The sequence below is a fragment of the Bombyx mori genome, chromosome 14 (assembly GCF_030269925.1).
Source record: "Bombyx mori chromosome 14, ASM3026992v2".
NCBI lineage: Eukaryota > Metazoa > Arthropoda > Insecta > Lepidoptera > Bombycidae > Bombyx > Bombyx mori.
In genome coordinates this window covers 1,809,624-1,950,661 of record NC_085120.1, presented here as the reverse complement: position 1 = coordinate 1,950,661, position 141,038 = coordinate 1,809,624, and the positions used below count along the sequence as shown (strand labels likewise).

The 141,038-nt window shown below is 39.6% G+C and overlaps 4 protein-coding genes and 1 long non-coding RNA gene across 6 annotated transcripts; 2 read left to right on the top strand and 3 right to left on the bottom strand.

The window, feature by feature from the left end:
• Positions 1 to 10,731: 10,731 nt before the first annotated feature.
• Positions 10,732 to 15,508, top strand: LOC101746972 (host cell factor 1). Its single transcript, XM_004922769.5, has one exon. It carries the CDS (start codon positions 11,425 to 11,427, stop codon positions 13,939 to 13,941), a length of 2,517 nt encoding a protein of 838 aa, XP_004922826.1. The 5' UTR covers positions 10,732 to 11,424; the 3' UTR covers positions 13,942 to 15,508.
• A 6,572-nt stretch (positions 15,509 to 22,080) lies between these two features.
• LOC101746830 (cytochrome b5) lies at positions 22,081 to 31,314 on the bottom strand. Its single transcript, XM_004922768.5, has 4 exons — positions 31,049 to 31,314; positions 29,489 to 29,614; positions 27,130 to 27,258; positions 22,081 to 22,255 (listed from the first exon to the last, which is right to left on the bottom strand). The coding sequence occupies exons 2-4, from the start codon at positions 29,603 to 29,605 to the stop codon at positions 22,142 to 22,144; spliced, it is 360 nt and encodes a 119-aa protein (XP_004922825.1). The 5' UTR covers positions 29,606 to 29,614; positions 31,049 to 31,314; the 3' UTR covers positions 22,081 to 22,141.
• Positions 31,315 to 45,814: 14,500 nt separating this feature from the next.
• Positions 45,815 to 136,040, top strand: PTSP (prothoracicostatic peptide). Of its 2 annotated transcripts, XM_012697121.4 has the most exons (7): positions 45,815 to 45,889; positions 122,216 to 122,305; positions 125,783 to 126,286; positions 126,943 to 127,044; positions 127,715 to 127,814; positions 131,065 to 131,157; positions 135,191 to 136,040. In XM_012697121.4, the coding sequence occupies exons 2-7, from the start codon at positions 122,216 to 122,218 to the stop codon at positions 135,217 to 135,219; spliced, it is 918 nt and encodes a 305-aa protein (XP_012552575.1). In that variant the 5' UTR covers positions 45,815 to 45,889; the 3' UTR covers positions 135,220 to 136,040.
• On the bottom strand, positions 46,059 to 86,741 carry LOC134200071 (uncharacterized). Its single transcript, XM_062671995.1, has 3 exons — positions 80,332 to 86,741; positions 47,022 to 47,248; positions 46,059 to 46,466 (listed from the first exon to the last, which is right to left on the bottom strand). The coding sequence occupies exon 1, from the start codon at positions 86,157 to 86,159 to the stop codon at positions 80,904 to 80,906; it is 5,256 nt and encodes a 1,751-aa protein (XP_062527979.1). The 5' UTR covers positions 86,160 to 86,741; the 3' UTR covers positions 46,059 to 46,466; positions 47,022 to 47,248; positions 80,332 to 80,903.
• Positions 122,695 to 132,254, bottom strand: LOC134200073 (uncharacterized). Its single transcript, XR_009974813.1, has 2 exons — positions 131,734 to 132,254; positions 122,695 to 122,899 (listed from the first exon to the last, which is right to left on the bottom strand). It is a non-coding gene; the product is annotated as an uncharacterized LOC134200073 (long non-coding RNA).
• Positions 136,041 to 141,038: the final 4,998 nt, after the last annotated feature.

The window sequence follows — 141,038 nt, the reverse complement described above, 5'->3', positions numbered from 1 at the left end:
TTGAGAAAATGGAATTGACTCGAGAAAATTCAAGAGCGATGATTTATTATGACTTTCGAAGTGGTTTAACACAAAAACAGTGTGTTGACCGGATGATTTCTGCATTTGGTGATGAAGCCCCATTCAAAACCACAATTTATCGCTGGTTTGCTGAGTTTCAACGTGGACGTGTCAAGCTCAGTGATGATCCCCGTCAAGGTCGTCCAAAAACTGCAGTCACCCAAGAAAACGTTGATGCTGTGCGTAAGCTGATTGAGGAAGATCGACATGTGACATACTGCGAAATTCAGGCAACTTTAGACATTGGCATGAGTCAAATACAAATAATCTTGCATGAAAAATTTGGTGTAAAAAAGTTGTTTTCCCGATGGATACCGCATTCGCTCTGTGAAGAGCAAAAAGCGGCTCGCGTTACTTGGTGCGTCAGAACTCTCGAAAGATTCCACGCAGGATCCTCAAATGCTGTATACAACATTGTATTAGGTGACGACTCCTGGATATACGCGTACGAACCCGAAACAAAAAACCAGTCACGAGTTTGGGTGTTCGAAAATGAGTTAAAGCCAACAAAAATTGTTCGTTCACGGAGTGTTGCAAAATAAATGGTGGCCACGTTTGTCTCCAAAACCGGCCATGTTACGACTATTCCTCTTGAGGGACAAAGAACGGATAATGCAGAATGGTATGCTAGCATTTGTTTGCCACAGGTCGTTTCTGATCTCTATAAAGAGAACTGCAACCGCCGCATCATCCTCCATCACGACAATGCGAGTTCTCACACCGCGCACAGAACAAAAGAGTTTTTAGAGCAAGAAAACAGAATTATTAGACCATCCGCCGTACAGCCCCAACCTAAGCCCTAATGATTTCTATACTTTCCCTAAAATAAAGAATAAATTGCGTGGACAGAGATTTTCATCACCTGAAGAAGCTGTGGACGCCTTCAAAACGGCCATTTTGGAGACCCCAACTTCCGAATGGAATGGTTGCTTCAATGATTGGTTCCATCGTATGGAAAAATGTGTCAAATTTCGCGGAGAATACTTCGAAAAGCAATAAATACATTTTTAAATAGTAATGTTGTGTCACATCGTCAATTCCCGAAATTTTCAGTGCCGCCCTCGTAAGCGAGATTCAGGCATCTGTCAAATATCTTGCGTTGTATGATGGCTACCGCCACAACTTAAATACCTATATTCTTTTATTGTTTTATTTTTTATTGCTTAGATGGGTAGACGAGCTCACAGCCCACCTGGTTTTAAGTGATTACTGTAGCCCATAGACATCTACAACGCAAAGTCGCCACCCACCTTGAGATAGAAGTTCTAAGATCTCAGTATAGTTACAACGGCTGCCCCGCCCTTCAAACCGAAACGCATTACTGCTTCACGGCAGATATAGGCAGGGCGGTGGTGCCTACCCGCGCGGACTCACAAGAGGTCCTACCACCAGTAAAAAATACCACACCAGTAATATTCGTCGAAATGAATTAAAATTGGTCGTACGTGCTATACGATAGGCAGGTAAAAAAGACCAGACAATGGTGACTATCCGTGCGGGCCCATCAACTTTGCGACCAGCCAAACGATGGGAAGGAAAAACAGAATCTGCCTCTGCGTACCACAAACGAGAACCAATGCAATCATTATTTATACGCGCACTATTTGTAACTCTTCATTTCCCAAATCTTCACGGTCCGGAAATTGTTTCGAGGCTACGCACTCCTCTGAATGTATATAAGGTATAAGGAATCACTTGAAAGATATTTTTTCGGAAAGAGAATTTCCGTATGACGTAAGACGTAAACAAAAATGCTACTAGCAATAAACTTTCAACAACAAACTTTATTTCTACTATTAGTAAGTGCCGCCACCCACTTTTAGATATGGCTTCTAAGGTCCTCAGTATAGTAACGACGGCTGCCCCACTACTAATTTCATATTTCAACAACATTCAGTAATCGATACTGATTGATTTTGATTCATTCAGAAATTATATATTTCACTTTGATCTTGACAGTACTCACTTATTTTATGACGTCACCGTCGATTTGGGCGTGCGAGAGGGATAGCAACATTTTCAATTAAGTTTTAAGTACACCTAACTTAAAATATTTTTAAAATCATTTGCGAGCTAATTCTAAGTGAGCAATTTGAGTGGATACCTTCAGCCCGTCGACAAAGGTACGCCATGATTTAACCTCCTTTAAGAAGAATTTGTAAAATCATTATAACATTCAATGTATTATTCTCGGCTGTCCTAACCTTTAAGAGACATAAATTGAGTCTGGGTTGAATACCGCTAGCAAATGCTAAACCCTGAATAGTCTCGTCGAATATTAACTGATTCTGAGTTACTCGAGAAGATTTGAACCAATAAATGTCCATATCATTCTCACCCTTCCGAGCAAAGGCAAACTGAATTTAAAGAAGCCAAGGAATCTATAGGCTTCTTTCAGTGCTATCGCTTCTAGCGAAAAAACAGGACTTTGGATATCATGAAAAGTTGCGAGTGTAGCTGGAGGATTTATTACTCAATTCACAAATTTACCGTTTCCTATAGTTTACCGTTTTTATTTTTATAAAATTGTTGTTTTTTATAAAAAACAGAACCATCTGATGGTAAGTTATTAGTATCGCTCATGGACATCAGCAATGCCAGACTCGCATGAAAGCTGCGACCTTCTCGGACCTCGTTTGAAAAATAACATGTCATTGTACTCGGGACACATCGTGGAGGGCATTTTTTTATTGCTTATGTGGATGGTGGACGAGCACACAGCCCACCTTGTGTTAAGTGGTTACTGGAGCCCATATACATCTACAACGCAAATGCGCCATCCACCTTGAGATATAAGTTCTAAGGTCTCAGTATAGTTACAACGGCTGCCCCACCCTTCAAGCCAAAACGCATTACTGCTTTACGGCAGAAATAGGCGGGGTGGTGGTACCTACCCGCGCGGACTCACAAAAGGTCCTACCACCAGTAATTACGTAAATTATCATTTTGCGGGTTTGATTTTTATTACGCGATGTTATTCCTTCACCGTGGAAGTCAATCGTGAACATTTGTTGAGTACGTATTTCATTACAAAAACTGGTACCCGCCTGAGATTCGAACACCGGTGCATCGCTCAACACGAATGCAGCACACGTCTTATCCTTTAGGCCACGACGATTGTGAACGCTGTGTTGTCCATGGTCAACAATTATTTTGTCGCAAAGGCAGTACATACATATCCGTATGCATAACAACCATATAATAATACCAGTTAACTGTCTTTTTTTTCACTCACTGTAACATAAACTTAAGATAAGCTGTAACCCAAATAAGCGTTAGAACATGAATGATATTAATATATCAAATTCGGATTTGACTCTGAAAAACATGTTTCCAGGTCACAGCGCAAGTTAAATATGGATATTAAAATAGTTGACAGCGAAAATGTATTTTTAATGAAAAATAAACTCCTGAGCTATACAGGCAGATACGATACAAGAAGTCGGCGGTAGAATTAGGATCACCTGATAAAACACTGTCTACATTTTCTGTTTTTTTTTAGTTTGTATTGATGGGTGGACGAGCTCACAGCCCACCTGGTGTTAAGTATTTACCGGAGCCTATTGACATGTATAATGTAAATGCCGCCACACACCTTGAGATATGAGTTCTCAGTAAAGTTTCTCACTCACTGAAGTAAGGTCTCAGTATAATTACATGTGTCATATGTGAGGGACAACAGAGTTACCACAGTTTTGGCTAACACGATGTAGCCCTTCCGATTTTTTTATGACGGTACACCATTTATTTATACAATTCAGTTGAGGATTTGATGTCTCAAGATTGGCGCCAATACGTTGTGACGTTAATTTTTTATACCCATGTAGGCAGGGGAGTATACGGCCCACCTGATGGTGAGTAGTTACCGTCGGCCATGGACTTCAGCAATGCCAGGGGCAGAACCAAGCCGCTGCCTACATAACGTCAGTGTGCTTAGTGCGAGTTTTTTGATGTGTCGTGCAGGGAAGAACCGCGATAGTGCCGATAGTGATTTTGGCGGGAAGCTTGGATTATTTTGTTGTGACGAGATTATTAAATAGTTTACAAGAAAGAGATTAATGAAGATGCAGATTCGTTAATAACCAAAGAAGCGATTTTTATATCTATGCTGTCAAATTCGCTTGGGCTTGGCATCGAGAATCCCGGTAAAATGCCAAGTATAGTAATGCTCAAATGTATAAGGTTAGTATTTTTTTTAAATTAGTCGTACAGTTTGTGGCAAATTTGCCTTACTGGGGTTGTTATGATCACTGTGTGCTTAGTGCGAGTTTTTTAACGTTCTCGATAGCGTTAAAGTTAACTGAAATTTGTATGGAGTTAGAACGTTCACCTGCCTTTGCCGTTAGGGACGCTGATCCAACTGCAAATAACCTCTGATAACCAGTTAACACCAGGTCGGATGAGCCACGTCTGCACATCTAAACAAACCACCACACGATCAAAGCCAGCAATCAAATCCAACTGGATTCAATTAATACTAAAATAGGAATCAGTCTGCCTTACGCCATTTGCAAACGTTTTCTCAGACCAGCCTCAGACTTCGAATACATAAACAGAAACAAGTAATAAGACTTGTTAACGAGATATCTTGTTCAATTAAGATTAGCGAAATTAAATGCTCCCGCGCTTGCTTCGTCGGTCGAGTCAATGAACCTTGCAGTCTAACTAATCGCATCAGAGTCGAAAGATGACAAAATTTGACAATGTTTTTAAGTTTTTTTTTTATTGCTCAGATGGGTGGACGAGCTCACAGCCCACCTGGTGTCAAGTGCTTACTGGAGCCCATAGACATCTACAATGTAATTGCGCCACCCACCTTGAGATATAAGTTCTAAGGTCTCAAGTATAGTTACAACGGCTACTCCACCCTTCAGACCGAAACGCATTACTGCTTCACGGCAGAAATAGGCGGGGTGGTGGTACCTACCCGTGCGGACTCACAATATGTCCTACCACCAGTAAATTAATCATTGCCGTTTGGTGTAAGATAAGACAGTGTAATCTATGACCGTGAAATTGAAAGCATTTCATTTTCATATAGAGGATTACACTTTTTTGAAATGAAAACTTCTTTGATCGCGTGAAGCGCTTTTTGGTGGGGGAAAATCTTATGGGTTCGCGTCGCCCGATATGCTGATGTTACCTATACACGTCGTTTAAGCCTATTCTTTTTTCCTATCTATGCTGATAGCCTTGAGAGGCTATTTCAGCTTCACCCTAACGTGCAGGTCAGCTCACGCCGCTCAAACCGGAGTGTTGCTAACACTAGCCCTAGCAAGAGCAGTGCTTCGCAGAATCTACCACCGGATCGGAAACGCGACCCACTGAGAAAATCCGGCGAGAAACTCAGTGGGCTGTGTCTGTGCGGTCGTTTAAGCCTGACCGTGTGCTGTAAGCTTTAAACGCTTTTTGGATGGGTGAAATCTTGTGAGTTTGCGTCACAGACATGCATAATATCAGTATATCTGTAGCAGTATAGATGTCGTCGTGGCCTAAAGGATAAGACGTCCGGTGCATTCGTATCGAGCGATGCACCGGTGTTCGAATCCTGCAGGCGGATACCAATTTTTCTAATGAAATACGTCCTTGACAAATGCTCACAAATGACTTCCACGGTGAAGGAATAGCATCGTGTAATAAAAATCAAACCCGCAAAAGTTATAATTTGCGTAATTACTAGTGGTAGGACCTCTTGTGAGTCCGCACGGGTAGGTACTACCACCCCTGCCTATTTCTGCCGTGAAACAGTAATGCGTTTCGGTTTGAAGGGTAGGGCAGCCGTTGTAACTATACTGAGACCTTAAAACTTACATCTCAAAGTGGGTGGCGCATTTACGTTTTAAATGTTAATGGGCTCCAGTAACCACTTAACACCAGGTGGGCTGTGAGCTCGTCCACTCATTTAAGCTATAAAAAATAATAATAAAAGTGACGTTTCTTTCGGTGCGAACAAGGATGTTAATTTTTTTTCAAATAATCTAGCCATAAATAAATTCCTTTTGCTCTTGTAGGAAGATGAGCTTAAGGCCCACCTGATGGCGATGGTTACCGTCGATCATAGACGGGAGAAATGTCAAGGCAGAGCCCTATACACTTCATTTCGGATCCTCCCGATCCACTAACGGTGCTTTTAAGTACCTCAAGCACCGGTCATCGTTCTCGTCGAACCCTTCGCTTGCGTCGAAACGTCAACCTAATATTATAAATGTGAAAGTGTGTGTATGTTCGTCTTTCGTTCAAAAGAAGAAGTAATGAATTGACATGATTACTTTGAAAGTGACGATGTGACCTGACATGACCATTTATCTCAAAAAAAAAAACTTATATCCACGAGAACGGCTCTATCTTTAGAAAAATAGGTTGGCGCCTTAGAGAAACTAATTGACAATTTCCCTTGCCCGCGCGGGCGAAGCCGCCGGTAACAGTGTGATTAATGCGAATTTTTTAACGTTCTCGATAGCGTAAAAGTTAACTCAATTTTGTATGCAGTTGGAACAGCGCCCCTCGCGGCAAGCGTAGCCAAACAATCCCATTCCATAATTTTTTATTTTTTTTTATTGCCCTTGTAGGCAGACAAGCATACGGCCCACCTGATGGTGAGTGGTTACCGTCGCCCATGGACTTCAGCAATGTCAGAGGCAGAGCCAAGCCGCTGCCTACCGCTTAATACTCTCCACAAGCCTCGTTTGAAGAAGGACATGTCATAGCGCTCGGGAAACACCGTGGAGGGGAGCTCGTTCCATAGCCGGATGGTACGTGGCAGAAAAGACCTCTGGAAACGCACTGTCGATGACCGCAGTGGCTCCAGGTAGTATGGATGAACTCTACTCCGGTGGCGGGCGGTGCGATGGTAAAAACGAGATGCCGGTATCATCTCGAACAATTCCTCACAGCACTTGACAAATATGAGTTAACTTTTACGCTATCGAGAACGTTAAAAAACTCGCACTAAGCACACAGCTGTACGTTCCGATCGTCCGTTAAGATGGGTCAGTCCATTTAATGAAATAAACAAAAGAAAACGACGTTTCTTCGTTTATATTCACGTGAAAGATCCTATTTACATAGAAGTACGTGTGGAGCGTCCGTCTAGCGAGGAGAGTCCATTGTTTCGGGCGAAATGTCGGAATGTTTGCATGGGTGCCGGTTTCAGAGTGCTTCAATCAATACGAGATAGAGTAACGTAAATAGATAGTTAAAGCCTTGTTACCTATGCGGTGTGTTTCACAGTGTGCTTAGTGCGAGTTTTTTAACGTTCTCGATAGCGTAAAAGTTAACTCAAAATTTGTATGGAGTTGGAACGTTTGCTTACGTTTGCCGCTAGGGGCGCTGTTCCAACTGCATACAAATTTGAGTTAACTTTTACGCTATCGAGAACGTTAAAAAACTCGCACTTAGCAGACAGGTTTCCATAATACAGGCAGATGATCACGTTCATAGCTAGAATTGCTTTTATGTTGATCATGAGAAACATATATCGAGGGGTGAAAGGCTATTTAATAATGTTTTTATTTATTGCTTAGATGAGCGCCCATAGACATAGGTACACAACACAGGTAAATGCCGCCGCCCACCTTGACATACCTAATATGAGTTCTAAGATCTCAGTATAGTTACACTGCTTGGTTGGACATTTATCTTTATAATTAAAGGTGCGCTTTATTTGGTATTACCATAAACGATTCGATGTTTTTATTTGAACTTCAATTAAGTTTTACTCCATTCAAATTGCTGAAGAAGTTTTTTTTATTTTTTATTATGTTGTTTTTTCTCAAATATTTAAAACTTTAAATGACAATGTAAAGTTGCAAAAATGTCGCATGGGTAAACTAAATAGCCTTTCAGCCCTCGATATGAAACAAGAGCCGTAATCGAAACGACTGGAACCGAATCATTAGTGCAGTTAAGGTTACAAGAAAAATGTAGTTATTTCCAGATTATTTTTTTGTAATATTAAATCATACGTAATATGCCACAAAGGCGGATGTAGACTACACGCGTTTTTTAAATATAAATTGAATGTGGTAAATGATGTCTATGGGCTCCCGTAATCACTTAGCACCAGGTGGGTTGTAAGCTCGTCCACCCAACAAAGCAAAAAAAAATCAAATGAAAGACGGTATATTAATATACAACTTCCTTTTTTTTAAATTCCAAATACAGGACCTATGTCTTTACATTTCGTTAAATATGTTTTGATACGATGTTGAATTATGTTAATTTTTTATTTATATCATTAGGGAGGTGATGTTTAGAGCTGAACCAAGCCCTAGCAACATCGCTGGCAACTGTGCCACTTATCATCTGTATGTAACAGAGTATAGTCATGTTATTGATTGGCTTTGAAGGCAAACTAATTGTGTATTTTTTTTTCTCCCTATACATTTTCAATTTTCAAACAAAATACTATACATATTTATTAACTCTATTGCACGTTTAAAATAATTCTGTCGCGCTCTTGAAAATTATGTTTATGCCCAGTCTAGCATACTTGCCACGCGTCCCTTCAATGTTTTCGTATTTTTAGAGTACATTTTTTTTATTTAATGTTTGAACTAATTTTGTCTATTCTTATTGTGGTCTCAGCGAGAAACACTCGTAATAATTCTATAGTGTAGTGACATCTAGTGCTGCCATCTATTGGCCAAATAAAAATATTAAAAGACATCAAAAGTTTATATAAGAGCCATCTATTGTTTCAAAATAGAATTATTTTAATAAAAATTGATAAAGGTTGTATTGTATTTATATAAATAGTGAAAAAAATATTAAAAACGAAATGTTATCATATCAGTCAAGAGTGCTGTTGAGAAATAGTAAGTGATAAACGTCGGTATATAAAAAAATATCCAAAACTATACAAACTTCACAAGAAACCCTTCACTTTACAGCTTACTCATTCCTACACTTGAAATTAATAATAATCCGCCCAGAGAGGGGTAATTTCAACTGAACTCATTTTAAAAAGAGCGCGATCGCTTGCTACTGACGATCACGAGTGGTCAATGTGATTTTGGCATAATTAATAAACTTATGTCTACGTTTTAATTATGTAAAGTTTACTGTTTATTTGTTTCTCTGTATACTATTATACAGACAATTTCCAGTACAAAGTGGTTATAAAATGAGATATCTTTAGTACATTTATTACACAATTTTTTAATCCAATTAAACAAACTGGCAGCTCCGAGCGCCATAGACAATGACGCATTCATTGAACTTTTGAAGGACGTTCTTTCCCGCGCTTTTCAATTTTTAGCCAACATTATAGTAAAAAATCTGTGTTCGGAAACAGCTATAATTTAAAACTGTACTAGATTTCAGAATAGTTTCTCTTTTTGACGGAATAATTTCCTTAAGTTATTTGATTAACGTTGCAAAGTTCAGCTCTTTAATAAGAACACGATACCGCTCAACATTATTCTATACACACCTACAGTTGATATAGCCTAGAAATATTATAAAGCTCTTTATTCACAAAAATAAACTGTATGCTGTATGCTGTCGGTTTATAAAAACTGTATGCTATCGGTCTAAAATGACAATACCACACCTCTTCTGTTAAGTATCGTAGAAGGTGACTAATAGATTCACAGGAGAGTGAGCGACAGCGTTCTCTGAGTAATATAGCAGCGCACTGCGACGACAACCAGTTTTTACTAGAAGCATGGCATATTGTAAGCTTGTAGGGATCATTAGGGTGGATTGATCTGATCTGAACACACAATATTATAATACCAACCAACCAAGATGCTAACATTCACGACTTAGGCCTTCTTTAAGCTTTGCGCCGATTGAAGCACAATTTGAATTTGGTGTTAATGTACGAGAAAGAAGAAAATTTAACCATGTTATTATAAATCTGCTCGACTCAACAGTAGCAAGTAAATGGCAGATGTTACCGAAAATCCTAAATCAGAATGCTACCAATACTTGAAGATGGAACTAATGAAACGCCTTTCTGCTTCTCGAGAAGATAGATTGCTACAACGACTGCTGGATGATGAGGACATCGGAGATTAAAAACCGTCCCGATTCCCACCTCCGCAAATTGGCAGGAGTAGTTTTTAAAAACGAGGACATAATTCGACAATTATGGATTTGTCGCTTGCCAAACAACACTTAAGCCATCCTCGTCACTAAAGAGGACCTGCCACTAGAGAATCTAACCGATATAGCTGAAAGAATCATGGAAGTGTCTGCACCAACATCTTTTTAGGTTGTACAAGGTCTGAACTCGCAGAGCTCAAGTTACGCATTGAAGCTCTTACGAAATCTTTTGAAATATTTAGCACAAAAACAAGGTCACGATCAAGAGCACGCAATGACAAAATATATAGATCACGTCGGGGTCACTCATCAACTATATTTTTATGTAAATTTTCTTCAACCTTCTTTTTAGCAATGTCATCTGTGATTATCCTTTTCTTTTTCGACTTCCTACAAATAGGTTGAAGTATGTTTAGTCCCAACAGATCTACACTACCGGACTAAATATTTCGGTCTAGTTGGAAGATGAGACAGCTGCACAAAAAATAGCCCTTAAATAAATAATTTTAAAATTAAATAAATAAAAAGTCACTAAGTACTGAAAATTATTTCTGATTATTAATTCGCCCTTTCAAGAGCTCAATGATAATTTTACTCAAGGAAAGTCAAACTTCAGTTGAGCTCCAATTATTTTAATCATCTTTAACTGTCTAGAGTGGTCTAGTTAATATTTATTAATTGAATCTTAAACATAAATTATAGATTATCAAAAACGCCAATTTTTATTTAAATAGAATGCGATTTTAAAATATTCTACAATCATATTTTATAACAGTGGTGTATCCGAAAATTGTGAACAATATGGTTTTATCAAAATAAAAGGCTAAAGGTTTTTTTACGTCTTTTATCATTGTTAATTAAATTTAGCTTCGAAAACTTCATCAGAATTCAAATTACATTTGCATTTCTAAGTCATTACGATATTTTGCTTCGATTAACTAGTTTACAACAGCAAAATTTTATATGATGTATATAATTCCCTTGGCCATAGTTCGTTTTTAAAACAATTAAATGTAGTAGACAAATTCTTGACGTCCGACGCCGTTCTAACTCTTTTTGTTATGTTGGTAGCGCTGTTGCTAACGCCATTTTTGTTGTACACTATAAGCTTCATAAGGTGATTTTTTTATACTCATGGGAATAGTTCACGGGTGCGAAAGAGAAAACCGAGTCTGATTGTATTAGCAGCTTCGACTAACCTGAATATTTTCTTCAAAGCTTATTTACGACGTTTCTCATTGTCTATGTTCTATAGATACGCATCCCGAACAATACATACGGTGTATTGCTTTTAGTAACAAATGTATAGTGAAAATGAAGGAAAACGCGGTACTTAAGTGGCAAAAAGTGTACAATCCTACCGGCCCTCAACCGCGACCCCGCCATGGCCATCGCGCGGTCGCCATAAAAGATTTGATGATAGTTTTCGGCGGCGGAAACGAAGGAATCGTTCACGAACTGCATGTCTTCAATACCACCACTAATCAGTGGTTCGTACCAGTCACAAAAGGAGAAGTCCCACCAGGATGCGCTGCCTACGGCTTCGTGGTAGACGGTACGCGCCTGTTAGTTTTTGGCGGCATGGTAGAGTACGGCAAGTATTCAAATGATTTGTACGAATTACAAGCCTCTAGGTGGGAATGGAAACGTTTAAAACCACTGCCACCAAAGCAGGGTCTTCCACCTTGTCCACGACTCGGTCACAGCTTTACGCTTCTCAATGGGAAAGTATACCTGTTTGGCGGACTGGCCAATGAAAGCGACGATCCAAAAAATAACATACCGAGATATCTTAATGATCTATACATTTTAGGACTTTATCCTAATTCATCTATGACTGTTTGGGATATACCTTTGACCTACGGTCAGTCTCCACCTCCCCGAGAGTCTCACAGTGGGGTAGCATATACTGACAAAAACACAGGCAAATCATCTTTAATTATCTATGGAGGCATGAGTGGATCTCGCCTTGGTGATTTGTGGATACTTGATGTTGACACAATGTCATGGTCTCGACCGGAAGTTGGAGGACCTCCACCTCTTCCTAGATCACTTCATACAGCTACAGTTATCGGCCACCACATGTATGTCTATGGTGGCTGGGTACCGCTGGTCCCTGATGAATCTAAACTTGCTACACATGAGAAAGAATGGAAGTGCACAAACACCCTTGCCTCATTGAACCTAGAAACAATGACTTGGGACAATATAGCACTGGACAAATTTGAGGAATGCGTTCCTCGGGCTCGAGCTGGACACAGTGCTGTTGCTATTCAAACTAGACTGTACATATGGTCTGGAAGGGATGGATATAGGAAAACTTGGAACAACCAAATCTGTTGCAAAGACCTTTGGTATCTTGAAGTAGGAGTACCACCACAAGCGGGACGTGTAGCCCTTGTACGTGCTGGCACCACATCATTGGAACTATGCTGGCCTGCTCTCAACACAGTTACCACTTATTTATTGCAAGTACAGAAATGTGGCAAAGTGACACCTACACGTTTCCCGGCTGCCTCTGAACCTGTGGTTGCACCTCCTCCTGCATCTCCTGCTGCCACACAGACTGATGCTGCTAAAGCTTTTGGTCTATCTTCTCCAGTTTCTTCATCGATCCCCATCACACCATCTGATACAAATGCTCGTGTAGTAGTTACAGTAGCTTCACCTATAGTGACACCAATCATCACGACTCCTCAAAAAGTAACACCTGGAACACTCAAACTGTCTGCTCAAGCTGCCACCGTAAAAGTCACGCCGGGCACTCCAACTACGAAACAGTCATTCCAGGCGAAAGCAATAGTCAAATCTCCCGCTAATCCTGCGACGCCTAGCTCCTCTCAACAGATCAAAGTGGCCGCGGTGACGCCGCAAGGTGTGACAAGAATCGTAAGTGGCGTCTCGACACCAGGAACCGTACGTGTCTCTACAGCACAGTCTGGTGCACAGATTGTGTTAGGATCGGCCTCTGGAGGCGCCGGTACGCCGCGTTACGTACAAGTGAAAACAGGCGGGAGTGGTGCTGTTCCTGTGAAGTTGAGTGCTGGTAATATGCCTGTCAAACTTGCAGGTAATGCAGTCCCACTAAAGATTGGTACTACTAACATTCAAGGAAAATTGACTCCCAACAGTGTGCAGAAAGTAGGACAAGTCACTGCTGGAAATCTACCCTTGAAACTTGGTGCCGGTAATGTCAAGATTGGTACGAGTAATGTTCTTGTAAAAACAGCAGGCGGAATGCCCTTACAGGGTGGTGTTGCAAACCTACAAACAAAAGTCGCCACCGGGGTTCCTGTGAAACTAGGCGCCGGTAACATTCCTGTGATAGCCAGCTCAGGGGGCACGATTCAAATAGCAGGTGGAACGCTGGCTGGCCAACAAGTAAAAACACCTGTATATAAGATATTGACAGCAAAATCAGGTGATCAAACAGCAACAGTGGCTACATCAACAGCAACTGGTGCGACAGTACTGAGGCAAGCAGCTGGCAATGCTGGTATTCCCGTCATCATAAAGAAAACAGGTGCAGGTGCGCAAGCAAGTAATACACCGCAATTTGTTACCCTTGTGAAGACCTCAACGGGCATGACTGTAGCAACTATGCCAAAAGTAGCAATGATGAACAGGTCTGGAGCAGCCGTTTCTCAAGCACAAAACATCACTCCGGGGGCCACTATTGTAAAGTTAGTATCTAACACTGTTGGTGGTAACAAAATTATCACTTTACCATCTAATATGTTGCAACTAGGTAAGGCTGGTGTTGGTGGAAAACAGACCATAGTAATCACCAAATCAGCTAGCCAAGCAGCACAGTCAAATCAACAACAGTGAGCTGGCAACAATTTGTCAACTGTACTCAGAGTGCCCTTAGATGTGAACCGGTGCGTGTGAGTCATGCAGAGTGTACAGGTTGAGTCTGGAGCGGTGTGTTCACAGTATGTAAATTAAATTAAATTCTGAGTGTGCTCCGATTGAGTTTCTATTTTAAATCATAGTTGTTTTGTATGTTAAATAGGTCTGTGTAGAAAATGTCCTCATAGAATTCTAAAACAAGAAATATATTATTTACAAGCTCCTGAGAAATTTTAATATTTTACCTTTCATTATTTCCAAAGTATATTGAACATCTCATGATCTGTCGTGAGTTATTGTTCACTCACATCATAGAAATGTTATAACTAAACCTGCTAGTCACAAATGGTTATGTCTGATATTTGTGACCTGGATTTGACAACCTCATGCAAGTGCCTGGTGTGCAGTTCTTGTTTGTGCTTAGATAATATAATTACCAAGACGGGGCAATTTATTGTTTAATTCAAAGGAAATGTTTATATGCTTCATTTATATTTTAAGCATGTGTTTGTTTTATTCCTGTATTAAATATTTTTATACTGTAATAATAATTATTATTATGTGTTGTTTATTGTACACATTTAATAGATTTCCATGAGCGTCGCATTTGAACACATTTGAATACACCTAGTTTTGTTGGGATGTCTTCCTTTATAAAAAGATAATTCATTTGTTTCAAATAAATTTAAATTTCCTGATTTTTTTTACAATGCTGCTAATAGATTGTTAGAAAATCTAAAAATAACCCGGCTTTAATGACTACAAAACAGTGATTTCAGTAAATTCATAAAATGGATAAGCTTTGTCATTAAAACTGGAGTTACTGTTTCTTGTTAATTATAAAATAAATGTAGTAGTTTAACAATACTTATTGCACTATTTAAGTTTTTTTTATGACAATATAATACTTTTTGTAGCATTTTGTTTTTTCTTTCTTAGTTGGTCTACTTTTACACACACCTGAGGCTGTATTCCAGTATTTTTGACCATTGATCCGATATAACAAAAATGTTAAAAAAAACTGACATTGATAAAACGTGCCTGCTAAATTATGTTTTATACGTTTGAAATATTCATTTAGGCACTTCCAGCGACAATGACAACTTTATTGTTTTTTATATTATTTTCAATTACATACTACATAAATGTTAAGAAGATTAAATTTAGATTTAGAAATGCAGGTTAGAATTTTGGCGCCAATTTAAACAACGGATGTTTTCAAAGAGTATCTACTTAAAACAATATGCCGGTACAGGCTAGCTATGTAAATTAATGTTATTAGAAGAAAAATAATAAATATGGGATACTACTTTGTATTCTTTTTTTGTATATGGTATAAAAATGTCTAAATTTTATCCTGTATTTCTATTTCGATTTATGTAATATTACTTAAGCGTTTTAGATGTACGTACATAGTTTAATCATTAATTAATAGGTAAGTTAAGTGAGGCATGGAATGTAAATATCATTAAGTAGATAAATTTAATGTTATAGTTTGTTCATATAATATAATATGTTCATTTGCTTGAATAAACGATTTGGATAAGTGAGCCTTTTATTTTCACATTGTTTTAAGTAGGCCAAAAAATTGAATAAATTCTGTTGGTACAACGACAAAGGAGAGATACTCCATCGAGCGGGTTATATTGCTTGAGAGATGAACGATTCTAATGTTATTCGAAAATTATAATCAATTGTCTGTAGCTCTAGCACTAGGAGCAGGCACAGGGACCTTAGTAATCCTATTTCTGAGAAGACTTGATTAAGTAGGTAATCAAGACGTGAAGAATTAAAAAATACTATACTAACGGCGTTATATAGCGTTAAATATTAAAATAGTAAAGATCTTGAAGTAGGTACTCGATCCTAGATATATAAAATTAATAGTGCTAAATTGACAATTTACCTGATCACTAGTTTTGGAGCGAGATTTTATTTGACACAGCAATGCTTCATCATAGTTGGACGTGAAACCTAGCCTTTAATATCAGCCTGTTGATTTGTTCCGGGATCTTAGCGGGTCACGATTCCGATCCGGGTTCTGGTCGAACCGTTCGTTTCGGTATCAAGTCGATGGAACTCGTTTTCTTCCCAGTCTAATCTTGGCTGGATTCCCGCAAGGCTCCGCTCCTTCCAGTTGTTCTTAGTAGTAGTCGTCTTCGCTGATTGTATCGCTATTTACTCCTTCAGTCTAGGAATATATCGTTCAACCAACGCAAACTCCAGGCCACAGTCACCACCGCATGGAACAATAGTTCATAAAGTGGCATAGACATCGACCCCACGAAAAGTACATCTCCTCAAAAGGGGACGCCCTTTCTACATCTCCTCAAGTGCCGCCCCGTATTAGGTGCAGGAATGCCATCCCCACGATCACTTTCGTTGGTCAGCCTATACCTAACCTGGGCCGCGAATGTCTAGTACTTTGTAGTCACCCGTGCATACTCGGTAGACTCCATCCTATGATCTATATGCGTAGTAAATTGCTCTACAAAACTTGCATATGTATGGTCACTTAAGAAAGTGTAGTGTTCACCCACGCGGCTCGCACGCACTTATACACCATACGACTTATTCAATCTCGCTTTTGCAGGATAACCGGCGGAGCAAGGAGTGTGTAAGGTATGTAGAACTTTACGACGGCCTTAACTTAGAACCGATCCGTAAGTATCTGAAAACAGCGTCAGAACGCTACGTCGAGAAAGCGGCGCGGTACGATAAGCTTCTTATTGTAGCTGCCGGAAGTTATATCCCCGACCCAGACGAAGAATTTGACGTACAACTCAACCTATAGACAGAACCTACCGAGTTTCTGGCCGGACCTTCTCAGTGGGTTACAATTTCGATCCGATAATAGACTTAGTGAAGTACTGGTCTTACTAGGGAAGATTTTAGAAGTTATGTCCGGTTCCGTGAGCTGGCTCGCCTGTTAAGATGAAGCTTAAGTACCCCTCGAGCCAAAAAATACTGATCCGGTAGTAGATGCACTCGCGAAGCTCTTGAGCTGTTAAGTCTCCTTAAGAGGCGCTTGGGCTACTGTTAGGAGATCCCACTCTTTCTGGCTAAGCCCGTGCTGCCCCAACTCTGCTAACGAAGCTGGAAAGGCCTTTAGGTCACGAGCTATCATTCCATCCCACTTTCCTTCCAACAGTAATCATTATTCGCAGCAAAAGTAGGCAAGAGTTAGTGGTTTCTCTCTGCGAGCGGGCTCACAAGATTCCCTGCCACCATTAATTACGCTACTCATACTTTTACATACGTGTTATTCGCAAATGCGAGATCTATCATACATGGTCGGCTATCTGCGTTCGTCAACAGAGAAATTTCGAGTTTACAAACAGGCTGTGTTGCAAGAAAAGGTATTTGCGAACAAATCTTTGACATCAAACTGCTGTTAGACAAAGCAGAGTCTAGCATCACTATGGCTTCATTGATTACGCCAGGACTTTTGACCGTGACCAATCAAACGCCAAGAGAAGTGGACACCCTGGAAAAAGTCAATTTTGAAAAAACTTGAGATATGCAGATGAAAGGACCTCAATTGCATTAGTGATGAGGAGTTAGCTGCCCTCCTTGCAAGGAGAACGAAAGCGTTAGACTCGGTCTCAAAATCAACATTTCTAACACAAAAAAAACGTTAGTAGATAGGAAACACAAACTTCATCCTTTACTAGCCCTCTAAGACTACGAAAAAGTAGATTAATTTGACGAAGACTTCAAAAGAACAAATCGATGCCTCCAATGAACACTACTCTAACTCAAAATTTTGAAATTTTTGTTTTTCACGCAAATCGCTTCACTATTTTAAAAGTATTTCAATTAATCATTATTGATGGGGTTCAAAGCAAGAGTAAATCAGCTAGTTACACAAAAATACCATAAATATATCTGCAATAATAAAGATTTTATCAACTTTTTTCGTTTAAATGCTCCTCCTGTAAATCTACGAATTTGGAGTTAGCGTAGTGTTCATTGGAGGCATCGAAATATTTATGAAACCAAAAGCTGTGACGAGAACGCCGGTCGCTTCCAAGCAGCTCTCAAACTGACGTCTCAATTCTACTGCAATAACGGCTACCCTGTTCTCGAGTCGAAACACGTGATTGTTTCGCAGCAGTAAGGAGGGACGAAGACTCGACCAAGCCCTCAATTTGCCGTACCGCCCTTGCTGTTTGTCTATTTATAATCTGTGTTTTACAGATCCTCAAAGAATAAAACTGATTTCATTTATATAATAGTTCAGTCATTATAGGGTTTTGACCTCGGAAAATCGACATACCCAGTATATTACCACATAAAAACTTGTATCTTGGCATTCTAAAACTATTCTCAAAATTCACATATATACATACAAAAGTTAATAAAAAATGATAATTACATATTTACCAATAAATGATACCCTTAATATTACGAGTTTTTGATCGGAACTACCAGTTGACCTCAGATAATTCTTTGACCACCACGCCCTCTATCTCCAAAACAGTTCAACGTATAAAAAATGAGAAAAGTTGTAGAGAATTTAATTCTCTACAATATTGATAAATACAAATAGCGTAAAACCCATAGAAAAAGAGATATTTGCAAAAAATGAAAAGAAAAAGATTTTGTGACCTTTGCCTCTTGACTTTAAAACTTGCGACCATCCAATTATACCTACGTGAATAGTTTCAAGATGCCAAAATACAAGTTTTTACGTGGTAATATATTAGGTACTGAGAGATATTCCCCTATTTTTTTTCTTAGATGGGTGGACGAGCTCACAGCCCACCTGGTGTTAAGTGGTTACTGGAGCCCATAGACATCCACAACGTAAATGCACCACCCACCTTGGCATAAAATAACTGGACTATAACATTGTGTAAATGCTGTAACTTCAGTAAGGTCCAGTAAGGCTGACACGGGTCACGTAACAAAACCTTAAAACGTGAGACCGAAGTTTTAACTGTATTTTAACAGCTCTTCCAACCAAAATCCTTTCCTTACTATGAGCAATAGCAGAGCGGAATAGTGATACGTATTTAGCTACCTAGTGGACTCATAATACCATGATTCACCCTGGCAGCGAAGCAACCAATCTTTGAAAATATTTGTGCACGTGTTAGTACTTAGAAAATTGGTAAGTACATACTTTAGAATAATGAATCTCGGTAAAGTCGCATCATTCAATACTAGTTCAACGGGGGACTTACTCATAAAGCCATGGCACTGAAGCTTCACACGATACATTCTGGTGGCAGGACCTCTTATGAGTCCGCACGGGTAGGTACCACCACCCTTCCTATTTCTACCGTGAAGCAGTAATGCGTTTCGGTTTGAAGGGTAGGGTAGCCGTTGTAACTATACTGAGAACTTAGAACTTATATCTCAAGGTGGGTGGCGCATTTACGTTGTAGATGTCTATGGGCTCCAGTAACCACTTAAAACCAGATGGGCTGTGAGCTCGTCCAACCATCCAAGCAATAAAAAAAATATAAAAATACAACCAAAAACTGCAATGTGATAATATATTGTCGTATACAACTAAGATTCTAAAATAAAAAGAGCATATAAATTAATTATAAAAATAATTCAAATCTCAGTAAGTCTATATTATTTACGTCTTTTTCCAAATTAATATATTCATCATTCAAAATTTAATAAAATTACTTTAGTGCCATCTAGTAGCAAATAAATCATAGAGCTTCAAAAATACCTAAATGAAAAAATTCAATTCATATGTACTTCGTATTATAGATTTTAAACTAATATTTAAAACTTTATAACTAATTCTTTGAAAGGTTAGGTATAGTTTACAAAGCCGAAACGAATTCCTAGAAAATAAATTGTGAATCACTCTTACGAAGGACGGCTATTCAATTTTTTTTGTAATTATTATATTTTCATAAGTACCATGCAGTTTATAACTAAAATATCTTTCTAATTGTCGTAATATCTCAATTTGAAGACCCCATTACATATATAGAAATTATTTTTAATATTATTTTCTTATGTACACAAAATTTAATATCAGTGAAGATACAAATCGGTAGTTCAAATGTTTTTTACTAGATGGCAGTGTGTAAGTCAAATATCTGCAAAACCGATTTTATGTTTACTACCTAGATGTCACTCTTCCAAACACACTATGACACCAATGACTATTATAAAACTTCAACAGTTGTCCCAGGTTTTAATAAATTATTAGTTTAATTAATAACCAAGTTTATTTATAATTTCTTTAAGTATGGCAATAGGCTTCTTGCGGCATCATTGTTGTCAGTGTCGAATCTATATTCTTCAATTTTTTTTATTAATTTATTTATTTGATGGGTGGATGAGCTCACAGCCCACCTGGTGTTAACTGGTTTTACTGGAGCCCATAGACATCTAGGTACAATGTAAATGCGCCACCCACCTTGAAATATAAGTTCTAAGATCTCAGTATAGTTACAACGGCTGCCCCATCGTTCAAACCGAAACGCATTACTGCTTCACAGCAGAAATAGGCAGGGTGGTGGTACCTACCCGTGCGGACTCACAAGAGGTCCTTCCACCTCAGGTAGGCGCAGCAACTTTGACGAAAGGTTGGACGTACGACTCAACCCACTGAGTTTCTCGCCGGATCTTTTCAGTGGGTCGCGTTTCCGATCCGGTGGTAAATTCTGCGAAGCACTGCTCTTGATGAGGCTGGTGTTGGCAAATCCTTCGAGGTTGAGCTCCGTAAGCTCACCTACTCGTCCGCCCGTAGTCGGAATAACCTACGATTGCTACCAACGATTAAGTGAGGTAGGATTATGGACGGTACAAAAATATTAGAAAAAAAGTTATAGGCCAGCTAGTTTTAATTCTGTAACTTTTCATTTTCACGATTCTTTTGTTTTGTTCTTTTGAGCTTTTAATATTAAACAGTTATGAACTGCTCAAACTATATTAGACTGTCGCAAACTAAGCACAACGTCTAAATACGCGAAGACCTAATATAAATGTGTGAAAATAATATTTTTGTTCAATATATTATAATAAATACGAGACTGCATCTGTTTGTTACGTTTTCACGCTGAAACTGCTAAACCGATTTTCATGACATTCGATTTGGAAATAGTTTGAGCCTTAGAAAACAACTAGCTGTACCCGACCGCTTCGCTGGGCATTTAAAATTAACATTATTATTTATTGTCATTATTATTAGGGAGTCAACACTCATAAATATTAGCCTATCCATTAAGTACATATATTTTCTACATGGATACCAAGTTTCAAGTCAATTGGATGCACGTCTAGTTATAACGAAACATCACCACAAGAAAGATCACCTTTATCTATACTATAATATATAGGTATAAATCTACAGTGGTTTTTACGAATGTTCCGTTATAACTACTGAACCATGCATCCGATTGACTTGAAACTTGGTATCCATGTAGAAAATACATGTACTTAATGGATAGGCTAATATTTATATGAGTGTTGGACTCCCTACACCAATTGCGGGGGCGTTAATTATGAGAATCTTTGTGGGGGTGAGAGATGATACCTAATGTTAATTCTAAATGCCCAGCGAAGCGGACGGGTACACCTAGTGTATCATAATATAGGAACGTTGAGAAGTTTATATGTAAACAATAGAGACAGCCTTATTTGCGACGAGTCAGAAAGTAAGACAGCTTCATAAATAATGTCATCTCATTAATTTTCTTATCAAAAAACGAAGGTCCTGTATTAACATTTTAATGAAATATTTTAATCGCAAAAAGTGGGTGAAGATTAGAAATATGTTTTGCATAGATTAGTAAATCACTATAGCCCGAGTTAAGCGGAGTCCAAACATCCAATTTTGATGCTGTAGTGTTAGGACCTGGGTCAGAAAAACCTTGTGGCATGGCATCTACCATGAGAATCAATTAAGATCTTACCAAAATTCTAATAAGGTTTGGTACTATCGTAAATTTAGGCTAAAATGATATACTCTAATATAAGCTACTGGACAAATGGGTGGATCACGGCCCAACTAGTGTTAAGTGGATACCGGAGCCCATAGACAACAACGTAAAGGTCGCCGCCCCCATTGAAATATAAGTTCTAAGTCTCCGTTTTTCAGTAGGAACAATATACTTTGTGCTAGATTTAATAAAATCACAATTAAAATATAAAAGGTTTAATTACGAATCTTAGTTCCTAAAACTTAAAGTACAAATTTCGCTTAGCCAATCAATCCGCACGTGACGATGTTTATGCAACTCCTGTTGTTCTTCTCTGGGGGAGCAGAGACCACTTTCTTCTTCTTTTTGCCATTAGCGTCGTATTTCTTTTCTTCCTGCAATATAAAAAAAACATATTAACACTAAGACATAGCATTTTCTTCTATTTCGCGAGTCGTAGATAAAATTAATGCTATATAGGTTTAGTTCTGAAGAAGCTGATGGTAGTTGGTCAGGTTGACGGGAGAAGATCACGCGGACGCTCACCTACCCGCTGGTCTGATCTGGTTAAGGCGCTCACCGGCCTGCCAATAACCGAGGCTATAAAGACCACCGAGGACAGGAAGACGTGGGGAAGCATTGTGCATCGAGTGGTCCACATTTTAGATTAGACACGACCTTCAGTAATGAAGAGACCGACTCAGAAGAAGATAGGTTTAGTCTTGCATGTTTTTACTATCATTATCATATGGACGACTTAGATCAAGCCATCACCACGGTCATTCGTGACCACGGAAACTGTAATTTTCCGAAATGTCGAAATTCAATGATATAATGACAATGAACAACGCGAGAATGATCCGTAGAATATTTTTATTGCGTTGGACGCCATCTGAAAATCGAGTAATTTCATTCGGGCCAACAGCTATCGGAGTCCATAGACAGTAGCAAAGTAAACGCTGTCACCGATTGTGAGACTCAAGTCCTAAATCTTAAGTTCTAGAGTACAACGGCTGCCCCACCCTTCAAACTGGAACAGAATTTAATACTTTGCTTGTTTATTTTACGATTTTTTTTATATTTTTATAACATAATCTTCTTCCTTAAGCGTGGAAATCGAACATCTGTTAAACACGCATTTCACGAAAATAATTTGTACCTCTGCCTGCGGGATTCGAACACTAGCCCAGTCGCATCGCTTGATACGAATGCACCGGGCGTCTTATCGTTTAGGCCATGACGACTTTGCGAAATAAATAAGACAACGATTACAATTAGACGGCTTCCAGTTTTAGTGAATTCTGCGAGAGACGCGATTTGAAACAATGAATGTCTTTGCTTTGTTTAAAGGCTTCGATCGATAGCGAACATAAATATCAATTTAAATTCCATTGTAGGGAAAACTATATATATTTGCAAGTTAATGTTAATGTTTTCAACTCAATTTTAAGGGTTCGTTTTGTTGATTACTTGTAATATATATCGAGGATGTACCTAATATAATTTAGGGCTGGCAGTGCGTTACTCTGAGTCCTCGTGGATTATAGGTACATATGTAACCTCTTTAATTATTGTTGATGATAAAAATGTTAAAGCACTTTTTGGCGGGAATGCGAGGAGTGAAGTTGTGTGATTTGTTTTATTTTGTCTATTTAGTGTTTCTTCAGATTCAAATGTGTAATAACGGTGGTTTATTAACTGTTTAATATCTGTGAAAGTGCACAAATGTGGGAAAATGAAACAAAGCTGCTAGACGTAACTTCTCGAGATCCTCCAAAAAGTCCACAGAAAAAAACTCAGTAGATGAGATTTTACTGAGATTATATTTCATCCCATATCATCTCATTTTATTTCATTTCATCTCAGTTGATTCATGTCTCAAATTAATCATCTTCGTTTCATTTCATTTCATTACACTCCATATTATCATTTTTCCACATATAATTTTCCATAAAAATAAAAATATAAATTAAAATATGACATGACTTAAAGGTTTTAGTTACCAGGTCACAAAATTGCTTAAAAATGTTAAAGTGATTATAATAAGTTATACAGGTGACATAAATGGTATTTTGAATATTGAAAACATTGTTGTTTTTTTATTTATTATTTTATAGATCATAGAAGACAGTTTAGCCTGGTAAAACTATAGTACAAACCGAGTTGCTCTGTTTAGGGAAACAACATTTAATAAGCTATTGTTTCAACAGGATTTATGTATCATATGTTTCAATATTCAAAATGTTTCAATGTTTTTTTTTATTGCTTAGATGGTTAGACGAGCTCACAGCCCACCTGGTGTTAAATGGTTACTGGAGCCCATATACATTTACAACGTAAATGCGCCACCCTCCTTGAAATATAAGCTGTAAGGTCTCAGTATAGTTAAAACGGCTGCCCCACTCTTCAAACCGAAACGCATTACTGCTTCACGGCAGAAATAGCCGTACCTACCCGCACGGACTCACAAGACGTCCTACCACCAGAGTTTCTAATGTTTTAATAATCATCATGATAATCAGCCCGTGAATGCGTTTGGTATTCACAGGCCAAAAGAAATAGTTTTAGAGGGCGTACAAAATGGCGGGTTTACGCACACTCGAGTAACCAAACCGAAGGCCATTAACCCGTTCGCTTTCACCATATTCCCACGCCAACAGTAAAGGCTTGGTGATTATCATTAACTCCACCTGCGGCCCGCAATGCATGCAGCGAGACGGGATATACCACACTAACTGCCACTCTCCTAATCGAGTCATTGCTCAGTAATCGGCTACCGGCTTTTGTTTTGTTTCAACGTCACATTGAGTCCAGTAAAACAAGACTTCGAAGATCCATTGTAAAAAAAATTGAATCTTATTAGTGTTATCTGTGGTACAAAGCGCGTAAAATATCTCACGCCATCTTGGTTTTTTGATTATTTTAATATACGTAATTAATCATTATACACTCAAACAGATTTTTGTATTAATTTCAATTAATCAGCAGATTCATGAATCATAAAAAATATTTTCCGTTCAAATGAATTAATATTCAATAATATTCAAATGAATATTTCATAAGCAAGCTGCTATGAAATTCCATTCGTAAACACAAGTTTTTTTTTTATTGCTTAGCTGGATGGACGAGCTCACAGCCCACCTGGTGTTTAGTGGTTACTGGAGCCCATAGACATCCACAACGTAAATGCGCCAACCACCTTGAGATATAAGTTCTAAGGTCTCAAGCGTAGTTAAAACGGCTGCCCCACCCTTCAAACCGAAACGCATTACTGCTTCACGGCAAAAATAGACAGGGTGGTGGTACCCACCCGCGCAGACTCACAAGAGGTCCTACCACCAGTAAAGTGACCGGTGTCTTGCATAGATTTGGACTAAGACATAGTCACAAAATAAAATGAGTTTAATTCTCCTCTACAACTCCGTGGGCATTTCATATAGAAAAGTAATTAAATGTTTAGCAATTCGTGTGAATCAACCCATAGACACAGCTCACTGAGTATCGGTAGATTCTGCGAAGCACTGCTCTTGCTAGGGCTAGTGTTAGCAACACTCCTGGTTTGAGCCCCGTGAGCTCACCTACACGTCAAGGAGAAGCTGAAATATCCTCTCAAGGCTATCAGCATAGGCAGGGAAAAAAGTATGTAACTTAACATCGTGATTCAACTGATATTATCGTAATGGTAGAACGACTAACAGTTCCCAATGAAGTAAGGTCTCGCATCGAATAAGCAATAGTACTTTATCTGTATTAGTATTTGGATTGCAGTGATCTGTTTACGTTATGTGGCTGATTAGGCAAAGAAATTCATCAAGATGGTCTCAAGGTGGGTGACGGTATTTATGGTATTTAATTGTTGATGTCTATGGACTCCGGTGACCACTAAAAACCAGGGTGCTACTAGCGGATATTATGAGTTCAAAACCGTGTGTTGGTCCGTGCTTCATTCACAACAACGTACTCCACTTAAAGTGCTTAAGATCTAGGATAAGAAAGAATCTACTGGTTTAGAAATGAGGTAGCTAGGACCAGCTAGGACGGTAAACACGTGTCAAAAAACAAAATCATAAATAAACTAGCCATACTCGTCCGCTTCGCTGGGCATTTAAAATTAACATTATTATTTACATATCCTTTGCCCGCGACTCCGTCCGTGTGGAATAGTCACTTCATTTACGTAGAAAGAAAATATTTTAATTCAAAAATAGAAAATAGAATGCTAAGGAACTGCTTAAACCCCGATTTTGAAGCATTCTTTATTGGTGCTCTTATCTTAGCATGATGTTATAGTCTATAGCCTTCCTCAATAAATGAGCTATAACACTGAAAGGATTTTTCAAATCGAACTAGTAGCTCCTGAGATTAGCGCGTTCAAACAAACAAACTCTTCAGCTATATAATATTATTTGTATAGATTGTCATTATTATTAGGCAGTCCAGCACTCATATAAATATTAGCCTATCTATTAAGTACATGTATTTTCCACATGGATACCAAGTTTCAAGTCAATTGGTTGCATGGTCCAGTAGTTATAACGGAACATCCGTAAAAACTACTGTAGATTTATATATTAGTATACACTAGTGGTCCCTCTGTAGTTGAAATTCGACTATAATGAATTGAAATTTGAAGTTTGGACATTATTATGGTTCTATTGTTATAGCGTGTTATACTTCTATAATCGCAGATTTTGCCCAGACTACACTGTAGACAAATAATATTAGAGACAAACAATATTAATCTATTCTCAATTTGACCACAGACTTTCAACAATAACAAAAGCTTGACAATAAACAAAGAGTATATTATGTGTGTGTATGTGTTGTGTCAAATACATGGTAGTGTATGTAATGTTTTCTTTATTGATTTAATTATTTTTTTATGCACAATTAAAAAAAAAAGTTAGTATTCTGCACTCCTCTATATTCTCTATAAGTGTGAGAAATTTTATACTCCTCCGTCCGCGCAATTTTTGTAAAAAGGGGTACAAAGTTTCTGCTTCCCGTATCACTACATAGTATAAAGCAAAGTCCCTTTCTCTGTCTTTATATCTGTCTGTCCCTATGTATGCTTAAATCTTTAAAACTACGCAACGGATTTTGATGCGTTTTTTTAATAGATAGAGTGATTGAAGAGGAAGGTTTATATGTATAATAACATCCATTAAATAGTGGAGAAATCTATAATAAATTACAGTTTCCGAAGCGAAGCGAGGGCGGGTCGCTAGTTAATATATATAGGTACTTATATTATACATAAACAGCCTACCTCTATAATTTCTCCAATCTTGTACTTGGTCATGATGGTCTTGGCGTCGGCAGTGTGACCTGTTTGGTCAAAGTCCTTCGTGGCATCTTTGCCGGCCTGCTCCATGATCGAGTCCGGTCCATCGGGATGCTGGAATGTGTTCATTTATATTCATGTACGCAATGATATTTTTTTTTGTTTTTTTTTCGATATGGTCATAGATATGCAGACTGTTGTGTGTGTTCTGTGCCTCTGTTGCTCAGTGATGATTGGAGTCCGTAGACACCATAACGTGACTGCAACCTTGAGATGTGGGGTTAAAGTCTTAATTACATTGTACAACCACTACCCCTTAGACCCTTTCGTAAAAGTACAAAGCACGAGCAGATGGTATATGAACGTTCTGATAGGTCTTGTACCAAAGTCTCATATCCTCCTAAAATGGTTACGTAATCAGTATAATCGTTACTTATAATCCTTCGCAAGGGGCGATGGGACTCTAAGCCAATCATCACGGCGACTCATATACATATTGCCAACTATTAGATGCGCTTGCCCCAAGGGCGGATCCAGCTTTGGTGCCAGGAGGGGGTCACATAGTCATGGTCATGTCAAGAACGTATAATTTAATTTTGATAACAATAGATACAAGTAAAAAGTAGGTTTTTTTTATGTACGTAAGTACTGTACTTAAAAATATTTATTCTTTATTGTACACTTGAAAAACTTAACACATAATAACTTGTACATATACACGTACATATTGTCATCTTCTCTTGAAGAATCCAGAGAAGCACTATCACGCCCGGAATGAGGCAGATTATTTAATTCTATAACCGTGGTCCTAAAATCATTATGTTCAATATGTGGTCCACCTAGGTCCTGGAACCAGCTCAGGGGGGAGGGGGGGGGGGGTCATGACCCCCATGACCCCCCCCCCTGGATTCGCCCTTGGCTTGCCCAGGACAAAATACATAGAAATATAAGTTAAATTACTTTCGTTAGTGATATTTTCTTCACCTGTTCAGGGTAAAAAGTGTGCTCCCCTCAAAAGATTATGACACATTGGTCATACAATATATGCAGCATCAGAGTTCCTTTATCTTCCTCACAAGACTTAAAGACAAGGTGATTCGTCTTTTCAACATGAAGTCTAGCAGTCTCAGCTTACTGCGATCTACATTACGTAATTGGTGTAAGGTTTATCGACTAATTTCAACAGAATTCGTTTAAGTTTATAATTGAGTCGTCTATTATCAAAGGTGGCAATCTGTGCATTTGGACAAAAAAATGTTATTGATATGTCAATACAGATTGATTTGAATATAATCGTCTCCTTCAAAGAATACGGTTCAAAACCTGCATTAAATAAAGTATTAACTTAACCTGTTATTTATCTAAGATGTCGTTCAGAAGAGTTTTGTGACTGCCAATGGAATACAAAGTCAATAATTCGTTTTTCTGATTTACCAATAATTGTCCAAAAGTCACATTGCCAGCTTTGATGATAGTCAACTCACTTGTATGTTTTATCTTAGGTGCTAAACTATGTACTTTAATGTTTTTAAACTTATAGCTAATATCATTAGCACGATTAGCCTTCTTCTGCAAAACGAAAAACATTTCAATATCCGGCTTATTCTTTGACACTTTTTGTTCCCTACCTATTCACTGGTAGACTATGGGGCTATTTCAGCATGCGCGGTCGAGTAGGTGAGCTCATGGGAAGTTCCTGAGAAGAACTGGCAAGAAACTCAACGAGCATGTCATTTTTTTTTGAAATATTAGATTTTGTAAATATTCAGTCACCAAAATGACACCTTAAAAGAGCTGAAGTGAAATTCTTTATAAGCACACTATACTTATTGTAGCTACACGTAGCTAAACTAATGTGAAATAATTATGTGAATAGCACACTGCAGCTTACTACCGCGTTACGAAAATGCCATGAAATGCATCCATCGATTCTTATCGTTACGCGCTGGGGTTCGGGATTAATAAAAATTCTACCGAATTACAAGTTAATACTGTAGCACTGTTAGCACTTAGAACACACACAGAACACTTTAAAATCCTCAATTCGCTCCTTCCGCTTCGCTTCAGGTAATCCATTCTCGGTTTCGCTTCGAGTAGTTCCGATTACTGACTGACTGCGTGCCATCTCTTCAAACGCTTTTATGTCGAGACGAAATCCCTAGAATTGTCGAGAATATTCCACAAAAGTCGAGTGTTGTGTGTTTCCGCTATCTGACAACAGATGGCGCTGTACTTCTGGAGCGTTCTAGATGCTACTAGATCTTTCGATATTCGGTTGACTATTCGACGATAGATGGCGTTACTCTTACCGGCGTAACATTATTATAGATTGAACAAAAATTACCTCATCCACGTACGTTGTGACGTCGTAGACTGAATCCTTGTAGATAATCCACACGGGTGCGTTTTTCCCGTTACGCGACGCTACGTCCGCCAACGTGTACCTTTGGACATCGCCCATTGCTTAAATCTGGAAGTTGGAATTTCACTATAAGAATGTGGCGGAATTAACCTAAACAGGTCGCAAATGCTGCGTACTTCTGCAGCGAAGCAATTTCGCGGCCTGGACAACGTATTTCTGTGACTCTTATGGTGAGTAAGAATTCGACTGATGTTTTGAGGAGGATCGCCCCAATTGTCAGGTGTACGGGCTTAAAATTAAGTCAGCTGTAATTTACTTGTGGTACGACGTGTTGTGAGTCCCCACGGGTAGGTACCATCATCCTGCCTATTTCTGCCGTGAAGCAGTAATGCGTTTCGGTTTGCAGGGTGGGGCAACCGTTGTACTATAAAAACTGAGACCTAAAAACTCATATCGGTGCCGTAGGTGGCGGCATTTACGTTGTAGATGTCTATGGGTTCCGGTAACCACTTAACACCAGGTGAGCCGTGAGCTCGCCCAGCCCTCAGTAATAAAAAAAATCGTCTATCCATCTAAAAGATATCAGGTCGAAAATTTTTGTGTAAGATAATAATGAAGTTAATGTGAGAAGCAAAGGTTGACATCTTTAAGGACATTCCACTTTTTGTTGTTAACCTCAAGATGTCCACGCCTGGTAGAGGGACAACAATCACTGGTTCGCTTGTGTAGCCATTTACAAGACAATCCGAAGTAAAAGTATACTAGTAGAAATGTTATTATTTGTTACACAAATCGGGACACAATGTACACATATTTAATAATAATAATAATAATAAACATTTACTGACAACCACGCCACGTTAACTGGTCCCGTGGTAAGTTCGTAAAGAACTTGTGTTACAGGTACCAGATAACGGAAATAAATGTAAGATTTTTATTATACACATACATATATTTAATATACATCCATAACCCTGGAAAAGACATTTATATTTATCATACAAATATCTTCCCTTGGCGGAATGTTATTATTTGTTACAGAAATCGGGACAAAATATACACATATGTGGACAGGTGTTGCGAGAATTATAAAAGGTACCTACAATAATAGTTCTTTGAATACATTTTATAAAGCTGTCGTCTTTAGAGTTTGCTAAGATAATTTCAAGTTCCATCTCACATCAACTAAACTCAATTAACTAAACTTCATAGACCTGAAGAGATGATAGTGGCTCCAGTATAATCGGGAACACATCTATAGACACATAAAACTTATATATACGACGACACACTGATGGTATGGTATTTTTTATGCCGTGAAGCAGTAATGCGTTTCGGTTTGAAGGGTGGGGCAGCCGCTGTAACTATACTGAGATCTTAGAACTTATATCTTAAGGTGGTTTGCGCATTTACGTTGTAGATGTTTATAGGCTCCAGTAACCACTTAACACCAGGTGGGCTGTGAGCTCGTCCACACATCTAAGCAATAAAACAAACACACACACACAAAACCGATTCGCATGAGCAATGGCGATCACTTACCGATCTTACGGACCTGGTGAATTTCTTTTAAACACAAATCTCATGTACTTAAAACACATAAATTCACTATCGAAATGTAGGGATTATTTTTCATTAGATTTTATTTTTCCGCATTCACTAAACTCACATATGATAGTATTGACGTTGTCACGTACATATGATTACACGGACGTGTATAATATCGTTGTTGTGGACTTCGATAAGATTGTGTTTGCGCGCCTGATAACTTGAGTGTCAATTGGTGACGTCACTGGGTTAGCCCCGGTTGACACTGGGGAGCAATTATTACGAACATTTTCATCGGCTTTCGCGCTATTTAAACTGTTCTAACGGCTTAGTCTCGCTTTTATTGTAGTCATTATATTATTTCTAAAGCTGGTGGTAGGAAGGACCTTTTGTGAGTCCGCGCCTATTTCTGCCGTGAAGTAATAATGCGTTTCGGTCTGAAGGGTGGGGCAGCCGTTGTAACTATACTGAGATCTTTAGAACTTATATCTCAAGGTGGGTGGCGCATTTACGTTGTAGATGTCTATGGGCTCCAGTAACCACTTAACACCAGGTGGGCTGTGAGCTCGTCCATCCATCTAAGCAATAAAAAAAAGGAAAGGCTTCGGAGTTGAGGTTCCATTGAGAAACTTTTGAGGAATTGTTTGAGATGATCCGATCTCGTTTTTACTAACACACCGCCCGCCACCGGAGTTAAATTTATCAATACTACCTAGAACCACTGCGTTCATCCACATTACGCTTCCAGATAACTTTTTGCCACGTTCCATCCGGGTTTGGAACGAACTCCCCTCTACGGTGTTTCCTGAGCGCTTAACCATGTCCTTCTTCAAACGAGGCTTGAGGAGAGTACTTAACGGTAGGCAGCAGGACTTCAATGGGCGACGGTAACCACTCACCATCAGGTGAGCAGTATGGTCGTCTGACTAGGGCAATAAAAAAACTTGGAAAACTGCACGGTTTTCGTGGTCACGGAAGACCGGTGCTTTAATTACAGATACGGCAAAATCTAATCTCTCCACTAAGGAAGTTCCTTGTTAACATTTAAAATAATCTTCCTGATTGTGTTCTATAACTATAATTGATTCCTTTAAACCTTACGCGATAGCTTAACTTAACGCAAGTATTTTGAAGATACGTATTTTTTACTGGCGGTAGGACCTCTTGTGCATCCGCGCGGGTAGGTGCTACCGCTCTGCTTATTTCTGCCGTGAAGTAGCAATGCGTTTCGGTTTGAAGGGTGGGGCAGCCGTTGTAACTATACTGAGATCTTAGAACTTATATCTCAAGGTGGGTGGTGCTTTTACGTCGTAGATGTCCATGGGCTCCAGTAACCACTTAACATCAGGTGGGCTGTTAGCTCGTCCACCCATCTAAGCAATAAAAAAAAAAAACTTTAAGGTTCAAATTTTGAAAACCACGAACTAATAAAAGGTGGCGCTTGAGTCCTTTTTACAAATGCCTTCAGTTCCATTCATTTTAGCAGTAGTCACCGATATAGAGTAAGTTTATTAGGCAATATTTGCGTGACACACAATTGAGATGTAGATGTCGGATCTCGGTGTGGATGGTGGTATGCACGATGTGACGACTACGCTTCGGTAATCACTCAGCGCCGGACGGACCAAAAACACAACCTTCCCTGGAATTTTACCAACAACTGTAATATCAAAAGCTGCTTAGAAACACGATGACGACAAACACACAAACATTTAGTTTTGTCTGTGTACATATATACACACTATTTAGTTATAATTAGAAGGTTAACAAAATATTGTTACGCGCTGGGGTTCGGAATAAATAGAAATTGTACCGGAGTACAACTTAAGACTGTATTAGCACTTAGAACACTTAAAATATTTCACAAACACTTAAAAATTATTAATTCACTTCTTCCGCTTCGCCTCAGGTGATTCGTTCGCTGCTTCGCTTCGAGTAGTTCCGATTACTACCTAAGTCGTACCATCTTTCTCGGAGAAGAAGGCGGCGGGGCGAGTGAGGGAAAGCTCTCCTCACTACGCAGAAACCCGCCGCCGCCGAGCAGGGGGTCGGGACTGGGGTCGTATCCGTGACCTGGCCCCCTAAGAGCTAGGGGTCCCACCCGTTTTGTGCGGGGAGAGACCCAGACGTGGGTTGGCGTGCTTTGCACGCTCACCCGCAATAGGAAGCCGGGTGATGGTAGACCGCGTTCTCCCGACCGCTCTGGGGGAAGGTGTAACGCGGCGCCATCAAAGCGGGCTCTCGGCCCGCTGAACGAGGGAACCGGTGGTCGTGTCGCTGGCGGCCACCGGTCCGGCGTCCGTGGGACGGTGGGATGGACGTAATGTGCTCTGCGTCAACCCTGTCCCGCCGTTTCAATAGCCCCGACTGGGCTCCGGCCCGGTCCGAGGTAGGGCGGCGGTGGTGCGGCCGGTAGGGCGGAGGTGGGGATCCGGCGATTTTCCCCTGTGGAAAAAAAAAAAGGTCGTACCATCTTTGCAACGCTTTTATAGTCGATACGACATCGCTAGAATTATCAAGAACATTCCTCACAAGTCGAATATTTCGACGTGTTTTCCGCTATCTGACAATAGATGGCGTTGTACTTCTCGAGGGTTCTAGATGTTACTAGGTTCTTTGATATTCATTTCGGTATTGGGCAATAGATGGCGTTACTCTTACCGGCGTAACAATATGTTTAGTGTCTTGTCCACTATTATTGGCTAAGTTGAGGGTAGACAGTTCATTATCCGTTCATTAACTGCTCCTACCATCCTACCCACAATCTTTCCTCTATCAGTCTTCTTGGCGCTAGAAATATGCCGATATATGGAGACCTCGTGAAATGTGAAGATCGAGGTAACAACTCCTTAAATAATATAGCGTTTGTGTTATAGATAGCCACGATAGTTTAAAACGATATTAATTGTCAACTGTGTACACCAGGCCTTAAAGTCTGAATTCGCTAAGCCAATAATTTAATTGACTAATTATTTACAGCGCACATTGTAGTTAACTATAAAACAGAGTATAATAAAATGTTAAACATTAATTATGTTTGTTCATATTTGTCCAAGTACAAAAAAAATGATTTTTTTACTACAACTTACGTCAAAGTTAAGCTCCGTATTTCGTAGTGATTAGTAACTTCTTTCTCTGTAGCCCTTCTCCATATTTTTATTTATTTAGTAGCTCTCTTTAGGCACGGACGTTACGAGCAACCGAGATAAGCAAATGAATTTAAAATCATAAATAAAACTAAAATTCACAAACAGGAATTCATGAAGACAAACACACTACAAAAACTTAATCACGAAGCCAACTCAGGGTTACCGTGCTATATTAAATCGGAACCGGTCATCGTTCTCGTCGAACTCGTCGCTTGCGACGAAGGGCTCGACGAGTAAATAAAGTTTCTCGCCGGATCTTCTCAGTGGGTCGCGCTTCCGATCCGGTGATAGATTCTCCGAAGCACAGCTCTCAAGGGTTCGTGTTAGCAACGTCGTCAGGTTTGAGCCCCGTGATCTGACCTACTAGTTAAGGTTACGCTGATATGGTCTCTAGACCATTAGCTTAGGTAGGAAAAAAAATATCTTCGGAATCATTAGTACGAGTATTTATAATGTTTCAAATTCACACGAGAGCTGGAAATTGGTTAAAAACGACTAATACATATAAAACATGGGCTTCGAATTGAGAGAGTTTCCTTTTATTTTAATTCGGTTAAAAGCTGGAGGGAGGAAGCTGTGCTTTTGTTTTTTTTATAATTACAACGGCTGACCCACCCTTCAAACCGAAACGCATTACTGCTTCACGGCAGAAATAGGCAGGGTGGTGGTACCCACCCGCGCGGACTCACAAGAGGTACTACCACCAGTAAACAGTGCTTACAACAATCTTAGTATTTTAAGCCTACAATACTAGATATTTTACAAATATTAGATATTTTAATCGACTTTAAAAAATGACGAGGTTCTGTATTTTTATGTTTGTTATTTGAAAGCTGGTGCTTTTCATAGTCTCGTTTAAATCCTATCAAGTACCTTGTCAAACCTTATAGCTTACCAGATCCAAGAACGAGCTTCTAAAGTTGTTCATGAAGTAAAGTTTCCATCACGGACGCATACGGTTTGTCGAGCTTCTAAAATAACAGAACTATTGTTTTAACATAACTTCATTAGAAAATTGAAAGAAAAACCGTATGTTGCTGTTAATCTTTATAATTTAATGATTCTCAGACAAGTTGGGGCACCTTGGAACAATCTACAAGCTATGTTAAAAATGTCGTTAGCGAGATTCAGGCTACTGTCAAATATCTATGACTGCTACCACCACTGATGAAACTGCTTCACGGCAGTAATAAGCAGGGTGGATTTTGACTATATGGCCCTGACTGCCGGAGTCCCGCAAGGCTCCGCGCTCTCCCCGTTATTACATATTTAGTTTGTATATCAACGATATACCTACCCCGGTCTCCGGAGACCCATCTAGCGCTCTTCGCCGATGACACGGCTATCTACTACTCGTGTAGGAAGATGTCGTTGCTTCATCGGCGACTCCAGATCGCAGTAGCCACCATGGGACAGTGGTTCCGGAAGTGGCGAATCGACATCCCCACGAAAAGCACCGCGGTGCTCTTCAAAAGGGGTCGCCCCCCGAACACCACTTCGAGGATCCCACTCCTTAATAGGCGCGCAAACACCTCCGCCGTTAGCCCCATCACTCTCTTTGGCCAGCCCATACCGTGGGCCTCGAAGGTCAAATACCTAGGCGTCACCCTCGATACAGGGATGACATTCCGTCCCCACATAAAAACGATACGCGACCGCACCGCGTTTATACTAGGACGACTCTACCCAATGCTTTGTAGTCGAAGCAAACTGTCCCTCCGTAATAAGGTAACTCTCTACAAAACTTGTATACGCCCCGTCATGACGTATGCAAGCGCAGTGTTCGCTCACGTAGCCCGCACCCACTTGAAATCCCTTCAGGTTATTCAATCCCGATTCTGCAGGATAGCCGTCGGAGCACCATGGTTCCTGAGGAACGTGGATCTCCACGATGACCTGGAGCTCGACTCAGTTAGTAAGTATCTACAGTCGGCATCGCTGCGCGATTTTGAGAAGGCGGCACGACATGAGAACCCTCTCATCGTGGCCGCTGGAAACTACATACCCGACCCAGTAGACCGAATGGTAAACCGTCGACGTCGTCCAAAGCACGTACGGATCCTCCTGATCCATTAACGGTGCTTTTAGGCACCACAAGCACCGGTCACCGTCCTCGTTGAACCCGTCGCTTGCGACGAAGGGCTCGACGAGCGAATTAGCCCACAGACACAGCCCACTGAGTTTCTCGCCGGATCTTCTCAGTGGATCGCGTTTCCGATCCGGTGGTAGATTCTGCGAAGCACTGCTCTTGCTAGGGTCAGTGTTAGCAACTCTCCGGTTTGAGCCCCGTGAGCTCACCTATAAACGTTAGGGCGAAGCTGAAATAGCCTCTCAAGGCTATTAGCATAGGTAGGGGAAAAAAAGGAGTTTCGGGACAATGAATGAAAAAAAATGGTGCAATTTTTTTTTATTGCCCTTGTAGGCAGACGAGCATACGGCCCACCTGATGGTGAGTGGTTACCGTCGCCCATGGACTTCAGCAATGCCAGGGGCAGAGCCAAGCCGCTGCCTACCGCTTAATACCGTTATTTATTTAGACGAAATATCATCACTGACATTGAACTATCTGATAACGGACTACCATCGCAATTTGACCGTCGGGCGAGTGAAGCAATGGGCTTCGACACTGCATCTGCGTTCTGCGAAGATAACACTTTATCGCTGTCTATTGGAATTCGTATTTCTGTTCCAAATTACATAAATATCGCCTAAAGATATGGAATTAATCACATTTAAAGAGATATTAAGATCTGATAATATTTTTGTTAGGTATATATAGCATTGTTATGTTGTTGTGAGTTATTTTTGTGTTTCCTTATTGACTTAACTGACTGGAACGGTGTTTTTTTTTCTTAGATGGGTGGATGAGCTCACAGCCCACCTGGTGTTAAGTGGTTACTGGAGCCCATGGACATCTATGACGTAAATGCGAGACCCACCTTGAGATATAAGTTCTAAAGTCTCAGTATAGTTACAACGGCTGCCCCACCCTTCAAACCGAAACGCATTACTGCTTCACGGCAGAAATAGGCAGGGTGGTGGTACCTACCCGCGCGGACTCTCAAGAGGTCCTACCACCAGTAATTACGCAAATTATAATTTTCCGGGTTTGATTTTTATTACACGATGTTATTCCTTCAACGTGGAAGTCAGTCGTGAACATTTGTTGAGTACGAATTTTATTAGAAAAATTGGTACCCGCCTGAGATTCGAACACCGGTGCATCGCTCAACACAAATGCACCGGACGTCTTATTCTTTAGGCCTTCGACGACTTCGAACTTCGACCTCGGTGTTGTAGTTAGCGGTTCAGAGGATCGTGGGTTCGATTCCCACCTCTGGCAAACAAACGTTGTGATGAACAGGTTTGTTTGGTCTTCGTCTGGCCGTTAAGTATCTATATATGTATGTCGGAGAAGCCACGATTACCAACACCATCGTCAGACATCACAGGGGCGAATAGGGTGATCGAGCTAAGAGAAATATTAAGTAGACCAATCACGTTTGTTATTATTATTAACTTGTTGTTATTGGTTAGAGATCCTTTAATTGGCTTTTCTGTTTGTTTTTCTATTAGTTTAAGTTAATAATTGTGTTAGTCTTCTATGAAATAAACGAATACTAGACAAGACTTATAGTAGACTAATGTACTTTTGCTTAAGGTTAAATTAACTTAAATGATAATAGTTTTATTCATAGTCGATATAATTATCCTATTCTATATATACATGATGTATTCATAATCTAGATATCAAAAGGTGAAGCAAAAACTTTGTACCCCTTTTTTACGAAAATTGCGCGGACTGAAGAGTATGAAAATTCCCACACTTATAGATAATATAGAGAAAAAGATAAGTAGAGATAAGAGATAAGATAAGAGAAAAAGTAAAAAATACATTAAATCAATAAAAAAATATAATATTATACACACTACCATGTATTTGACATGTGCCACACACGCATGCATACATGCATTTATTGTCCAACTTTTCTTATTGCTTATAGTCTGTGGTCAAATTGAGAATAGATTCAATATTGTTTGTCTTTATTATAGTGTTTATTAAAGCTTAGTCTTGGCAAAATTTGTGATTATAGAAGTATAATAAATAGTCTTGGACAATAGAATCATAATAGTGTACAAACTAATAATTTCAATTAATTATATTCGATTTTTTTATTGCCTTTACAGGCAGACGATTATACGGCCCACCTGATGGTAAGTGATCACCATCGTCGTCGCATGGACGTCAGCAATGCCAGGGGCAGAGCCAAGCCGCTGCCTACCATAATTTTGTAATATCCGCTGTTAGATTCTGCAAAGCACTGCTCTTACTAGGGCTAGTGTTAACATATTCTCTCGGGCTGAGCCCGTAAGCTCACCTACCCGTCCGCGGGTAGCTGGAATACACTCTAAGACTACCAGCGAATAGGTAGGAAAAAGCTTTCGATAGTTGCCTGGTAGGAAAGCTCGCATATGTATGTCTTGTAACTGATTTTTCTGAATCCTGGAATATTTTATATGCGAAAATATTTGCCGGTCCAATAGAAATACAATTCGCAAACAGTGTGCAATTGTCACTGTTATCGTCAAGAATGCTAAAGCTCTTCCGCCTTCGGAAATCAAACAGAAAGCTTTCAAAAGCTTGTACCGCGAAACGTACTTTCCAAATAAGTAAAGCTAATAGAGTTGTGTGGGCGATCCTTTCAGTCAACACATAACATTTTATGTAACACATACAAATGTACGTATATGACCTACGTCTGACCTTGACGCCTACATTCGTTCCTTGCAGGGTTGAGCAATTGCTGAATTGATAAAACCGGATTAGGGACACAACGTTCAGCTAAAATATATTCAAAAAACATTTTTTTGGATTGCATTGATCGCCACATGAACTCACTTCCTGTTCGGTATTAAATGGCTACCGGTGGCCATAGCGGACTTTACCCACCTAAGTTGATACAAAGTGGAGGTCGAAGTAACAATGATATTGTTTTTCGTCCATACAAAAAAGAGCCGTTCAGAATAATGGTGCTTAAGAATTAATTATCCTTATGCCTCTGATGTCGAGTCACAGGACGTAAGGGAACGGTAACGGTTTTTTTTTCAAATCAAATCAAAAAATTTTTGTTCAACATAAATGAAAGTACATACTTGTTGAACGTCAAAAGAACTACCGCCAATTCACAAGAACTAGCCTCCGTCCTGAGAAGAATTGGCAAGAAACTCAGCGGGCATGTCTTTTTTTAATATCAGATAATAAAAAAAAAAAATTGGTTTTTTTGTTAAATATTCATTTTGATAATGAGTATTATAACATAACAATTATTACTATATTGAAATGCCCGGAGCGAGCAACTCATTCCCACTTTGTGCAATCTTCTAGATAATCATTGACTTTATTAAGCTTTATTGCACAGATGTTCTTTAACAGATTTCTCAAACCTATGTATATGTAGGTTCTGAACATCTTGTGGGATTTTGTTGTACAGGCGCACAGACAAACACCCGAATGAATTTCGTATCTTATGTAACCTACTCATCGGCACAACAAGCTTGTGTTTGTTCCTAGTATTTCTATTATGTATGTCCGACATTTTAGGAAACTCCTCAATATGTTTACGAACATACATCAAATTTTCAAAGATGTACTGGGATGGCATAGTGAGAACTTTAATTTCTTTAAATTTTTCCCTCAGGGATTCCCTTGAGTGCATGTTATAAATAGCACCTATAGCTCTTTTCTGCAGAATAAATATCATTTCTACATCGGCCGCATTGCCCCATAGCAAAATGCCATAGGACATGACACTGTGGAAGTAGTTTCGTAGGCTTCTAGGACGTCAGCACTACTAACATTGTCATTAGATGCCTGCAACTCTAGCATTAGGAACAGGACCCTAGTAAGTTTACTCGTCAAAGTCGGCATAGAGTTCGAAGTGAATTCCTCAGATTTTTTTTTTATTGCTTAGATGGGTGGACGAGCTGACAGCCCACCTGGTGTTAAATGGTTACTGGAGTCCATAGACATTTACAACGTAAATCGCCACCCATCTTGAGACATGAGTTGTAAGGTCCCAGTTTTAACAGTATAGTAAGTACGACTGTCTCACCCTTCAAACCGAAATGCATTACTGCTTCACGGCAAAAATAGGCAGGGTGGTGGTACCTACCCGTGTGGAGATGTGGTGCTGGAGACGCCTCCTAAAGATCCCACGAATGGCATTCCGCACCAATGCATCCATCCTCAAAGAACTCGGTATCAAAGACCGACTTTCGTTAACAGTGCAACTGAGGGTTTTAAAATTCTTTGGTCACATCTCCAGAAAAGAGCACTCGATGGAGAGACTGGTAGTCCAGGGCCGGGTGGAAGGCAGAAGATCACGCGGCCGCTCACCGACCCGCTGGACTGACCTAATAAATTAGACAACTGAGTCCACTATGGTCGAATGTACTCATAACGCTTCGAACCGCCAGACCTGGAAGCGCATTGCCTGGAAGGCGGTTGTCGGAAGCATGGGTGACCTAACAGGTCCTACTGCACATACAGCGTCAACGCAACCACGACCACTCTGACAAGAGTGTCCGACTGAGAAGAAGTTAAGTACGTAGTTCATTGGAAAAACCTACCTGCCGGCGGGATTCGAACACCGTTGCATCGCTACATACGAATACACTGGGCGTCTTATCCTTTTGGCCACGACGACTTCAAAAATTTACTCAACGAGTCGCGATTGAGATCCAGTAATAGATGCCTTTGCGAAGCAGCTGCTCTGAGCTGCTAGGTCGCCTACGAAGATGCTCGGGTAGCTGTTAGCAAGTCCCGCTTCTCTGCGGGTGGCTGGGCCTGTGCTTATCCGACCATTCTGGAATGACCTCCGTTCAAGATTATACCGTCTTTCAAAAAAAACCTAGTTTAGAACGGCGATTGAGTTCTCTTCGTGTAGTCGCAACCGTTGGCCTTTAAATATGGCCACGTACGCCACAATATTACTGTTCGGAACTGCAATAAAAAGTTTAGTTGCAAAGCAACAGCTGTCATTTATATTTTTTATAATTTTTAATTTTGTTACAAAAGTCATAAGAATAAACTGTCAGCCATGAAAGTTGCATCATAATTTTATTTTATTGTAAAATCTTTCTCCTCACAAACCCAAATTATATCAAAATAAGAAACCGTCCTCTACAATTTCCCGATTGGCATACCATGTTCTTCATTAAACAGGTCTAACAGCAACTTTAATCACTCACCTACTGGTTGCCTGTATGCTAGTCTGTTTAAAATATATATTTAAAATGCCTACCTTCATTTTAATACGCTTTTATTAGCTTCAGACGTATGTATGTTTGTAACGGAATCTTTGAACATGATTTTGACCCCCTTCAAAACGTCGGATTAACTTGAAATTTGGTATACTTATTAAGGACTGATGATAATTCAACATTAAAAAATGAAAAATAAATAATAGTTTAAAAAAACTAACAAAATACGTTATATAGAAAATCCAACTAAGAAATAGATTAATAAATTTGAATTAAAAGAAAGTGTAGGATAAAATGATTTTATTGTAACAAAAGCGCGGGGTGCATGGTATCAGCAGTTATAAATATTTTATGAACAGATATCAGTAGAAGGATTATTTTGATAATATCCTGAAAAGCACCCCACGCTTTTTTACAATGACATAATTTTTTCTTACACTATTTTTAATTCAAATTTATTACTCAATTTTTAGATGGATTTTTTACAAAAACGTATTTTGTTAGTTTTTTTAAACTATCATTTATTTTTGTACTTCAAATTACTGCTCTAAAAACTAGAATACGAGACCTTGTGTGCGATCGCGTTCAATAAACATTTAAAACAAATGAGTCGTCTATTATCAAAGGTGGCAATCTGTGCATTTGGACAAAAAAATGTTATTGATATGTCAATACAGATTGATTTGAATATAATCGTCTCCTTCAAAGAATACGGTTCAAAACCTGCATTAAATAAAGGTTAATACTTAACCTGTTATTTATCTAAGATGTTGTTCAGAAGAGTTTTATGACTTTTTTTTTTTTTTTTTTTTTATTGCCTTTGTAGGCAGACGGGCATACGGCCCACCTGATGGTGAGTGGTTACCGTCGCCCATGGACTTCAGCAATGCCAGGGGCAGAGCCAAGCCGCTGCCTACCGCTTAATACTCTCCATAAGCCTCGTTTGAAGAAGGACATGTCATAGCGCTCGGGAAACACCGTGGAGGGGAGCTCATTCCATAGCCGGATGGTACGTGGCAAAAAAGATCTCTGGAAACGCACTGTGGATGACCGCAGTGGCTCCAGGTAGTATGGATGAACTCTACTCCGGTGGCGGGCGGTGCGATGGTAAAAACGAGATGCTGGTATCATCTCGAACAATTCCTCAGAGCACTCCCCATGGAACATACGGTACAAAATACAGAGGGAACCGAAGTCCCTCCGTAGACCCAGAGGCTCCAAACGATCCGAGAGAATGGGATTATCGACAATCCGAACGGCCCTCCTCTGTATGGAGTCAAATGGAAGAAGCTGGTATTTGGGAGCCCCGGCCCAGAGATGGGAGCAGTACTCCATGCGAGGCCGGACTTGTGCTTTATAAAGCAAAAGTCTTTGTCCAGGCGTGAAGTACCGCTTCGCTCTGTTGAGGACTCCCAGCATTTTGGACGCCAACTTGGCTTTGCCTTCCAAATGACTCCGAAACTGGACATCGCTCGAAATGTCGACCCCAAGTATCCCGATACTCTCGGAAGGTTGCAGGGATACTCCTTGGAATTGCGGCGCCATGACAAAGGGGTCCTTCTTCGCAGTGAACGCGCAAACTTGTGTCTTTATCGGGTTGAATTGAACCAAGTTCAATTCACCCCATTCGGAGACTCGCCCCAGAGAGTTCTCCACTTCAGACACAAGTTTTGATCGTCTCTCTTGCACCACGCTCCGCGAGACTGCCAATGGAATACAAAGTCAATAATTCGTTTTTCTGATTTACCAACAATTGTCCAAAAGTCACATTGCCGGCTTTGATAATAGTCGACTCAAATGTACCTACCCCTTGATCCGTCTCAACAACTCGCGAACTAACAGGTGAGATAAATTTTATTATAATTGTCTTTTACGATATCTCCTTAAGTGCATGACGGCATGTCCTCTCCCGGTTAGGCACGTACATAAAAAAACACTAAACTTAATTTGTGTATCGGTACTAATAGGTGTTTACAGCTCTCGTTAGATTTAATGGGTTTTTGTTGAATACTAAACTTTTCGCCTTGCTTTGCCTTGCCGGACTTTATTGAGAGAGAGAGAGAGAGAGAGAGAAAGAGAGAGAGTATTCTTTATTGTACACCAAAGAACAAATAAACAGTGCGATACATTAAATATAAAAAAGTACAATTGGCGGTCTTAACGCTAAGAGCGATCTCTTCCAGACAACAATCAAACGTACATTGTTGGAAAATCGACGAGAAAGGGCTGAACCGTGCTCAGAACGGAGACAAACTTACCGCATAGTCGATGACATGGTGGAAGCTGCTTGAATAATGCATGGGCAATTATAATTTTATTGGAAGTATGCGGAGTTTTTCGCATTCAGAAATCGTAGGGCGGTTTTACATTGCTGTTAATTCGCACGCCCCCAATCTTAAGACTGAAAATAAAGTTTCACGTGCCTATTTTTGGAACGGCTACCTCTTGCTTGATGTAATACAACTTAGTCAGTATAAGAAATAAAAAAAATCATGTACAATAATAAATGAAATTCACCTGGCTTAATTAGTTTTTTATAGATTTTGTAAGAATGGTTGGGTTAAAATCTCGAGTGATTCCACGTGCTATCCACGAAGGACATTTTTATTCGGATCATTAACATTACAGCATACATTTACAGCACCACAACACATACATACAGCATTACAGCAGATTGCAGCTTGAAATAAAAATTTATAATTTATTCATTATTGTCCTCTGCGTGTAAAGTTCACGGCTCTCTCTTTTTTTTGGGGACTAGGGCATTACGAGGTTCCCGCGTCTAGGAGTCGCGCGGAATATGTGAAATTCGGTGGCCGAAGATGGTATAGTTCTTTTTTTTTTTGCTTAGGTAAAAGATGGTATAGTTGGCGGATGGATAGTAAAAAGATGGTATAGTTCCTACCTACCTACCTACTATTAAACAAGACTTGAGGTTAAAGTCTTAATTGTATTCTGTAATTCTGCTCCACTTGAAACCGGAATGTCTCACTGCTTTGCAACAGCAATATATAGGATTGGCGTATTTAGCCGTGCCGACTCAAAATTCGGCCCACGCTTGCTGGTGTAATTTTGCAGGAGTAATGCGTTTCGGTCTGAAAGTTAGGGCAGCCGTTGTAAAACTGGGACTTAGAACTTATGTCTCGGGGTAGGTGGCGGTATTTCTGTCGTAGGTGTCTATGGGCTCCGGTAACCACTTAACACCAGGTGAGCTGTGAGCTCGTACACCCACCTAAGCAGTAAAATAAATAAAAAAGAGTATATGACGTAGATAGATGACTAGGTATAGCTTCACCTCGATCATGCTTCTCTTAAAATATTTAAGACTTAAAGCTCGCATAGGTAAGTTAAATATTTCACTGCCCCTTGGAAAAAATGGCATGAGTTAAAACTTTGAAAATTTGTAACAGATTGAATTACATTTCAGTACTATCGATTTAATATCTTATACCTTTAAACGAGCAATTCTTGTATATTAATATATATATAATCTAAATCTCGGAAACGGCTCCAACGATTTTCATAAAATTTAGTATACAGAGGATTTCGGGGGCGATAAATCGATCTAGCTACGATTTATTTTCAGAAAATGTTGTTTTATTCGTGTTTTCAATAATCAACTCTTCCCGACATCTATTGGCGAATAATAATACTATTTTTCTTAATTGAGGGCAACTAACCGCTTTAAAGACACAACAAGATGGCGTTATCAAAAAAATAACGGTCATCATCCAGTTAAATTAAAGTTGATATATCCCACACAGAATTGAATAAATACATAAAACCGAACACGTTTCTGGGAAATTCATATCTTAATAGAACCTAATAATAATTATCGTCAGCATCTAATCTTCGAGCAGGCTCTTCCAAGGCTTAACTATAATTTAGGGATTCGAATCATTTTAGTTTTTAATGTACCATGCATGTTGGCAGGGCACTCTTAACTGATTACTATATATCTCTTTAAAGATTGACATCTCAAATGTTTTAGTAAAAGGTTCTTGTAAAAACTTGTGATGAAAAAATTAACCACGAAATTCAGATCGTTCCAAAACAGAACAGAAGTGTCTGTACGTCCATAATAACTGAACCAATTTTAAGATAGTTCTTATTTGTGTGATTAGGAAGAAAAAAATCAAAATGTAGTGATCTACAATCTATATACATACTGTTTTACCTAACCACTAAATTTCCATGCCCCATCTCTATCTTCGGTAGTAAACCTAAATGACGTAACCGATGACGTCATCGCAATATGTCAAAATGGGGCGGAGTCAGGCCGAGCAAATCCTGAACGCCCCGCCCCCCGCCCCGCGCCCTCGCACCACTATATAAGCCTAGGAGGCTTTCAAGGAAAACCAGTCACCACTCAACCGGCATCTGGGGCTACGTCTTTTCCTGAAAAAGTTTACGACGATCAACGGTAAGTGAAATTTTTATTCAGATTTTTTTGATTTCGATTATGACTATTGTTAGCGGATACATAGTTTGCACTGAACTTAAAAATGTGTTTGTAATATTTTATACGATAATTCGTTTTAGTTTTTGACGTATCAAAAGACAGGTTTGACTTTTATAAGTAAACAATCCTATTGGAGATTCCAAAGGGCTCTTTAATTCACATAAGTTTACATGAAAAAAGAAAATTGAAGTTATGAAAAATTATGCAAATCCGATGTTGCTAAATTTTTTATTCTTAATCAAACGCGATTTGTTAAACAAGAGTTACAAAGTAGTCCCACGGTCAAGATTGCACTTGGCAATAGTTTTCCAGTTCGGCAGACGCTCAAACGTGTTCAGAGCACCGATAATACTCACGTCACACATCGTCCTCACAGCGTATGCATTGATGAATCGATGATCTTAAATGCGACGCACAAAAATTTTCTTCCCAATGATTTGTCTTTTAAACCACGCGATAATCAAATGCGGAAAGGAACAGTGATGAGATTTAATGTCGCGTCTGTTGTTATCATCAGCTGGAGTGATTTTCTTCAGACCTGATGAAGAAAGACGTGTATAGCATGTTACGATTTAAGACTTCATTTTTTTTTTCATAACTACAATTAGCTCCAGAGATATAAGTATGTGAGTACATCAGCGATATGGTTGTATACGCTTCGTTGAGTACACCAATCATATAATTGTATTACAAGAATGTTAGTATTTTTTATAGATTCTTTTCGATGGTGTATCAATCGCCAAGTTATGACGGCGTTTGCAGGCTTCAATAAAAACATGGTGGACCTAATGCCTATGAAATTTGAATACAACTGTGTTGTCTTATTTTAATTATCGTAAACGGAGTCATGTTCAAAAGCAGCTGCCACAGACAACCGTCTCGGAAACTCTTAGTGATCTTTCATTATTTATTAACGATATCCGGGCGGTCACATCCGGCGGCGTTTGCAGGGAAATTAATTGATCTCGTAGGCTTGCAGCGGCAAGATGTTGCCCAATGACATCTCAGCAGCTTATCCTTAACGTGATGGAGTTACTTTCTTTATTAATACGTATATGGATACAGACGCTAAGTTGGTTTGTTAAAAACTTACTTGTGACTAAAAATGGCTTTAGTATAACGTCGGTTTTCGTCACGATATTTTAGCCATGTATTCCATTTGAAAATCAGCACAGGCGTTCTTATAAATTCTATACTTTAGCATGACATCGCGAGGTGGATGGCGACACCCGTGTCGGGATGTGTATAGGCTCTGATAACTACAGCATCAGGCGAATCATGGTCTATCGACCCAGAGTTGAACAATAGCTTGCCAAACAACTGAAACGGAAATTCATATTTCGTTAAACAGTAATCTGGAGTGAAAACCGTTTTACTGGTGGTAGGACCTCTTGTGAATCCGCGCGGGTAGGTACCACCATCCTGGTTATTTCAACCGTGAAGCAGTAATGCGTTTCGGTTTGAAGGGCGGGGCAGCCGTTGTAACTATACTGAGACCTTAGAACTTATATCTCAAGGTGTGTGGCGCATTTACGTTGTAGCTGTCTATGGGCTCCATTAACCACTTAACACCAGGTGGGCTGTGAGCTCGTCCACCCATCATAAAAAAAAGACTGATCCACGCAATAAAAGACTTATCTTGCAATGTGCGTCCAAACTGTGTCTTTTTTTTTATTGCTTCTAAGGAAGATTCAGACACACAAAATTCACAATTAACTTTTATTATTGTCGAAAGCAGACGTACAACAGCCGACTTACGTGGCATCGTATGGGACGTGGATATCACAAGTAACAGCAGTTCAGCCAAACCAGCTAACCTATCTCTGAAATATTAACTTAAAACACATTTCTATTATTTCAAATCCACGATTAATAATTCCGCAGCCCGCCCGATATTTTGTTTAAACCAAACGATATGTTAAATTCAACCGAAAAAATAAAATGTATTTTTACAGGCGTTTTCAAAAAAAAACAATTTTACAATAATAAAAAACGTTTTTTCCCTTTGCTATTTTCATTCGGAAAAATTAATGTAAACGTACAAAAGGGAATGTTTACGACTACGATTCTAATATTATTTTTCTATTCTATTTTATTTTATTTGGAAGACAAACAGTGAATTTAATTTAAAAACTAACCTCACAACTAAACACCATTTAAATATCTCCGCATTTAAAAACTAAACAATTATATACACTACAATATTGTATACACTATTGTATACTTAATAATATACTATACAAATGTTAATACGAAAATTAAAACAAAACTCACAGTTGAACGTATTACGTGCTACGAAGAAGCTACGGCGTAGCGGCTGCTACGAGATTTTATAATTTTATGAATGAACTAGCCGTACTCGCCCGCTTTGCTGGGCATTTAAAATTAACATTATTATTTATTGTCATTATTATTAGGGAGTCCAACGCTCATATAAATATTAGCCTATCTATTAAGTACATGTATTTTCTACATGGATACCAAGTTTCAAGTCAATCGGATGCACGGTCCAGTATTTATAACGGAAAATCCGTAAAAACCACTATAGATTTATATTATATTAGTATAGATAATATATATAAAATCGCAGTAGATTGAAGATGTTTATTTTAAAAATTTAATTCAAAATTATAGTGCAAAGTTTTGTGAACCCTTCTGTATCTATCTGATCTTTCCCGGCAGGTCCGAGGTAGTCCGTCATTTCGTGAAAAAGCTCAGAGAACACACTGCAGATTTATTAGTCGGTTTTTCACACGCGGAAAACCTCGCAACCATTCGCAGTAACCTAATTATGTACCAATCCATCGTGCTTGTTTCTTTTTGATTAAAATTAACCCCTCTCTACAAAGATACGTATCAAATTGATCTTTTCTCTGCGTCAGAGAACAGTCTGACCTTATTCTTTCTTGTTTATTCTGAACTGGCTTACGAGTGGGTAGTACCATGTGTCGTCCGTGACATTAACACGGCTAAAATTCTGGCAGGTTATCAGATGTGAGCACACGTGAACAAAATCGAAGCCGGGCGAACAGTTCAGTTTGGCCATGAATGGGCATATAATAATAAAATCTCCATTACATTTGGACCTTTAGTCAATACTGTGAGGCTTTACCTTAAACTGGACACAAATATTCATAAACTAGCTATGATGATGCATACCACAGCTTTGCTCTAGCAAGTATCCCATAAAATGTGGCTTAAGAAGATCACTTGAGAGAGTTCCCTGATTTTGTTTTAATATTTTTTTTATTGCTTAGATACTTGAACAAGCTCACGGCCCACCTGATGTTAAGTGGTTATCGGAGTCCATAAACATCTACAACGTAAATGCCGCCACCCACCTTGATATGTGAGTTCTAAGGTCTCAGTATAGCACAACCGTAGCCCCACCCTTCAAACCGAAACGCATTACTGCTTCACGGCATAAATAGGCGGGGTGGTGGTATCTACCAGTGCGGACTCACAAAACGTCCTACCACCAGTAATTTTAATTTTTTGCAGGTTTTGATTTTTATTACATGATGTTATTCCTTTGCCGTGGAAGTCAATCATGAACATTTGTGAAGTACGCATTTCATTAGAAAAATTGGTACCCGCTTGCGGGATTCGAACACCGGTGCATCGCTACATACGAATGCACCGGACGTCTTATCCTTTAGGCCACGACCACTACATAAATTTACTTATTTACCTTTATAAATCTTGTCTGTGTGACAATTACTACTTAATTTTTTTTTATTTGTTTATTACAAAAGGACGCTATCCGTTACCGTCAATAGGACCGCATGCTCGTTTTCAATTGTAATAAAACAGGGGATCCTACGGGCTACGTTTTCGAACTTCAAAATTGTCATTCGAAGGATATTAAGAAAGTTGAAATCGAAAATCATTGACACGAACCAAAATTCCTAATGAACATTAATTGTTATCGGTAAATTACATATGTCTAACAATTATTCGAATTATTGTGTGTATGAATGTTTAAAACAGACAATGTTCCTTCAAGACAATGTGCTACTATCGGTAATGTGCGTAAACAAAAGTATAGTTCAGTCCAATCTACGATATGCAATGTAAATTTCTTCGCATAAAACCGAAGTCATCCGCCATCACAATAACTTTAAGTATCCAACACGTTTAAAAATCTTATACTTAAAATAGTGTTCGTCCAATATCAGAATTTTGACCACATACACTAGCTCTGAAACTCAAAATTCAAATGTATCCGATCCTATTTATTTTAATGGCTACGATTAATTGAATTGAAAATTAATTGTGTTTTTTGACTTGTTTTTTCGTTTATTGTAAGAGAAAAAAAAGCCCGCTTAGTTTGTTTCGCCGGTCCTTCTCAGGACTGTAGCTCTTTTTGGAACCGGTGGTAGAGTTAATATTGTTATTTATATTTTGACATTCAACAAGTGTGTTATGCTTACATCTAAGTTGAAATAAATGATTTTGAATTTGAATGGAAAATGGAAGAGAGGCCGCCCCAGAACAACTTGGCGTCGCTCGGTGGAGCAGAAGCTAGTTATCTTGGACATAACGTGGGAGGAGCTAGAACAGACTGCCCAAAACCGATGTAAATGGAAAAAAAATGATTTGATCCCTACAACCCAGCAGAGGGTAATAGGAAAGAATGATGATGATAAAAATGGCTATGTGATTGAAAATTTAAAAAAACAGAAGAACGGAAGAGAAAATGGCATTTAACATGAACTGTTGTTTCTATACACAGATGCTGCAAGACTGAACCACGAAAACGGTGCAGTAATGTTAAATCAATTAAATAGGATAAAGGCTGTCGCAAACCGGATCATAAGAGTGCTTTTTTATTGCTTAAATGAGTGGACGAGGTCACAACGCACCTGGTGTCACGTGGCTACCGGAGCCCATAGACATCCACAACGTAAATATCACCACCCACCTTGAGATATGAGTTCTAAGGTCTCAAGTATAGGTACAACGGCTGCCTCACCCTTCAAACCGAAACGAATTACTGCTTCATGGCAGAAATAGGCGGGGTGATGGTACCTACCCGCGCGGACTCACAAGTGGTTCTACCACCTGTAAAAACGGCCTCGTCAAATCTGAAGATAAAAGCGATATGCTGTACCACCTATCCGACATACCTAACGCTTCACCAGCTATCACTAAAATTTTCCATTGATTCCCATTGTTTTCTTACACAAGAACTAACTAATCGACGCTATTGGCCCAATATGACTCCAAACTAGCCTCATATTTATTTATTTATTTATTTATTTATATTTTATATATTTATATATTTTATTTATATTTATATTTTAAAACGATAGAAATTTGTCTTCTTTCCGATTCTTACAGTCGATTTTACTTAATAAATTTAAGTGTCATTTATGGAAGCGCGGAATTACGAACAAAACTGAAATCCGAAGCTCCCTTAATAATAATTCCGAAAGAATTCTGCTTTAGACGTTGACAAAACGCCTAAGTATTTTTTATGATGTTTTTTTTTTTCATTATTTCGATTAGGTAAATTGAATTTTCTAAAGTTTCATACAGATTCATATTAAACGGTTTTTTGACAGTGACGTTTATGAGATGTCAACTGGATGTCGTTTTTTTTTTTCAATTTTATTACTTGAGAGGTTGTGAGTTTATATTTTGTAGTAAATTTATAATTAAGACATTTTATTTTAGATATATTATATTAGAAAAAAGGCAATTAAAATCAGTTACAATGTAAAAAAAACTTTAAGAAGTTATTAATTAAAATTCAATTTCCTTTGATCGTCGTTTAGAAATTTAAAATATTAATACGTGAAGCAAAAACTTTTTATCCCTTTTTACGAAAATTGCGCGAACGGAGCATTATGAAATTTCCCACACTTTAGAGAACATAGAGAAGGAGTACACAATACTATTTTTTTTTAATAATGCATAAAAAAAGTAATAAAGAAAACATGTATTTGACACATACACACACACACACACGCATATATACTATATATTATGTTTATTGCTAGTCTGTGGTCAAGTTGAAAATAGATTAATATTTATTTCTATAATATTATTTGTCTATAGTGTAGCCTTAGCGAAATCTGTGATTATAGAAGTAAGGTCTTTGACAATAGAACCATAATAATGTTCAAACTTATAATTTAAATTAGTAATTATAGTCGAATTTCGATAACCGGGCGACCACTAGTGACCATAGATACATCCCACGCTTAAAGTTCGGAGTATAAATAGGATGGTAGCAAGAAGCACTCTTTATTATGAAACGGTTCGTCCATGTTTGGATCTAATTTCGAATTACGGATCGACTCGGGCCCCGTAACACATGTGCTCTCTTGATTTTGTAATTCTTTTTGTCATTTCTGGAAGACACTAGAACATCAAATTAAATAAATAGTAGTTTAAAAAAAATTACAAAATACGCTTTTATAGAAAATTCAACTAAATAATAGGAAATAAGTTTGAATTAAACTAGTGTAAGAAAAATTCATTTTATTGTAAAAAAAGCGTGTGTTGCTTATCAGGATATTATACAAATAACCCTTCTACTCATATCTGTTCATAAAATATTTATAACTACTGATAACATGCACCCCACACTTTTTTTACAATAAAATTTAAACTATTATTTATTTTTCATTTTTTAGTTGAACTACAATTTTTTCCATTTTTTTTAAATATTGAATTGTCATCGGTCCTTAATAATTATACCAAATTTCGAGTTAATCCGACGTTTTGAAAGGGGTCAAAATCATGTTCAAAGATTCCGTTACATACTAACATATAGGTACATACGTCTGAAGCTAATAAAAGCGTATCAAAAAGAAACTTCAGACTGATCAAGCTATTAACTTTACTGCGTTATCCGTGAATGGTATCTTTGCTGGGTAGTAAAAGAAAACCGTTCTTTTTTATATACACTCAAGTAAACAAGCAAAAGCTCAAGAAATAATAATATGAAATCGACCAACGTCTCGCAAGCCGATCACTCTTGTAAATTCCAATTCAATTTCTAATTCATCATGAAATTCGCGAACCGAATGAAGTTTCGTTAGAATTAATCACCAAAGAATTAAGTCAATTAGAAAACGCTAATTGACGCAGGACATCCGAGAGATGTTTTGTTATTAATGAAAATAATGTTCAAGTTTCGAACGATTCGCTGACTGCTTGATTTGTTTTTAAGTCGAGATATAAATCGCATTTGGTCCTTAAGAACTCAATCTGTCCTTACTTTTTGATTGTTCGTGTATTACCACTTATAAGTCCACTGCTAGTTGACAAAAGACAACTTAACTTAGAGCTAGTGAATGGAAAACCTACAGGCCTTTGCGAATATATATGGTGAGGTCGTCTAAACAGCGTAGTAATTTTGAGGTTAACGACAAAGGGAAGATCTTCCAATAAGCTGGTGATATTTAGTAAGACCGACGGTCCGAATATTATTGCTTGGAACTTATACATATTCAAACTTATCTTGAAAATGTGGTCAGTGTGATTCAAGCATCTGTCAAATATTTTTGTTAAACGATAACTACCCGATACTTACTTAAAAAATAGTATTGTAGTAGATCTTAGACAGCGGCTTGGGTCTGGCCCTGGCATTGCCGAAGTCCATGGGCGAAGCAAAAAAAAGAAGATATTAATTAGTTTAAGTAGATAAAAAGTAGTTTAAGTAGATAAAAAAAACCGTCCGTCTGTGTAACATCTGTCTACAATACTACCACCTCATAATTTCCCGTTGGCGTCATAAAAAGTGTCTTAAGAGTCCATCAGAGATTGGGCGGCAGCGTTCTTTGACCATGTTGCTTATATAGACTGCACACATCCTCATTTGATGTGTGGGAGAGTCGTTGATATTACAGAGACTTGGACTTCACATGGGGAGTAGCTGCATGTATTCAATAAGAACATTTGATATTTCAGAGCCTGATTCAGAACGAAACATTTAAAAATTTATAAATGACTAGCTGTACCCGTCCGCTTCGCTGGGAATTTAAAATTAACATTATTATTTCTCACCCCCACAAAGATTCTCATCATTAACGCCCCCGCAACTGGTGTAGGGAGTCCAACACTCATATAAATATTAGCCTATCCATTAAGTACATGTATTTTCTACATGGATACCAAGTTTCAAGTCAATCGGATGCATGGTTCAGTAGTTATAACGGAACATCCGTAAAAACCACTGTAAATTTATATATTAGTACTAGCTGACCCGGCAGACTTCGTAGTGCCACAATCGATAAATAAAAGACCTAAACTTTTGTATAAAATAAACTTAAAACAAAAAAAAAAGGAATCCGTCCGACGGGGGACACATCAAAGGGAAAACAAAATTAATATTTTTATTTAATTCCGAGCATTTTCATATTTATCTACCTTTGAAACCTCTAGACTTCCACGAATAATTCAAGACCAAAATTAGCCAAATCGGTCCAGCTGTTCTTGAGTTTTAGCGAGACTAACGAACAGCAATTCATTTTTATATATAAGACTAGCTGTACCCGGCCGCTTCGCTAGGCATTTAAAATTAACATTATTATTTCTCACCCCCACAAAGATTCTCATCATTAACTCCCCCGCAACTGGTGTAGCGAGTCCAACACTCATATAAATATTGGCCTATCCATTAAGTACTTGTATAATTATGTTTGTAAGTGTATTTTCTACATGGATACCGAGTTTCAAGTTAATCGGATGCATGGTTCAGTAATTATAACGGCACATCCGTAAAAACCACTGTAGATTTATAATATATTAGTATAGATAATTTGAATATAAGAGAAATTTAATACAATAAATTAATTTGATTCGTTCAAAAGTCACAAAATCTTAATCCGAAATAAATATTAATCATTTCTGCGCCGCCTCTCGACTGAAAACAATCCGTTAATACCAACGAACCGTTTAATAACAGCTTAACTAGAGTTTAATTTACGCACAATAGAAAACCATTATTATTCCAAGAAGATGAATGCAAAGCGCCTTGAGGAAGCCTCTCCATTAAGCTATAATGTTTTCATTTGGACCCGTCACAGGAACTGTTTTTAATTTTTTAAATTCTTTATTGCCTTTGTAGGCAGACGAGCGTACGGTCCACCTGATGGTAAGTGGCTACCGTCGCCCATGGACTTCAGCAATGCCAGGAGCAGAGCCAAGCCACTGCCTAATTAATACTGTATTAAAATATATTCGATGTATTTATGTACATACATACAGAGGTATACTGGTGGTAGGACCTCTTCATACTGGTGGTAGGACCTCTTGAGAGTCCGCGCGGGTAGGTACCACCACCCTGCCTATTTAGGCTGTGAACCAGTAATGCGTTTCGGTTTGAAGGGTGGGGCAGCCGTTGTAACTATACCTGAGACCTTAGAGAACTTATGTCTCAAGGTGGGTGGCGCATTTAGGTTGTAGATGTCTATGGGCTCCAGTAACTACTTAACACCAGGTGGGCTGTGAGCTCGTCCACCAATCTTAGCAATAAAAAAAAACGTGATTACAATTATAATCTGTCCGGTCCGGTTAAGATTACGGTCTGCGGAAGGACTTCGGTTGTATCAGCGTCAGTGCATCACCTTGCATATCTTGCATGATTGCACCATTGCAATATCTTGCATCACCGTGGGGTGTGCTCTCTTGTGTGAGATGATCTCGTGAGCGCGTTTCTTACACCTTACCGTCCGCCACCAGAGTAGAGTTTATACTATCTGGACCCTACATGCTCGTGCATAACTCTTTTCCAGAATCACTTTTCGCCATGAACTAACGGGAAATGAGAAGCACCCTATGACATGTCCTTTTCAGACGTGGTTTTAAAAGTCCTATTGGGTAAGCAGCACGACTGTGTTGTTGTATTGCTTTTGTCTATGACCATCGAGAACCACTCACGATCATGTGAGCCGTATGCTCGTCTGCCATAGTGAAAGAGAAAAGGTAGTCTCCACGGATCCATACCACCACCCCGTCCATTTCTGAAGGTGTCTCCTTGATAAATTTACTTTTTCTCAAAGTCGTCTTCGCGTTGTTATGTGCATGGTGTCCCGTAACCACTTAACACCAAATGTGCCGTGATCTAGTCTACCTATCTAGTGAAATCAATTTTGTCATTTAAGTAGCCAAACGATTTAGAGTTCTTTTTGACCCAGAGTTCTTAGTTCATTTAAAAACTAAAGTACATATCTTATATACCTTTAAACGAGCAATTCTTGTATATTAATATATATATATATAATCTGAATCTCGGAAACGGCTCCAACGATTTTCATAAAATTTAGTATACAGGGGATTTCAGGGGCGATAAATCGATCTAGCTACGATTTATTTTCTGAAAATGTTGTTCTATTCGTGTTTTCAATAATCAACTCTTCCCGACATCTATTGGCGAATAATAATATTACTTTTCTTAATTGAGGGCAACTAACCGCTTTAAAGATACAACAAGATGGCGTTATCAAAAAAAAAGTCATCATCTAGTGTCTTACAAACTGTCCTAATAATATTATTACGGAACAAACAGGCTTGATTACTTTGTAAATTCGGAGTAAACAAAAGATGGATCCAACCGACAACAGTATACTCGTAGAACGTATTCAAAACTAAAGACAAAACCATTGAAAGCGTTTACACGAAATTTTAATCAGCCATAATACGTAATCAAGGCTTAAACAATTGCTTAAAACCTATTACGGTTACGGGTATTGTGAAGACGACCTGCTCGAGACGTTTTGATAGGCCCAATACGTCGTTTAATTGTTTAAAATAATGGACCATCGCTTTAAACGTAATGGTTTTGAGTGCGCCGCTACGTATGAAATTATTTAAGACTAAAACATTAGGACGGTAATTTAAAAGCACTAGATGATGATCTTTTTTTTTTTTTTTTATTGCCCTTGTACGCAGACGAGCATACGGCCCACCTGATGGTGAGTGGTTACCGTTGCCCATGGACTTCAGCAATGCCAGGGGCAGAGCCAAGCCGCTGCCTACCGCTAACGAGTCTCGAGCTTTGCTCGTTTTTTTTTTTTGATAACGCCATCTTGTTGCGTCTTTAAAGCGGTTAGTTGCATCTACGTTGTAGATGTCTATGGGCTCCAGTAACCACTTAACACTAGGTGGGCTGTGAGCTCGTCCACCCATTTAAGCAATAAAAAAAAAGTCCTGTCCATCGTCCATTTAACCGTCTTATTTTCTTTAGTACGTCTTCCACCTTTGTTGTAGATCTAATGTCTGCTGCTCTTTTGCGGTCTTTTAGCGTCACGCCCAACACACTCCTTTCTATTCCCCTTTGACACATCCCTTACTCTATAATATAACAGAACTTTGCCTTAAATAATCCTCATTCGATCTAAATTGAGGAAGTGCAACGAGTCCGCACCGAACTCGGAGTAGGTACCATTATCGTCTCAGTGAACTCAGTAAAGCAAGCGACATAGATGTAGTCAGGGCCGCTCTATGGGGAACCAATCCATGCGACATAGATAATTCGAAATGAGTTCACATTTTTTTAAATTAAAAATAAGAAACTAAAATCAGAAGATCAATATCCAAAATAAGTTCCAAAAATTATTCCTATTCTGTTTTTATTTTTATTGCTTTGATGGATGGACGAGCTCACAGCCCACCTGGTGTTAAGTGGTTACTGGAGCCCATAGACATCTACAACGTAAATGCGCCACCCACCTCGAGATATAAGTTCTAAGGTCTCAGTATAGTTACAACGGCTACCCCACCCTTCGAACCGAAACGCATTACTGCTTCACGGCGGAAATAGGCGGGGTGGTAGTATCTACCCGTTCGGACTCCCAAGAGGTCCTACCACCAGTGATTACGCAAATTATAATTTTGCGGGTTTGGTTTTAATTACACGATGTTATTCCTTCACCGTGGAAGTCAATCGTTAACATTTGTGGAGTACGTATTTCATTAGAAAAATTGGTACCCGCCTGCGGGATTCGAACACCGGTGCATCGCTACATACGAATGCACCGGACGTCTTATCCTTTAGGCCACGACGACTTGTTGGGTGAAAACTATTTTCTCAAATTATCGTCCTAAGATCTTCGAGAAAGAATAAGTCTAACGAGCTCATTATGGTTGTTATTGCATCGTCACAGAACTAGATTATGAATGTTGCTCATCCTCAGATACAAGATCCTAGTCTCAAGGGCTTTGGCATAACGGTTGACTTGACACACGACGCTTCACAACATAAACAAACAGAACGATGGTAGCCTTTTATAAACCATAACCTAATTGACTTGTGGTGGGTAGCCATCATACAACGCAACATATTTAACAGATGACTTAATCTCGCTTACGACATTTTCAAGATAATCTTACATATATACAAGTTCCGAACAACAACATTCGGACCGTCGGTTTACCGAGCAATATCACCCGCTCGGTGGAAGATCTTCCCTTTGTCGTATACCTACAGACTCTAATCCCCTACATCAACAAATAAGTGCCGCCTGGATTTAGCCGAATATATGAATAAAACTCAAGGTTGTTTTTTAGCTAAAATAATTCTAAACTAAACTACGCTAACAAATCACTGCATAGTATAAAACAAAGTGGCTTTCGTCGCTTTCTCTGTCCCTATATCCCTATGTATGCTTGAATCTTTAAAAGTACGCAACTGATTTTGATGCGGTTTTTTTTAATAGATAGAGTGATTGAAGAGGAAGGTTTATATGTATAATAACATCCATTAAATAGTAGAGAAATCAATAATAAATTACAGTTTCCGAAGCGAAACGAGGGCGGGTCGCTAGTTCACAATAATTGACCCCCTTCCGAGTACGTCTCTGTTCGAAACTACGACAGTGCATAAGCACGCAGCCTCCAGCTGAATACAATTGTTTGAGCCGCTTCATTAAGTTAGCCGGTCCATTTCTCAAAGTTAACTGCACTTTGTTTACTGACGTGTAGACAGTTCGAGAATCCTGTTTAATTGATTTGTACTCCGCTTTCGCTTTTATCTTATTGAGTTTGCTTTGATGAAAAATTGTTAAGAGAAAAATAAAATTGAAGCTTTTTAGTTCAATCTTTGACTGAATTTGAACTATGGCTGACTCGGTGGTGGAGTAGTTAGTGACTGTTGCGCTGAGGGTCGTGGATTCGTTTCCCACATTGCTCTTTGGTTGACTGTTTATATACCTATTCAAGTATATATAACTATGTATAACTATACTATATATACTTTTTTACTGCTGGTAGGACCTCTTATGAGTCTGCGCGGGTAGGCACCACCACCCTGCCTGTTTTTGCCGTGAAGCAGTAATGCGTTTCGGTTTGAAGGGTAGGGCAGCCGTTGTAAATACCTATATACTTGAGACCTTAGAACTTATATATCAAGGTGGGTGACGCATTTACGTTGTAGATGTGTATGGGCTCCAGTAACCACTTAACACCAGGTGGGCTGTGAGCTCGTCCACCCATCTAAGCAATAAAAAAAACGATGTCTCTGGTATCCATAACACAGGGGATTCTGATTTCTTTTACTTATTTTTATTCTCTTCGTTAAATGAATGCTTTAATCGCCTTGTCGGTTCATGAACAGCCTATTGCCGCGACAAAAATGCACAAGATTCGATTGAAGACATACGGCATATTACACTTCAAAGCACTGATGTGCGGTAGAAATCCTGCAGTTTCTAACCGAGAGATAAAAAACCGTTAATATTTTTGGGAGAGATCTGATAGAAATCTGGTTATTGTGTATCAATGTGAGTCTACTAAAAGAAAGATCTTGCACCGCGCTGCATACATTGCTTGGTAAGCCAACGCGATTGTTTCAAGGTCTTAATCTGTCTGAATAGCGTAATAGAATACGACACGACGTAATTAAGATAAAACAAATTATAGATTACTAGGGACCCGCCCTCGCTTCGCTTCGGAAACTGTAATATATTATAGATTTCTCCACTATTTAATTGATGTTATTATACATACTAGAGGTCCCGCAGTAGTCGAAATTCGACTATAACTAATTGGAATTGTAAGTTTGTACACTATTATGATTGTATTTTATACTTCATCACAATTTTCGCCAAGGCTACACTATAAAAAATATTAATAACAAACAATATTTAATCTATTCTCAGTTTGACAACAGACGCCAAGAACAAAAGTTTCACAGTAAATAGTATGCATGCGTGTGTGCGTCAAATACATGGTACGTAGTGTGTGTAATGTTTTCTTTATTGATTTAATGTATCTTTTATGAATTATTTAAAAAAAATATTAGCATTGTGCACTTCTTCTCTATATTCTCTATAAGTGTGGAAAATTTCATACTCCTCCGTCCGCGCAATTTTCGTAAAAAGGGATACAAAGTTTTTGCTTCACGTATTAATATATAGATAAACCTTCCTCTTCAATCACTCTATCTATTAAAAAAAACCGCATCAAAATCCGTTGCGTAGTTTTAAAGATTTAAGCATACATAGGAACAGACAGATATAGGGACAGAGAAAGCGACTTTGTTTTATACTATGTAGTGATAACGTTAGCATTTTCACATTTTCACAGCAGACATACAATTTTTTTTGACAATTTTTATTCAACTAGAGACTGTTTAGTTGACAATTGAATTTCGCTGTTTCTGTACCGGCCTCATCTATTCTGTACGACAGAAAAGTTTCATTTCAAAACAACGGAAACCCTTTTATTGTAAGCGAACCGCTGTAAAACTATATTCATTGGTGCTTCTGTACAATAAGGTTATGTTACATTTTACTGTATACATTGCTGGTGTAGGGCTTGCAAAAAAATATCTCATTTTAAGAGGATATATTTCTGGCGGCAAGGTCGTTCTGACCCAGGAAGGTATCATAAAACACCAGAGGTTTTACTGGCCGCAGTGCTGCGAATACCGACATCATTGGTCATGGACGATTACTGCGATCGACGTCTTCAGGATGGCACTGCCAGTCTGATTGTAGTGTTGACTGCAAAGACTCCCCTCCTACTATGTGCCCGGGCTCTAACCCCAATCGGAGTTCGAGCGTTGGGTGAGTACGGTTTTGCTACCTCAATGTAATTGTTTCAGAAACTACAATCGAAGTGTGTTTCTTCTCAATTCGTATTCCTCGTTGTATATATTATGTTTATTTTTTATTGCCTTTGTAGGCAGACGAGCATACGGCCCACCTGATGGTGAGTGGTTACCGTCGCCCATGGACTTCAGCAATGCCAGGGGCAGAGCCAAGCCGCTGCCTACCTAATTATATTTCCATAACAACGTTATGCCGTTTTCTACTGTAACTTGTAGTATCGCATCATCGTCCCACGAGTTGGACCAGTGGCGTGAATACAACAGGGGTTTGAATACATCATACATCCCAAGCGCTTGTTCACCTAATCGTTTGATGACTATCAATACAGGACTAAGACTATGACAGGCGCGTAGCATACTGCAGTCTACTAAAAATACACTTGAGAATAATAATTCTGGCAACTGAGCCTCACTTTCACAGCTAAGTCAACTGAGGTTCACTTATAATCATAAACGTTTACAAAAATAATACTTGTAAACGAGCAATGTACGTCAAACGCTTTAAAAGAACCGTCTCCTCCGTACCAAGATGTGTCGTTGAGGTTTTCTCATTAGCAGCGGCATCCGCGGTCGCAAATTTGCAAAGATAAAAACAGATGAATCTCAACGGAATGGACGATCATGGAGGTTTTTGAAAGGACCCCCTATTCGGTATTTTGTCATTAAATGTTTTTGTTCTCTTGTACCTTTACTTGCTAACTTGTAGGCTTGGAGCGGCGAAAGACTTTTACGGAAAGTCCATCAGGCTTCTCGTAGTGCTCTTTATCTACGTCACGTCCCAGGGTTGAAGTAGAGCTTGGTCTAGAACTTGGTCTTGGATCCCGCGATGGGACTCATTGATGATGAATCAGACCAGAGGAGAGCACGCTTTTTTTATTGCTTAGATAAGTGGACGAGCTCACAACGCACCTGGTGTAAAGTGGTTACTGGAGCCCATAGACATCCACAACGTGTAAAAGCACCACCCACCTTGAGATATAAGTTCTAAGGTCTCAAGTATAGTTACAACGGCTGCCCCACCCTTCAAACCGAAACGCAGTACTACTTCACGGCACGAACAGGCAGGGCGGTGGTACCCACCCACGCGGACTCACAAGAGGTCCTGCCGCCAGTAACTACGCAAATTATAATTTTGCGGGTTTCATTTTTATTACACGATGCTATTCCTTCACCGTGGAAATCAATCGCGAGCATTTTTTGAGCACGTATTTCATTAGAAAAATTGGTACCCGCCTGAGATTCGAACACCGATGCATCGCTCAACACGAATGCATCGGACGTGTTATCCGTTAGACGACGACGACTTCAATCGCTATCATTATTTTAAAATATCTTTAATCAACGCATCATGCTGTTATCAGAATAATTCGCAATTCAAAAACTGTGTGCTTAGTGCCAGTTCTTTAACGTTCTCGATCGCGTAAACGTTAACTCAAACTCGTATGCATTTGGAACAGCGCCCCTATCGGCAAACGTAGGCAAACGTTCCCACTCCATACAAATTTGAGTTAACTTTTACGCTATCGAGAACGTTAAAAAACTCGCACTAATCACAGAGATAATGTTATCATATATATCTCTATTTGTTCGTAAGTTAATAATAGAATTTTAATATAATATCATAATAAATAATAATGTGAAATCTATATATTATATAAAAATGAATTGCTGTTCGTTATTCTCGCTAATACTCGAGAACGGCTGGACCGATTTGGCTAATTTTGGTCTTGAATTATTCGTGGGAGTCCAGAGAAGGTTTAAAAGGTACATAAATATGAAAATTCCTTTTGTTTGTTTTAAGTTTATTTTATACAAAAGTTTAGGTATTTTATTTATCGATTGAGGCACTACGAAGTCTGCCGGGTCAGCTAGTATATTCTAAAAACACCATTGATTGGACTGTGACGAAATTTAATACAATTATCGCCTTCACTCCGAGCAAAGGTTCTGTCATAGTACCATCAACGAAGGGCAGGTGGCGCGCGAGTAGTTTCAATAAATCTATCTTTTTCATACGTTACACCACTGTTTAAATATATTAAACAAAGATCCCTCGGCAGACCGATTACGAAACAGAAACTTGAGCAAATACTAAAATTCCATTAGCACCCTTTACGTAAAGAGAAAAAGGGTCAGCTATGATATGATGAGCAATTAGGCTGAAATTTAACGAGCAAGGATTCAATTTAATGCGAAGATTGATGGTGTCATTAATGTCGTCTAAATACCAGCTTAACACAGTTTTTTATGGTCATTCTAGTTGTAGCCAGTACCTTTGTGACATACTTTACTAGTGGTAGGACCTCTTGTGAGTCCGCACGGGTAGTTACCACCGCCATGCCTATTTCTGCCGTGTAGCAGTAATGCGTTTCGGTTTGAAGGGTGGGGTAGCCGTTGTAAATAAAACTTGAGACCTTAGAACTCATATCTCAAGGTGGGTGGCGGCATTTACGTTATAGATGTCTATGGGCTCTCACTTAACACCAGGTTGGCTGTGAGCTCGTCCACCCATCTAATCTAAAACAAAAATACGTTTTCATATGGGCGAACGTGTTTGTGTTTTGTTTGTATTTCCGGCGCACAGGAGAAATCCCTTTTTTGGCTTCGTTGTCCTCGTGTGCCTTCGATGCCAATCGTGATTACAGTCCTCCTTATCTAAAGCGGTTATGGTCGCTCATAAACGTCAGTAATGATAGGATTTCGTTGTATCTACCAAGCCGCAGCCACGGTACTACGCTTAGAGCAATTCGTTTCTCGAAAAGTCCATGTAATAAAACATATTCATTGCGAGTTATGACGGTACAGGCCGGTTTCGTTGGCAACTTTTTTTAGGAGTTTAGTGAGTGCGGTCAGGGCCGGCTGTGCTCTGAGTGGACAATGGATCTGATAGGCAACACCGAGAGACACTCTCAGATAACTCGATTTACTTTACTGGTGGTAGGACGTCTTGTGAGCCCGAGTAGGTACCACCACCCGCTTATTTCTGCCGTGAAACAGTAATGCGTTTCGGTTTGAAGGATGGGGCGGCCGTTGTACTGTAAAAACTGAGACCTTAGAACTCATATCTCAAGGTGGGTGGTGGCATTTACGTTATAGGTGTCTATGGGCTCCGGTAACCACTTAACACCAGATGGGCTGTGAGCTAGTCCACTCACAAACGCAATAATTTAAAAAAACCAAATTCTTTTCAATGAAACATGACAAAATGAAACACAATCCACCGAATTCAAAGTCAACTTATCGCTCAGAACGATTGACTCCAGACAACCGCGTACAGAGAGCTTAATCACAAAGCATTACGATGTACTTTGATTCCACTAAAAGTAACAACCAAATCGATTCATCATCATCATCATCATCAGCCTATAGCAGTCCAATTGTTCGCCACTGAGCACGATCCTCGGCTCCTCTCATCCAGTTCCTGCCAGCCACCCTGCACCGATCATCACTCCACCGAGCCCGAGGGCGTCCTGCACAGCGTTTTCCAATATCAAATCAATCAATCAAATCGATTATTGCTTACTTAATATTTTATATCAATTTGGCAAACAACATAAAACAGTGATTGATGTACGATGTTGATCGGGTCGTTCCAAAGATTGACACGTCAAACACAAGCAGACGTAATGTATTAGAAGTTATCACCCGATATTTGTGTGCACATTCGATTTGGCACGTCGGGGTGTGCCGAAATAAAACTGTGTTAGCAATTTGCTTGTGAAGGGTTATGGTAAAGTTTGCCCACGTGGCACTGTGTGCTTTCCTTCTCCCAGCAAGGGTTGAGGAGAACCCTCAGCAGCAGTGCCGGATTAAGCAAGCGCGGGGCCCGTAGCAAATTATTTCAAAGAGCCCTTGATCTACTATGGCTTCTTAAGTATAAAGTGGTAAAAAAACAAATCAATAGTCTATACGTTTATTTGCCATCTATACAATTTTGTGGGTATTCAGTAAATTACTATAGGCGCTGTTAGGCTCTGACAAGTACAATAAGCCAGAGATGAGAATTTCTGGCTATATAGAATAATTTTGATATGAAACTAACAATTGAAAATTGATGATACTACACAAATTATTTTTTTCAATACCTATTTCAAAGTTGATATTTAATGCAAAGTATATTATTTTTTTAGGAATATCTAACGTTATATTTTATCAATGGTGTACTTCAAATAATGTTTATGTTTTATATTTATTTATTTGTTTCTTTTATTATTTTTTTAACTTCTACAAAGTAACTTTTCTAGATTTCATGTGGGCAAATTGAGAAATGATACTATTCGTATTAATTTCTCTGAGCAAATAATCATATTCTATATTCATCAAAGCTAGATAATTCAGACGTTCTTGACTCATAGTGTTCCTTAACTCATTTTTTATGCGCTTTACTGCCGAAAATGCATTAATGTCGAGCTGATTATCAGGCTGATTGAAATTCTACACGTTTATACAAACAACTTTTTCTTAATAAGTCACTCAAAAAATTAAGCTCGGGCAGAGATGAGTGGGTTTAAATATGCGGGGGCCTCGTTCGCGCAGGGCCTGTAACAATTGCTACTCTTGCTACATGGTTAATCCGGCACTGCTCAGCCGTGATGCTCATGAGCCATGACCACTCAGATCAATCGTATGCTAATGTGTCTGTGTAAAGAATTTGTGGTTCGCTGAAGACGGAGTATTTAGAAGCAATGTTTCCAAAGCGTTTCGCGCTCGACTTAAGCAAATTTAACTAAGCCATCATCGCAATTGGGAGTGTTAACATAAATTTGACGTTATTTGAATATTTTTGAGAACTTTGTATTAAATTTATTACTAATATTTTAAACGATTTTTTTTATTAATAATACGTATTATAAACTACACATTACTTTCGCTTGGTCCGTGAAGCTGTATTTTTCTTAAATGTTTTATAGTCTGTTGTTGACGTAACTGCTCATGGATGCTGTGGAAGGCGACATGGATTCTCAAAAAAAATATCGGAAATATCTAAAAATAACGTTTACATTATGACATGTAAAGGCTATTAAATACAATACTCAAGAAATATACGTCTCGTAGTGAATCACTATCTCACTCCCCTCAAACCATTTCGGAAGCTATATTACAAATTTTAGATATTTGCTTGAACGACTCGCCCTCTACCCTATACCGCTAGCAGTAACGAGAACCTTCGATACATCAAGTTTCAACTGAAACAAACCGTTCCACAATTTACCGACCCCATAATGTATTACAGCAACAAACTTTTTTGTATTGACTGTACTTTCTGCGTAATTAACCTTCCATAGCACATGCTGGAAATGAATAGGGCTGTATTGATAGATGAGGATCTTTTCCGGCATTACGCACAGTTCCCCGTGCCCAAACGGAAAAAAACCGCGTCTTTATTTTCCCGCGGTTCGGTGATTTCATCTGTCAATGGACACTTTTGTGTGTGTGTGTGTGTGTACATTATTAAACTGTAATTGTTGCATTAATATTGTAAATTAAAATGAAAAGCGCAAATGTTTATCTATACTAATATACTAATACTAATACTAATAATATTATAAAGAGGAAAGATTTGTTTGTTTGCTTGTATTGAATAGGCTCCGAAACTACTGAACCGATTTAAAAAATTCTTTCACTATTGGAAAGCTACGCTATCCCCGGGTGACATAGGCTATATTGATTATATTTTCAAAAAAATTAGGGATCCTTACTGAAACTCCAATAATGTAACCCAACGTGTACATATATTTTTTTACATCGCGTGCGGTACTACCCATGCGAAGCCGGGGCGGGCCGCTAGTTATAATATATTTACGAGAAACTAAAGTTTAAGCCCGTATATTAAGACACTAAATGAAAAATCTTGAAAATGTAATCAAGCGAAACATTCAATTTAGTTTCTGTCGGTCATCACGGCTCTTTGAACGACACTTACGTATAACGAACCCTTTTCAATAACAATTAAGGTTCGTTTCATAAAAATACAAATAAAAAGACAGCCATAAAATTTTAATTTGGGTTTGTAACTGATTTTTTTAAGCTATTGCTTAGATTTTATCGCGTGCCTTGAGCGCGGCTTGAGAGCGGAATCGTCAAATTTCGTAACGAAAAAAACCTTCGACCCCTCACTACGCCTACTGTGTAGCTCGCATTCAACACATTCACACGTTGCGCTTGTGTAGTGTTTAAAGTAAGAAGTCAAACACCTACCATGTACTATCAAAATATGTCATATAATTTCGTGGGTAACACAACAATAGCGCGATTCAGCTTTTGCGTCAAGCGCCATTTATCGGTGACAAACAGAATTGTAAAATAGAAAATTACATATTATTGTTGTTTTAATATTAAATTATTATTGTCGATTTACAATTGCATAAGTCGATAAAAAATGCTACGCAATAGCTTTACCGTGGCAGTCTCCGAGTCCAACACGTCTTTTTTTAAATAGAATAACAGTATTAAAACGAACGACCGTGTAAAGATCTCCCGTCCAAGGGGTGCTCTTGTTGGGAAAATCACCGCAACGGTCCGAATATGATACTAGATCTATGGATCTTATTTTTAATACGCTATTATTAGCTTCAGACGTATAAATGTTAGTATGTAACGGAATCTTTGAACATGATTTTGGCATACTTATTAAGGACCGATGACAATTCAATATTTAAAAAAAATTGAAAAAAATTGAAATTCAACTAAAAAATTACAAATAAATAATAGTTAAAAACAAAATACGCTTTTATAGAAAATCCAACTAAAAAATAGAAAATAAATTTAAATAAATTTGAATTAAAATAGTGTAAGAAAAAAATATTTTATTATAAAAAAGCGCGGGGTGCTTTTCAGGATGTTATCAAAATAACCCTTCTACTCATATCGGTTCATAAAATATTTATAACTACTTATACCATGTACCCCACGTTTTTTGACAATAACATCTTTTTGTTACCTATTTTTAATTCAAATTTATTAAAATTTATTTTCTATTTTAGTTGGATTTTCTATAAAAGCGTATTTTGTTAGCTTTTTTAAACTATTATTTATTTGACGGCTAGCTTCGACTTTTGGCCCGTATGATGCTATATAGTTCCCAGAGCTCTAAACTATCTTAAGAAATTATTTGTATCTGAGTCTAAATTTTAAATTATAGTAAAATAACTGACCTACTCTTTAGACCGTGACGGCTTTGTGGCAAAAATGGGTAGGGTGATTGTCCCTACCCGCTCAGACTTAGAAAACCACCAGAAATTGCGCAAATTTATAGAGTTTACGAAAACGAATTATTTACGTGTGAATTTGGGGCAATGCAATGCAAAAATCTATGTAAACATTGATAATTTGATAATTGGTAATGATTATCCACAAAATGACATAAACATTACACACTACAATTCGTAGTCGTCGTGGCCTAACGGATAAGACGTCCGGTGCATTCGTGTTGAGCGATGCACCGGTGTTCGAATCCCGCAGGCGGGTACCAATTTTTCTAATGAAATACGTACTCAACAAATGTTCACGATTGACTTCCACGCTGAAGGAATAACATCATGTAATAAAAATGAAACCCGCAAAATTTTAATTTGCGTAATTACTGGTGGTAGGACCTCTTGTGAGTCCACGCGGGTGGGTACCACAACCCTGCCTATTTCTGCCGTGAAGCAGTAATGCGTTTCGGTTTGAAGGGTGGGGCAGCCGTCGTTACTATACTTGAGACCTTAGAACTTGTATCTCAAGGTGGGTGGCGCATTTACGATACGTTAAAAAAAAAAAACATTTGATTCATGTTTCAAAATATAAAATAGTAATGTATTGATTTTGAAATTAACTAAAACATTTCAATAGTAATGATAACGAAAACCAATCATTTATAATAAAACAAGAATTAAGTGTTTTAACAATGAAATTATTAGCATACAAATTGTACTGACTCGGTTTTGCAATGTACATACGCGTATTTCAATATTCGCTTACACGAGAGTTTTTCAAAAGCATTTTGAACGAAAATTCGTGGCGTGAATTTTTAATTGAATTTAAATTATTCGGTTATTTCATAATATGAAAACGATTTCACTACAATAGGTGTGTTCGGTTGAAAAAAAATCGTATTTAAGGATTCGAAAGAATGGGTCATGGCGCATGGTTTTGTGAAAAAAACTGGAGTTAATTATATCTGAAATTGTTATTAGAAGGATTGAAATATTAGAATTTTCTGGTTTCAAATTCAGAAACGCTTTATACTATGTATTACTTACTGGTGGTAGGACCTCTTGTGAGTCCGCACGGGTAGGTACCACCGCCCCGCCTATTTCTGCCGTAAAGCAGTAATGCGTTTCGGTTTGAAGGGTGAGGCAGCCGTTGTGACAATAATGAGACCTTAGAACTATATCTCAAGGTGTGTGGCGCATTTACGTTGTAGATGTCTATAGGCTTCAGTAACCACTTAACACCAGGTGGGCTGTGAGCTCGTCCACAAATCTAAGCAATAAAAAATAAAAAAAAATATATACTATGTATACATTTAACAACTTTAATAATTCAACGCGACTTATGATTATTCTATCGAGTTGCTTACTAACCCAATAGTCAATACTTTTTATATACTGATTTAAAGAAGTATTGAAATGAACACCATTGCCAAATTTACAAATATCACAAATCAAATCTACTAAGAAGTTGCGATAACAACAAAATAAATGTAAACTCCTAAACAAATTCTAAAAATACAAGTCAAAAACAACATGACGTATGACGGAATCGAGAATAATTAGTTTTAATATATTTATACAAACTTCCGTAATAATGGAAAAGTTTTAATAGGCTCCACAACTTAATGAATAAAGTAAATATTATATATCGGGAAGATGTTTCGTTATATTTATTTCGGCTCTAGATATAAATATATGTTAACTAGCTGACCCGGCAGACTTCGTAGTGCCTCAATCGATAAATAAAAGACCTAATCTTTTGTATAAAATAAACTTAAAACAAACAAAAGGAATCTTTCCGACGGGGGACACATCAAAGGAAAAACAAAATTATTATTTTTATTTAATTCCGAGCATTTTCATATTTATCTACCTTTTAAATCTTCTCTGGACTTCCACAAATAATTCAAGACGAAAATTAGCCAAATCGGTCCAGCCGTTCTCGAGTTTTAACGAGACTAAAGAACAGCAATTCATTTTTATATAACTAGATGTGTTCCACCATAGCACGCAAGAGTGGTGACAGCATTCAAAAATTGTTGTTGACTGGGAAGATGTAAGGCAAAAGGCCAAAGATCAGGTCCCCCGGGCGCTAGTCAGACCGAATCCGCACTACACTGAACACCACCTTATATGAAGCGGTCCACGCCGCCAAGGACAATTCGACGTGGCGTGATATAGTCTCCCGGGAGATTCTCAAATCCCACACGGGTCACGACCCTTAGCATTGAGGATTTAGAACGCAAGGAGGAGAGTGTTTCCTACCTGTACTAGTAACTTCGAGAGGCTATACTAGATTCTTTTTTTTTTTTTTTTTTTTTTTTATGATTGAAAGTTTACTGGTGGCCCGAAGGCCTTTCCAGTTTCACCAGGACAGGTGGGCGAGCAAAGGCTCAGCCAAGAGGGGTGGGATTTGCTAACAACTGCCCGAGCGCCTCCGAAGGAGACCTAACAACTCAAGAGCAATTGTTTCGCGAATGAATCTACTACCGGATCGGAATCGCGACCCGCTGAGAAGATCCGGCGAGAAACTCAGCGGGCTGATGCATGGGTTAGGTTGCACGTCGACCTCTTTGTCGAGTTCGACGAGTACGGTTACCGGGGTCCCTAAGCCTGCCCCTAGTATTAGAGCTGAAGGCATCTAATGCAAAGGTTATTGGATCTGATGGATCCGTAAGGACGTGTCTAGGGCGTCGACGGTGACTGGCTCCTGCATGATCAGGATTCGGGGAGTAGTCAGCGGCGGCAACGATAAGGCGATTATCATGACGCATAGCCTTATCGAAGTATCGTTCCGACGCTGACTTCATGTATTTCCGAATTGATTCGAGGCCCAGGTCGTCGTGTAGGTCAACGTTCCTCACGAACCACGGAGCCCCGACAGCTAACCTGCAAAAGCGTGATTGTAGGGATTGGAGGGTGTCTATGTGTGTGCGGGCCGCGTGAGCGAACACCACACTCGCGTAAGTCATGACGGGCCTTATGCAAGTTTTGTAAAGTGTCACCTTGTTCCGAAGGGACATTTTACTCCGCTTACAGATCATGGGGTAGAGTCTACCGAGAATAAACGCGGCACGGTCACGGACTGATTTTATATGCGGGCGGAATGTCATCGATGCATCCAGGGTAACGCCCAGGTACTTGACCTTCCTGGCCCAGGGTATGGGTTGTCTAAAGAGAGTAATCGGGGGTGTGAGATTCCTCCTCCTAATCCGGGAGGAAATCCGTGTGGAGCTTCCCCTCTGAAATAGCACCGCAGTACTTTTCGCTGGGTTGATGTCTATGCGCCATTTTCGGAACCACTGTCCTAGGGCTAGGGCTGCGCTCTGAAGCTTCTTCGCGATTAGGGACTTATTTCTACTAGAATAGTAAACAGTCGTGTCGTCGGCGAATAAAGCTAAATGGGTCGGCGGCGACCGGGGAATATCGTTGACGAATAAGCTAAATAGGAGGGGTGAGAGGACAGAGCCTTGCGGGACTCCAGCTGTGAGAGGTCGTGGGGAGGAGCGGGTTCCCTCGACTCGATATCGAAAAGAGCGGTTCGACAAGAAGTCCCGTATGATGAGCACGAGACTATCCGGCACGCCCATGTTGAATAGTTTGAAAATCAAACCATTGTGCCAGACTTTGTCGAACGCTTTTGCGACGTCGAAGAAGAGAGCTCCCGTGTATAACGGTTTTGGTCGATTAAGCCCCACAAGAAAGTGCTCCGTGAGCCGGTGCACCTGTTGAACGCATGAGTGATTTGTACGGAATCCGAATTGTTCATCGATAAGAATGCCCTTGGATGAGACGAAGTCTCTGAGGCGTTTGTAGAGCAGACGCTCATACAGTTTGCCTAGAGACATGAGGAGGCTAATCGGGCGGTAGCTCGTCGGATGATTTTTTGGTTTACCGGGTTTATGTATGCCGATAACGTCCGCTTCTTTCCACACCGCGGGAAAGATACAGTTCGCCATAGCGGCATTGAAAATAGATGCCAACATCACGATGAGTTGGACGGGTAGAAGTTTAATAACGCGGTTGGATATACCGTCGGAACCGGGAGCCTTGCGAGGACGTAGGTCTTTGATCAAGTCTTTAACTTCCATCGGGGTGACGGGTGGTAACGCATCAGAGGGTGGCAAGGAGGCTCTGCGTTCTACCTCACTGTCTACTAATTCTACATGAACAGGGTCCACGGATTGAGTGCTGGGCGTGCACTGGGTTTGCAATGTATCGGCCAGCAGCTCTGCTTTTTCGTCATCATCGAACGCCGCGAGTCGGCCTGAGGGGCCTACGAGGGGGGGCATAGTTACTACCGTATCCGATTTGAGAGTACGAGCTAAGCGGTAGTAAGACCTTTGAGAGGGCGCGAGTCCTTCTAAGTAATCAGACCATCTGGCATCTCGGACTTCGGTGATGCGAGACTTTACGTCGCGTTGTAGGGCACGCATTCGAATACGATTTTCCGCGGTAGGATACCTATCGTACGCACGGATCGAGGCGTTCTTAGCTCTAAGGAGTTCCCTAATATCGTCGGGCAATTTGAAGCGGTGAAGGAAGTCCTCCGCTACAACTTGCTTCGATGACCTATCTAATGTCGAGGTGATGTGTGACGTTACGATGTCTATGGCTTCAGCGGTATCCTGAGGAGACGGGATAGAGTCCGGACTAAACGGAAGCGATGGTGGATCAGATTCAGCCAGGCTGATGCCCAGCGTGTGCCAATCCACCACAGTCCTCGTGACGGGAACGGAATCGGGAGCGCGACCGAGCTTCATAACGACGGGACGGTGGTCTGAATCTAACTCTGAAACTACTTCGATCGAGTGTAAGCGCAGAGTTACGTTTTTTAATAACGCTATGTCGAGTATATCCGGGCGATGCGCGATATTTAGCGGGTAGTGAGTCGGGGTTAGCGGAGCGACGATATCGAAGGCGAGATCATCGACTAACGCGTCAAGCCGCCTGCCATTCGGGGTTGTGGTGTGTGAGTTCCACCTGATGTGTTTACAATTTAGGTCGCCCGCCAGAATGACAGAGCTCCCCATACCGAGCAGCGCCTCGATATCACTGCTTAGAACGATCTTATCCGGTGGAAGATAAACGGACGCGATAACGATCGGCGCGTGTCCCGTCAGTGAGATTCGGCACACTGATGCTTCGATATTAGCGAGCGCGGGAGGATCGAGCGGGACGCAATGCAGGGCTCTTCTATAGTAAATGACGGTACCACCACCACGGGCAGAGAGCCTGTCGTTCCTGACCATGTTATAGTTCGCGATTTTAGGGTCACGGCGCGCGGGCTTAAGTAGGGTCTCCTGCACTAAAAAGATATCAATTTGGTGGTCACGCAAAAAGTCAGAAACCTGATCACGTTGATTTGCGAGACCGTAAGCGTTAAAAAATCCTATCGTTACGGATAGGGGCTTTATTCTACTTATATACGCCATTGATTACCGGCGGAGTGAGGGGAGGACGTACGTATTTAATGACGCGTATACGTCGGCGTATTCCTGCACAACGGCGATAAAGTGTTGTGCAGTGGAGGCAGCGCGAATGGCGTCGCCCAAAGCGTTAACGCGCTCAAAGTTGATCGACTGAAAGAAGTCGATCGCTAAAGCGAGATTGTCGGACGCGGTCGGAGGGCAAGTCGCGGGAGAGGGACGAGTCGCGGGGGCGGGACGAATCGCGGAGGAGGGAGTTGTAGCCGTGTTCGTGTACGGCAGCGGTTTTGCCCAGGCTGAGACACTGGGCACCGCCGCCGGAACGAACGCTGGCTTAGCCTGCGACGCAGAGGGTGCCGAGGCTTTGATGTCTGGGCCGGAAGCTCGGAGGCGGTTTTGGCGGGCGACGCGGCGATTTATTTTAGGGGCTCGGGGGCAACCACGGTAATTCGCGGGGTGACCCTGTGTTCGACACAGGACGCAGCTAGGCGGTTCCGTCGCGGTTTTTTGGTCGCGAGCGCAGAGGGCCGTGGCGTGATCGCCCAAACACTTAACACATCGGGGGCGCGCGTGACAGTTACGGGAAGAGTGCCCGTACAATTGACAGTTATGGCACTGGCTAGGAGTGCCTTTTTTATGGGGGGCTTCGACAGCGATACCAGAGAGCCTACAGACGGTCTGTGTGTTAAAGATTTTCTTACCCTCGGAGGTAGGCTGGAGAGCGACTAGAACCATATTATATGGCTCCCTACCGCGACCGGTGTGCATACGGTGCACAGAATTCACTGGTAGGCCTTGTTCTAACAGGTCGGCTTTTACGAGCTCTACATCTAACTCTTTAGGGATTCCGCGTATTACAACGCGGAGTTCGCGCTCCTCCTGGAGCGTATACGTATGGAAACTTATACGCTCCTTACGGAGGTAAGAAGAGAGGGCCCTATGGTCGTCGGGTGTTTGAACCTTAATTTGAATGCCGTTCGCGAGGTTACGGGCATTCGTGAAATTTATATTTTTGGCCTTAAGGGCCAGGCAAACTCGATCCCAAGCTGCCTTCTCCTGAAGGATAACCGGGGGAGGGGTCTGGGTTTTATTTTGTGCCACCGGACGCGGCGACGGAGTGGCACGGGCTGGGGGCGCAACGGGAGTCTGAGGGCGGGGGCGCGACGCGTTCACGGCTTTGCTAATTTTAGCGGCCGCGGGAGCTCGAGACTCCGCGGCACGCTTCTTACCCTTCTGTACCAGGGTGAATCCATCCGTCGATGAGGCGGGGGCGAGGTCGACCTCCATGTCCGAGTCAGAGTCGGAGCACGAGGAGGCGGGTGCAGGCGACCTACGAGCAAGTGTAGGTGTTTTAGAGGGCGCGACGGAGGCCGCGGATGATCGCTCAGCTGAAACGATGGTCACGGCGGACGACGCAGCAGCTTTTCTCGCCAGTATAGGCGACACGGGAGCGGCAGGCACGACAGAGGCTGCGGTGCTCAATGCAGAAGCTCTGCACGCAGGTACAGGCGACGCAGGAGCAGCGAGCGCGGCGGAGTCCTCGAGAGGGCTCGCAGTGTGATTGGCCTTGAAGGCCAAAAACTCCGAGGCGAGCTGTGGGTGGCGAAGTCGGAGGAATTCCGCGAATACAGCGTCCATGATCGCTGAGTACCCAGGTGGGGCGGCCCCGGGTCTTGAAAACACTCGCCTTGCGGCGAGGCCCCAACTTCTCGGACCTGAGCGGTTCTATTGAACACAGGTGGCAATGCGGCGCGATTACTACAGGACAAAGAAAAAGCACAACAAAACAGAAATTACGAAAAGAAACAAAACAAATAAATACTTGCAGGAAACCACTTTGTCGGCAGATGTACCACGAACACAGAAACAACAAAAGGAAACAAAACAAATAAAAACTTCCAGAAAGAGCACTTAGTCGGCAGATGTACCACAAACACAGGCCGCGCGAACAATGGCCGGGCTAACAAAAGCCGGGCGAACAAAGACCGGGCGATCGAGTGGACGATGAGCACGTCCGCACGTGACGGGTGCCTCTATCGGAATGACTAGATTCTCTGAGCGAGCAGGTGAGCTCAGGGGACTCTAGCCTCACGTTGCAAACACTAGCCCTAACAAAAGCAGTGCTTAGCGGAATTTACTACCGGATCGGAAACGCGACCCACTGAGAAGATACGGCGAGAAACTCAGTGGGCTGTGTCTATGGGTTAGTTTACTAGACTGGAGGACGGTGACCGGTGCTTGTGGTACCTAAAAATACCGTTAATGGGTCGGGAGGATCCGTAATGACGTGTTTTGGGCGACGTCGACGGTTTAAAATTCGGTCTACAGGATCTTTATGGCCACGTAGACAATGATGAGACAAAACTGACATTAACATTGACCGAATTAAAAGAAGGAAAGCAACTAGAATCCTTAAATATATTTTTTTTAATTTAATATATATTCACCTTACTCACAAAGCCCACGTCAAAAGCTCGATTTAACTTAGGGATATAAATATGAAGCCATTTACGTCACTTTAGCTTTCGACTAATTAAGCTCGTGTGAGCTTTTGTTTAATTAAACCGATACCGGGTGCAGCAAATCGACCGCGGCTTTAAATTATAAATGTCACCTGCGCTTACCTGGTGATTAATGGCGATTATGATCAACGGAAACTGTTTCTATGTGGCATAGATGGATGGACGTGTTCGCAGCCCACCTGGCGTTATGTGGTCTCCAGATAATATCACCAACCACTATAGAAATATACAATCCTACGGCTTTCCGAGCGCTATGACATATCCTTCTTCCAACGAGGCTTGCGGAGAGTACTTAATGATAGGCAGTGGCTTGGCTCTGCCCATGAGCGACGGTGACCACTTACCATTAGGTGGGCCGTATGCTCGTCTGCCTACAAAGGCAACAAAAAAAACTTATAATACACCCTACCATTAAGAACGACCTCAATAAGTGACACACTAAATTATATTATTAAAGTTAATTTAATAATTTCTATTAACTTCACCGGTGGTATGACGTCTTGTGAGTCCGCACGCATAGATACCACCACTCTGCCTATTTGTGCCGTGAAGCAGTAATGCGTTTCGGTTTGAAGGGTGGAACAGCCGTTGTACTGTAAAAATTGAAACCTTAGAACTCATATCTCGAGGTAGGTGGCGGCATTTACGTTGTAGATGTCTATGGGCTGCAGTAGCCAGCTAACACCAAGTGGGATGTGAGTTCATCCACCTTCGAATTTGAAGTTGCACGCTATAAAATCTCCGTTTTTTTTTTCATTTAATCTGCAGTTAATAAAGATGATATTCCTTTATCGAAATATAAAAATTTAACACGTTAGTGAAGTTGCCTATAAAACACGCGATCTCCTGATATCTGACATCGTGTTCGGATAAAGACGCTGTAAAATCAGCAATAAAGAGACAGGTGCGGACTCCTGTGCTTCAAAATTATTTTTATTAATATGTATACGCTTTTATTAGCTTGAGACATATGTATGTATGTTTGTAACGGAATCTTTGAACATGATTTTGACCCCCTTCAAAACGTTGGATTAACTCTAAATTTGATATACTTATTAAGGACCGATGACAATTCAATATTTAAGAAAAATGAAAAAATCGAAATTGAAAAAAATAAATTTTAGTAAATTTGAATTAAAAATAGTGTATTTTCTATTTTTTAGTTGGATGTTGTATAAAAGCGTATTTTATTAGTTTCTTTTAAACTTTTATTTATTTTTCATTTTTTAGTTGAATTTTTTTTATCAGAAATCTTCAAACTCTTGAAGGAAGCTACACGTGATGCTAAGGCTGGCTGGTACTTTGCACAGAGAGTGAGTCTCGCTGTCCAACCAGATAACACAGCCAGTATCTTGGGAACTGTGCCTTCTTCAAGCGCATTGGAAGATTAGTTCTAATGTATGAATTGATTTATATTAAATTATTTTGATTTGTATTTTGTATTTAAGTTCCCTAATATTATTCGGTGAAATTCCAGTGAAAGTTAAATGACATAATTTTTTTTTTTATATATTCCTTAAGTGGTTACTGGAGCCCATAGGCATCTACGACGTAAATACGCCACCCACCTTGAGATATAAGTTCTAAGGTCTGAAGTATAGTTACAACGGCTGCCCCACCCTTTAAACCGAAGCGCATTACTGCTTCACGGCAGAAATGGGTGGGGTGGTGGTACCTACCCGCGCGGACTCACAAGAGGTCCTGCTACCAGTATTTATTTATTTTATTTTTTATTTATTTTTCACTTTCCCTGTTTTGATATTTCATAACTAGCATAAAGTTTGCAATTTGTGCGAGGTTAGAAAAGGTTTTCTTTGATTGAAATACCAGAACCACGGATACGAGAGAAGAACGAGTAGACCAGAAATTGAACCCTTACACCAGCGGTCGGGGAACCAGGGTAAATTACCCCAAATGGGGTAAAATTAAAATTTGGGGGGTAAAAATGAAACTTTTGTGAGTAAAAAGTATATATTGAAGTGAAACTTCTTTAGAATCATTAAATTTTTAGTTATTGTTTTAAATTTTTAGTTTGTTAGTTATTGTTGTGGAAAAAGAGGAAGAGGTCGCGAACCAAAGTCCGCGCCCTCCCCCAATTAGTCATAGGAGACTACGCCTTTAGAAAGGCGCGCTGGGCTAAGCCAAGCCCGCCCAGCTTAACGACTACCGACTAAACCCAAACGAGCTCCTCCACTCTGACTCAACCACCATTTCGTCATTCATCATCATCTTAGGCCTTACAGCCCAGGGTGCGCCTTAGCCTGGTCCAGTATGTCTCTCCAGACTGCTCTGTTCAGGGCTTTCTCCTTCCAGTTCCTGACACCGATAGCTTTGAGGTCGCGCTCCACGCCAGCCAACCATCGGAGTTTGGGTCTGCCACGACTTCTGCGGCCCTCTGGTTTGCCATAGAGCAATTGTCTTGGCATTCTGGTATTCTCCATTCGAACCACATGTCCAACCACCGTTTCCACCCACTGAAACTCCATACAAATCTTACTAAAAATTTTGGAGACAGGTCTGATTATCTGGTAGATCATACCCAAGTCTAATTCTGTCCCAGTACATCAATTGTAAACCCCTGATATACTGTTGATCGCGAACATCTCACAGGAAGGTCGTAAACACGTTATCGTGTATGCATCACCCTCTATATCTGGTTTAGTGCAGACGTAAATAGCACGTATTTATATTCAGTATAAGATTTATATTTTAACGCCTTATTTTACTGAGATATTACGTTTTTATCGAAAACATCGAATCTGAAGTTTTTACCTTTTTTTTTACATTCAATTACTTTAAACTACTACTCATTTATTTGTACGTGAGTAGGTTAATTATTGACTTGTGACATTTTCCTATTCACTTATTTGAAATCAATATATTTATTTTTGCCTTTGATTTTCCTAATTGAATCTAATAGTGAGAGAGGTTTTAAGCCTTCGTCAAACAGAACGCGTAATTAGCGCGCATCAGAGCGCTAAACTGACGCCGCGCTTTGACGCCGAGATGTGTATACTGCTATGGTAACATACCGTCAACTAGAGCCCCAGCGCTATAAGTACGCAGCGCTCTGTCGCGGCGTTAGGACGCTTTGATGTCAGGCGTTGTAATTTTTTACAAATTTTATTTTAGCGTCCGAGTGAATGTGTATTAAAATACTAGATAATGCCCGAAAAAATGATATAAATAGTTAAAAAATACCCATGCTTATACAATGTCACATCTGAATCACTCGATTTCTTAATACTTTTAAATTTTCACACTGCTATCGAAAGGCACTATGATTTGGCGAATGCGTTGCGTCAAGGAGCGTTAGACTCATCTAGTCAATTTGAAGAGCGCGACGTTAAGTACGCGGCGCTAAGTACGCGTTCTGTTTGACGAAGGCTTTAAGGCGACATGTTATAAAAAAGTTTCAACCGTTAACTCTTCACAGTTAATCTAACAGTTAATCACAGTTAATCTAATTACCAAAATTTTGAATTTCGAAAACAAAATACAAACATTTATCAATTAGAATTCGAATCAAACACAAAAAAGTATAGAAATTCGATTAAATTACCAAACTCATCCATATTTTTGTCTACTGACAACACCCACGCGCGGGAACTGCCATTTTTTCGCTCACAAAGGATACGAATATCAATTAATGACGTCAAAATATTTTACTCGGAGCGCCTAAAATGAGATTTCAATTTTTAATTCGTACGTTGAGATGAAAACGTGATAAAGAACTCCCCGGAGGCCCGCCATCGAAATCACGAAAATTACAGGAAAATTCTTTTGCTTGGTGTTGTGTTGCCAGGAAACGAAATATTACTCATAGCAGTAGCTCTATGCTTAAACATATACATGATCTGAGGAGCACACGTGATGACTTATCATCTGTAGCAATAGGTTTTCCATATGCTATCAATTAAATTATAATTGAGACCATAAGATGGTGGAACTATAAACGCAGTAATCACGGATGCACGAACCATGGACGTGTTATTCCCAGAAGCATTAAATATCTATCTTCTTTCAATGTGAGTCTAATCCTTAGTACTTAGTGGGAAAAACTCTTTACAAATTTTCCACCACGGCGGTGCGCTGGTTCAATATTTTTGAAGAAAGTTTTGCGGGGGCGAGTATCGCTAAAGATGCACAAAAGAGGGGAAGGCCGAGGCTAGGCTATGAGGAGTAGACGTACCTGCCAACCCGTCGCTAGCTTCTTCCAGGCTGAAGAATTCGACGCCACTGCTGGACGACGCGTAATGGCGGCGACTTGACACGGCACTCTTCTAAATTATTGTCTATAAAACTTGTATATCACTCGCGCAACGACGAATATGGTCGTCAGTAAGAGTTTGTATAATAGAGAATTAATTTGAGTCCATGAAAATATTTGTGAAAAAATAAGCGGCGTGTGCGTGTACAGCGCGTGCGGTGCGGTCGGCGATAGTCTTCTTTTTTTATTTTTGACGTTTGATTCTTATGTTTCTTTTTTATAAGTGGCCATGCGAGAGGTTTTATGTCTACTCTCATTAAAAAAGAACCATCCCCCCGGCCTTTAGGAGATGTAGCTCCTGAACAATGAGAGAGAGAAGTACATAAATGTAGCGATTATGGGTGAACTAGAGAGCGGATGGAATCAGGGTAGTGCGGTGGTACATAATAAGTACAAGTAATAAGTATAAATGGTACTTAATGAGTGCAGGATATGAAGTATTAAATAAAAAGAATGAGATAAAAATAAATTAAAAATGAAAATGAGAAAATAGGTTATTGGAAAGGTAAAACACAAAGTTTTACTACAGGTCGAAGATAGGTGCCGTTTTGTGTGCGCACTCTGACTACTCTAACGACCCCGTCCGAGGCAGGCATTATTTCTTCAATTATGCCCATTGGCCATTGTAAAGGCGGTGAGTTTTCTGTTTTAAGAAGGACAACAGTACCTTTAGTCACCGGATTAAATTTGGTGTTCCATTTAGCGCGCGTTTGAAGCGTGTTTAGGTACTCACGCCTCCAGCGATTCCAGAATCTCTGAACAATGTCATCGACAAGTCGTTTATTGCGAACTAAATCTACCGAATCTAAACGCGGATCAGAATGAAAGGAGTCTAGCGGTCCGAGAGTTAAAAAATGCGAAGGCGTTAAAGGTTCCGGTTCTCCGGGATGTGAATTTAATTGTGCAATTAACGGACGACTATTTAAAATCATTTCGACCTGGGTAACGACGGTGAGCAACTCCTCATAGGTGAGAAGAACGTCTCCGATAGTGCGGCGTAGATGCATTTTGAAAACTCGAATCATACTCTCCCAGCTACCACCCATGTGACTAGCTGTAGGTACGTTCAGCGACCAATTGACGCCCTGATAGACAGTTTCCTGCTCAAAGGCTTTACAGAAGGCTTTAGACCTGAGAAACTCGCTCAATTCATCGAGTTTGGCTTTGGCGCCTATGAAATTCGTTCCGTTATCGGAAAATAGCGAATTAATTTTGCCTCGACGTGATATAAAACGACGAAAAGCGCGAAGAAAGGAATCGGTCGATAAATCTGTCGCAATTTCAACATGCACGCTTCTTGTAACCATGCATGTGAAGAGCGCATAGTAGCAGCGGACCTTGCGCGCACCACGGTAACGACTAATTAAAATTTCCTGCGGTCCAGCGTAGTCAACGCCACTCCAAAGAAAGGTTTTGACGGTTTCGTTGACTCGACAAGCGGGCAGATCAGCCATATAAGGCGTCTCTGTGCGGGGGGCAGCTTTGAAACATCTGTTACAAAGACGAAAGCGTTGTTTTACGGTACTGCGACCGGAAATGATCCAAAATTTTTGTCTGAGAAGTGATAACAGTAAGTTCGGACCAGCGTGTAGGTATTTGCGGTGATGATAATCAATAATCAGATTGACAATGTGATCCTTTTTGGGAAGCAAGATCGGATGCTTGCTGTCAAACTCAAGCGAGGAGTTTTTTAAGCGGCCTCCAACGCGGAGAATGTCGTTTTTCAAAAACGGAGAAAGTGGAAGCAAAGACCTCGAAACTCGATGACCCTTGGAGAGCGCATCGATGTCGTTTCGAAAGTAATGCTGTTGAAGCGCTTTTACGACAGCAGTCTCAGCAAACTGTAGATGTGCAAGTTGCATTCGGTCCGAGCGAGGGAGCTTACCTAAGAAACGATATATATATACCACAATGCGGAGTAGCTTAGACCAAGAAGAGACGCGCTTGGCCAGCGTACAGAGAAAGGGTTCTGTCTCATCTGTAGTGATGAAGACATTTGATTGTTTTTTGAGCTCTAATATCTTTTCATCTTGTGCGGGATCAAACGTGAAGCGGTTGATGGGCCATGTATGGACGTCATCACGAGCCCATGTGGGGCCATGGAGCCACAGCGGGTGATTCAATAATTGAGCGGGTGTGAGACCACGACTCAAGCAGTCGCTGGGATTCTGCGTACCTTCACAATGGTAGAAGTGTTTGGGGTCAAGGTTGTTCTGTATTTGTGCGATGCGGTTCGCAATGAAAGTATCAAAGCGATGCGGAGACGAGTGAACCCAATGGAGGGTCACTGTCGAATCAGTAAACGCGAAAATTTCGTCAACATGACAGCGGGGAGAAACAGTGTCGATAACAAATCGAAACAGTTTCGATAATAATACAGCAGCACAAAGCTCTAGGCGGGCTAAGGAAACAATCTTGAGCGGCGCGACCTTGCTTTTGGCACCAATTAAATTGACTTCATTTGGTCCGGAAGCCGGTTGTACACAAATGTACACAGAAGCACCCATCGCTTTTTCAGAAGCGTCCGCAAATCCCAGTAGTATGACACGGGAGTCGGGCACGATACCTACGAAGCGAGGTATTTTAAAGTCTTGCAGAGCGGGGAGTTCACTAAGAAAGCGTTTCCATGCAGCACAGATGTCGCTTGGGGGCTCTGCATCCCAATCAATCTGAGCTACCCAGAGAGCTTTTATTAACAATTTTGCGTGTAAAATGACAGGGGCACAAAATCCGTTTATGTCCCACAGTTTAGCGATTGTGGAAAGCATAAGGCGCTTTGTACATTTTGCTTGCGGGTTGAATTTAATAGCGATTGAAAATTCATCCTCGACCGGTGACCAGATTAGACCTAGGAGCTTCATATTATCCTGCTTGTCGAATTCAATTTTTGAAGATAAGCGGTTGGCTTGCGGAATCGATTTTAACACCTCGGGCGAGTTGCTAACGAATTTAACTAAGTCGAAACCACCACGTTTGAATAGTTCGATTAAATCATGAGCCAACTGAATTCCATTCTCGGGCGTATCTACCGAAACTCCTAGATCATCCATATAAAGATGATCACTAGTGATTTCTGAAGCGATCGGGAAATCAGTTTCATCGCGGGCGAGACGCTTGACTGTCTTCATAGCAAGGTACGGCGAGCACCGTAGACCAAAACAAACGCGATTAAAATGATACATTTTCGCGGTATCATCTTCGTCAAATTTGTATAGTATATTCAAAAAGCGGCGGTCTTCCTCACGAATGCCTATAGCCAAAAACATTTGTTTGATGTCGGCGGTTAAAGCAATCGGAAACAGTCTAAATTTTAAAATAATCGCGGTTAGGTCTGCTTGCAAATTAGGACCGGAATGTAAACAATCGTTCAATGAAACGTTTGTATCTATGCATCGTGCAGTTGCGTTCAGTACAATGCGGAGCGGTTTGTCTTCTCGGCTTATACCGTGGTGAGGGATGACGTAATAATTCGTATCAGTAAGAGCGGGTGCGGGTGAAATGATGTTCCGTTCGAGATAATCTCTCATCGCGGCATCGTAATCAGTTTTTAAAGCGATATTTGTCTTAAATCTGCGTTCGAGTGACGACAGACAGCGACGTGCGGTTGTAAGAGAATCGCCCAGAGCGGTAGGCGACCTCAAGAAAGGCAAAGCGGTGACGTAACGTCCAGTTGTGTTATCGCGGTATGTATTTAAATCATAAAAATCCTCACATTCCTGTTCGGCTTTAGACATGTGTGTTTTAGTCGGAACTGACTCCAACTCCCAGAACTTTGAGACTAAAGTTTCGATCGAGTCGTTACTCGACGATAAAAAAGCGTGATCGTTATCACTAGGCGCGGTATTATTGTGACAAGGGAGCGAAGCGGTCGAGCCTAAGAGTATGTATCCAAATGCGGTTTCCAATAAATCAGGTTTTCCAGGCGGACCTAACAACTTTGTAGGTCTTAGGATCTGCATGAATACTTCGGCGCCAAGCAGAATGTCTATTTCAGCGGGTTTATTAAAGTGCGGGTCTGCGAGCTGTATATTATTATTACTTAGGTAATTAAGAGACGAAATATCGAATTCACAACTCGGCAAGTTACTCGAAATTGTTTTAAGAACGAGTGGGTTTATGCGTAAACAAAAGCTTGCATCGTACCTAGACAGTAACGTTACATCGGTAGTTCCGATTATAGTTTGAGAGCTAGTACCTATTCCATTTACGGATCGTTCGGAATTGTCGTGGAAGATACGAAGGCCTAAATGTTTACAAGCTTGGCGGGTAACAAAATGGTTTTGCGATCCATTATCTATCAAAATTCTAATTTGAGCAAGAGTTCCGTCACTTCTTTTCACATCAGCAAGAACGGTGCCAAGTAAAACATTGTTAGTTTTTCGCGTGTTATTTGAGTTAGCACTCATACTACAAAATGGAGCGTTATTATCAACAGGCTTGGTAGAAATCGAACTTGAAGACGCGGTAGATTTCTGACCGATGGCTACTGGACTATGCGTATTGTTATCAGTGCGGCGGTGTAAGTACTGAGGCGGCTGTACCGGCGGCAATGCAGCTGATGCTTTCTCAGCAAAGCAAAGAGTCGTATGATGTAGCTTTTTACAATTAGCGCATCTATTCTCAGATTTACAAGTATTTGTGTTATGTTGTAAACTTAGACAGTTGATACAAGCGCGTATCTTTTTAATATAATCATAACGTTCACGCGGGGTAAGAGATTTAAACTGCGGGCAAGAATATAGGTGGTTATGATTAGAGTCATTGCACAACTGACATGCAGTGTTGTTTACGACAAATGATCGTGAGCTATTTTTATTTGCATTGTTTTGCTTAGGCTTCGTTGAAGTACTTGCGCTGTTCAGGTTGTTATTACCTGTCCGATTTAAAACTTTTATACGATCACGAACAAATGAAATTAAATCCTGATAAGTAGGTATGTCTTTATCACAATTATTCATCTCAAAAAGACGTGCGGTTTCTGTATCTAAGCGGTGTAATAAAGTGTAGGACATGACGAAGTCACACAAGTTAGGTATTTGTAAATTATTAAGAGCGAGGTATGAGTTTGAAAATTGATCGATAAGATTTTCTAAATTTTCAGCAGTGACTGAAGAAATCGGTTTTAAAGAAAATATTTGATTCAGATAAGTACCTGCTAGGTTCCTTTTGTCTTCATATTTTGACACGAGCGCTTTGTAAATAGTTTCGTAATTCTCAGCGCATGGAATGAAACCGGCATAAATATTTTTAGCTTTGTTTTTTAATTTACTAGCAAGATAAAACATTTTTTCAGTGAGAGAAAGAGATGTGTTCAAATGTACAGCGTTTTTAAAAGTTGCGAAAAATAGCGGCCAATCTTTAGGGTTCCCATCGAATTCGGGAATTTCAATGCGAGCTAATTTAACACCTTGCCAACAGTCGTCATTTCTTTTGACAGACATGGTGGGTTTTGATTCTAACTGCGAACGTTTACGTTTGATACGACAATATAAATCTTCAAAAGCGAGCCACTTATTGAAGTCGGGTTTAGAATCGGAGTCGATTTTTAATATTAATTGATTTATATCCTTGAGACATTGTTGGAAATTAATGCGGGTCTCATCGATTGTTTCTACCGAACAAAGAAAGTTTTCCAATGTTTCAGGATCATTTAAATTACTGCGAGATAAATCGTAAATACGTTGTATGTGTTCGAAATAGACTTGTCGTTGACATTCTAGAATTGTCAATTTTTGTTCAGACGAAGTCATCGTTGCGGATTGCGTAAGTAAAGGTCAATGACCTGTCAAAAAAAAATGGAATATGATGAAATGCGGTGCGAATAAAATATCAAAACATATAATAAAGCGTGTTTATTCGCGTAATAAGCGGTGATCAGCGATGATTGAAATGTAATCCGGGGACGAAGGACCAATAATAGTGGGAAAAACTCTTTACAAATTTTCCACCACGGCGGTGCGCTGGTTCAATATTTTTGAAGAAAGTTTTGCGGGGGCGAGTATCGCTAAAGATGCACAAAAGAGGGGAAGGCCGAGGCTAGGCTATGAGGAGTAGACGTACCTGCCAACCCGTCGCTAGCTTCTTCCAGGCTGAAGAATTCGACGCCACTGCTGGACGACGCGTAATGGCGGCGACTTGACACGGCACTCTTCTAAATTATTGTCTATAAAACTTGTATATCACTCGCGCAACGACGAATATGGTCGTCAGTAAGAGTTTGTATAATAGAGAATTAATTTGAGTCCATGAAAATATTTGTGAAAAAATAAGCGGCGTGTGCGTGTACAGCGCGTGCGGTGCGGTCGGCGATAGTCTTCTTTTTTTATTTTGGACGTTTGATTCTTATGTTTCTTTTTTATAAGTGGCCATGCGAGAGGTTTTATGTCTACTCTCATTAAAAAAGAACCAGTACTCCCAACTCTAATTCGTATTATAACTACTAAGGACAGTGCATGCGATATGATTTAGAATAAAGCAATGGATACATTAACATCAATTGTCAAGATAGGCACTTGCTTCGTGTTGCAGTGTGTAGAAGCTTTGATAACTGGTTGTAGTTTTTGGTGGTTTTTACTGGTGGTAGGACCTCTTGAGAGTCCGCGCGGGTAGGTACCACCACCCTGCCTGTTTATTTCGTGAAGCAGTAATGCGTTTCGGTTTGAAGGATGGGGCAGCCGTAACTATAGGTACTGAGACCTTAGAACTTATATCTCAAGGTGGATGGCGCATTTGCGTTGTAGATGTCTATGGGCTCCAGTAATCACTTAACACCAGGTGGGCTGTGAGCTCGTCCATCCATCTAAGCAATAAAAAATAAATAAATAAAAACTGCTAACTTCGAAATGAACCTTGAGCTTTTTTGGGCAAGATACTCAATAATATAAAGCTTTAAACGAAAACCTATTTGACGTCGGTGTGATTTGAAATTTGACGACAGAAAAAATGCGACAAATTTTAGTCTTCGCGACATAAAATATCTGAATGCTTCACTACCGCGTGTATGTTATACGAATGTACTTTTCTTTCTTATTGTGAATGTTAAGTGAAGTCCGATGTAACGCGATCTAATAAGTTGACAAGGCATTTTATTACGTAGCTGCATGGTCTAAAAAAAGGTAAATAATTTACTATATAAAAAAGAACATAATATTCCTAAATAACCTAAAAGTACATGCTATTATCCGCAACACGCTTCGTCAGATTACAGAAATAGAGTTATCAGCAACATGCTTCGTCAAAAAGTACAATACTTACTTTCACCTACAAGCGTCGTTATAACTCTAAAATATAAAACGGCTATTTCACTCATTTAATAGGAACGCACAATTGTTTCTCGAGAGAAATAGTGGGAAATAGAACTCAGCCAGCTAAAAACACGACCTCTCATCACAAAACTCTGTTAGCATAGTTAGCATAGCAGTGGCAAATACACAAAACCTGCGAGCCACAATAAAAAAAAACTTTGTTAAGGAAAATTTCAATTGATTTTGGACTGGATTAAATATAATTAATTAAAATATATCATGCGTTTAAACTCTTCAACGACATTTTCACATAATTATGTGTATAATTAGTATTTTTTATTAATTACTTCTACATTAAGCTCTCCGCTAAATGGCCACATATGTGGACATCATTTTAATTAATATTCACATTTTTTTATCTTACTGAATTGTTTTGAATATAAAATGTAGGTACACAATAAAGAACAAATTGAGTTCATGTTTTGTGTAGTTTAAACGTTCATCCCTGAAGAGGTTAAGCAATAAAGAAAGAAATTCACGGTACATAATTTTTAACCCAAAAACTGGCAACACTGAATGATGTACCGTCGAAAAAGTCAACATTCAATTTCGCGCCTGCCATATTTCGAAATCCCAGTAGTAGCTTAACCACCACAAGTAGACCTGTACAGCAGATGAAACTCACTCCCACAGTAGACCATCCGAAAGCAGCTTACATTCACCAGTTTAGCGAGACCCGTCTTACGTGCGAGCTCTCATATTCCGGAAAGGTTCGATGAAAGTGGATTTATTATGTTAGACGGCTTTATTGATACAAATTGATATCGGAATGTTGTAGCTTAATAATAGAAATATGTTCTCGAAATTCGTTCGTATACAAATATAGGTGAAAGTGAATGACAATTTGGAGGTAATTTTGCCATTCCCTTTCCACAGAATAAAAAAATATAGACAAGACTCATTACAAAGAGTACTGAAGTTTGTTACGTGCGTTAGTAGTTTGTCTGTGTTTTAAGCCGTTGTTACTTACAAGCACATCTACAAATACATAAAGAATAGTATTAAAACAATTTAATAGAATGTGCTCATAGACGTAATATGACGTCTATGAATGTGCTATGAAAAATAAGAGTTGACTTAAAGGTCGTAAATACCAGGTCCAAAAAAAAAATTGTAAGTCGTTGTTTTGATGCTGACGAAAATATATTTATTATTTAAGTTATAGGTAAACGGCTTGTTATTCTTACTCATATTCATTGTCGTTCCTATTAATACGATAGTGTTTTGAAATCTAAATGAAAATTACATCCTCCTGTTACAAAATTTTAAAGCCCAAATCAATTATTTCTTTTATTAAATTGCATCGAGACCATGCTACTAAAAATATCAATAATTCGATTTCTTATGATATACAGAACGATATATATACACGGCAGCGGCTTGACTATATCCCTGGCATTGCTGAGGCCCATGAGCGACGGTAACCACTTACCATCAGACGGGCCGCATGTTCGTCTGTCTACAAGAGCAACTTATTCAAAAACTTATATTTTATAACTAACTAATTTTTCTAACTATAGTGTAGAAGTATCAAAGGAGCATTGAAAAGATGCTCTGCTTAATCACAGAATAATGACGTCACTGTGCACCACAGTTTTTCTTCAATAAACAACCAGAGCATCCGCGGTCGCGACACGTGACTGCCGGTCCTCCGGCCGGATTACAAACACTGAGATCGTGTTCATGTGATAATCCATACGAATAGTTCAAATATTATAATTGTTCCGATAACTTGAGTTTATAGATCTGTGGGCAAATATGGAGATTTCAAGCACTCAGTCAAAATCTTTGGTGATTAACGGTCTTATGAAATAGTAAACTCACAGATTGGCATGCCGATAATACCCACCAGCTCCTGTAACCCTGATGATAGCCGTACTAGCGTACTGGAAAACCAGTTTTTACTTTACTTTGAATTAGGTCAAATTTTAAGTTGTGTGTTTGTTATCAATCGGACGGCCTATGTCTTCGTATTTCGAAAAATAGAATTCAAACAATAATTCTGGACACAGCAATAGCTCGCACAATGAAATCTGCAGAACCTATAAACAGTGATTCCAAAAAAAATTGTCGGTACATATACACTTTAATTGTCACGACATGTCTGTCTGTCTGTCTGTCTGTCTTGTAATACATATTTTAAATTAATTTACTAATAATCCAAATTACCTTTACGATTTCAACCTCGCGTTTTAATTTCATTATATTTATATATTTATTATTATTATTTATAATAAACTTTAATCTTTTATCTTTGAAGTCACTTATTAGTGTGGAATCTCTAGTTTCAATGAAGAATTGAATCTCACTGTGAGTTAGGGCTGTAAATAATGTGTCTTAAACATGATGTGTAATAAAACTAGCACAAGTCATCCGGCCCATGGGCTGCACTACAAAGACTTCCTGTCGATAATCATAATCCGATGCACTTACTACTAAACACAGAGCGCGTTCACCGCTCAGGATTACTACGCGAGTCTCCTACAGTGTGCTTAGAGCGAGTCTTTTAACGTTCTCGATAGCGTAAAAGTTAACTCAAATTTGTATGGCGTTGGAAGTTTCGCCTACGTTTGCCGCTAGAGGCGTTGTTTCAATTACACACAAATTTGAGTTAACTTTCACGATATCGAAAACGTTAAAAAACTCTCACTAAGTACCGTGATGACAAGGTGGCAATTTACACGCATCGTAATATTTGAAAACTTTAAAATTCACATGTTTTCGTGAACGGGTTAAGCTGAAACATTCGTGAAAGACTATCAATCACAGTTCATCATTGGGATAGCGCCCGTATTGCTTCTGATATTACAAAAATTTACGTATTAAAAAAACACGCACAAATATTTTTATTATTTCGTAAAATTTTAATGCATTATAGTTAGTTAAAGGTGTGAGCGTCCAACTCAAGCAAACAACTAAGACCACTGCAATGAAATATGTAGAACATAATTTCAATCATCAATTTTCAATCTTCATATTTCAATCTGAATTCTTCTCCTTCGTTTTCTTGCCCTTATTCCACATTATGCCAGATCAGTGCTGCATGTTCTCTTATGAAATCGCATAGGATTGGCATCGCTTTTACGACCGATCATCTGACGTCAATTCTTCTTGGGTGGGTATGCAACCATCTATACGTATTTAAGAAACTAAAAACCTTTTACCCCATAGAATTGACTTCACCTTCCGTGTTTGCACAAAACGTGTTCTTCAAACTGAAAATTTCAAGAGAGGCTGCTGTAAATTTGAGGCGAAAGTAAATAAAACGTTTACTCACAGCAGCCCTCCACGGTAATGAGCTAGTAATGAGTTGCGGATGGAGGTCTTCGCGTAATTTGCACTCCACGAGGTAATGCCGCGCCAAGATACTCTGTCTACTTATTTATTTGTATGTACTTTACGACCAGATTTATAAAAACTGTTTACAAAGACGATAGGCGGTTAGTTTTAATAATTAATGATCGAGGCGATAGTTGAAAATAAGCAGATTGATATTTTGTAGCGTATAGGGAGTAAGGTATTTATGGTGACCATTTTTGACAATATCGGTTAGCTTGGTATGGACATGTGATGCGTAGAGAGAAAACTAGGAGATGTATGGAAATGGTAGTGCAAGGTAGAGGGGGAAGAAGTCGACCGAAGAAGACATGGATGGAGTGTGTGAATAGCGATATAAGAGAGAGAGAGAGGAGTGAGTGTTGAGATGACGGCTGAGAAAAGAGAATGGAAGGGAAAAATTAGCTGTGCCGACCCCCACCTAGTGGGATAAGATGGAGAAAAGGAAAAGGACTTTCGACAATATCTCCACTGGTGGCGGGAGCACTATGTCCTAGCCAAGGCTGCTTCGTTACTTTCTTCGAACTTTCGAACTTCGAACTTCGTTCTTCGAACTTCGAAACTTTCTATTGCATATTGGATTTGTTGATTATAATGCATATTGGATTAATGTCGATGATACGGTCGTGAGCTGCCATGAGCTATTGTAACGTGATGAGGCAGTAGAGGTGCGGGCTATAGGACCAGGAAGCGCCGTGAGTCGGCCATGATAGACCTATTGAGGCTGCGGTTCTAGCTTGCTGTGGGATGACTGTTGATGAATTGGGCTTAACCTCACTTAACCTCAATTGTGCGGGAACTGATAGTCAACGTTGATGACTGATAATGTGCTGTGATTTAGACGCTATGGCTTGACGATTACATACCTATTTAAATCTACGTAAATCGCATAAACACACGATCCCTTCGTCGCGGTCTATATAGTCAAATTAATTTCCCCGTCCTGTTCGCCGCCGTAACCGCCATCTTGTTAAGCACGCAAAAAAAAAACTCTGAAACTCGAGTGAATCTTAAACATTTTTCATTCGATCAAATTTTACCAACTTCGAGCAAATTTCTTTGACCGAGTTACAGGTATTCTATTCCTTTCAATAACGCTACGCGAATATTCAACCGGTGTAAGCTTGTTACAAAATAAACGCGAGTTTACCTCTGTGCCGGAAATTTTTTGAACAATTTCCATTTTGACTGTCAGAAAGGATATACGTCTCAGTTACTTCATTGCAGCGAGAAGAAGGTACAAAGAAAAGCGTCCTGGTTTTTTACTAGTGGTAGGACATCTTGTGAGTCCGCACGGGTGGGTACCACCACGCCTGTTTCTGCCGTGAAGCAGTAATGCGTTTCGGTTTGAAGGGTGAGCCAGCCGTTGTACGTTAAAACTGAGACCTTACAACTCATATATGGAGATGGGTGGCGGCATTTACGTTATAGATGTCTATGGGTTCCGGTTACCACTTAATACCAGGTGGGCTGTGAGCTCATACACCCATTTAAGCTATATATAAAACATTATAGCAAGATAATGTATTGCTCATGTATATGTACATACCTGCTCTCTCTTCCTCCTCCTTGTATCATGTTCCTCAGTGCTGAGGGTCGGGACCTTTACGGAGCACTTTTGTTCGGACTATGTTCCTCCATTCACTCCAGTCCTCTGCGCAGCGGATAGCGACATTGATGCTGGACTCTAATGTCGGCTTAATTTGATAGGAGACTACTTACTTGAAAGAGTACTCATTCTCGGCAAAGTCTAAGGAAAGAGGCCAAGGGGCGTAGTCTATGCGCTGGTTCGATCTCTCTCGTAAATAGGATGTATAGGAACATTTTCCGAAACTAACAAAAAAAACATACTAAGAACGCGTTGTAATGTAACATTATATAATTAATATGAAAATATATTTATTTCTTGTGACTTATTTTTGAAACAATATTAGATTGTAACTCCTTGCATCGATAGTCCTCAATGCTGAGGGTCGTGGCCGCATAAAGCTTTCTTGGGAAAATACACATTTTTTTTTTTATTGCTTAGATGGGTGGACGAGCTCACAGCCCACCTGGTGTTAAGTGGTCACTGGAGCCCATAGACATCCAAAACGTAAATGTGCCATCCACCTTGAGATACAAGGTTTATTATCACATTTGGTGGGGACCCGCGTCCTTCCACGACAGTACTTTTGGAAGAGAGTTCTTTGAGGTTAGTTAGCCATAATAACAATACTAATTTTTTTTTTTTTTTTTTTTTTTTTTTTATGATTGAAAGTTTACTGGTGGCCCGAAGGCCTTTCCAGTTTCACCAGGACAGGTGGGCGAACAAAGGCTCAGCCAAGAGGGGTGGGATTTGCTAACAACTGCCCGAGCGCCTCCGAAGGAGACCTAACAACTCAAGAGCAATTGTTTCGCGAATGAATCTACTACCGGATCGGAATCGCGACCCGCTGAGAAGATCCGGCGAGAAAATCAGCGGGCTGATGCATGGGTTAGGTTGCACGTCGACCTCTTTGTCGAGTTCGACGAGTACGGTTACCGGGGTCCCTAAGCCTGCCCCTAGTATTAGAGCTGAAGGCATCTAATGCAAAGGTTATTGGATCTGATGGATCCGTAAGGACGTGTCTAGGGCGTCGACGGTGACTGGCTCCTGCATGATCAGGATTCGGGGAGTAGTCAGCGGCGGCTACGATAAGGCGATTATCATGACGCATAGCCTTATCGAAGTACCGTTCCGACGCTGACTTCATGTATTTCTGGATAGATTCGAGGCCCAGGTCGTCGTGTAGGTCAACGTTCTTCACGAACCACGGAGCCCCGACAGCTAGCCTGCAAAAGCGGGATTGTAGGGATTGGAGGGTGTCTATGTGTGTGCGGGCCGCGTGAGCGAACACCACACTCGCGTAAGTCATGACGGGCCTTATGCAAGTTTTGTAAAGTGTCACCTTGTTCCGAAGGGACATTTTACTCCGCTTACAGATCATGGGGTAGAGTCTACCGAGAATAAACGCGGCATGGTCACGGACTGATTTTATATGCGGGCGGAATGTCATCGATGCATCCAGGGTAACGCCCAGGTACTTGACCTTCCTGGCCCAGGGTATGGGTTGTCTAAAGAGAGTAATCGGGGGTGTGAGATTCCTCCTCCTAATCCGGGAGGAAATCCGTGTGGAGCTTCCCCTCTGAAATAGCACCGCAGTACTTTTCGCTGGGTTGATGTATATGCGCCATTTTCGGAACCACTGTCCTAGGGCTAGGGCTGCGCTCTGAAGCTTCTTCGCGATTAGGGACTTATTTCTACTAGAATAGTAAACAGTCGTGTCGTCGGCGAATAAAGCTAAATGGGTCGGCGGCGACCGGGGAATATCGTTGACGAATAAGCTAAATAGGAGGGGTGAGAGGACAGAGCCTTGCGGGACTCCAGCTGTGAGAGGTCGTGGGGAGGAGCGGGTTCCCTCGACTCGATATCGAAAAGAGCGGTTCGACAAGAAGTCCCGTATGATGAGCACGAGACTATCCGGCACGCCCATGTTGAATAGTTTGAAAATCAAACCATTGTGCCAGACTTTGTCGAACGCTTTTGCGACGTCGAAGAAGAGAGCTCCCGTGTATAACGGTTTTGGTCGATTAAGCCCCACAAGAATGTGCTCTGTGAGGCGGTGCACCTGTTGAACGCATGAGTGATTTGTACGGAATCCGAATTGTTCATCGATGAGAATGCCCTTGGATGAGACGAAGTCTCTGAGGCGTTTGTAGAGCAGACGCTCATACAGTTTGCCTAGAGACATGAGGAGGCTAATCGGGCGGTAGCTCGTCGGATGATTTTTTGGTTTACCGGGTTTATGTATGCCGATAACGTCCGCTTCTTTCCACACCGCGGGAAAGATACAGTTCGCCATAGCGGCATTGAAAATAGATGCCAACATCACGATGAGTTGGACGGGTAGAAGTTTAATAACGCGGTTAGATATACCGTCGGAACCGGGAGCCTTGCGAGGACGTAGGTCTTTGATCAAGTCTTTAACTTCTATCGGGGTGACGGGTGGTAACGCATCCGATGGTGGCAAGGAGGCTCTGCGTTCTACCTCACTGTCTACTAATTCTACATGAACAGGGTCCACGGATTGAGTGCTGGGCGTGCATTGGGTTTGCAATGTATCGGCCAGCAGCTCTGCTTTTTCGTCATCATTGAACGCCGCGAGTCGGCCTGAGGAGCCTACGAGGGGGGGCATAGTTACTACCGTATCCGATTTGAGAGTACGAGCTAAGCGGTAGTAAGACCTTTGGGAGGGCGCGAGTCCTTCTAAGAAATCAGACCATCTGGCATCTCGGACTTCGGCGATGCGAGACTTTACGTCGCGTTGTAGGGCACGCATTCGAATACGATTTTCCGCGGTAGGATATCTGTCGTAGGCGCGTATCGAGGCGTTCTTAGCTCTAAGGAGTTCCCTAATATCGTCGGACAATTTGAAGCGGTGAAGGAAGTCCTCCGCTACAACTTGTTTCGATGACCTATCTAATGTCAAGGTGATGTGTGACGTTAAGATGTCTATGGCTTCAGCGGTATCCTGAGGAGACGGGATAGAGTCCGGGTTAAACGGGAGCGATGGTGGATCAGATTCAGCCAGGCTGATGCCCAGCGTGTGCCAATCCACCACAGTCCTCGTGACGGGAACGGAATCGGGAGCGCGACCGAGCTTCATAACGACGGGACGGTGGTCTGAATCTAACTCTGAAACTACTTCGATCGAGTGTAAGCGCAGAGTTACGTTTTTTAATAACGCTATGTCGAGTATATCCGGGCGATGCGCGATATTTAGCGGGTAGTGAGTCGGGGTTAGCGGAGCGACGATATCGAAGGCGAGATCATCGACTAACGCGTCAAGCCGCCAATAACAATACTATCGGTGCGCCCTAATATCCTCGATCAGATTCCATAACTCTTGCATTAGATGGCTTCAGCTCTAACACTAGGAGCAGGCTTAGGGACCCCGGTAACCGTACTCATCGAACTCGACAAAGAGTTCGACGTGCAACCTAACCTAAGCATCAGCCCGCTGAGTTTCTCGCCGGATCTTCTCAGCGGGTCGCAATTCTGATCCAGTAGTAGATTCATTCGCGAAGCAGCTGCTCTTGAGTTGTTAGGTCTCCTTCGGAGGCGCCCAGGCAGCTGTTAGCAAATCCCACCCCTCCTGGCTGTGCCTTTGCTCGCCCAACTGTCCTGGTGAAACTGGAAAGGCCTCCGGGCCACCAGTAAACTCGCAATCATAAAAAAAAGAAAACCTTTATATCCTGTTGAGGACGATATCTAACGATATATACAGACAGTAAAAGAGATAAGACTGATCCTAATTCAAATTTATCATTAAACATTAATAACAAGCAACTGGGCTCTTCCAACATTACAATAAAGGGCCGAATCTGAACTACTCAAATATAATACACGAGAGTAAATACATCTACAGACTACGCCAATAATACTAGTGTTAACAACCGAATCCATAACAAGTTTCTGTTTGTTTGTGTTGTGTATACACGCCCGTTCCGTCTCTGGTTAGACAGACAAATAGATTACGTAATTGAAATAATGTTTTTGTGACTTACAAATGTTATAAAAGACATGTAAGCGTGTACCTGACCGTGGGCTAATCGATAGTCGTGGTATTCTCTAGTTATTCTTAATAATTGTTTTTTAATCCGAACACCAAAATATTCTGGCAATACTCTCTAAAGATAGCTATCAAATATGGCCTAAAGGTCTAGGATACCAAGCCATAAACTCAAAAAAAAAACTATCTAATAGCACCATTGGTTCGCAGCATTAGTTTTAGACCAAAAACGTATTGAAATACCTGACCCTGGACTAATCGATAGTCGTGGTATTCTCTAGTTATTCTTAATAATTGTTTTTAATTGTTTTTTAATCTAAACACCAAAATATTCTTACAATACTCGTCTCAAAGATACCTATCAAATAGCATCATTGGTTCGTACTTACCATTAGTTTTAGATCAAAAACTCATTAAAATAACTATCGTCTATGACCTCTGAGTATCTTTGGGGAAAGGGCAAGGAAAGATCTTTGACCTAGCATCATTGCTTACTTAAACTTATTTAAACTAATATTATAAAGCTGAAGTTGAACGCACTAATCTCAGGAACTTCTGGTCCGATTTGAAAAATTCTATCAGCGTTAAATAGCCCATTTATTGAGAAAGGCTTACGTCAATTATTATTACCAAATACAAGCGGAGCACTAAATAAGGAATGTTTTAAAATCGGTTCTTTTTTTCTTTTTGCGAGCTTTAGAGGAGCATTACAGGAGCATTCGGGAAGTCTACCCTTTCAAACAAAAAAAGAAAAAGAAAGAACCCAGTATCTCTTATAAGTTTACAGGAACTTATGTCTCGACACTTCTCACGTTTTTACTAAATACCTGTTATTCTTTGGTAACCACAGAAAGATCGTGTCATATTTAGAGAAACAACAGTTCTAGATTACTTGTCAGAGTTTCCGATTCAGAGTCCTAATAAGGAAATCTCATATGTGCGTCAATTTTATTGTTTTTCTCACACAAACAGACTGTTCATAGAATTATTCTGAAAAAAAAAGAGAGAGAGTTCTCGCTACAAACACGCTATTAAAACTAAACGCTAGTTAAGACAAATGGATCAAACTGAACTAATTAAAACTATAAATTAACTGTACGATTTAATGATTGGACGTTTGAACAATGAGAAAGGCCGACTCATCTTCGGCAACTGTAATGGTATCCGTTTTGTCTAAGCCTTCAGTTTTTGTTTTGGTGTCACAATGAATAATACGTTAACGGAGAGCTTAGGAACATTTACGTAAATTTAAATGAACGAAAAGCGAATCTATACTAATATTATAAAGAGGAAAGATTTGTTTGTTTGTTTGTAGTTTAGTAGTCGTCGTGGCCTAACGGATAAGACGTCCGGTGCATCGTGTTGAAGCGATGCACCGGTGTTCGAATCCCGCAGGCGGGTACCAATTTTTCTAATGAAATACGTACTAAACAAATGTTCACGATTGACTTCCACGGTGAAGGAATAACATCGTGTAATAAAAATGAAACCCGCAAAATTATAATTTGCGTAATTACTGGTGGTAGGACCTCTTGTGAGTCCGCGCGGGTGGGTACCACCACCCTGCCTATTTCTGCCGTGAAGTAGTAATACGTTTCGGTTTGAAGGGTGGGGCAGCCGTTGTAACTATACTTGAGACCTTAGAACTTGTATCTCAAGGTGGGTGGCGCATTTACGTTGTGGGTGTCTATGGGCTCCAGTAACCACTTAACACCAGGTGGGCTGTGAGCTCGTCTACACATCTAAGCAATAAAAAAAAAAAGTATTGAATAGGCTCCGAAACTACTGAACCGATTTCTCCGAGTGACATAGGCTAAATTTTTTTTAAGAAAGTTAGCGATCCTTACTATAATTTTTGTTAAAGACCCGAGCGAAGCCGGAGCGGGCCGCTAGTCACAAATAAATAGCTTCGTTTTTTAAACAGCTAATTAGTCTGTTGAGATTTATGAGGCTTTGTGGGGCTTTAACGAGTCGCCGATACGATTAAAAACATCAAGAAGTAAGAGGACTAGGATTGGCATTGACTTTACGAGGACTCTTCGTCGTGATCATATGCTGATCTTTCCAAAAAAAACAGGAACATTACTTAGGCGGTTAGTCAACATGAAATCATAATAAACCCGTAATCCCTTAAGCCTTCTAATCATAGAGCTCCGAGTCGAATGTCGATATTGTGCAAATAGTCACATATGTTACAAATGGAATACGAATTTAATCGTTCCCTTGTAATCCAAGGGCTGTAAGGGTGCGTACACAGTAGCATTCCGGGTAGTTTTTTTTCATCATTTCATCATCTCATTATTTATCGTTAAGTCATTCATCAGCTCATTTTTTTTAATGATCGTTTCGTAAAGTATCAGAAATAATAACATAAGTAAGAGTGAATCAATAATATCTACAAAATATTAATAATAAAATATTAGTAAATTTTAGTGTAGTTTTTGGTTATTATATTTTGTAGGTCAGCATACGATCAGATATAGATAAGTTAAGACATGCGTTGTTTATTTATTTATTATTAGGTAATTTTGTTTTACTTTTGCTGCACACTGATTTACAAGGTTATTATATAAAACTAGCCATACTCGCCCGCTTCGCTGGGCATTAAAAATTAACATTATTATTTATTGTCATTATTAGGGAGTCCAACACTCATATAATATTAGCCTATCCATTAAGCACATGTATTTTCTACATGAATACCAAGTTTCAAGTCAATCGGATGCAAGGTTCAGTAGTTATAACGGAACATCCGTAAAAACCACTGTAGATTTATGAATTAGTATAGATTTAATGCGACTAAATTTTTGAAGAGCTATGTGCGACTGACTTACTTCGTAATGGCTTGATACATTGCAACCTTACTAAATGCATGCTATGCTAACTTCAGCCGGCTAGTGAATCAAGCAAATTAATTAAATAAAAAATAAAAACTATTTTACGACCGAATTAATTAACAACTTAAGGTGAATTGCGGCCAAATGTTACCATAATACCTTCGTACACTTAACCAATTCGTATTTATTCAAAAATAACTACTTGAATATTCTAAATTATACATAGCTACGTTTACACTTTCTTCTGATTTAACCTTGTTGACTGTCCTATTATTCAGACATAGTGGAACGGACATGATTAATTCATATAATTCATCATATACACCATGACCGAAGCTCTAGGGACAGTCGGATAAGGTACCGAGAAACGCACACCGGACACAAACACAAAACGATTTACATAATCCCATGCTCAATTTTAATATTGATCTCACCGATTGCTTTGTTCGCGTTCAATTCAATATCTTTCAAAAGATACGCTTCTATTAAAAGCGGCCTTTTCGTGTCTAGATTTTGACGGAATGGTAGAAGAGTGAGAGAAGATTGTAATTGGAGAGGCCTTATTTTTTTTTGTCAGGAGGAAATTGCCGGACTTCCGCCCTCCAGTGGAAATAGAAGGCGGGGCATGTCGAAGTCAAACCGACTAAAACCTCCTGTCGCTCAACAACCAGCATCTCGACCTCGCATGAGACAGAACTCATGAAAAAGCAAAGGGGGGGAAGCGTGGAGAGGCCTATGTCCAGTAGTGGACTACTATAGGCTGATGACGGTGATGATGATGATGAAAAGAAAATTTATCTGTGTGTTTACAGTTTACACATGGTAAGGCGAACATATTCTAATTTCGCTTAATTATTCTTCGTCTACCGCAGAAATTATATTCGAATACTTTATACACAATTGAAACAGGAATTGCAATTATTATTTTTTATATTTCAGGAAGTGTGTTTTTAAATTCTTAATTTATCGTACATTAAAAGTTCTTATCGGATGAGAAGTTATGTGTTTTTTGGATTTTAGATCTTAGAGCAAGCTACAGTTAACACACTTTTGATTACATAAATGTGTTTGCACGGAACCCTTTGCTGCGTAACCCGACACGCGCTCCCCGCATCGTCTCCCAATCCGTGACGCGTTGCGAGACAGTAATACGACGTACAACACGATCTGTATGAAATGTAAAAGTTACTTTTACAACTCGCGAATGATTTGAATGCATTAAAAATTTTTCATAAATTGTCATACCCTCACTTAGCCAACTACACCGCGCAACTCAAATCAATTTAGTTTCTAACAGCGACATAAAAAACTTAGTGTATATATAGGCATATAGGCTTTGTCAGACCTCTATGTTCGATCCGAAACCAGCACGAGGTGCCCGTCGAACACGTGCCGTGATCCGTGGCGCCGTATGTACTTTTTTAACAAAATATTGTTTAATCACTCACCGGGATCGATGACCTCGTCAAATTACGCCGTAAAACTTAGGAAAGAAGGCGTCAGGGCTGGGATTTGGGAGGAAAATTACGGATAGTGAAACCGTAGCAAAACGTAGAAAGACCGTCACACGTGAGTGTACCGTCCAATTCGAGAAGCAAGCAGAAGTAACAGATGTCAAGTCGCGAAGGCACCGTCAAATCGCGACCAGTGTTGCCGTGGTAAATTTAAAAAATCCACAGATTAGTTTCGAACACTCTTTGGTACTTCCATTAACCTAACAAATGATACCTCATATTAGCTATTTGTTGACCCATCATGACATATATTTGACAAAATCAGAAACATATATCACAGTATTATTTCTTTTTCGCTGTTCATAAAATGCATGTTTAACGACTTGTGCGTGCATGTTAGCTGGACGACGATTTTACCTCAAATACACGGAAATATCTCGATTTGCCAAATCAACAAAAAATATTTGTGCAAGACATAGCAACCCTTAGCACTTCGTTTACATGATATTCGTAAAACCATATAAAAGAAAAACTGCTCTTACATACTAGTCTCGAGGATCCGCGAATTATTTTAATTGGTTTTGTTTGAAACTGACATTTATCGGCCGCTAAGCCACCGGCACGATAATGGAATCGATCACGACCATTAACATGCCATTACAGACTCAAGGAATCCTAATTTCGAGTTATAGTGATGGGATAGTGAAATACGAGTACGTGGAACTAATGAAATATCCAACTCAAAAATATGCTTTTCTAGGGGGATTCTCAAAGTTTTTTTTTTGTTTTTTGTTTTTTATTACTTAGATGGATGGACGAGCTCACAGCCCACCTAGTGTTAAGTGGTTACTGGAGCCCATAGACATCTACAACGTAAATGCGACACCCACCTTGAGATATAAGTTGTAAGGTCTCAGTATAGTTACAACGGTTGCCTTCAAACCGAAAGGCATTACTGCTTCACGGCAGAAATAGGCAGGGCGGTGATACCTACCCGCGCGGACTCACAACAGGTCCTACCACCAGTAATTACGCAAATTATAATTTTGCGGGTTTCAATTTATTACACGATGTTATTCCTTCACCGTGGAAGTCAATCGTGAACATTTGTTGAGTACGTATTTCATTAGAAAAATTGGTACCCGCCTGCGGGGTTCGAACACCGGTGCATCGCTCTATACGAATGCACCGGACGTCTTATCCTTTAGGCCACGACGACTTCTATAAGTTATTAGCTCCTATTCGATTGTGCATAGTACGTATCTAGATTCAAGTCTGAGCGATAGTGAAGTGTTTTACGCTATGGTTTTTGTCCTACCTACTCGTTAGTAGCCTAGGGGGCAATTCCAGCCCGTGCGGGTAGGTGAGCTCACGGGCTCAACTTGAGAATTTACTAACACTAGCCCTAGCAAGACCAGTGCTTCGGAGATTTCTACTACCGGATCGAAATCGCGACCCATTGAGAATATACGGAGAGAAACTTTTTTTTTTTATTGCTTTGATTTGTGGACGAGCTCACAGTCCACCTGGTGTTAAGTGGTTACTGGAGCCCATAGACATCTACAACGTAAATGCGCCACACACCTTGAGATATAGTTCTAAGGTCTCAGTATAGTCACAACGGCTGCCCCACCCTTCAAACGGAAACACATTACTGCTTCACGGCAGAAATAGGCGGGACGGTGGTACCTACCCGTGCGGACTCACAAGAGGTCCTACCACCAGTAATTACGCAAATTATAATTTTGCGGGATTGATTTTTATTGCACGATGTTATTCCTTCACCGTGGAAGTCAATCGTGAACATTTGTTATGTACGTACTATTTCATTAGAAAAATTGGTACCCGCCTGCGGGATTCGAACACCGATGCATCGCTTTAACACGAATTCACCGGACGTCTTATCTTTTAGGCCACGACGACTTCAAAACTCCGCGGAAACGCTATGGCTATATGATATGAGAACGGAATATTCACTCGATAATACCCACATTACTGTTAATTCGTCTCTAGAGCGTGATCTTGGGAGTTTAAATTCATTTATGACATCAACGAGACATGTCTGCGTGTAACGACCCGATAATTGTGAGGTAAATTTAGCGGATAGAAGTTCTAACTTGAACGATAACTGTTTAATTGATATAATACGATGTATCGAAGCTTAATTGATAAACAGGAATTATTTGATTCATTTTTCTTCTTCTGAGTCGGTCTCTTCATTACTGAAGGTCGTGTCTAATCTGTAATGTGGACCACTCGATGCACAATGCTTCCCCACGTCTTCCTGTCCTCGGAGGTCTTTATAGTTCTAGAAGTTATCGGGGCCTTTACGAGCGATGTGGTCGAAGTACGCGAAGATTCATTTTTAATAATTAAAAAAAATATCAAAACTTAGAAAAAAAAACAATAGCTCAGTTATTAGCGGTAAAGATCGGGGTAATATTTGTCAGACTTTAAAGTCAAACATTTATCTGTATTTTATTGGGATAGGTATTATAAACCAAATTAAATTATAATTTGCATTTATATAAAAAAAAATGTATGTATGTAATTAAATACCCACAGTATAGAAAAACAGCCGTCATATAAACTATTACTTAGCATTAACACTAGGTATTTTATTACACATTTGTTGCATCGGCAGTGACTTGACTGTGCGCCTGGCATTATTGAATTAGACATGATTTTTACTTTATCGTATAAGGTAAATCGTATAAGGACTGAACAGTTTAAGCTGTTAATAATTTTAATTATGTTATTTTCACACTTTACTGGGCATCCGTATATCCAATAAAATTCTGTAGAATAGGGATCGCAGCGCATAAAATAAAATTTACACAGCTCCAAAATCTTCTGCTACAATAATAATTAAAAATTAATTAACACTTTTATTACGCCTTGCTCATTTTTTAATCGTCTTCGCCATCTTCCTTTTTCGCTGTCATCTTGTCAGTCATTCTCTTTTCTCTTTCTGTTTTCTCTCATTCATATCTTAACGTTCCGTTTCACGCTCATTTCATACGTTCTATTCTTACCAGTCCTACAATTCTTTTAAGTTCACTATAGGAAACGAGGCAATAATCAAATTAATAACATTTTCTTAGTACAATCTTTGTTTTGTTTGTGAACGATTACTGGTGGCCCGGAGGCCTTTCCAGCTTCACCAGGACAGGTGGACGAGTGCATTCGAAGGACACCTAACAACCCTAGAGCAGCTGCTTCGCGCATGAATGTACTACCGGATCGGAATCGCGACCCGCTGAGAAGATCCGGCGAGAAACTCAGCGGGCTGATGCATAGGTTAGGTTGTACGTCGAACTCTTTGCCAGGTTCGACGAGTACAGTTAATACAATTCCTTCTCGATAAAACAGTTCCGCAGCGATCGTGTCGACAACTAATACAAATTGAATCGATTAAGACGCAAACTTCTTGCATCACTTGCAGTTCAGTTGTGCCATTTCTAATAAATCAAACGAACCTTTGTTTATTTATTTTGTTAATAATCTGGTTTAATACATTCAATATGTATACTGTAATATATTATTCATGTAATGACAATATTAGAACTGTTTTCTAGTAGAATGACTCGGTGGCGCGGTAGTTAGCGCAGCTGACTGTTGCGCCGAGGGTCGTGGGTTCAATTTCTACATCGGCCAAATATTGCCCAACATTTTTTTTTAAATCACGCACGCTTAAGGTTCGAATTTAGGATCCCCTCTGTTATGGATACCAGAGACTGATATAGAAGATACTTATGTACGTTTTTTTTTAATTAATACATATTTATGTATATATTTTTTTTAAATAGAAACATAATATATATATTACACGTATGCGTGATTTGTTCCCAGTTATTTATTTATTTAAAACAATTAATAATCAAAGTTTTTTTAATGATGACAGATAATATTATACGTAGATATTAATAACATTCTCTCTGACTGACGTTTACAGCCACCATCAATTGCTACAATACACTTGAGATTTCAATCTTAATATTCTCACGACAGCGGAGACGCTCGCGTTGTGATCTCTGTAGCCACTTAACATCATAGGGAATGAGAGCTCATTATTGTTTACTCTGATCCGTAGACAGACATTGTTTCGGTTTGTTATTATTACAAATGTCTTCTCTTGTATACTACCTCAGTAGACAGATAAAATCTAATAGGGAATAAATATCATTTATTTATTTATTTATTGGGACTTCAGTTTCTATATCGAAAGCCGTGGTCACGACCTCAAAATCTGATTAGCATTTCGACAGGCTCGGAGGAGTCACTTGAGGTGATCCATTCATATCCATTTTACCATCGCGGTACTCATCGTCGTAATAGAAATCCTCCATATTACCTGAGATCACTGTTGCCAACCTTACAGTTTTAACTGTAGATCTACAGTTTTTCGGAAATTCTCTTAGGTTTCAATTTAGACCTCGAAATCTACAGTTTTTTATGTAATATGCTAGCGTCATCTATTTTATTAGAAAACGAGACTAAGAAATAAAAATCCTCCCGATCCATTAAATATGCTTTTAGGTACCTCAAGCACCGGTCACCGTTCTCGTCGAACCCGTCGCTTGCGACGAAGGGCTCGACGAGTAAATTAACCCATACACACAGCCCACTGAGCTTCTCGCCGGATCTTCTCAGTGGGTCGCGTTTCCGATCCGGTGGTAGATTCTGAGAAGCACGCCTCTTGCTAGGGTTCGTGTTAGCGACGTCGTCAGGTTTGAGCCCCATGAGCTCACCTACTAGTTAAGGTTACGCTGAAATAGCCTCTCAAGGCTATCAGCTTAGGTAGGAATAAAAAACAAAAAAAAGAAATAAACTTTCTACGACCACAATAAAAGGTACCTTGCACACAAAGTCAGAAATAAATTGTTTTGAGTTCAATGTGACAAATGACCATTTCAAAAAATTCAATAAAAATATGTACGATTTTAACAAAAGTAAAGACGAAACAGAAAATCAAGAAAACTTACAAATTGAAAATGAAATAGTAGCAGTAATACTATCTAACATGCAGCCACTGGAATAATTGCATCCTTGAGACTTTTGATTTTGACATTTAATTCGATAAAAACTTTGATAATTACACAATTTTTCTTGTTCTTAATGCCCTCCCTACAATGTATTCTATTTATTATTACTAACATTAAATTATAAAAAATCTATACTAATATATAAATCTACAGTGGTTTTTATGGATGTTCCGTTATAACTCCTGAATGAACCATGCATCCGATTGACTTGAAACTTGGTATCTATATAGAAAATACATGTACTTAATGGATAGGCCAATATTTATATGAGTGTTGGACTCCCTACACCAGTTGCGGGGGCGTTAATGATGAGAATGTTTGTGGGGGTGAAAAATAATAATGTTAATTTTAAATTCCCAGCGAAGCGGTCGGGTACAGCTACTATAATATAAAGATAAAGATGTAGATTTATTGTTTTTTAATTTGATATTTACAGTTTTCTACAGTTTTTTTAAGCATATCTACAGTTTTGCTCTATGCCGGGCTTGGCAACCCTGCCTGAGACTGGAACCGCCCTGCGTTTCAAAGGGTTTACTATCCTCTATAGCTTTCTGAGGGTATGGCACGTACTTTAAGCTAGGCACGTAGACTCTTCAGTAGCAGGCAGCTTTTCTGGATTCTCGTCAGTGAGAAAGTACTCATCATGAAGTGAGTCGCACGTTAATTTTCCTTCGAAGGCAATAAAAAAGACACGTGCGATATCGAAACTCGCTGTAACACATTAATCTCGAGTCGAGAAATAAAAACTTGTCATCAACACGTGTCTCCCGGAGCGTTCGTTACGTCACGCAACACCTGCGAGCTTCCCTTCGAGCTTACGTGACTTAAGTTACATGGACGTGTTGAAGCTTTATAATTGGTTAAATTCACAATTTTTAAACTGTATTTTGAAAAGCTAGTGCTTTTATCTGTCTATCTATCTATACATATTCGCAACAGGTTTGAAATTAAGTGATTACCGTGTCTCGTATCCACAACCCTCAGAATTTTTTTTATTGCTTAGACGGGTGGACGAGCTCACAGCCCACCTGGTGTTAAATGGTTACTGGAGGCCATAGGCATCTACAACGTAAATGCGGCACCCACCTTGAGTACCTCAGTATTGTTATAGACTTAACTAAAAGAGACTGAGACACCTTCAAATTCCAAGCCGTTTTAACTTTAAGCTTTTGACACGACACGAGTACATATGTGTGTGTACATTATCTACTTCAACACTAGAACGTTAGACGAAACTTATTATTGATTGCCCCTGAAAGTTTCCGAAAAGTCAGGAGGACTCCATTCAGAACCCGCAAAAGCAACTCAACACTCAAACAAAGCCTTAGTTTCGTCATAAGGACGTGTTCTTCTTGTAGAGATTAGCGTTTTCAAATAAAACACTTTTCGCTTAATAATGTACTGGTGGTAGGGGGTCTTGTGAATCCGCGCGGGTAGGTATCACCACCCTGTCTATTTCTGCCGTGAAGCAGCCATGCGTTTCGGTTTGAAGGGTGGGGTAGCCGTTGTATTGTAAAAACGGAGACCTTAGAACTCATGTCGTGAGGTGGGTGGGTTACGTTGTAGATTGGTCATCGTGGCCTAAAGGATAAGACGTCCGGTGCATTCGAGTTGAGCGTTGCACCGGTGTTCAAATCCCAGGCGGGTACCAATTTTTATAATGAAATACGTACTCAACAAATGTTCACGATTGACTTCCACGGTGAAGGAATAACATTGTGTAATAAAAATCAAACCCGCAAAATTATAATTTGCGTAATTACTGGTGGTGGGACCTATTGTGAGTTCGCGCGGAAATGTACCACCGCCCTGCCTATTTCTGCCGTGAAGCAGTAATGCGTTTCGATTTGAAGGGTAGGGCAGCCGTTGTAACTATACTGAGACCTTAGAACTTATTTCAAGGTGGGTGGCGCATTTACGTTGTAGATGTCTATGGGCTACAGTAACCACTTAAGACCAGGTGGGCTGTGAGCTCGTCTACCCATCTAAGCAATAAAAAATAAATCAATAAAAGAATATAGGTATTTAAGTTGTAGCGGGTAGTCATCATACAACTCAAAATATTTGACAGATGCCTGAATCTCGCTTACGATATTTTCAAGATAAGCTTGCATATTTTTTTATTTTCCTTGTAAGCAGACGAGCATACAGCTCACCTGTTGGCGAGTGATTACCGTCGCCCATGGACTTCAGCAATGCTAAGAGCAGAGCCGAGTCGCTGCCTACCGTTAAGTACTGTCCACTAACCTCGTTTGAAGAAGGACATCTCATAGTGCTCGGGAAACACTGGAGGACGTCTATGGGCTCCATTAACTACTTAACACCAGGTGGGCTGCGAGCTCATGTCGTGATCATTTAACGCGTCTGAAGGCATACATGATTAGAGTGAGATACCTTATGAGCTATGAAACGGTAGCTGTTCTAATTGAGACTAAATAAAAATATTTAGCTCGTCGTATCGCTGTTTCTAAATCACAGCCGAACCCGCCATGCAGTAAGAATCCTTTGTTTGAGACGTTTCTCCTACTTTTGGAAATCATCATTTTGACTATCACACAATAAGGACACGGACAAAAGAAACGTTGTATGTCACGTATTCTCGATGAGAACTCTTTGTCTCACTTGTCGCCTTCAAATTTTAGAGTCGATCTTAACTGAGAACCAATAAGGACTATTTTCGGAGCGACGTCAATGATGTTGTGGAACTTTTGTAATTTTTTTAAGTTATACTTCTTTAGGCGCGTTATGAAAAATTGATGAGAGTAAAATTTTACGATGCGCGCGCACCGTGACATAAAATTAACAGAATGAAGTTGCCCACTAAATCGCTCATTACAATACGACCGACGTAACTTGGCGAGTCTGAATATAGCCGCAGGTGAACTTTCCGAACCGTACCGAGAATTACCGAATTTATACGATGTCAAGAAAAGGGATGTCCAATATGCGTGTTTGAGGATGTTGTTTAATCGATTTTTTTTTTCAAATTGATTAAAAAAAAAAAATTATAAAAATAAAGTGTAACTTCTTACGCGCGTACATAAGTACACGCACCCTTTTTTATTTGCACACGTTACTACACTCCAAGAGAGTTTTGCTATTGAGTATTGTTCCCGCTTTCCTCTTCCTCGTCCCTGCATCGTGTTCCTCACTGCTGAGGGTCGTGACCTTTACCGAGCACTTTTGTTCGAACTATGTTTCTCCATTCATTCCAGTCCTCTACGCAGTGGATAGCGACATTGATGCTGGAGTCCAATGTCGTCTTAATTTGGTCGGACCAACGCATGGTACTACGCCCTTTTGGCCTATTTCCCTCCACTTTACTTTATTAAATCAACTCCTATATCCCAACCACATATATGAGGTCGGCGTACATAAACGTGAACCATCTAAGCATCATTAAAACTTCATATATGTATGTATGTACTAATATACTTATCTATACTAATATATAAATCTGAAGAGTTTGTTTGTTTGAGCGCGCTAATCTCAGGAATTACTGGTCTGATTTGAAAAATTCTTTCAGTTTCAGATAGCTCATTTAATGAGGAAGGCTATAGGTTATATAACATCACGGTAAGACCAATACAAGTGGAGCACCAATAAAGAATGTTTCAAAATAGGCGATTTAAATAGCTAGTTAACATTCTATAATTCAAATGTATTTTCACTTTCTAATGTGGCAAAAGCTAGTGTATGTATATGACGCAGATTGGGTCGGTCGACATCTTAATTATTTTTTGACATAGAGGGCGTATGGTGGGTAGTCGTGCTTTTGCAATCTCTTTAGATTGAGCTGTGCAAAGCGATGACAGTTCCGAGACGTCTTCACTCTTCTTAAGTCAGGCTATGAATGACCCGATATCTTATATATTTTTTGACATACTTGGCGTATGGTGGGTAGTCGTGCAAAGAGAATGAGCTGTGCAAAGCGATGACAGTTCCAGAACGTCTTCACTCTTCTTAAGTCAGGCAATGAATGTGCTTTGATTTAACCCGAGCGATGACAACTCGACTCTTCCGAAGCACGCCACCCGAAGTGAGCCGATGTTTGACGAGTAGTTGCAGCTCGTATCCCCTAGATGGCGCGCTTCGTTTATCATATACAGATGTAACATATACATTTTATTACAATCTCACGGTTTTTTATTCTAATGACAATGATAATTATAATGATATTAATTCGGACGTTTTGAACACTTTAAGATAGATACGGACAACTTTAGTGCTTACAAAAATTATTCTAATAATGTAATCGCGAAATCAAAACACAATACTATGCTATATATAAGCACCAGCGGCATTTATTTTTGTACTAGCTTTCAGAATAGTTGAGATAATAACGCGTGTACACTGTTATCTTTTTATCCTAACGAAACTTCGCTTTAGTCACGATCAAAAGAAATAAAAAAACGATGTCAAAAAGAACTACTTATGACGCTTTTATCGAAACAAGCTGACAGATTCCATGCATGAAATGGGTCTGAATTCTACCGAAAAAAAAACCACAAACTAGCGTATTATGTAGTATATTTTTTATTTATTGCTTAGATGGGTGGACGAGCTCACAGCCCACCTGGTGTTAAGTCACGTTAAGTGGTTACTGGAGCCCATAGACATCTACAACGTAGATGCGCCACCCACCTTGAGATATAAGTTCTAAGGTCTCAGTATAGTTACAACGGCTACCCCACCCTTCGAACCGAAATGCATTACTGCTTCACGGCGGAAATAGGCAAGGCGGTGGTACCTACCCGTGCGGACTCCCAAGAGGTCCTACCACCAGTAGGTGGCTCTTTCTTGATCAAAATAGGCAACGAAACAAATATTACATTATTATGATTTTTTTTCAATTATTTAATAACGCGGTAATATTCATTTTGCTTCTCACAAACTTAGCATATTTGAATTCAAACACGGAATCGTTTGAAAACCATTCCCCACAAAACCCGAACTTCGGACCGCGGCTCGCATTTGCATCTCTTGGTTCGAGCAGAGCCGGATCCCTACGTACTTAACATAAAACCGTTAATTAATTCCACACTCATATGGGTTTACCGCATTTTGCATATTACCAACAAAAAAATAAATGTATTTTATGAAATGTAATATTATTATGTTGATCTAATTTTTGTATTAGATCTATACTAATATTATAAAGAGGAAAGTTTTGTTTGTTTGTTTGTTTCGAATAGGCTCCGAAACTACTGGACCGATTTGAAAAATTATTTTTCCATTAGAAGCCGACATTGTCCCTGATGAACATAGGCAATTTTTTTTTTTTTATTATTATTTTTTTTTCATCTGTGTTTTAATGTTTCCGAAGCGAAGCGAGGGCGGGTCGCTAGTTACAAATAAAAATTACATCCTTCATTTTTAATTTATCAGCTATAATCAAAACGATCACATCAGAATTGTCGTTCGTTCCAAATCTATAGGCTTGCACAAATCTGAAATGATAATAAGCTAACTAATCTGTAATTGTAACAATCTGTATCTAACTACTCTCTGTCAATAACAAATTTTACGAGGGAAACATTCCCGCTGCTTTACTTCATCATTGACTTTTTGCTTGATATTATATTGACATTTCTTCTTTTCTTTTTACTTGTTAAATTTGAATTTCAAGTATGTTTTCATGGCCGATGAATTGCCAATGTACGCCGTTATTGTCACATGCATCAGGCCATAAATGAAATAGTTTTATTTTCAATGTTAAACGTTTGTGATGTGGCAGTACTTTTTTTAATAAATAAATCATTTAACTAAAATACAAAAAAAAACAAGCATCTCATATATTAATAAAGTAAGCAACAAAACGGGATTTCATTTTATCATCAGATACACTCTGAAACGAAAATCCCTTCGTAATTGTGAGCATAAGTTATAACAGATAAAATTATACGCGCGTACCTTTTCAGTACCTAAGCCTACAAGGCCCAATGAAATCGATACTGCAACATAAATAGTGTCACCCGATGACCTATACTGAACCAATATAAAAAGAGCTCATATTCAACGCACTGTTACCTTAATCTGAACTATAAATACTTAAGTGAAACATGAACATGGCTCAAGGTGCATTGGACAACGCTTCGTATCAGTATTAAAGCCAATTATTAGAGTATTTTATTTTCAAACTGTTTTGTTTTAATCGTAAGCACACAGGCCTTATTTATACAAGCCGTACTCGCCCGCTTCGCTGGGCATTTAAATTTAACAGTATTATTTAATTTCATTATTATTAGGGAGTCCAACACTCATATAAATATTAGCCTATCCATTAAGTACATGTATTTTCTACACGGGTACCAAGTTTTAAGTCAATCGGATGCATGGTTCAGGTGTTATAACGGAACATCCGTAAAAACCACTGCAGATTTATAAATTAGTATAGATTATATTAGTCAGTTGACATTTTTTGTACCTATTCAGTGATAGCCTGACAGGCTATTCCAATTTCGCGCGGGCGGATAGGTGAGCTCACGGGTTCAACATGAGGAGAATTTTCTAACACTAGCCCTAGATAGAGCAGTGCTTCGCAGAATCTACCACCGGATCGGAATCTTTACCCACTGAGAAAATCCAGCGAGAATCTCAGAAGCCTGTGTCTATGGGTTAATTCGCTCGTCGAACCCTTCGTCGTAATCGGCGAGTTCGACGAGGACGGTGACCGGTGCTTGAGGGTCCTAAAAGCACCGGAGTGGATCCGGGGATTCCGGCAAGACATGTTTCGGGCGATCGCGGCTTTGCATTGCCCCGTCCCCCTTGTCGGATATGATTTGACATAATATGAATTATATATAAGTACTGTATAGGGCTGTATACTCTAGTTATGTAAAGCTAACCCTCCTATAAAACGTTAGATACGTTCCTATCGTGTTATACTCGTATGAGACTAGAAGCCAGTCAGTACAAAAAGGAGAGTATCTAAATGATACATCTCAACTACACCTTTATTTTATTACATTTATTATTGAAGTGAAAACTTCTTTAGAATCGTTGTGATTTCAAACCGGATGCAACGGAAAAAACGACAGGTAAGAGACACAAATACAAAAATGTGTAGGATGAAGCCAGCAAAGAATGAGACAGAAATATACATACTATTTAATACAGCGCCATCTGTGAGATTTTTTAATACTAACGTGTGTATGAAAGTTCTTGTAGTGAATTTTAATTTAGGATTATCCGTGAAATTAAAATATCAATTCACAGAGGGCGCTACCTTACAATTATTTACTAATGACAAAATTTTACATATACTTAAGACGTTTAGGATAATTGTATTTTAATTTTGGAAGGTTTCACTTCTACCACGTGTGAATTGCACACATTTTATTTTTTATTTTTTATTACAGTAAAATTTCGGTTATTCTCATTTATTGTGTATCATCACTACATAGTATAAAACAAAGTCACTTTCTCTGTCCCTATATCCCTATGTATGCTTAAATCTTTAAAACTACGCAACGGATTTTGATACGTTTTTTTTTTAATAGATAATAGAGCGATTGAAGAGGAAGGTTTATATGTATAATAACATCCATTAAATAGTGGAGAAATCAATAATAAATTACAGTTTTCGAAGCGAAGCGTGGGCGGGTTGCTAGTAATATATAATGTTATGTTATAAATAATTTTAAACTAAAATCACGTTATCGTGTTGTAGAATTACCGTGTTATAAGAGGGTTTTGGCGATTTTTTCTTTTCGTGTTGTAGTGGACCGTGTTGTAAAATCCCGTGTTTATCCTATAAGGGTTACCTGTATTGCAAACCTGCAGTGGATAGTGCTGACAAATTTTGCCGCGAAACAGTCGCTCATTCCGAATTCAATAGAGAAACAGCCGTAACTAAACACATTTGAAATTTTGACATAAAAAAAAAATATACAAACCAATTACGATACGCATGAAAACACAATCATCATTTATTTTATATTTTTTATTCTCCTCAGTTTTATTCAACTGGAATTTCCGTGACAGGTCAGAAAGTAACAAACGTACTGAGGACGTCAGAGCCGCAAAGTGACAATTTTAAAGGACCTATTGCTCGAATAACTTTTGTTCCGCCTGGCTCCGACCCCGACAGTGATCATTTCACGACGCGCTCCTTACCATGATAAAAATAGGCATTTACGTTAAAACTAAATTAGTTTTGGTAAAAATAAAAAACTTATAAATTTAACCTTCAAATCCGTCTATTTCTCCTTTTTTTTTATTGCTTAGATGGGTGGACGAGCTCACAGCCCACCTGGTGTTAAGTGATTACTGGAGCCCATAGACATCTACAACGTAAATGCGCCACCCACCTTTAGATATAAGTTCTACTGTGGTAGGATACTGGTGGTAGGACCTCTTGTGAGTCCGCGCGGGTAGGTGCCACCGCCCTGCCTATTTCTGCCGTGAAGCAGTCATGCGTTTCAGTTTGAAGGGTGGGGCAGCCGTTGTATCTATACTGAGACCTTAGAACTTATATCTCAAGGTGGGTGGCGCATTTACGTTGTAGATGTCTATGGGGCTCCAGTAACCACATAACAGCAAGGATTCCACATGACCACGACAGCTCTGCCGAGAGCAGCCGACTATGATGGTGATGATAATCGAACACGTGTTCGCTGGTGTTGTTTAACAAAACAATATTTGTGACATCAAAAGGGTTCAAGGCGGTACTGCATTGCGACGTAGGACGCTTCTCAAGCTTCTTCTTACGTCTGAAAGTATTACACGTTCAATAGAATTCGTAATGTATGGATTCCTTTTGTAGAACCGTAATTGTTCTCGTCGTATCGATGTAAGCATTTAACGAAGTATTTATATAGCTTCTTTTTTTTTTTTTATTGCCTTTCTAGGCAGACGAGCATACGGCCCACCTGATGGTGAGTGGTTACCGTCGCCCATGGACTTCAGCAATGCCAAGGGCAGAGCCAAGCCGCTGCCTACCGCTTAATACTCTCCACAAGCCTCGTTTGAAGAAGGACATGTCATAGCGCTCGGGAAACACCGTGGAGGGGAGCTCATTCCATAGCCGGATGGTACGTGGCAAAAAAGATCTCTGGAAACGCACTGTGGATGACCGCAGTGGCTCCAGGTAGTATGGATGAACTCTACTCCGGTGGCGGGCGGTGCGATGGTAAAAACGAGACGTTGGTATCATCTCGAACAATTCCTCACAGTTCAGGTATATATCGATGGGTATTTGATTCAAGCAACATCTTTGCAAATATACGGCAGAACCATTTAATGTTTAAAATTTTAAAATGATAAAAATAATAAATAAATAAAAAAGAAGGTGACGATAACCTCTCACTATCAAGTGGGCCGTATGCTCGTCTGCCTACAAGGGCAATAAAAAAAAAAGATGTGTGTTGTCCTGGGACACCGGATAGGAACGAAGTTCCTTATTATAAAAATATTAATTTTAAGCCCTATTCGAGGAATAAAGAAAATAAAACCGGAGGTTTCGCAACAACCCACGGTCATTCGGTAACGTGCGAACTTATTGTGGTACACTTCATTCACGGTTGTTTGCATAAGAGTTAGTGATTGCGCAAACGAGCGCTCTGAGATTATGGTCAATGAATGATAAAAAATGTTATTTTTTGTACGTTATTACAAAGTTAAGTCGTACACTGTGTGCATTACTAACAAAAATCTTACGTTACGGACATTTTTTCCCGGTTAGGTTACCCCTCCGCATCGTCCCATAAGGAACTTCGTTCCAAAAGAATATAAATGAAAAATATATCATGACAATAAAGTTCTCCAGCTATTTGAATAGGGTAAACTAAATTGAAGGTCAATTCAAAACATCGACTTGTTAAATAACCAAATAAAACGCATCTTTAATTACAAATATTAAGGTAGCATATCTATTAAGCGAAATGTCACTTAAGACAAATAACCTTTTATCCCTCGATATAATGATCATACTATTTAGTCTTTACCACCTTAAAGCAATTCATAAGAACTATTTAGTGGTACAGCAGGAAACGACAAAGATAAGATCAGCCAAGGAGATTCTGTTTTTCTATTTACTTCTCGGGAATTTATAAAAAGTTTTTAATATAATAATAATTCCATTAAAATTATACAAAATTCGTAATCTAGCCCTGTACATTTATCTCATGTCGGTACATATCATGAGGTCTATTGTTCAAACTCAGGGTAAAATACAATGAAGTTGAGCCCTTACGGAGACATGTATCGTACACCAAAACTGAAATGTGCTATGTGCATTTCGTCTCTTGGAATCTCGACTTTAAACAGTTGAGTTCTCGTCGAGTTTTCTGTGCATGTCGCTTGACTTGCGGAGATGCGAATATCGTCCTTAAACAACTTTAAAGTTAATGGTTGATGAAATGATTTTTGATACGCCGCAGTCTTCATTGATGTAGATAACCTCAGAAACTGTGTGAGACTATTTTTCTTCCTACCTATGCTGATAGCCTTGAGAGGCTATTTCAGCTTCATCCTAACGAGCTCACGGGGCTCAAACCGGAGAATTGCTAACACTGGCCCTAGCAAGAGCAGTGCTTCGCAGAATCTACCACCGGATCGGAAACGCGACCTACTGAGAAGATCCGGCGAGAAACTCAGTGGGCTGTGTGTATGGGTTAATTTACTCCTCGAGCCCTTCGTCGCAAACGATGGGTTCGGCGAGGACGGTGACCGGTGCTTGAGGTAACTAAAAGTAGAAGAGTAATGTCGTCCCTTCAACGTTTCTTAAAAGTATTTTCACCGATTCAGGCATTAACTTTATATTAGTTACCTACTTTATATTAGGTAGTGTAAGTCACGTTTTTTTTTATTGTTTTAATGTATTTTTATGCATAACTTTAAAAATATATTAGCATTATGCACTCCTTCTCTATCTTTATATAAATACTAGCCGTATTCGCCCGCTTCGCTGGGCATTTAAAATTATCATTATTATTTATTGTCATTATTATTAGGGAGTTCAACACTCTCATATAAATATTAGCCCTATCCATTAAGTACATGTATTTTCTACATGGATACCAATTTTCAAATCAATCGGATGCATGGTTCAATAGTTATATCGGAACATCCGGAAAAACCACTGTAGGTTTATATATTGTATAGTATAGATTTCTTCTGTGCGTGTGTTTGTCACTGAACTTTTCCTAAACGGCTGGACCGATTTGAACGATTTTTTTGTATGCGTTTGGGTGATGCCCTGGATGGCTTAGATTCACAAATCAGCCCAGCAGATGGCGCTTCAGTCGGCATTTAGATTATTTTATGGCAAAACAACGTTGGCCCGGTCACCTAGTACTATATAAATACGTCAGCATAAAACATTTACCGCGCATTTTATTAATAGAAAGGTCACATCTCTCGCTAACCTATGACCCGTGGTTATTAGTTAGGGAGCGAACCTTTTTTTTTACAGTTAACTCATTGCGCGGTGATCTGTTTGAATCGAATGGACTAGCTTACATCGTCCACTATCGGAATGGCTTAACGCGATTCAATGCGTGTTTGAAACACTGATGTTGGTATTGAATTTAGCGCAGCCATTGTTACGACTTTATTATTATGGCTTTATTTAGCTTCCAATGTAAGCTGTTTCAAACAATTCACATATAGTTCAGTTGGGATATCGACCTCACGTATCGTAACGATTTGAAGCAGTTCCAATTATGTTTATGGATCTAGTGCTTATTGCAAACGGTGTGTATAGTTAGCTCCATTGCTCATCTATACATGTAAATAAAATTGGAGTGTCTGTTTGTAATAATGAAATAACCGCTTTTTACTACATGCATATGAATATATATATATGGTACATACACCAAAATAATATTTTTTACATATTTTGTCTGTCTGTCTGTCTGTTTGTTCCGGCTAATCTCTGGAACGGCTGGACCGATTTTGACGAGACTTTGACTAATAGGTAACTGATGATATAAGGAGTAACTTAAGCTACTTTTTTTGAGACTAGCTTCACCCCGCGGCGTCACCCGCGGTACGACAATAACCGCGAGTAACATCGCAGGACTTAGCTATCAATAATAAAATTTAATGTTTCACAGGCGAAGCGAGGGCGGGTCGGTAGTCTCTTAATAAGGTGTGATTAAACATACTTCTATAAGTATGTTGTGCTACTAGATAAATGTTTATGATAGGAATTAGCTATCGTCCGTTTTGTTGTTGAATTGCTCGAAATTCGAGAAATTCTATAAAAAATTTATGCCAAAATTAAACTAAGATTGAAACTGAATTTAAAATTAATAAACGTTAAATTCGCATTTAATAATGTCACTTCGTTTGGAACTCATTTAAAATTTAACATTGAGATCACGTGTGGGTAGCACGTGACGTAAATGTAATTGAACTCAGTACAGAGCGCATTAACATAATTGATATAAAATTTTAAGGGGTATAAACTCTAACTTATACCAGATTATCGGGAAGAACGGTGGCAAATCCCTTTCAAACTACATACCCGACCCAGTAGACCGAATGGTAAACCGTCGACGTCGCCCAAAGCACGTCATTGCGGATCCTCCTGATCCAATAATGGTGCTTTTAGGCACCACAAGCACCAGTCACTGTCCTCGTCGAACCCGTCGCTTGCGACGAAGGGCTCGACGAGCGAATTAACCCACAGACACAGCCCACTGAGTTTCTCGCCGGATCTTCTCAGTGGGTCGCGTTTCCGATCCGGTGGTAGATTCTGCGAAGCACTGCTCTTACTAGGGTCAGTGTTAGCAACTCTCCGGCTTAAGCCCCGTGAGCTTATTTACACACGCTAGGGTAAGCTGAAATAGCCTCTCAAGGCTATCAGCATCGGTAGGGGGGGAAACAATGCCTTTGGCCGACAGCGGACATTGCTTAATGGCCAACGATCCAACTGTTCGGAACTAGTTTCCGAACAGTTGGAACTAGTTTAAACACGACTTCGCCTCCCAAATATCGTTTGCGCAATTGGCGACATTGGCGTCATTGTGGTGTCTTCGTCTTATTGATCTTATCCCACCACGTGGGCAACATGTCCCTATCGTGGCCCATACGTCATCTCCGTACTACCAACTTCTTTCAGATGACCATACCACTACCATAATCTACCACTCTTTATTTTCTCTCTGTCACTGGCTCTAGTTAGTTACTCCCCTTATGTTTTTTTTTTATGATTGAAAGATTACTGGTGGCCCGGAGGCCTTTCCAGTTTCACCAGGACATGTGGGCGAGCAAAGGCTCAGCCAGGAGGGGTGGGATTTGCTAACAACTGCCCGAGCGCCTCCGAAGGAGACCTAACAACTCAAGAGCAACTGCTTCGCGAATGAATCTACTACCGGATCGGAATCACGACCCACTGAAAAGATCCGGCGATATTTATAATATTAGTATAGAAAACATATAATATTACACTCAAATTCGAACTTTTCACTTTTTTATGGTTGAGGGATTACTTGTGGCACGGAGGCTTTTGCACCAGGAAAGGTGGGCGAGCAAGGTCTCAGCCAGGAAAAAACAAATTTTCACATAATTGATGACACCGAATTTATAGAAACAAAGAAACCGTTTGAATTAATTCAATTATTGGAGGAACGTGATTTTCATAGTCGTCTCACACGAGTTGCCAAGTGCTTGATGTAAGTTGAAACTCCACGTACGTGTCGGCGAGTGTCTAAGTGTCTGAGATAGTTTGTTGCGACACTTTGTGAAATGGTGTACTCGCTTTCTCCTGTTTATATTTGCGAATACCGAACTTCGGACGGATAGATTGCTTCCATTCATTTCGTGGTTGTTCTTTTAGCAGTACATGGCATTCTAATGGTGGTAGGACCAGGGACGTCTTAAACTAGGATGGGGCCCTTGGGCACACAAGAATTTGAGGCCCTTTTGGAAAGTAAAAAAAGCGAATTATAATAACATTTTTTTACTGAGTATTAGACCATTTATTATAGGTAATCAAATACAGTATGATATAATATGTCATTAATGATATTAGAATGCTCCTGGTTTTTTGGTTACGATTTCGATAACGGTTTCATTCGGGATTTCTGTTGAGCAAAATCTTCTATTATAGGCATAGTATATGCCTTGTAAATATCTTCTGATTACTGATTTGTGAAAAAAGTGTAATGTGCCCGCCAAAAATTTTTTGAGAATAAACGTGTGCGAGAAATTGTCGGTCTTTCAGGGCCCCCTGAGAATGGAGGCCCTGGGCACGGGCCCCGTGTGCCCTTATGGTAAAGACGCTATTGGGTAGGAGTCCGCACAGGTAGGCACCACCACCCTGCCTATTTTTGCTGTGAATCAGTAATGCGTTTGGGTTTAAAAGTAAGACCTTAGTACCCATGTCTCAAGGTGAGTGGCGATATTTACGTTGTATATGTACCCAGTAACCACCACTTAACACCAGGCGGGCCGTGAGTTCGTCCGCCCATCTAAGCAATAAAAAATAAAAACAAAGTACATCCTTGGACGTTAAAACGTCAATGTTGCCAGCCTGAGACCTCAAAGTCTCAACACTATTATATATTATAACACCTTTTAAACAGGAACAGAGCTACTACTGGTTGCTAAGCAAAAGTCGTCGTGGCCTAAAGGATAAGACGTCCGGTGCATTCGTGTTGAAGCGATGCACCGGTGTTCGAATCCCGCAGGCGGGTACCAATTTTTCTAATGAAATATGTACTCAACAAATGTTCACGATTGACTTCCACGGTGAAGGAATAACATCGTGTAATAAAAATCAAACCCGCAAAATTATAATTTGCGTAATTACTGGTGGTAGGACCTCTTGTGAGTCCGCGCGGATAGGTACCACCGCCCTGCTTATTTCTGCCGTGAAGCAGTAATGCGTTTCGGTTTGAAGGGTGGGGTAGCCGTTGTAACTATACTGAGACCTTAGAACTTATATCTCGAGGTGGGTGGTGCATTTACGTTGTAGATGTCTATGGGCTCCAGTAACCACTTAACACCAGGTGGGCTGTGAGCTCGTCCACCCATCTAAGCAATAAAAAAAAAAAAAAAAAATTAAAAACAATAATTTTGATTAAATAGATTGTTTAGAAATAAAATAGTATCTGTCTGCGGATGTGACCTAAGACTCGTCGCATCGCTAGCTACGAGTACACCGGGCGTCTCATGTATTACGCCACTAACGCTACAGTTCCATATTATTATTTTATATATTTGATCTCCGAATCTCAAATAATATCTCGAACATCGTATAAATGAGGATAAAAATCACAAGCAAATAATGAATGGAAGCATCTAGAAAATTTTTAAGCTAACCAGCATTGGAATAAATTAATTAATGACAAGAAAATTTTAGAAAATATCCTAACGAATTATGTTTTGTATTTATTTTTAGATTATATTATGTAAAATTGTCTTCTAGATTAGTTACAAACCAGTGGTCTTCGGTATGAAAAACTATTGGCTTACACATGTTTTTTTTATTGCCCTTGTAGGCAGACGAGCATACGGCCCACCTGATGGTGAGTGGTTACCGTCGGCCGTGGACTTCAGCAATGCCAGGAGCGAAGCCAAGCCGCTGCCTACCCTTAAATGTGTAAAAGTCAAAGCACTATAGAAGGAGCATCTCTGAGAATAAAAAAATAAATTATATTTACATTATTAAGCTCAACTAAAATATTACATTACAAATATTACAGATCATGAAATAACTTTCAAAATCGAGTCACCTAGAAAATGACAAAAAAATACAACCGAATTTAGTACGTCCCATTTGATTTAACATTGGTTAAAATTAACCTGTGCCAGTCGAGTTGATGTGTACATACATGCAAAGCCATGTAAGGACTTAATAGTTAAGCTGGATACTTATTTATACTTATTGTACACAAAGAAAATACAATAAAAAAAAAAAAACAGATTTAAAGAATGTCTAAATACTATGTACAAAGGCGAGCTTAACTCATTCATGAGTTTTCTTCCAGCAAACCAATAGCAGAGTGAAATACGATGTATAAGAGGGGAATAGTGTACAATATAAAAGCTATTAAAGTATGATTTTTAAACTAAGCTTTTAAAAAAAAAAAAAAACTAATATAAAATGAAAAATACATATAAATACTTATATACTTATACTTAATAGTTAAGCTGGATAAATAAACCAACATACATGTACCTTCAAAATGTCACACTCCTCCTGTATGTGAGGGGTCTTGTAGAAATAGATTTAATTTGATGGAGACTGATATAATTGAAGGATGTTATTCTCATTGTCCACAGATGCGTTGGTGTTTATTCGCGCTGTGGGTGTTCGGCGTGGCCACTGTGGTCACGGCTGCCGAGGAGCCTCATCATGACGCTGCGCCACAGGTCAGTCAATGGTCATCAGCAGCGTTTGATAATTCTTCAAGTTTTAAAAGTTACAGTGAACATTTCTAAAATCTATAATTTGCAGTAACACAATAATTCGCATTGCATATTTCATTCTGTGGGCTTCAATCACCTTCTCGGCAATCAAAGTTTATCTTATATCTTTAAACGAGCAATTCTTGTATATAAATATATATATATAATCTGAATCTCGGAAACGGCTCCAACGATTTTCATAAAATTTACTACACAGGGTATTTCGGGGGCAATAAATAGATCTAGCTACGATTTGTTTTCAGAAAATGTCGTTTTATTCGTGTTTTCAATAATCAACTTTATCGATAATCAACTTAAACATAAACTTTTTTTTATTGAAAGAAAATAACAAATAATATAATATCAATATGTAATTCGTACTTAAATATAATTTCTAAAAAACGCAATTTATTAAAAAAAAAAAATACCTCATCCTCTAGTGTCTGTTTATCACGTAATATCCGACAGTGAAGTTTACATCGAAAACACAATTGAAAATAAAAATATTAAAAAACAACATTACCGCCTTTATTTATGTCAGCCCAGAGTCTTGAAGTCCTACAAAACAAAACACAATTTGTCAAATGGGCTTACAATGGCCTCAAGGATCGAGGACGATGTCTCTAAAATACCAGGAGTACTTTCGTTACGAGTCTTTTCACGAGCTATTGAGTTTGAAGACGGTCTGCCCTTCACCTCCCCGACAATCAGGACAATTGGTGCTCAATCAAAGAAAAAGAGAAAAAAACCTTACATAAATATGGTTAATTACTAAAATTTACAAACAAAACATTATATTTGTTTATTTTTGGTAGGCAGCGGCCTGGCTCTGCTCCTGGCATTGCTGAGGTCCATGGGCGACGGTAACCACTCACCGTCAGGTGGGCCGTATGCTCGTCTGCCTACAAGAGCAATTTCGCCCACCTGTCCTGGTGAAACTGGAAACGCCTCTGGGCCTCCGGGCCACCAGTAATTGTTCAATCCTAAAAAAAAAAAACAAGGGCAATAAAAAAAAAATATATAAAAAATTTTAACTTTATGTTTTACGTTATATAATACTAAAAGACCGTAACGCACACTCGCAAATGAACACTCGCCACCTAAAGGCTTTACCATCAGGTGGAACGTTAGTTCGTTAGTTCATCAGTCGCTGATGGAAATAAGACACCCATAGACACAGCCCACTGAGTTTCTCGCCGGAGCTTCTCAGTGGGTCGCGTTTCCGATCTTGTGGTAGTTACTGCGAAGCACTACTCTTGCTAGGGTTAGTGTTAGCAACCCTATTTAGTCGTCAGGTTTGAGCTCCGTGAGCTCACCTACTTGTTGAGGTTACGCTGAAATGGTCTCTCAAGACCATCAGCTTAGGTAGGAACAAAAAAAAGGAAATAAGAAAGAATAAGAAAGAAATTGCTTCTAAATAGAATCGCGTCTTTAAGTATTACTCACATCCCAATATCTAATTTATAATTTTGTGATTAATTACAAACATAAAAAAGTTACAACTGTTTGTGGTGGTTATACGAACTTATTTCATCTATCATGACGATAACGCTAGTTGGTTCTTGAAGATGATTCAGCAAAGACAACTCATAGAAACAACAAAGCGTGTTACATAAATGTTATACTTTTAAACGAGCAATTCTTGTATATATATATATATATATACATATATATATATATAATCTGAATCTCGGAAACGGCTCCAACGATTTTCATAAAATTTAGTAGTATACAAGGGATATCGGAGGCGATAAATCGATCTAGCTACGATTTGTTTTCACAAAATGCTGTTTTGTTCGTGTTTTCAATAATCAACTTTACTGATAATGAACTTTATGACTCTTACCGACATCTATTGGCGAATAATAATACTATTTTTCTTAAATGAGAGCAACTAACTGCTTTAAAGAAACAACAAGATGGCGTTATCAAAAAAAAACCGGTCATCGTTTAGTTACACTGAAATAAGAGCGGTGCAATGCGCCCTTTGTTCCTATTTATTCGCTGGTAACCTAAGGGTCAATATGACAATGCTAACACTAACCCTAGCGAGAGTAGTACTTCGCAGAATGTACCGTCAGATCGGAATCGGCTACTCACTGAGAAGATCCAGCGAGAAACTCAATAGGTTATGTCTATGAGTTAATTCGCTCGTCAAGTTCGAAGAGGACGGTGACCGGTGCTCAAAGAGCTTAAAAGCAGCGAGAGTGGATCGGAAATGTAGAATGCGTCCGTTCTTTTAATGACTAACTTAACATAATTCGTCCGCCAACTTTTCTTTTTGCTTTCTTGGAATTGACAGCTCAGCTATCACAGATAATAAAAAACCACAGAGCGCAGCGCGTTGTTAACATTGTGTCATGTGTTCACGATGACTCAAAACCAGACAGTTCAAACAGAATAAGAGAACGAGAAAGTATTTTTGTAACCCGCTTAGTAATTGAGTTAATAGGATACATTCTTCCGTGTGTTACACTCCTTACCCACGAGCGATAATATCATGTTACTAAAAGCTCATTAATGATAATAATATTATTATAAGACACATTACGTTTTCGACTGGCGGATCCATGAGAACGTCTGTTTATTGTAGTACGGGATTCTGTTTGCCGAGTCAGGGCTGTCACGACTCATAAGATATTTTTTTTGGAAAACGAATTACGAAAAACAGTTTCCATGGTGTTTCAAGGCGACATTGAATATTACGACAAGCTATTTCATTTTATAATTAGTTCAATTTCGTAGCTAAAATACGTGTTTCCCTAACTTTTAAGCGGGCAGATGGCTCACTTGGTAAAAAGTAGGCACCGTGATGGCCTTTTACTCAACTTGAATTTTTCCATCTTAAGAAAAGTACGGTAAAAAAAATCGCACAACAATATCAATTATCCTAGTTAATAAACTTAGCAGCTTTGATAGTGAATATAAAACATGTTATAAAATTGAATTCATGTATCAATTTTTATGAAGACACTCGCGTTGTATATGATCCCCGATGGCCAGTTAAGAGCATATACATAATATATGTCATATTTTCAAGCAATCCAGATATATCTTAAAAATAATCCATGAGGCGAATTTATTTTTGGGTATTTTTAAATGAATCCCACGTGTCAGCCCTATAAAACTTCTATTTGTGCCCTTCGAAGCGCCGTATTACCGCATAAAAAGCCGGACAAATGCTCAACCAACTCCTATAAGACGCGGTTCCCGGTAACCGGTTCAAATAATCACACTCTCAACGTAAGTTCTGGTTACGAGAGACAAAAAATGTGTTCTCGATACAGATTCATTTCGGTCGGTGCATTTTCTTTTCGTGATTTTCAAGACAAGATATTTTATGGAAACTACCACGATACCACGAAGCCTTCTTCAACATTTCCCGAAATATCTATTTAACTGGAAAATAGAAACTAATGTAATTAACATTTATCTTCGCAGACCGACAACGAAGTGGACTTAACAGAAGATGACAAGAGAGCCTGGAGCAGCCTGCACAGTGGATGGGCTAAACGCGCCTGGCAAGACATGAGTTCGGCATGGGGCAAGCGCGCATGGCAGGACCTCAACTCAGCATGGGGCAAGCGCGGATGGCAGGACTTGAACTCAGCTTGGGGCAAACGCGCATGGCAGGATCTTAACTCGGCATGGGGTAAAAGAGGCTGGCAAGATCTGAACTCTGCATGGGGCAAGCGCGATGATGATGAGGCTATGGAGAAAAAGAGTTGGCAAGATTTGAACTCCGTTTGGGGGAAACGTGCCTGGCAAGATCTGAACTCGGCCTGGGGCAAGCGCGCTTGGCAGGATCTGAATTCCGCCTGGGGAAAGCGAGGATGGAATGATATGAGCTCTGCTTGGGGCAAACGTGCCTGGCAAGACTTGAACTCTGCTTGGGGCAAACGCGCTTGGCAGGATATGAGCTCTGCTTGGGGAAAACAGGCACCTGTAAGTTTATTTACCGTAAGATTTCCGCACAATGTCACACAGTGTGACTATACTGAGACCTTAGAACTATATCTCAAGGTGTGTGGCGCATTTACGTTGTAGGTGTCTATGGGCTCCAGTAACCACTTAACACCAGGTGGGTTGTGAGCTCGTCCACACATCTAAGCAATAAAAAAAATAAAAAAAAAAAGGTAATTTAGCCTCATACATACCAACGCGAGTGCCTTCATTCATTACACATGAGGTCAATTTTTCTTAGAACACGAGAGGCCCTTGTGAGACAGAGTGACAAGGCCGTAATATTAACACGCAAAGCGAGCATGTTTTGCACACACCCACACATACACTGGTGGTAGGACCTCTTGTGAGTCCGCGCGGGTGGGTACCACCACCCTTCCTATTTCTGCCGTGAAGCAGTAATGCGTTTCGGCTTGAAGGGCGGGGCAGCCGTTGTAACTATACTTGAGACCTTAGGACTTATATCTCAAGGTGGTTGGCGCATTTACGTCGTAGATGTCTATGGGCTCCAGTAACCACTTAACACTAGGTGGGATGTAAGCTCGTCCAACCATATAATACATGAACACATTACGTTATCAATACAGTATGTTGTTGTTAAGACATTTGTTTGAATAAATACGCTGATGTTTTCGTAGGAGAAGTGGGCAGCATTTCACGGTTCTTGGGGCAAGAGGTCCAGCATCGAACCGGATTACGAAGAAATTGACGCCGTAGAACAGCTCGTTCCTTACCAGCAGGTAAACTAACGAAAATATTATTTATTTCCGGTGACAATTCCGGTTTCACGGTCACAGAAAAACGGCACATGCAATTATTGTGATGAGCGGTTTGGATCCAGCAGTGAGCGTTCGACATGATATTGCAAAAACGACTTTATTTCATTTCACCACAATGTGATTGCCGTTATAGAAACGCCATTAGCATCTTCAATGCTGTCGTCATTGTACTACTACTTTAGTGATAAATACCTCTCTTTCTTGGTTCCGATCTTCATTACTAAAGGCTCTAGACTGAAAATTCCCACATCGATCCATGTAAGTCTGGTCAACACAAAGCTATGGTAAGTTTTTTTTTTTAATACTTAGATTGGTGGACGAGCTCACAGCCCACCTGGGGTTAAGTGGTTACTGGAGCCCATAGACATCTACAACGTAAATGCGCCACCCGCCTTGAGATATAAGTTCTAAGGTCTCAAGTTTAGTTACAGCGGCTGCCCCACCCTTCAAACCGAAACGCGTTACTGCTTCATGGCAGAAATCGACAGGGTGGTGATACCCACCCGCGCGGATTCACATGAGGTCCTACCACCGGTAAAAAAAGCTAGAAAAAAGAGCTACCTTAGTTCTGAATATATTTTATTTTAGACGATCACTGGATTTAGCTTCGAATTATATGTTTCTATGACAGGTTCCTAACGAAGAACACATCGACGCTCCTGAGAAAAAGGCCTGGTCAGCCCTCCACGGAACCTGGGGCAAGAGACCGGTCAAACCTATGTTCAACAATGGTGGGTATTGAGACAGCCTTCAAGATTTCTGACAACACGCCACCGCATTAGTTGTTGAAAGCAAATTGAATTAAACACGTAATCTCATTCATCAGTCCGCTGAGTTTATCGCCGGATCTTCTCAGCGGTCGCGATTCCGATCCAGTAGTAGATTCATTCACAAAGCAGCTGCTCTTGAGTTGTTAGGTCTCCTTTAAAGGCGCTCGGGCAGCTGTTAGCAAATCCCAACCCTCCTGGCTGAGCCTTTGCTCGCCCATCTGTTCTGGAGAAACTGGAAAAGCCTACGGCCACCAGCTTTAGATATGAGATTTACTGTCGCGATTTATTGTTTATTAACAATGGGGTCTCTGTGGATAATCTCAATCGTGTATGTATGTTATATTGATTTGTAGTTACATAGTAGTGGTACATTTTGGCAACAAATAAATTTTACACTGGTGATGATTTATGAAGTGTGCGTGCAAAATTAGACAAATAAGAGTGGTCCGTTTACATCGTGTTGTTCCAGACTTCGGTTAATTAATAATCCGTTAATACGTTTCCTCGTAACTCTGATCATTTCTGGTATTCGAATTATTTGGTTTTATTCCTTAAAGCTCGCTTCGAACCTCAGGATCTGCGGAGGGACTTTGGTTTTCTCTGTGTTTCTCAGTCACGCACTGGCTAAGAGTAATAATTCGTAAATTTACCTAAATATAAGACACTAAGAAATAAATCTTCATAAATACAATACTACGGTACGTCTAAATTTTTTTTTATTTTTTTTATTATTCATGTTCTTTTTATTTTTTAATATATTTTACAATGATGTGTATTGGTCGGTCTGATGCTGGTGTGCGCGTCGCTCCGCAGGTGCCGGCGGAAGATCAGCGCCGCAGTACCGATTGTCTCGATACTGTTAGGCATTGCTGAGCCGGTAACCATTTCCAAGCCTCGTTATTTTTGTTATCTTTTTTATTTATTTTTTGTACTCAATTTGTGTTTGGAATAAATGTTTATTATTATTATTATTATTATTAAATACTTTTGTCATTGATCCAATCCTAAACAACTGGACCGATATTAATGAATTAGTTTTGTGTATGTTTTAGGGCTTTTTGTTTTAAAATTTCATTACAATTTAACGAATTACTAAAAAGGTAACCAGTCAATTCGATTCTTTGATTTCGGTTTGAAAGGCAGCTGTTGTAACTATACTGAGACCTTAGAACTTATATTTCAAGGTAGCTGGCGCATTTACGTTATATATGTCTATGGGCTCCAGTAACCACTTAACACCAGGTGGGCTGTGAGCTCGTCACCCATATAAGCAATTAAAAAAACTTGTTCTTTTTATAATAACATTAACAAAAGTGCTTCCGACAAGAATGCCCAGAACTACGTGCTTATTTCCTTTCAAATTTAAGCCTGACAGTCAATAACCGTGTGCGGCTTATTAAAATCGTTTTAAATAACATTTCGTGTTTAACACGTAGCTAATAATGTTTCATATCGCTTTGACATTCGAAGCGTTAAGAAATTTCATCTATTACTCGTAAAATATATTAATTTGACTTTCTCCGTCATAAAACAAGACTGGAATGTATTTGGAGATAATTTTTCGAAGCATCTCATCTTTTGTCAAATTAAATCAAGTTTAAATGCGGTTTGCTCACGGAGTAACTATGATTCAATTTGCATTATTATAATAGGATGATTCGTTTGACATCAAAATGAATAAGCCGTATACATAATTAAACTAAGATTATTGTCGGACAAAATGCTAATAACAACCTCTTCTAGACAATTTGTTAGTAAAACAAAAATTATGTGAGCAATATAGAGTATTTTTTTTTTATTGCTTAGATGTATGGACGAGCTCACAGCCCACCTGGTGTTAAGTGGTTACTGAAACCCATATACATCTACAACGTAAATGCGCCACACACCTTGAGATATAAGTTCTAAGGTCTCAGTATAGTTACAACGGCTGCCCCACCTTTTAAACCGAAACGCATTACTGCTTCACGGCAGACATAGGCGGGGCGGTGGTACCTACCCGTGCGGACTCACAAGAGGTCCTACCACCAGTCAGAGTTCCGAAAACTTTATAAAAAAAACTGCCTGAATCTGATAAAGTCAAGTAGTTGCTCAGCTGTGTGGGATAAGATTCGTTTGTAAAATACATTAAATACTTTATTTGAAAGTTGTGAAAAAAAAATCCTGATAAAAAACTGATCCTCTTTTGTCTTTTGTCTTGGTCGGATAAGAAAAACTCAAGTGATGCAGACTAAGATGTAGACTAAGTTGTAGACAAATGGACACAGAGCATCTACATTTACAGCGATAACACAATACGGGCGATTTTCCCCTGGCAGCGATACGGAAGCAAACTTTCCACTATGCAATCTCATAATTGTAAAGTATATAACTAGACTATAGCATTTCACGCTATGATTCACGGGCGGAAGCAAATCGATCATGGCCGAGATCGGCGTAACTGTTTTAAAAATATATAAAACACAGCGCGGAAATTGCGAGGTTTCAGAGGCAACAGACTTTCCGCTTCAAAGTAGATAAATTATGGTTGTATTTCAAGTGAATTGAATTCCCAATTAATCAATAATTAACTAAATTTATTTGCTTGTATTGTAGTAAACTATAATCGATTCTACAAAATGCCTACTCAAGTATTCAAATACTCACAAAATTATAAGTGAAAAACGCTCACTGATGATTTAGTGATAGTGTTTACAATTGATTTTTTTTTCTTTTATTGCTTAGGTTGATGGACGAGCTCACGGTCCATCTGATGTTAAGTGGTTACACCTACAACCTAGAAGTGCATCTACAACTAAAATGCCGCCACCTATCTTGAGATAATAGATCTATGGTCTCCGTTTTTGACAGTGCAACGGCTGCCCCACCACTTTTCAAACCGAAACGCTTTTTTTTCTTGCCTATGCTGATAGCCTTGAGAGGCTATTCCAGCTTCACCCTAACACTGGCCCTAGCAAGAGCAGTGCTTCGCAGAATCTACCACCGGATCGGAAACGCGACCCACTGAGAAGATCCGGCGAGATACTCAGTGGGCTACCGAAATGCATTACTGCTTCACTGCATGAATAAGCAGGGTGGTGAGTCCTGCCGGTGCGGACTCACAAGATATCCTACCACCAAAGTAAAAGGTCTTATTGTGGAGACTAGATGACTGTCTGCCGGTGAGATAACATTTCGACTCAAAGTTTCAACATCATACTCAAACCAACAGGCGCTTATTATTTGAAGAGGGAACCTAGCTGGACAAATCTGAGGGGTGCTTGGGGGAAACGATCGTCGAAGCCCGAGGACGCGCTGGAGGACGGTAAACTGAACGAAGACCTGTCAATGTCATGTAGTTCTGTCACTGTCATCACCTTCCAGCACTGTTCACGTGTAATCTGTAAAATTTGATGCAGCACATAAAAAACATTTCGAGCACAGACTTTTCTGTCAACGTTTCTGTCACTGTCAAATTCTTCCAGCACTGTTTTATAATGTACAAACTTTGCACGTATTACCATAGCACCATAGTAATTGCCATCTTAGTCTAAAGGTATCTCCGCATGTTTCCAAACTAAGAAATAGGGTTGAGACTCGGAAATTAATGATGTTTGTTTAATGTATCAAGGATGTGTGTTAGGTGTCAAGTGTTTTTTGACACTGTCATTGCCATAAACTTGGTCGTGACGAAATCGCCTTATCGTCCGACGAACACAGTTATTTTATTTTTATTTTTTTATTGCTTAGATGGGTGGACGAGCTCACAGCCCACCTGGTGTTAAGTGGTTACTGGAGCCCATAGTAATAATATTTTGGGACTTATTTTTTTGATTACGAAAAGTTCGTGTAGTTTCGCTGATTTTTAATCGTTTTGCAGGCCTACAAGCATATCTCTAACCTGATGATGAGTGGTCTTGCTAAAGGCACGGCCAAGCTTCTGCTGAAGCAATGGAGTTTTTCAAACTTCATGATGTATCAAAGAGTTCAGAGAAAATTATGTACCGCAAGAGTTAGTTCAAAAACTGGATAGCACTTCACAGAAATGATGTCTGGAGACGCACTGTCACGATTGCAATAATTCCAAGTGGTGGATTGAGGTGGAGCGCTATTAAAAGGAGCACACGGATCAATCCAATTTGCCCAAAGCAACTCCTGACCAGCCATAATTCGCTACCATTCAATCCATCCATCCGTCGATAGTTCACCTTCCTGCGTCCATTGAATTTAAGATAACTAGAACTCTCTAGAAAAGAATAGTGTTTTCGAGACACTTCGATACCAATTTTCCTCACTTACGAACGAAAACATACACATGATGCCAATGCAATAGACAATACTGCCTCATGTCTCTATGACAGTAACGGCATCCACGAATTGTCTATGATATGCTGTATATCCAATTTTATTACGTAATCTGTACCACGGTTTCCCCTTTTTCATGTTACTCTATGCATAAGCATCGTAGCTCTGAGATCTTCCTATATTCCTCTATCAATTCTTCCTCTTTGCTCTCTATTGCTCTCAATGCATGCTATTGTAGATTCTATTGAAAATAGAAAAATCTAGATCGTAGTGTTTGTACTATAATTAATGTGTTTTGTGTTTTAGTAGCTCAGTTAAAAACTAAAATTAGTTTATCGTTTTAATTTTTAAATCTTAGAGTAACGCCAATCCTTATTACGTCATAGTTCAGTTGTAAAGAAATCATACGTTATTCGCAATACACAAAACAATACGGTTATAACTATACATACTAACTAAATGCTTAATAAGGCATCGTCATTACAGATTTAAATCTGAACAACCTCAAAATTAACAAAACAATTAACACAATAAATTCTGATGACCCTTCGGGATTGATTGATTGAGATTGTACTAAAATACCTACCAGATTTATTAGTAGTATCAAATAAAGCTTTAGCTTCACAAGTAAAAATGTCAATTAGGAAAATGAAATACAAAATAAATCTTGGGGTATCTGTGATTATAATCCAATTTCGACAACTGATAATCACACATAGTTGATGATCTTATAAGTTCTTAAATCCGTAAAAGACATGTCCAATCGCCCCCGACATCCGCCAGAGCCGACGGACGCCGTCACCTGATTTCAAAAGCTGATAAATTACGTACCAAAGAATACTTGTAATTATTTTATTACGAATCATCTTGTATGCGTTTTATTTTTGAGAATGTTTTCAATACAAAACGGATAGACGCATTAATGATCCGAACAGCTACCTTGGTGTAGTCCCCGAGCCCAACGCGCTTAAAGCCTTCTCACGCATTCTCCCCGTCGCTAGGCCCATTTTGCGAGATAGAACAAGTGTCTAGGAAAAACACAATAAACCAGTTTAATTAAAAAAAAAACTTTATACCTCAGAGTTTCAAAGATTACAGATAGGTACCTCAAGTATTCGTTAAACTTCTTGACCTTTTACGATTCTGCGGTTACGGCAGCCAAGTTTGTACGAATAAAGATTAGATTAACGCTCTTGTGTCGGCTCAATCAAGCGATAATCAACACCGCGCGCTGTGTTCCAAGCCGCCACTGTACCGAGGGCTTTCATCTAAACCATTGAACTTTTGAAATTAAAAGTTAAACTTTTTGATGATCTACCACTAAAACTATGCCCTTTTTTGTTTGAAATTTTATAGATAAAGACCTAATCTTATTTTTGAAGATATAGAAAATGTCACTAAAATTAATCAAACCCTTGCTCAAACACTCGGTAATAGATATCCATAAATGTCAGTCCCCACTAAACATCAGGTGGGCCGTATGCTCGTAGAATAGTAAGAAAACAAAGGACATCTTTTAAAAAGTGGTTTTAAACTTGTGTATAAATTTCAATGCGTTTCTTGCGATCAATTAAAAAAATCTATGATTATAAGGTTTATTTGGGTTTTTGTTTTGGCTTACCTACTGCTAGTGATTTCGAGAGGTTATGTTAGCTCTACCGAATGTGTAGGCGAGCTCACGGGGCTCAGCCTGAGAGAATATTTAGGGATATGACTTATGCATTTACAGGATGTAAAAGCTTAAAAAAATGTCACAGCCCATTGATTTATCAACTTAGTACGTTGTCTTTTGCAAAGCTAAGAAGCTTTCACGCGATAACTTAAGGAGTGTCGAAAGAACAGTTAAGGAGCTTTTGTCATAATCTCATCTTAGGAAAAAAAACAAGAACATGAATATCAACGAATAAAGCGACACAAAATCACGTGCAGTGTGTTTTAAAATTTCAGATTTATCTAAAACATTTTAGCGGCAGAGCGAGCGACAGATAGTGGTAATAGAAGTCCATTGACATCATATGCGCTTTCGCTTTAAAACATTAGGTCGAGAGCGCCTTTGCACAATCGTCAGACTAATAAAAAAAAATTTTAATATTAAAGTAAAATACGTTATTAATTCAGTTTTAGACTTAACATTAATATTATATGAGCGAAAAACCGAAAAACACGAAAGAAACTTTGCAACAAAAAAAGTTCACGTAATATTGAACTTTAACGAGAGATTCTAAATTGGTCCTAGAATTTTTTAAGCTTCAGGAAACAATTGTATGGTGACTAGGCTCGCTGTAAGAACGAGGACATGTGATTGAAATCGAAAATTCAGAAGATCAATGATAGGAGACGTGTGTCTTCTTCTGAATTTGAATATTTTCCTTCATTCCTCTGAATTTTTTGAATTAAATCGGATATTAATCATATGATTAATTAATTTGGCGGGCACACGAGCCCACATTGCCCCCGACGGTTACTAGATATCAGATATAGTCTCAATAATTAACTGGGAACAAATCACGCCGTTTTTCCGACCCCAAATGAAGATTCCCTGTGTTATAGATATAAGAAACTGGATGGATACATTACATAGAAGTCATTCACCCGTTAATAAAAGGCATGATGCCACTTCAATATTTTTCGTCTCGGTATCTAAATAAATAACTACTGTAAGCCCTGATCAGGTAATGATGAGGAATTCGATGGTAACAAAAGTCCCCAGTGATAATATAAAATAATATAAGATCATATATATGTGGGATCGTTTATGAGTAAAAGTGGCATGAATATTGCGAAATTCTTTATTTTACTTCTCTATTGTGAAATCACTTCGTACACGTATTTCTGAAACTTTTCCTTTTTTCGAACTTCCCTCTCTAACCTTAAACTGCTATCTCTTTCTAAACCTAATAGAATGTTGCCATTGCAACAGGCGCAAAATAAATATCCCAAAAAAACAAACTGAAAAAAAACGTAATAAAAATAACACTCCCCACCTATATAGGGACCGAAGTCGGTTCGATTTACTGGTTCGTATTAATTAATTCTGTTTTTATTTTTCACAGAACACAGCGCTACCACGAACGAGGCCTAAAAACGACGAAAACATAAAAATCTAAATAAGAATAATTAAAATATTTATAACCATATCTATATTATGATAACGCGTGTCTGTTAGTTTGTATTCCGCGGTAGTTCGCATCGAAGGATCTATTGTTAAATTGAAAAAACACTGTAATTTTTTCTTGAAAATTGACTATATTTCTGAAATTATCATTCGATAAATGACGATCTGTTTTATCTACCAAGTACATAATATATACTGTTTGAAGAACATGATAACCAATCCTTTATGATATTAGTTATTGGCGTAACCACTCGTAAAATTTAAATATTTAGCTACTAATCGAGATATTTTGATTGATTGATTAATCCAATCTTATTTTAATTTTCTATTACATCTACAAATAGATTTAATAATTTGGACTAAAAACAAAAAAGATCAGAATACATAAAATAATAATTGTAAGTCAAATGTGTGTGAAAAAATAAAATGGATAAATTCATATTTCAAAATAACAAAACTTTACCGTCTTCTACGAATATCATTCACACACGAACATTATTATAACATTAGATCTATTTTATCGATTTAAAATCGAAACTACTGGATCTCAGATTATCGGCCCACATATTATAATCTCTGGCTATAACCATTACAGATTAAGTTCAGTTCGCCCCATCAATAACAAAAACAATATTTCAAACTAAAAAAAATGATTAAGCTAGATTGATATTTGAGATGTAACTATAGTTAGTTTATAAATATATTGAATTGTATTTAAGTCGTGTTGTATTTTAAAGCAAGGCTTCAATTATTTGTTGTGTCCAATATATATTATTCGGAAGCCGAAATTTGTTTTATTGTGCAACCAGAAAAACCTAAATTGTGTACGACAAGGGCGGGGGTACGCGAGGAATGGCGAAGTCTGGTGAAACGCACCACCACCCGAAGTGATGACCACGACCACTCTGTCAAGAGTGCGTACGACTGAGAAGAACCTAAATTACCTAAGAAACCGATCCCAATAGACCGAATTTTTTCTTTTTTTATTGCTTAGCTGGGTTGACGAGCTCACAGCCCACCTGGTGTTAAGTGGTTACTGGAGCCCATAGACATCTACAACGTAAATGCGCCACCCACCTTGAGATATAATAGGCAGGGTGGTGGTGCCAACCCGTGCGGACTCACAAGAGGTCCTACCACCAGTAATTACGCAAATTATAATTTTGCGGGTTTGATTTTTTTTTACACGATGTTATTCCTTCACCGTGAAAGTCAATCGTAAACATTTGTTGAGTACGTATTTCATTAGAAAAATTGGTCTCAGGCGGGTAGATTCGAACACCGGTGCATCGCTCAACACGAATGCACCGGACGTCTTATCGCTTAGACCACGACGACTCTAGTCTGAACAACTTTATCTGTGGCCAATATGGGAAGAGGACAGTGTGCTTAGTGCGAGTTTTTTAACGTTCTCGATAGCGTAAAAGTTAACTCAAATTTATATGCAGTTGGAACAATGCCCCTAGCGGCAAACATAAGCAAACTTTTCAATTCCATACAAAATTTCGCTTAACTTTTACGCTATCGAGAACGTTAAAAAACTCGCACTAAGCACATAGATCAATACAAACGTTATCATCCTAACAATTAGTACTGATTGATACACAAGAACAAGGTTTAACGGTAGGCAGCGGCTGGGTCCTGCCCCTGGCATTGCTGACTACCATGAGCGGCGGTAGCCACTTACCATTAGTTAGGCCGTATGGTCGTCTACCTACAAGGACAATACAAAATGCCTACGACGCCCTATAATGCAATCAAATGGGTTTAAATCCTGCAGGTAATTACCAAATCCTTTCAAGGAAATACGTACCAAACATACGTGTACGTACGGCAGGCAGCGGCTTGGCTCTGCCCCTGGCATTGCTGAAGCCCATGGGCGACGGTAACCACTCACTATCAGGTGGGCCATCTCCTACAAGGGCAATAAATAAAAATAAAAATAAAAACTCGTTATCAAAAATGACTTCCATGATTTATCATATATACAATGTATGTAATAATATCATTAAACAAGATTTAAAATCGTATTTTTTCATTGGCATATTACTGGTTGTAAGCTGTTTTGTGAGCGTTCACGGCTGAATATCAGCACGCCGCTCATTACTGCCGCTCATTAGTGTCGTGATGATGGCTTTTGAAAAATGAGACAATCTTTATACAGTTCAGACTTCGATGTAATGTCTAAAAGTGTCTAGACATTTACGTTGATGTCCACAGGCGCAAGGCAGCACCAAATACCAGACCTATCCTTTTAAATATTTCATTTAAAACGCGTATATTTTATTAAAGACCCTACACGGCGACTTTACCGTACTTCTTCGTACAAATAGTTGTCTCATTTACCCCATTTCGAGAAAGCGGCACGACACGGAAACTGCCTTGTCGCGGCCACCGGTAACCACATACCCGATTCTGCAAAACGAATGGTAAACAGTCGAAGTCGCCTTAAACACGTCATTTCAAATCCTCCCGATCCACTAACGGTGCTTTTGGGTACATCAAGCACCGGCGACCGTCCCCGAACCCGTCGGTTGCGACAAAGCATTCGGCGAGTAAACTAACCCGTAGACACAGCCCAATGAGTTTCTCGCCGGATCTTCTAAGTGGGTCGCGATTGCGCTGGTAGATTCTGCGAAGCACAGCTCTTGCTAGGGCTAGTGTTAGCACTGTTAGCATCGTCACCAGGTTAGAGCCCCCTGAGCTCAGATACACGTTCGGTAACAGTGACATAGCCTTCCAAGGATTGTCGGGCTGTCGATCAACTCAACACCATTACAGTTTATAATAGTACTAGCTGACCCGGCAAACTTCGTAGTGCCTCAATCGATAAATAAAAAACCTAAGCTTTTGTATAAAATAAACTTAAAACAAACAAACTGAATCGGTCCGACGGGGGACACATCAACGGAAAAACAAAATTCTTATTTTTATTTAATTCCGAGCATTTTCATATTTATCTACCTTTTCAACCTTCTCTGGATTTCCACAAATAATTCAAAATCAAAATTAGCCAAATCGGTCCAGCCGCTCTCGAGTTTTAGCGAGACTAACGAAAAGCAATTCATCTTTATATATAGGTATATATAGATATATAATATATGATACATAATAACTAATTAATACGCGAATAATTCAAATCGCATCCGCATAACACATTTCTGCATTACTAAGCCACTAATATCTAGTTAAAACTACGCAGTCTATGTTGTGTACATTAACACACAGAAATCGTTGGCCGTCTGCGTGCCTTCACGTACAGTCGCAAACAAAAGGTAATCTTATTTGATTAAATCTTACAAAGGCACTAATTTTATTTTTAATACTTTTTCTCGCAGTTCCTTTGAGTTTACTAGAACTCTTCGAATTTATCTAAGATCTTTCATTTTGATGTATTAAATTCAAAGTAAACTTGAGTTGCAATTTGTAAAATGTAATTGGCATTGCGTAGAACTCAATATTTACATAACTATGTAAGTCTAAAGGTGATCTTCACTTTTGAGTAGCAGTGTTACAATTTACACCTAGGTGCTTTATCTATTTGAAAAAAATGAGAAAACGTACTGAGTATGTACATATTTATATTGCCGGTAAAAATTAAAATTGTACACCAATCTACTATATTATACTACTTTTTTTATTGACGAGGTAGGTTAACGAGCCCACGGCCCACTTCATATTAAATAGTCACTTAAGCCCATAGAAATCAACCGTGTTAATGTCACTACCTACCTAAATATATGAGTTCCAAGTCTCAGTGCTATGGTTTTTTTTATTGCTTAGATGGGCGGTCGAGCTCACAGCTCACCTGGTGTTAAGTGGTTACTGGAGCCCATAGACATCCACAACGTAAATGCGCCACCCACCTTGAGATATAAGTTCTAAGATCTCAAGTATAGTTACAACGGCTGCCTCACCCTTCAAACCGAAACGCATTTCTGCTTCACGGCAGAAATGGGTGGGGTGGTGGTACCTAGACGTGCGGATTCACAAGAGGTCCTACCATCACTCCTTCTTGCGTCGATAATCCTCAGTGCTGAGGATTACGAGGCTTTCTGGGGAAAATACGGATAGCAGAGTCCCGCGTTCTTCCACAGCAGTGCTTTTGGAAGAGATTTAGTTCTTCGAGGAAGCTCTTCGAGCCATATTTGGGTATGGCTAATTAACCGCCGCCAGACATTCGGCGTTGGCTGTTTTACGGTGGAAAGATCGAACTCAAACTCAACCCCTTCTTTTCTCATCCGGGCTTGAGACCGGCATTGGCAGAGCTATGAGAGCTGGCAGAGGCATGGATATTCACAATACTGCATAAACGTTCCCCTGCCTATATTACGTAGGATGGTCCTTATATCACACAGAGCGGTATCCAGTTTTGTACTATCGATGTTTTGTTGCTGACTGTACAATTACGTAGCTTGCGTATTTTCGCATCGAGTGCACACGAATCTATCACATACTCATAATGCTTGTTAGCTACGGTTTGAATAACTTTCATACGTCATTCTCGATATTAGTGTTACGAGCATTTAGGATGGAATTTTATTGAAATTTAACTCCTAATTAAATATACATAAAGTCTCTAATGGGTAGCGACAATCAGCGCGTGAAAACTGAGTATCTATATTCACTTAGCATTTTGTCGGGTTTTTTTTTATTGCTTAGATGGGTAGACGAGCTCACCGCCCACCTGGTGTTAAGTGGTTACTGGAGCCCATAGACATCCACAACGTAAATGCGCCACCCACCTTGAGATATAAGTTCTAAGGTCTCAAGTATAGTTACAACGGCTGCATCACCCTTCAAACCGAAACGCATTTCTGCTTCACGGCAGAAATGGGTGGGGTGGTGGTACCTAGCCGTGCGGATTCACAAGAGGTCCTACCATCACTCCTCCTTGCATCGACAATCCTCAGTGCTGAGGATCACGAGGCTTTCTGGGGAAAATACGGATAGCAGAGTCCCGCGTCCTTCCACGGCAGTGCTTTTGGAAGAGATTTAGTTCTTCGAGGCCGCTGAAGCCTTATTTGGGTCCGGCTAATTAACCGCCGCCAGACATTCAGCGTTGGCTGTTTTACGGTGGAAATATCGAACTCCAACTCAACCCCCTTCTTTTCTCATCCGGGCTTGAGACCGGCATTGGCAGAGCTATGAGAGCTGGCTGAGGCATGGATATTCACATACTGCATAAACGTTCCTCTGCCTATATTACGTTGGATGGTCCTTATATCACACAGAGCGGTATCCAGTTTTGTACTATCGATGTTTTGTTGCTGACTGTACAATTACGTCGCTTGCGTATTTTCGCATCGAGTGCACACAAATCTATCACATACTCATAATGCTTGTTAGCTACGGTTTGAATAACTTTCATACGTCATTCTCGATATTAGTGTTACGAGCATTTAGGGTGGAATTTTATTGAAATTTAGCTCCTAATTAAATAGACCTAAAGTCTCTAACGGGTAGCGACAATTAGCGCGTGAAAACTGAGTATCTATATTCACTTAGCATTTTGTTGGGTTTTTTTTTATTGCTTAGATGGGTGGACGAGCTCACCGCCCACCTGATGTTAAGTGGTTACTGGAGACCATAGACATTCACAACGTAAATGCGCCACCCACCTTGAGATATAAGTTCTAAGGTTTCAAGTTTAGTTACAACGGCTGCCCCAGCCTTCAAACCGAGACGCATTATTGCTTCACGGCAGAAAAAGGCAGGGTGGTGGTACCCACCCGCGCGGACTCACAAGAGGTCCTACCACCAGTAATTACGCAAATCATAATTTT

Coding starts and splice junctions, on each gene's coding strand:
- LOC101746972 (XM_004922769.5), top strand. CDS start 11,425: ATGAAGGAAAACGCGGTACTTAAGTGGCAAAAAGTGTACAATCCTACC.
- LOC101746830 (XM_004922768.5), bottom strand. CDS start 29,605: ATGGGCGATGTCCAAAGGTACACGTTGGCGGACGTAGCGTCGCGTAAC. Junction 27,259..29,488: donor TCACAACGTACGTGGATGAG/GTAATTTTTGTT, acceptor AACACATTCCAG/CATCCCGATGGACCGGACTC. Junction 22,256..27,129: donor AGATTGGAGAAATTATAGAG/GTAGGCTGTTTA, acceptor TTTATATTGCAG/GAAGAAAAGAAATACGACGC.
- LOC134200071 (XM_062671995.1), bottom strand. CDS start 86,159: ATGACTTCGTCTGAACAAAAATTGACAATTCTAGAATGTCAACGACAA.
- PTSP (XM_012697121.4), top strand. CDS start 122,216: ATGCGTTGGTGTTTATTCGCGCTGTGGGTGTTCGGCGTGGCCACTGTG. Junction 127,815..131,064: donor CAAACCTATGTTCAACAATG/GTGGGTATTGAG, acceptor TCAAACCAACAG/GCGCTTATTATTTGAAGAGG. Junction 131,158..135,190: donor CGAGGACGCGCTGGAGGACG/GTAAACTGAACG, acceptor TATTTTTCACAG/AACACAGCGCTACCACGAAC.